At 37.9% G+C, this 144,179-nt stretch overlaps 2 pseudogenes; one reads left to right on the forward strand and one right to left on the reverse strand.

Moving 5' to 3' along the window:
• Positions 1–49,683: 49,683 nt before the first annotated feature.
• On the forward strand, positions 49,684–91,789 carry LOC139722856 (uncharacterized; annotated as a pseudogene).
• Positions 91,790–93,759: 1,970 nt separating this feature from the next.
• LOC139722872 (uncharacterized) lies at positions 93,760–111,930 on the reverse strand (annotated as a pseudogene).
• Between the last annotated feature and the right edge of the window lie 32,249 nt (positions 111,931–144,179).

The raw sequence follows: 144,179 nt of genomic DNA on the forward strand, positions 1-144,179 counted from the left end.
ACAATTCATTCAAAAGTAGACATTTTATATTTTGTGAAGTGTACACAATCATTTGCCCTTATATATCCATCTTAAGCCGTATTTTCTCCCCTTTTTAAAGGACCAGTACCTCCTATGTCTCTCATATCTTAATCAATTTTTGAATAGGTTAAGATGGTTTGATTCTTAAAATGTTATACTGTATCATTTCAAAACTTAGAGCTTACTCTTTTTAAAAATTACTTGTGCAGAAAAGTGGAAATATATACATTTTGGCCTTCATTTTGTGGGCTTTGATCTGGATGGTCACAATAGGTTTTGTGGTAGGGACCACTATCACTAATCTGTGATTACATGTGAATTTTTAAAGATCCCATAATTTTCTCATTTTCTGTCCAACTTAATTGGCACATGACAGTGTTGTATTGTCCTGAGACTTATGCAGATGTGGAATATACTTGCACAGATGTATGTACTGTAACTGAAACTTTATTCAGGTCGTGTCCTTTTCATACTATATGTTTAGTCTCAACTTCACACCTGGAATTGTATGCCATTATGAAAGTAGTTCAGAATATGCAGTTTAAAATCTTTCAAAGTATCCAAATACGTCATACTTATGACAACAGTTGCTCATATTACATCTTGTTTTCTTGCATGTTTGTGTCTTTGTTTTGTTACATTTTGGGGCAAGTCTTAAGAATAAGTTATTCATGCTGTCTGGGTCCTGTTTTATGAAGAGTTCTAATTGATTGTATAGTTGATTTCTATCATAAGCCTATGGCATCCTGTCTGACAAGGGAATTTACAATCGATTATATTTTTTGATAAAATGGGGCCCTGGTTCTGTAAACCTTCTTTCAATTCATTCCATAGGAACTATTCTGCAGAAACGGCTGTGGTACTATAATAATCCTGCCATCCTTCTTCTTCTTCCTCTTCTTCTTCTTCTTCTTCTTTTTTTTTTCTTCTTCTTCTTCTCCTCCTCTTCCTCCTCCTCCTCCTCCTCCTCCTACTACTTCTACTACTACTACTACCGCTTGTCTTCATTTGTGTTTGTATTGTTATCATTGTCATCTGTCCACTGACAAGCGAATGCATGATCCCGTTTGTGTGTCTACCATGAAATTCAAGTTGATAATCTTCCACATCACACTCTGCCGGGAGACTTGCTTGTAAACTTGCTTACGAGACTTGCAGCATTATGGTTAGATTTCTCTCTTTCTCCCCTTTTCTCCTTCTCGCATCTCTATCTATCTATCTATCTATCTACCTCTCCATATCTATTTATCTATCTATCTATCTATCTATCTATCCATCTATCTATCTATATCTATCTTTCTATCTATCTGTATCTATCTTTCTATCTATCTATCTATCCATCTATCTATATCTATCTATCTATCCATCTACCAATCTATATCTATCTATCTATCTATGTATCTATATCTATCTATCTATCCATCTATCTATCCATCTATCTATCTATCTACATCTATCTATCTATCTACATCTATCTATCCATCCATCTATCTATCTATCTTTCTCTTTATCTACCTTTCTATCTATCTTTCTATTCATCTATCTATCTATCTATCTATCTATCTATCTATCTATCTACTGTCATTCTCTTTCATAAGGCACACACTCACATTCTTCAAAACAGTGGAGGGCAGGAGGATCCGTGACAGGCACTTTAACATCCACCTAATTGCAGTAAACTTAGACGCCTGCCCTGATTATCCCAATGAACTGAAGTGTCATACGAAATGCCTGTGCATCTAAAGTGTTTGGCGCAATGGGATTTATGAGACTGTGGCCTACTCTTTCCCTGAACAGCAAACAGGAGAGAGTGAGGGAAACAAGGAGGAGAAAACACTTCCTGTATTACTGGCACAATCAATATTGTCAAACAATAGCAAGAAAGAAGTACACCACTCCTACGCCCTCACACTGCCCTCACAGTTGTACTGCGAAATCAATCCTTTTGTCGCATTTGATCATGGGCTTTCAATTGATTATGAGAATGATATCACTCACAGACCCTGCCGCCATCTGCATCTCTCGTAATCCATCAAGCCATGGGAGAATTGGCCACAAAAATTTTCATCTTGTCTTCCTCAAATTGGCAACCAGAATTTTACTGCACAGCTTATTGGTTACAAAGATGGAACTGGTAGACTTAATTAACCCGTTCCTCCTGCAATTCTCAAAGAGCATCCAATGCCCCCAAACCACATTCTTTTTGTCGGTCACCAGAGAACAGACAGGCTGGTAAATCACCTGTGCAAAAGCAGTCAAGCGGTACATGTATCACCTTTCCACGGCCATATACGTGTTGTATAATAATGGGAAATAAATCATATTTTAATTTCAGCCCTGTGTAAAAAAACAAACAAACAATAAATCGAACTTTTTTTTTTTGTTTGGGGGGGGGGGGGGGGTCATTTGGTCAGTTTCATGCTAAGTAGCCTAAACTTTATGACGAAAGAAAATTTTAGTCTTTTGAAGTCCCAATTAGCTGTTTTCCAAATTACAATTAATACACTAGGCCTATACACTAAGATATGCTGAAGAAGATGCTGAATCCAGGCCTGAGTGGAAAGGTTTCTAATCAAACTTTTGTTGTTGTTGTTGTTGTTGTTGTTTTTGTTTTTGGTCAGAGACCTAAACCTCATCATTAAGGGTTATTTTTTTTTCAAAGTCCCTTTTTATTTATTATCCAAGCTGTACAATCCACCTTTCCCTAATAAGAAACCTGTGGATAGCCTCAAGGAAGCCTTCGTGTTTTAAAACCACTTGACATTCTTCTGTCAAAAGAGAAACAACCCCAAAATACATACAAAAAAAAAGCAGCAGAAAACAGTTCAACACGTGCCCCAGGATACACGCTGCATGCTGATAACAGGTTGCCTAATTAACAGGACACCATCTTCCAGGCCAAGTCAATATAAAGGTAAATGTTGCCTGAATCAACAGCTCCCGCTGACAACAGGAGACGTTTGTCAGGGAAAAGTCAACAGACAAAGATGAAATTGGCAGCTATACAGAGAAGAAAAGAGGTGATTTCACACTTATCAAAGTGCCCGTTGGTATAACAACTGCATCTCTGAGCCGCATGCGTTTCTAAACATTTTTAGAGTCATGGCGTGGCCAGGTATGAAACAACTTTTTTTGGCAAGATTCATATGTCACAAACTTAATTCCTGTCAAGCAAACTGTATGCAACTCTCAAGACGCTTCAATGCAGGAGTAGTGTATGTAAGTATGTTAGCACCGTGGTGGTAAAGATCAGAATGTCAAGCTAAAGTTTGTCCCCTTCAAGAGGTCAACTGGTTAATTCCACAGAACATACAAAGAACTGAACAAAACTTTAACAGAAAACACCTCTGAACATTTCACTGACTTGCAAGGCATGACATAAGTGTTTTGGAGTATCATAATTCAAGCTGCTTTCAGAGAAACAAAATTACTAATCTATCATGAAACATGTTTTCCACATAAACATTTACAAATAATACTGCCATAAACAGTGGTCATCAACAGCACATACATCATTTCTGTGACACCAGACATTAATAATAGCTGTATCAGCATAGAATGTAAAGGAAAAGATGAAACTGACTTTATTTATTCCTCAGATATCCAAAAACAAAGCGTACCAAAGTGGTCCTAATAAAAGGTGGGTCCCACCTTTTGTTAGAACCTCTTTGTTTCTGGATTTCTCAGCCATTTCAAAACCGATTTTCATCAAAATAAACTTTGAATTCCTCTTAGAATTGCATGCTCTTTAAGATTTCAACTTAAGTGGTTTCTAAATATCTTACAAAAAGTTAAAATCTGAATCCCCATCTCAAACAAATATAAACCATTCTTTTAACATTCCTCAAACAAATTCATTAAAATAAACTCTGAATTCCTCTTAGAATTGCATGCTCTTTAAGATTTCACCTTAAGTGGTTTCTAAATATCTTACAAAAAGTTAAAATCTGAATCCCCATCTCAAACAAATCTAAAACATTCTTTTAACATTCCTCAAACAAATTCATTAACATAATAATTTGCATGTATATATGCATATTCATATCATGATATATATTTACTTTGAATGTGAAATAACACTGAAGTTTACATAAGCCATCTATAAAAACTCCTCATATTTGAATTTCACAGTGCTGTCTACCTCAAACTGATAGAATTGACTGACACACACACACAAACACACACACACACACACATACACACACAAAGGTAGGATTCCACTCTTTGTATTCTGGGGTTCCATATCAAAAAAAAAAAAAAAAAAAAAAGGAAAAAAAGAGCAAAAAAGGCACTGGGTCAAGACGACACACTGCACTCTAACGGCTCACTTGCGCTGAATCTATGAAAAGTGACAGCCAAATGCTGTAAGGTTATTCACCTGCCAAGAAATGGGTTTAACTTTCTCTGAGAAGCTTCTCATCTTCTGAGTTTTACTCTTGGCAGGTTTATTTCGTGAGGGAGTGTGTGTTTTTTTTTTGGGGGGGAGGGAGGGGGTTTGTTTGTTTTTGTTTTTTATATCCTTCTATTTCTCTATTCCTGTTCCTTTTATGAAAGGCTGGTTGACGACAGCAGCGCTTTTCACATTGCTGTCTCGCAGCGATCAATCATTCCGATCAATTCTAGATTTTTCTAAAACAAAGCCAGTGTCAGTCACGAGCGCCTCAAGGATTGGATCGGGTGTCAAATCATGGCCATATTTTTTTTCGGGGGCAAAACGCTTTGCATTCCTCCGGTAGATGTAGTGGACACACCAAGTGGCACATATGACTTCAGAAGAGATGAGTGACCATACACTTTGTGTTCTTACGTTGACCATTGGGAAGAAGAAAACCCTCCCTCCCCCCTCCCTCCCAGCAACAATATCCCAGTGTCATGATCAAGGGAAATGCCTTTTATATCCTTGTTCATTCAAAGAAAGAAAAAAGTAAACTTGATGACTTCTAAACGTAATATTCAAGTAAAATTGGTTGAAATTGAAAACTACAAGGGAGTTCAATATTCTCATGATACCTTTTAACATCTATTGAGGTGGTTTAAGAAATTGACAAACTTTCGTCTATACAGAGCAGTGTGCTATGGATATCAAAGTGCATACAAACATACTCAGTATTGGTTATCATGCAAACAGCTAACATTAGATTTGAGCATTTTTTTATATTTTAACCTCATCTACTGCACATAGTCAATATTTTGTGAAAAAAAATGACTAAAAGTGAATATGACAGAAAGTTTTGGATATCTCAGCCATTTCAAAACCAATTTTCATCAAATAAATGTGCATTCTGCTTGGAATTATATTCTTTTCCATATTTCATATTAAGAGGTTTCTCATTATCTCACCAAAAAAAGTTAGAAACCTGAAGCCACATCTCAACCAAAACAATAACAACCCCTTGATAACTCGTTGAGGACGGGCTGATTTTGCTATTTTAAACATGCATTTCCCATAGACACCTGCTCGTACATGTATACTCAGGACTCTTCCTCAATGGGTTAAGCTAATTGTCTGGGCACATGAATGGTTAATTACTGTAACTTGAACTGAAGTGGATTTTCTCTTTAAAATGATGATTGGTTATACCCCTCTCTCTGTCTCTATCTCACTGCTGCATTTACCTATACCACAGGCAAAAGTAAATTATATATGACCCTGCATCACAAAACCAACAAAAAGTTGTCAGACACGGATTTTTAGTTAAAAACTTGGGCAGATTCTGAAAGAGCAGACTCAAAGCTTTAAAATGATATATTACTTGATTCAAATGGACTCTTCTAACCTGTCTGAATACTGGAAAAAATAGTCACATACAATGGGAAAGAGTAAACTGAGAAAAGAAGCTCTGAAGTACAGGGTCTACAGCGCTTAATCTTTACCAAATCGCGCAAGATCGCGCAAGCTGAGTGATAAAATGGGACACACAAAAAAAGATCTATGTAAACTGCCTGAGCAGCAACAATGAAGGGGTTAACAGATTAACCCGTTGAGGACGAGTCCCGAGTAAACTCGGGCAAGTGTCTATGGGAAATGCGTGTTGTAGCAAAATCAAACCGTCCTCAACGGGTTAAGCTGAAAATGAGCATGCTCAATTAACACATTCTGGCCATGATTACCATGCCAACTTTTAAAGCAGTAGCATTGTCTTTTCAAAGTTATCGAGTTGAAAGTGAAGACTGCGCATATGATTTTTTCAATGATGAAAAGGGGCCTCTAGGACATACCTGATCATGGTACTCTACAAAAAAAAGAGTTTTAGAAAAACTGCTGAAAACACACTTTCCAATTAACTTCATGATCCCAAACTTAGGAATACTATAGATGAAGAATAGTTCTTTCAGAAAATATTTTAAAAAACCTCAAGATTGACTTCGTTGACCAGTTTCACCTTTTTTGGGTCCTCATGTAAAATCAAGGGGTACAACCTTTTTGTTGGTTTTGTGATGGAAGGTCACATATTATGGGTTAATGAAAATGGTTGTAAAGCTTCCTTTAATCCAGACCCAGTACATTTCATGCAGCAAGGTGAATTATTTTTCGTATTCTTTCCAGCTCTATCATCACAATGTGAAAGCTTTAAATAGATGCAGCAAAGTAAGAATATTAAACAAGACAAGTGTGAGCAAAGTATAACAACAAAATCAGTCCATCATATCCTTTTATCCTGCAGAAAGGAGAAAACAAAAAAAAAAACTTTTGCTGCAGGACATGATTTCTGGAATAAAAAGTAAAACTCATTCATAATAAACGTACAATTGTATATGTATAATGCATATATATTTATGTATACATATATGTATATATCAATAAATAAAAACATACGAAGAGTTTGTTCGCAAAAAACCGATAAGTCCATTTTTGAAGATTTTGAAGTACGGTCTCTGTCATAAAGTACAAAATAATACCTTTTAAATGATATATTGGTCACTACATATAAAGGTACATTTTTGAAGTTATGGTAAAAACAAGTAAAAATTTTCTTATTATTCTCTTTATTTTCCTTCACCTTTAATCGCAAATATCTCCATTTGGCAAATATGGACTTATCGGTTTTTGCAAACAAACTCTTCATACATAATAAGTATTCTTACATGTGTACTGTAAATACATTCCTACATATCACTGATTTGAAAATCTAACCTTCTGTGTATTGATAAAAGTCACTCCACAGAAGCTCGCCAAAAAACCTAGTATGGGCAGCTTTAAGGATTCTAGGGAATGTGGACATGTCAACACAGTCTTAATTGACAGGCGGGTGCAAACTTAGACGTTCTAACGGGTTGACGATTACCCGTGCAGACCCCGAGGGCAGTATTGCTACAGCGGGGCGCGTCAAATTTTGGGGTCTTGATACGGGATCACCAGGGATCTGAATTCCACTTGTCCTCCGTTGTCACGGCAATCGGCGGTGGACGTACATCCCTCGCTTTTGGCAGCATCCGGCAAGCCACTTTTTTTTTTCTTCCCCATCCATACAAGACTTGTTGCATGAGAATGTATTTGGTCTTCTGTCGAAAGGTCTGACATGTGAAAGAATGCACATCTTTGGAAAACCTGCTAAAAGTTAAACAAAACAAGAAAAATCCTCTCCCGGTCAACTTAATTTGATACGGCGGCCAATAAGGTAAAGAAAGCTTTAAGCCCTAAACACAAAACTCTGGTCACTCATGCTTCAAGCTAACTCTCTTTTTGGCGCCCCTCAATTTTAATTAAGATGGCTGATGTGTGCAAACACATCTTCCCGACAGTTTCCTCTCTTCTTTCTTCCTTCTTTCCCTTTCATTTTTTTCATCATCTTCTACCTCATGATTGCATACACTCCCCCACCCTGTTTCTATTGCTCATTTCCCCAACTCCTAAAAATTCCACTTCGAGCAAGCATTCCAATATACATATGTGTGGGAGGTTCTTGTCTTCTTTATCTTTTTTTTTTCTACAGCTCAGCTTTGCCTTTCTCTTTTACTATCTTGTTTCACAAATCACAGCAGAAGTAAGAACACTACATCAAACATAAGGCTCTAGATCAACTTGGAAGCATTCATAAAATGCATACTGGGTTTACCTGTATCCCAGAAGATATTTACAGTGTCAAAGATTCTTTATTTTTTTAAGAAAATCGAGTTTGAAGTCAGGTCATTAAAACCAGTCAAGACCATCAAATTTCTGTTGTTTGCATAATGTTGAAGTCTAATGTTTAATCTATCATCTTCCGAAATTTCGAAGCTAAATGATCAAAGGAAAGGGAAGACATTAGCATTTTTTGGGGTCATGATTTTCTGACTTTCAACGGAACAGAAATGTGTCTGAAGATTTGGATTTAGCGCCGCACATAGATTCCGCCCTAGCAATGAGGGAGTGATCTTATTGGTCAGTGCGTGGCATCCTGGTTACTGATTGGTCTTGTGTAGACCGCTGAGGCCAAGCTTGAATGAACATCGCAGAGGTTGCTATGAGTGGCCCTTAAATTGTCAAGAGGTGAAAACTGTCTTACCTCCCCGTGATCATGACTGTGTCAGAAAGGAAATTTTTGAAGGTGGTTTTCTCGAAACGCTGATTTCCTAGACCACTCAACATGGTCTCATAAAAGAATCAATATCTCCGCAACCGAGTACTTTCATGCGTCGTGTTATATACGAAATTAAAGCGGAAGAGTAAGGGAATAAAGTGATGTCATTTTCAGAAAATCATCCTCACTCGACTTTCGGATCCTTTTGTTGTAGCGGGTCAAATATAATCTAATTCTGCCCATGAAATGCCTAACTCCCATATATGCAACAGATTTATGATCTGAATGAATCTGAGAGTGAGATACATGTAGATAGATAGAGAGACAGACAGAGAGACAGGCAGAGAGAGAGAGACAGATAGACAGATAGACAGGGAGTTATACCCCTTTCATGTTCTTCACTCAGGGGATCCCTGAGAGATTCAAGGCAGAATCGAATGGGGAACACCCACAAAAAAAAATTCATTTAATAGGTACTGGTATACCAGTGAATGAGCTTCCACTCTTCTGCAGTGCAAGTATATATTATGGCGCATACGCCGAAACAATCTACAAAGATACTTGTTGTTGGTGTGCCGACCATCGCTTTTTTCACAAAGAAATGAAGAGTTTGTTAGGAAAAACCGATAAGTCCATATTTGCCAAATGGATATATTTTGTGATTAAAGGTCAAGAAAAATAAAGAGAATAATAAGAAAATTTTTGCTTCTTTTGACCATAACTTCAAAAATGTACCTTAATATGTACTGACCAATATATGAAGAGTTTGTTTGCAAGAACCAATAAGTCCATATTTGCCAAATGGAGATATTTGCAATTAAAGGTCAAGAAATATAAAGAGAATAATAAGAAAAATTTTGCTTCTTTTGACCATAACTTCAAAAATGTACCTTTATATGTAGTGACCAATATATCATTTAAAATGTATTATTTTGTACTTTATGACAGAGACCTTACTTCAAAATCTTCAAAAATGGACTTATCTGTTTTTGCGAACAAACTCTTCTAATTTATCCACGATACCTTTCATACTAGAGTGTCACCCGGGAGTTTGCAGGGATGCTCAGGAGTTTATCAGTGATGGTTCGAGGGTAAGACTTCTGAAAAGTCACTGGGCATTTTATCCTGGAGTTTAACCCGCGATGCCTTTCATGCTACAATGGCACTCGCAAGTACGCGGGAGATCATGGGTGCAATTTGTCAAGCATGAAAGCAAGGGGTATTAGAATTTGGCCAGTTCTGGTAACCAATTACAACTCCACGACAAAAGGGAAAAGATGTCATCTGTGCTGCTGATACACACACTAGAGCACACCCTTGTAATTTCACAAGATTTCCCATTGCTATATCATTGCTATTTTAGGGATTGTGGTGATGAAAGGGTTAAAACTGGTGCAGCATCTCCAATTCAGTATACTATAAAACACGTATGATATATTCGCGGCATGAAAATTTCAAGACTTGGAGCCGATGGCTTTTCTCGCAGCATGAAATTTTTGCGAATTGCGACTGGCATCCAGTGCATATTGTGTCCGCAAGAACTATCGTGTGCATTTTGATTTTGCAAATGTCGGCGCTTGCAAAATTCACAAAATTAAAATGAACGCAAACATTCCTCGTTTTAGAGTATTTATCAGTTAACCACCGCTGTGCTTTATTCACAAATTAGCACATATTCCACTGGAATGCTTTCTTTGCCGATTGGGACGGATGTCTGGAAACTATCTGTCAATGAATGGAGATTACCCTGTCCCCTTAGTCTGTTGTTTTTGTTATATTAGTTTGTAAGGTGCCTGTCATTCAGTTATGAATACAGCAAACCTGTCTATAGCAGCCACCCAATGGGGATGAAAAAAGGAGCCACTGTAGACAGGTGGCTGCTATAGACAGGGTTGTTCACATAGCTTTTCTCTTGGGTGGAACTGTGTTTAGTGGTCGCATACTGCAGGTGGTCGCGCTAGACGGTTGTCATTATAGACAGGTTTGACAGTATTTACGCCTTATCTCTATATGCCACATTTAGCCTTCCCCTTAGACTGGCATGCGTTACACTCGAGGAAGTTATCCAACTGCAGAGCCCCCAAAATCAACTGGGGCAAATAAGTAAGTGAATGCTTACGAAATATTTGGCAAGCTGCATCTAAAAGCACCTTTACACAAAACAAAATTGCTCTCGTACTACTGTAAAACGAGGAACGTTCGTGTGCATTTTAATTTCGCAAATTTCGCGAGAGCCAAGATTCGTGATATTAAAATGCACGCGAAAGTTCTTGTCTACACTATATGCACTGAATGTTAGAGGCAACTCACAAAAATTTCATGCCGCAAAAAAGACCGTCAGCTCCAATTCATGAAATTTCATGCCGCGAAAATATCATGTTTTCCAGTATTTGTGATTATTCACATATATGAAGCTAAATAAATGTAATGGAGGGATCTTCCCTCATCTGTAAAGCAGACCTGCTTTACTACAATTCAGGTAGTCTTGCTCCTCGTGAAAAAAAAAAGGGGGGGGGGGGGTGAAATGATTGAGGATAATAAGTACGTACAGAGGAAAACATTGACCTGTTTTGCCTCCTAATCGTATTCCATGGTCTCCCCAAGGCGGGAGGCTCATATTTCAAAACACTTCAAAAAGCTTCGCTGACCAGTGGGTGAGCTGACCGCTGTCCAAAAGGTGTTTTTTTTAACCTTTTTGCTTCTATCTGTCATATCAAAGCAGCGCATTCTGAATCAAACAGGAGTTACGCACACACAGATAACAATATGTTTCTGTATGGTATTGCATGCATGCAGAATTCAATGGCTATCAAACCTATGAAAAGCTTGAATTAACGACAAGGATTCTTGCCTCCGCAAATCACATGACCAACATCAACAATTACTTCTTTCCAGTTGATCAGGCGGCAGAGGGTGGGCAATGGCCATGGATGTAATCATCTCACAGATAGACCCGTCTCAACAGACGACAGTCGTTCCAGTAATAGGGAAACGAAGTGCGTAACTCTGGACGTATTCTTCTGTATATGGGTCGTTGTGCAACCGGATCCACTACACATGTGACCTCATTATATGACAGGGAAACATGGCACTAATGAGCGTTAGCTATACACCAGAGGGGCGTTACTCATGGAAAAAATGCCACAATCCCAGGCAGCCAGCCAGCACAGGATGATAACATCATCACTGGTTGCGACACTTCCATTCCGGCAGATCACCGTGCACATTTCATTAACTTTCAGATGCACAGAGATATCATGGAACATATGAATGTGTGACACATTAATATGAGACCATTCAGACACAATGCCCAGATATTTTATGCGATATTTGTATCAGCCACCACACACTGTCTTGTTTCATAAGGAGCTCATGAATATGCATGAAGCCCTCCTTTGTGAAGTCTGGATTTTGCGTGTTAAGGGGATCATATAGTTTTGGTTAAGACTTAACTTCATGTTTCTAACATTTTTTTGGTGAGATAATGAGAAACCTCTTATGAAAATTAGGAAAGAGCAAATAATTCCCAGAGGGAATCAACATTTATTTGATGAAAAGTGGTTTTGAAATGGCTGAGATATCTAAGACCAGGCGTCCACTAGGGCGCGGACAAGACGCGGACAAGACCCGGAATGCAAATTTGGTATTCCGCACTCCTTCGGGAACCTGTCCGCACGTTCCTGAACGTGTCCGCTCACTGTCCTAAACATGTCCGGGCGTTTCCGCACCTTCGGGAGAGAGAAAAATTTCCGCGTCCAAATTTTGATCGAGACCAAAATTTGGACGCGGAAATGAACTTCCTGACACCTTCGGCGACTTGTCCTGACGATGTCCTGAGGATGTCCCGCTTGTCCGGAACCCTTCCGCTCCTTCCGCACACGCTCCGGAAAGAATCTCATGGTGTGGGGAAGCTTCCCGAATGAAAGCGGAAGACACCAGGAATGTTTTAGGACAGCGCGGAGCCGATGCGGATCTATATATGCAAGTGTCCGGAACCGATGCGGAAATTTTGTTATCCAGACACGAAAATGTCGACACTTTCCGCGAGCGTCATGCCAATGAAACGCAAAATGAGCAAGAAGGGAGGCGAGGCCCCCATGCAAATATCCCCATCACAGGCACACCTTTCGTCTAGTGATGAAGAACAGGTAAATCTAAGGAATTTCCGGTCCCAGAAGGCAAAGAATAAGGTAGTAGAGACTGTGCCAAACGTGAAGTGAAATCAGCCCCCTAACTTCCTAGTAAGTTTGTTTTGATTTGATCTTTTCAGAAATTATTTTTCATCTGAGTGACTTTCCTGGTTCCTATTACTTACTATAGTACATTTTCCTTTATGTTGTTTTCGTATTTTATTTGCAAACAAACTAGGTTGTCCCATGTGACAGCCCAGCTGAAAAATCACAAAAGTAAGTGGAAGTACACTCAGAAAAAAAAAGCATAGAATTTTTGGCTAAATGTTAATGTATTATAATAAACATGAACAAGTTGTTATTCATACGTAAATGCTTTCTAATGATACAACATATTAGAACAAAAGACAAATTCATCACACTAAAAAGCATGAATTCAATTGCAAAGATATACCTGTGGTCTCATTACAATGTAATATCTTTGAAGCCCAAAATAACAATGAAAGCTAAAGATGATGAAGGAAAATGAAGAATTTTCTGTCACTTCAAAATTCAAGTGAAATGAGAGAAAAAGCAGATTAATCATGAACTCGAACAAGTGTTAAATTTCTGTCTTTCTTTTGTTTTGTTTTTTGTTTTTTGCTGAGTGTATATATTAAAGTACACATTAAGCATCACAAATCATTTCAGAAATATTCTTTACCTGAATGATTTTCGTAGTTGTTATTACCTAATAATTTTTTCTTCTCTTTTTGTTTTAATTGCAAATAAACTCGATTGTCCAATTTGACAGCCCAGCTGAACCCCCCCCCCCCCCAAAAAAAAAAAGTAAATTAAAGTAGGTTAAAAATATTTCCCCATTTTTACACTTCATTGACAATAGGCTGGTAAGCATGAAAAAAAAATTCTCGGACTTGAAAATGTTCAAAAGTGATCAAAGTAAGAGAGGGTTAGAGATGCACAAGGGTAAAAATGAGAGAAAGAAAAACAAATTTAATGATTAGGATCATTTTGGCATGCTCTACAGAAGTTTCAGACAAAAAACATGTATATACTTCACGATGGATAAAGCACAGGTCTAAAAAAAGGGAATAAAGAATATATATGTGTATATATATATATATATATATATATATATATAAGTAACAAAACTGCAACAAAGTTCATGCTGTATTCACCAACGGTTTATTTCTTGTGAAGAAATAAACCGTTGGTGAATACAGCATGACCTTTACAAAGTTCATGCTGTATTCACCAACGGTTTATTTCTTGTGAAGAAATAAATCGTTGGTGAATACAGCATGAACTTTGTTGCAGTTTTGTTACTTATCTTTTTATCTTGCCCGCACGTGGACTACCTTATCAACATGATTATATATAAATATATATATATATGTATATACATTTACATTTTTATGTATATTGTGTATATATATATGGTTCAAAAAGTTTGCGAATATCATTCATGTGACTGTAGGTAGAGAAAAAATTGTTCTCCCAGATGAGACAAATAAAAAAAAAAAATGAGTCGTCAGCCGACATGCAGACAATCCTATTCTTCGACTGTTGGTGGTCACATTTATCAAATAATATTGACCAATCATATTAATATAATATCAGCCGCTACTGTGGAAGCACAACAAGGAGCATCAATGACGGTTAGCAGTCAAATGAGGAAAAGTCAAAGTCAGCGCCAAATTTATACCTTTCCATTTTCCTGGTATTGTCCGCAGTTTGTCCGCATGCTTAACTTGTGTTGTCCGGAAGGCATCCTGATTGTCCGCGTTCATTCCGGGTGTAATCCTAGATGTTTCCGCCCTGCCCGGCTACGATTAACATATTCCGAGGTATTTCGCGCTCTTCCGGAGTGATTCCTAGGGATGTCCGCAGTCAGTCCGCGGACAGTCCGCGGACAGTCCACGGACAGTCCTAGGAATGTCCCAGGACAAGCCGATTCACAAAGTTATTCGGCGTCTGTCGCGGACAGGATGCCGAAATAACAAAATTTGCTTCCGCAACCCTTCCGGGGCTTGTCCGCGCCCAAGTGGACGTCCGCCCTAACAGAGTGATTCTAGTAAAAGGTGGGTCCCACTTTTTATTAGGATCAATTTGCTTTACTTTGTTTTTGGATGTCTCAGCTATTCCAAAAGCGATTTCCCTCTAATAGAATTTGAAGTCCTCTTAGAATGGTATGCTCTGTATTATTTCATTAGTGGTTTCTTGGCATAGTGTATCTCACAAAAAGTTAAAAGCCCAATCCTCATCTCACTCCAATACTGTACTATCCCTTTAAAGTTTATTTTGCAGTTAAAGAAAAAAATTCCCCACGTGCTTATACAACATGTGGATATAAAAGCAGTCAGGCATGAATATACGGTGTATGAATTGTTCGTATGTCATATACCAAAACAATGCTCAAACCATCATTCCAATATTGGACATTAAAGGGCAAGTCCACCTTCATATACATAAAGATTGAGAGAATGCAGCAATATTAGTAGAACACATCAGTGAAGTTTGAGGAAAATTGGACAATTCGTTCAAAACTTGTGAATTCTTGAAGTTTCTGTGCCGCCATCACTGGATGAGAAGACTACTACAGTTTGTGATGTCACGTGTGTAGCATGATATAAGGAAAGTATAAAGAAAATTCATCATAATTATCTTCACTTTTCTCGCATAATAATACAGCACTTGACTTGCCTCTTTCAGAAGGCAGGGGGAATAATTATTACCCTTAAAGGGAAGGTAAACCCAAAGAGCAATGTGAATTGAGTGAAAGCAACAACATTAGCAGAACACATCAGTGAAAGTTTGAGGAAAATCGGACAATCGATACAAAAGTTATGAATTTTTAAAGTTTTGGTGTTGGAACCGCTGGATGAGGAGACTACTACAGGCTATGACGTATGAGTGGACAGCAATATAAAGAAAATATAAAGGAAAATCAACAAAAATTCACTTTTCTAGCATTATGAAAGGGCACTTGCCTAATCGCTTTCAGAAAGCAGGGGGAATAATTGCTACCCTTAACATATGTCAGTATCAAGTTGATGGAATTCGTGGTTTTCATGAAAAATGAATTTTTGTCAAAATTTCTTTATATTTCCTTCATATTGTTGTCCTCTCATATGTCATAACCTCTAGTAGTCTCCTCAGCCAGCGGTCCCAACACCAAAGCTTTAAAAATTCATAACTTTTGCATCGATTGTCCGATTTTCTTCAAACTTTCACTGATGTGTTCTACTAATGTTGCTGCTTTCACCCAATCCACATTGCTCTTTGGGTTTACCTTCCCTTTAACATTATGTCAGTAGTGAGTTGAAGGAATGTGTACTTTTATTCAGATATAAATTTTGTGGAACTCTCTTCGTATTTTCCTTATGTCATTCTACGCATGTGACATCATACACTGTAGTAGTCTTCTCATCCATCAATGACTGTGCGGAAACTTTAAATATTCATAACTTTTGAATGGATTGTCTGATTTTCCTAAAACTTTCCATGATGTGTTCTACTAATATTGCTGCATTCACTCAATCCTTGTGTATATATGAAGGGGGACTTGTCCTTTAATATTCATGCAAAGTATCGATATACAGCCATTCAGATATGATGTAAAAATGTCCCATATCTATCTGTCATATATCCATATGAGAACTCTCTAGTCTGAAAGGGGAATGTGACAGTGATGAGAGAGAGAGAGAGACATGAATACATGTATGCATCATTCATAAGGACATGGTACTCTGGTTTCATCTACTGCAAATTGCTGATTGAAGCTAAATGATACTGCACTTGACACGTGAGTATCTTCACCAACTCTACTTGGTTATCATCATCATGACCACGTCTTGGTCCAGGGCAATATCGAACTATCAAGAGACTGTGGCCTTTAACCCTTTGCAACTGAAGATTCAGTACGTAATGGCCTATTGTTCCCTAGAAGGTACAGCAACATTACTTTCATTTTCAACAACTTTCTACATATTATGTGAAATAGCTCACTGCATGATCATTTTTGTCTATTAGAAGTTATGTCTATTTGGAAGCCTATCAAGACTTTACAAAGAGAATGGTGTTTCACAGAAGTAATTCTGTCATACTTTGGTTGACCTTTGACCTCTTTCAAATTATGTATTTTTTTCCATATGAAAACAATAAAATGGTAAAACATAAAACTATAAAAACAAGTGGACATGCCTTTCACACATTTCAGGGAGCAATAACATGGGCGGCTTTGGGTGGTTCAGTTACTAGTGGGTAAACACTGTCCTTTATTTTCTCTAATTTGCATTTTGTTGTTGTATGTTTGTTTGTGTGTGTTTGCTTTTTTTTTTCTTTTCCATGGGGCAAAATTTGGGTCTTCAGCAGGTACCACAGCCCTAAGCACAAGTAAGGAGGTTAATAACATCTCATACATGTTGCAAATGGGGACAATTGTCCAAAACACATGCACACACACACACACACACACACACACACACACTCTCTCTCTCACACATACACACAAACACTATAACACTATAAGACAAGGTGGGATACTGTCCAATATGTGACCAATTATATTAGGCAACAATGAACAAAGACATTGCCGGACTGTGGAGGAAAAAATTTTATCTAGATTATAGGTGTGAAAATCAGAAGAAAGAGAACATAGGGGGGGGGGGGGGGACTGAAAACAGAATTGGAACTAATTCACACCCCCTCATGCTGATTTGGGATGCGGTTTGGTGGAGTCTTGACTCCAGTAGCCATCAAGAATAATGGAAGCATTCAATGACATTAAGTGGTAAACTTTCTCCTCATTTTTTGCATCTTCCTTTATTTTTTCCCACCTATTTTTGGTATCTTCTCCCCTCATTCCTCTTGACTGGAAAAAGTGTGTGTGAGAGAGAGAAAGAGAAGTGTGTTCTGGGTTAAGTTTGTTCTTTGTTAAAAAAAAGAAAAAAGAGAAAAGACCGCAGAGGAAACCCACAGCAGGTGGCTGGAAGAACGGGCCAGTGTTTGGGGGCAATTTATTTAGGGATCACCGTGAAAATGCACAAATTTACAAGCATTCAGCATTACTACAAATCACACAGTTCTTTACTTCTGGCTCTGTCCCACTCTGAAATGTTTAGGACAGAAGCAATTACACACACACACACACACACACACACACACACACACACACACACACACACACAAATCATAAAACATCACACTGATGAATTTGATATTCAGTATTAAAGTAAAGAGCATACAGACTCTTTTGCTGAAACTAGTACCAACAGGAAATGAAATATTCAGGTTTAGGTGTAGAATTCTACAATCAACTGAAATTTTCTTGCGTTCTGTGCAAAACATATAAAAACTTCTTCCTACAATAGTTATTACTCTTTTCAATTGTAACACCCCATCTGTGGAACAATCTGCCTATCAGTATCAAGTGCATCTGTAATATTGAACAATTATAATGTAGTGATTGTTACAGCTGAATTGTATGTTTTTATTTTTATGTGTCATGATTTCAACTGATGAATTATTAAATCAATTATTTTTGAATGGGCAAATCAATACTGGTAGTAGTTTCCAACCAAACATAGCACATGATGATACGATTATGACAATTTGAAGACAATATTAAGACTAGAAATGTCGCTATGGTGACTGGTATGCCTCCGCCATTATGCATGATTCTCCTAATAGGTCTAAATAGTACATGTGGACAATGTGTGATTACATTTTCACAAAATTGGCAAAATGTTAAAATGACAAGTTTGTCACAAATGTGTTGAATGCTCACCTTCCTTGACCCAGGTTTAATTGGATGAATAGGAGAGCATGTATTTGGGATTTACGGACTTTAACTTGACTTTGACCCATTCATACGTTTATGCATTGAGTAATTTTCAAGGTATGGAGAAAAAGTGCAATTTCTGTATTGAATAGTAAATTGTTACCATTTTCATCTGGCCTTTGACCCTAAAATTCATAAGATAATCACTGTCAGGCAGAAGATGCATGAATATGTAGTACGTTTCAAGATAACTTGAGCCACTTCCGAGATATGGAGGAAAAACTTAGTTCAGCACTTTCACTTGATCTCTGACCTTTTGACCTTTGAGGCATAAACAAAAGAAATAAAAAACTTTCCAGAGAATCTCTATTAGGTTAAACATGCATACACCTAGTGTAAAAAAAAAAAAATGATAATAATCCTGCTGGCATTGCATAAACATGAGGGAAATATTTAGCAAAATTTTGAAGTGTTGCCCTTGACCTTTGACCCCATGAACCCTAAATTCTCTGGATAATCACTGCCAGTCAGTACATGTATATATACTATGTTCCATGAAGAGACCTTGAACAATTTCCAAGGTACAGAGAAAAAAGGTGAAGTTTTAATATTTCTACTTGACCTTTTGACCTTTGACCTTTGACCTCATGACCCAAACTTTCACCAGAGAATATTAATTGGGTAATACATGTATACACTAAGTTTCAAGAAAATATCTTCAGGCATTGCATAGATATGACGGAAATAGTGAAATTTTATGTATTTGACCTTGACCTTTTGACCTTTGACCTTGAGCATGTGCGCCCAAAAGTGGATAGGCACAACTTCACCCCCTAATACACATACATGCCAAGTTTCATTAGGATACCTCAAAAGGTTTTGATAGTTACCTTGTCCACAAAATTCATTACGGACGGAAGGACGGACGGACGGACGGACGGACGGACGGACGGACGGACGGACGGACGGACAACCCGAAAACATAATGCCTCCGGCACCACTTCGTGGCGGAGGCATAAAAAAGTCATCATCGTACACAAGTTTTTAATGCATACCAAGAGCTGATTTTCAACTTTTGGTCTAACTGAGCTTTAAAAATAAAAAAGAACACTTTCACCTCATATCTCTTTCTTAAAAACCTCATGATTCTTTCTCCAATTCTGCTCTTATTCTCTCTCCTGTCCTCTCAGGTTATTTCACAGTTTATGAAGAAAAAAAAGCCCCACCTGCTCAAACAATGAGAGTGATCAGGCATGATGGTGTATAAATATACATCATATACCAAAACAATGCTCAAACCATTGTTCCAATATTGGACATTAACCCGTTGAGGACGAGTCCCGAGTATACTCGGGCAGGTGTCTATGGGAAGTGCGTGTTGTAGCAAAATCAAATCGTCATCAACGGGTTAATATTCTGGACAAGTGGGGATCTTTGTCAAATAATGAAACTGCTCTGTGCAAACACACAAACATACTATCACATGGGATACTTGTCATGACATGGTGAGGCAAATATAGAGCAAAATATAGAGCAAATATACTGCAAAACCAGAAATTTTCACATGTATGAAACTTTTGTGAATTTTGTGAGGAGGCAATATTCATGAAAGTAGAATCCAAGCGAAATGTTATTTTTTGGTTCTTTTTTTTTACACACTGCATTGAATGCCAGTGGCAATTCAAGTGGCAAAAGTTTTATGCCTTGAAAAAAAAAAAAAACTGTGGGCTTCAATTCTGCCCGAAATAGAGGGCATTTAATAGATTTGTAATTTGAAAAATCACCCATATCTCTCTCTCTCTCACTTTACCTATCCATCTATCTATCTATCTATCTATCTATCTGTGTGTCTATCTATTCATCTTTCTATATACATATACATATCTTTCTGTCTTTTATCTTCGTCTTTCATATCTTTCAACTGGATAGCTCTGAGACTTCAGTAACCATCATCATCTTAAGCAGCATCTTGACTCATAATGCAGAGGGCTGTAAGTGACAATCCAAATGTATATTTTCCCTACCAGCACGCCTTCATTTTATAAAGGAAATAGTATCATGAACTTGAAGTAGTTGTCCTCTATTACTGTTGCAAAAAAGAAAATAGGGGGCTGCGGAAACTGAGTAACACAAAACATATTAATGAAGGAAGGAAAGAAAGTTGAAAAAAAAATGAGGAAAAATTGATAAATGAATTCGGTGTGAGTCAGATGATCAATGTTGATCCACAGTAAATCCATCATGACGACATGCTATTCCTTCTTGGGTTCTATTAGGGAGAGAATAAACACAGTTCAATGCATCAGACTGCAAAGATAAACAACGCCACTTATATCCCCTTGACAGATACCCCATGAGTGCAATGTCAATATTTACCTCTAACATATCCACCACTGTCAACATTGGGTAAAATGATTTAAAATTTCGGGAGTCACTTGTCAAACCCAGGCTGCTTGGAGTAATTCCACTTGTCAAACAACATTTCTTAGGTAATCCTCGCTCAACCGTTTCTCAGAAGGGCTCAAAATTCATCTTCCACCACTTGCAATTTGCTTGCAAATTATACAAAAAGGTTCTACCAAAAAACTTGTATGACTGATATGAGTTGCCAGGATAATGGCTAGGTTGGATTATTTTGTGATCAAAAGTGTAAAATAATTTCTATTGTAGTTCAGGGCTTTTACTCCTGAAGTGGTACTCTCCCCGTTCAGTAGTGGGTACGTAGAATGTAACTAGTGTCTGATAATATGTGTAGCTCGCTCTGTAGCAGTAGTACCGTTGAATCACATATGAAGCAAACAAGCTGCATGCAACTCACTCTCCCTTCATGGATACTGCTACAAGCTGATGATATAAATCATAAAAGCGATGTAATTGATTATAAAACATTTCATAGCAACCATGATTGGGTTTGCTCCAAACTTGCAGTACTTCCATCATACCTTTCTGTGTATTATGTTGCATTTTCATTGTTACCCCACTGAAATTGTGTTTTGAATTACCGAGTCTTTCACACACTTTTTAAGCATTTGTCTCCATTTTTGCTCTTTGTCTCCATTTTAGAGTCCAAAAATCAACTGTTTTTGCAATCATATGTGGTGACTCTGTTTTTCCTTTAAAGGGGATGGCTAGTAACTGATCAGTGGGAATCAATGGGAATGCTGGGGGATGATTGTTCCAATCCTTGTGGGATTCATTTAAGAGTACATTATAATTATATTCTATTGTTGTGTGAAAATCACTTACTTCAGATTGGTCTCATATTTAAGTAATGTGCAGTTCAATGTTTCCAGGTAAGCATGACTGTACAGTGTCGGGGCGATCGTTATCTATAGAGATTAATATGAATACTTACATTTCCCTAATTGATTATACATCAAATCATAATCTGTTTATTGGGAGGAAGAATGCACTTTCATATCTCATTTTGTCCACTAACAATGGACATTGTAATCATGTGAAATATAATTTCATTTCAATTGAGTTTTTTTCCCATTCATATTTCAAATGACACTCGCATTGCTGGGTCAAAACTAATTCAGACTTGCTGTTGAAAGTGATGTGTGTTTTATTAACCCATTTAGGACGAGCTAATTTTGCAACAACACAGATTTCTCATAGACACCTGCCAGAGTATACTCGGGGCTCCTCCTCAACAGAAGTTTTTTCAAGTATTATATGAAAACAAACAATTCAATCAGACAGTGGTTTAGTCACATGATTTAAGTTTAGCTCAAGTGATGGAATAATCATTCACAATATATTTCTTACTCAGCTAGACTCAGCTGAAGTCTATAACTCAGTCATGTCAGTTCCAACAAAACATTGCTGGAAATCAGAGTTTACTTGAATTGCACATCATCCCTGAAAATGACACACACTGCACAGGCGTTCAAAATTCCAGCTAATAAAACCCATCTTTTCATACCATTTCACTGAAAATTGGGATGTAGAGAGTTAGTCACGGACATGGCAGGGGGACTCCCTCTATATTTAGCAAATGGGTAACCTTTCCCTCTGCCCGCCATCAGGCGAACAGTCGGGGGTTCCTTACGTGGGTTTACACATCAAGGTCAGTAAAGTGCAGACTGGGTAGCCAAGACTAACAGCTCTAGGCGAACTTTTCCATCTTCTTCATGATAGCTTTATATCATGTTGTGATGATTATTAGGGTGGGAGTGTCTGTGTATGTGTGTGTTTTATGTGTATGAGAAGCATGGTCTCTGCAGAAAATCCTTGCAGTCTAAAACCAGGTGTAAAAAACAAACGTGGCTCATGTAAAATTTGAGTTTTTGCTTCTTTCTCTCTTTCTTGTTCTTCACTGATCAAAACTCATCATAATGCAAGTCCTCGCTCTGTCAAGCGATATGAATTATGATTGGTCAGTTTCAGGGATCACTTTCTGTTGTTACGTTAATTGCCAAACAAAGAATGACAAATTGCAGATCAACTTTGTTTCATTATACTATAAAAGCAAAATTCTGGCATTCCATGAGTAAGTTTGTGTGCTCGGCCAGGTTAAAGTACTGTTTACCACTGGGAGCAGTGATTTTAAATCACTAAAAAATGTTTGAGATATCACATTTGATGCATATGTGTAGGTCAGTTGTATCACAAAACATCCTACCATATACAATTTTTGCAGTAAAATAAGGCCGAAAATATAAGGAAGGTTGTGATGCCAGGAAACAAATAAAATCAAATGTATACATAACAACTGATTTCCCAGATCAGGGCCCCGTTGCAAGAAAGTTGCAATCAATTGCAAATAATTGCTAATTTTGAAACAACCATTCTGATTGGCTCAGGGTCTGCCCTATTAAGAAGACATGCATGCAACAATGATTTTGATTGGCCAGTGACAATCAGTTGCAAGTTGTGTTTAAACGCAAAGTTTCTAGCAACGGGGCCCAGGACAAGTAAAAGATATTAGTACAGATGACAGTTCACCTTTTTTCTTTCTTCAACTTTTCAGTCTCACCTCAATTTCCCAAACAACATTTTGGAATGGGTTGGGCTTGGGCAAATTCATGTTTCAGGGAAGTTGTGACAGGAAAAAAAAAACAAGAAGTGACTGTGTACTGTCTTTTTGCATTGAAACACTTCCTTTACCAGAATACTAGTTAAAGACACACAAACCAGGGATTCCAAGAGGGCGGTATTGGGTAATTTTTCACACATACACAACTGCCATGTGCTGAACATGTGAATAAAACCAAGGAGGTTCAAGAGAATGGAGTCACAACCGTCTTGTTTCCTTTGCTAGATGTTCGATGCCGCCGCTCAAATGTGCCAAACAGGATCTGCCACCCAGATATGAAAACAATTGACTCGTGTCTCATTTCATTATCACCACCCACTTTCTAAGGAAGATATGTCTTTGTGATGGTAATTACTTTTCGCTATCCCTTCTTACAGACACGAGGATGTGCGAATAGAAATTGCGTAAAAACTGCTGAAATAAAGATGAAAATTACTCGACTGGGCATATGCGGGCACTAATCAGATATATTTATCAATAAAGAATTATACTTGAAGATTGTTCCATGTTAGTTTTATCTGTGGAAATTAAGTGGAAAAGTGATAAAACCGGATTTCCAGGATGGCGCAGTTTTTAGAGAATATTCATATGATACAGCTCTGATTTACACTTTTGCTCAAATTTCTGCTCGGGATTGACTTTTGTTTTTATACATGCTTTATCATTAAGTGAAATTTCATTTATATTGCCAATATTATGTTAACTTGCAAAATGAATCTTCATATTGCTCAGCAAGATGGCAGCGTCGAACATCAATCATCACAGGCACAAATGCACCTGTGAAATTATTTTGTACATCGACAGAAATCTGACAACTGTTTGAGAATAATTACAGCCAGTTGGAACTCCAACTCTTAAACCCCCTTGATAAAATTAATCCATCTAGTGAGTACGTCAAAAATTACTGCAATAATTTCAACTGTAGTTCATCTCTTGATTCGGCCTTTCTTCCAGACTGGTTCAGCATACATCAAATTGTACAAAGGAGAGAGACATGCAATACATATCCAGGTTTTACTCTGAGTAACAGTTAACTAGCTTCACATCGTCAATCATCTTTAACCCGTAGAAGACTAGTCCAAAGAATATTCGGGCAGGTGTCTATGGGAAGCGTGTGTTACAGGAAAATCAGCTCATCCTCAACAGGTTAAAGGACAAGTTCACCTTCATAGACATATCGGGTTGAGTGAATGCAACAATATTAGTAGAACACATCAGTGAGAGTTTGAGGAAAATTGGACAATCCTTTCAAGAGTTAGGATTTTTAGCAGTCTTCTCATTCAGCAGTGATTGCGCTGATACTTTAAAAATTCATAACTTTGGAACGGATTGTCGGATTTCCCCCAAACTTTCACTGATGTGTCCTACTAGTATTGCTGCGTTCATTCAATCCACATGTATATGAAGGTGAACTTGTCCTTTAAGATGATGGTGACAATCATCATGCCATCTAACTAGAGCGCCCTCTTGAATCCCAGGTTTTGTGTGCCTTTAATACCACTCTGCTTAAGAATGTTCCGCTTTTGCAATCACTAAGGTGAAAGGGTTTTCAGTATGACACAGTAAAGTGTTTCCTCGTCAGCTGTTGAAATCTTTTCTTAAATGTCACTCCTTTCCTCTTAATGGGTCTCTACTTCCAGTCAAGAACAAAGCAATGCTGGGGGGGGGGGGGGGGGGTTCTCACCCACCATTGCTCAATGTGAAGCTCTCTCATTCTGGAAGATTTCTTATATTGTACCTCATTTTCAATTAAAGGGCCATTATTCACATTGAAAGGGAAAATGGCGATGTGAAAAACAAAATCACTCACAATATATTTGGGTGAAAGTTCAAAGCTAACTGTGCCAAATGTTACACTGGCAAGAAAATTGCTGACTAGAGTGCCATTTTTATATCGTTGCTTGGAGTTTGAGCGACAATTTGCAATAAGAACACTCATAAAAAAAAATGGGATATCTGTCACATGACTTCCACGCAGTGTTTGGATTCCTCCCCTCTGCCAAACACAAAAAGTGCAACAGGCAACTCAGACCATTGTCAGGTGGTCACAGTGTATTAGCAGACAGTTGGCCCAAATGTGCATGCTTACAAACATGGTTACAAACTTTTGATGTTTCTAACCATGTGATTTTACAGCACAGCGTGATATTGAAAATACTGAACATCATAGTATTTTTCATCATCACCTCTCCACGAGAATGGGCTAAGTGCAAGCTGTGGTGATCTTATCTTCATAATTAAATATAGAAATAAATACATGAATACAGAAATTAATTAATGAAACACACACTGGGATTCAAATAACAGGGGACAGTAATGACTTCATTTAGGATTTGTCATCTTTGTTTTCCAAACTGCATTAAAACTACAAAGGCAAACTGTATCATCATTACAGGACAGTGCTCTAACAGTTCAGTCTTTGATTGAACTATTTGTATACTACCTTGTCAGCTACAGTATCAGGATATCTTTTTATGTTGAATCTAGTTTTCTTTTGTGTGAGAATTGGGCCTGTGCAACAATTTTGCGAGTGGTTCAACGTGCGATTGTGGAGTACAGTACTGAGCTGAGAAATGTATTCATGTACATGCACATTTATGTAAGGATCAGTGTTAATATTTTCATGTATTTTTAAATTGACATACAGAACTTGATGAAACTAAAAACCTCATGAAATATTCGCTAAATACAGTAACTCTACCTCCGTATGAGGGTCTGTAATGCCCATAGATTTTACATATGAAGTAACCAGTTACAGTATGCAGAGGACCATGGTGTTCAATCATGTTTCTAATGCACAACTTCCTTCGCACATCAATTTAAAGTCACATCCACACATGGGAGTTATCAATTTTTGCATTTAATGATGTGAAAATTTGTCACGCTCTTGTATTTGCCACCAAAAAAAGAAGAAGAAAAAAAGAATTACTCTGCTGGAAAAGACGTCTTTTGAATCTCTACACTGTGCTAACCTAAATGACTGGAGAGCGATCCCAGGCACCGAGTGTGCATGATCTCATGTCATGACACATATCATGGGATTAGGATAATCGATGGTCTCTTTGCATGCAGTTCACACACACTACAAAGGCAAATTATCATTACAATTATAGAATTTAAACAAAAAAACAAGGTGGACTGACTTTCGCATTGCAATGTGTATCGTCAGAGTTAGTGTGCGTCCACACACAAGAAACAATGGTTATCACATCGCATCCCAAAAATGATTGTCAAAATCAGTTAATTTCAAGTGCATGTGAATGGGACGGTTTACTGCCACTTGGTCTAATATCAGTCATTCAGATGGTCTACTTCCCAGTTCATCTAACACCACTATGGCTAAACTCATTTGGTCTACTATCAATTTTGTCTAATGCCTGTTTGGCCTAATCCTCAGTTGGTCTAATGGATGTCCAGTATGGCTAATTTTCATTTGTGACCTGCCACAACAAAAGGGTCCAAAAGTCGCTGAAGGCTGAGCTGGGGAAATTGAATTTGAAGTCAGATCATCAAAATGGTCAAAACCATAAGACCATAAGAATTCTGCTTTTGGCATGATTTTGTAGTCTAGTGTTTTGTCTATCATCTGCCAAAATATTAAAGCTAAATGATCAAAGGAAAGGCAAGAAATAAGCATTTTTCTGGGCCATGACTTCCGACTTTCAACAGAACAGAAACGTGTTCGAAAATTTAGCGCCCCAGATAGACTCCGCCCCAGTAACGAGGGAGTGATCTTATTGGTCATTCCGTGGCATCCTGGTTACTGACTGGTCCAGTGTAGACCGCCGCCGTTAAGTTTGAATGAACACTGCAGAGGTTGCTAGGAGCATACCTTCTATTGTCAAGAAGTGAAACCTGTCTTACAGTGTGTCTCCCCTTAATCACGATTGTGTTGGAAGGAAGCTTCGAAGGCAGTTTTCTCGAAGCCCTGATTTCTTAGATCCCTCAACATAATTTCATAAAACCATTGATATCTCCGCAACCGAGTACTTTTATGAGTCATGTTGTATATGAAATTCAAGCCAAAGAGTTTTGGATCCTTTTGTTGTAGCGGTTCACATTTCGTCTAATGACCAGATGGTCTAATTGCAATTTTGACTTCTTGGACTTTTTTTTCAATTTTGTCTAATATTCAAACTGTGAGTATTAGATGAAATGGGCATAGCCAATATGCAGTAGACCAACTGGTAATGAGGCTAAGTGGCAATTGGACTAAATGGTAACAAGACAAACTGGTTGTAAATGAAATAGGATTAGACCATGTGGGTTGAGACGAAGAGGGAGTAGACTAAGTGATACATCACCAATGGGACTTCAGTCTGGCGAAAGAGTAATATGGCATCAAAGAGACTGTACAAGAGACTACGCACTCACTGGGTTTCTCTCCTATGTTCAAGCAGCAATCAAGGGATGCAATATTATGGTTCAGAAACTAGGAGGTGCTTCCCAAACCAAACATGGGGTCAACTGCAAAGAATAGCATGCCTTGTTTAAAAAATCCCATGTTGAGGATGGGTCCACTTCCTGAGTTAAAGGACAAGTTCACTTTAGCATATGTGTGGAACTCTTGAGTACATACAGCAATATTATTAGAAAAGAGCCATAAAAGTTTGAGGAAAAACAGGCAATCCGTTCAAAAGTTATTAGTTTCTTGAAGTTTCAGTGCCGCTGTTGATAGGTGAGTAGACTACTACAGTTTGTGATGTCACATGCATAGAACAATATACAGGAAACACGTAGAGCATTCCACAAAATTATTATTATTTTTTTTTTAACGTACACTTCCTTCGACTTGTTATTGATGTGTGTTAAGGGTAATATTATTATGCCTACCTTCTGAATGATGCAAGTCAAGTGCTCTTTTTTATGCAAGAAAGTAAATATACATTTAATTTTCTTCATAATTTTCTTTAAATTGTTCTACGCATGTGACATCACAAACTGGAATATCAACCAGAAACGGCAGTACTGAAGCTACAACAAATCTGAACATTTGTAAAGATTGTCCAATATTCTTCAAACTTTCCATGATGCGTTCTATTAATATTGCTGCATTCACTCAATCAACACAATACATTAAGGTGAACTTGTCCTTTAAGCAACAGGCTGGGCTGCTCATGCACTTGACACTAGGAGTGTTTCACTAGATTTCTGTTTGATTTGGCACTTTAACAAGAATTGGACTGCACTGATTCAGACATTTGATGGGAACAGACCACAGCAACACAGCATGCATTGTTTGGGGGAAAAGACAAGACATAAAAATACCTACAAAGAGCTATCGATAAAAGATATAGCCAGAACTTTGATAATGTGACGTGATGAGCCCATTGTATCCAAGCTTTATTCTTAAAATGCCAAATCAGTGATTAGATTAAAACATACATGATAGTGGATTTTTTTTCAATGTTTAGTAAAAACCTATCTGAGATGTCTTGAATGAGGGTAATGATAACTTGTTTAAAATAGAAATCATTATTTCAAATTTCCAGTGCAAAAAAAAAAAGAAGATATCTCTGTAGCTAGTAACTGAATATGTGTAGATCAAATGTAAAAAAAGTTCATAAAACAAATAAGCCCCTATTCTGTTGTATAAGGAAGTATTTTGTTTTCTTTTGTTTAATTTGTCATTTTAGGAATGAGCTACATGTAGGCGGCCAACTCAAGGGATCAAAATGAAATGTGATGTGGATTGTTGGTTGCAATATATGTAGTGTATGTCTTTTACAAGTTACATGTGGATTGGCCCTAACTACATACACGAGAGGTACAGAAAAAGTCAGTGTACTGTTTATGTGCTGGGTCTTACGGCCTCTGCAAGATATGTCAGTTAAATGGCGCGGCAGCGGAATTATGAAAATAGCAAAATTGGGCGAGTTAAAGGTCAGAGAGAGGGCTCTGATCTTTTTAGGAAGCCGGTACGGACCCGGCCGAGACACAAATACACCAATAGGCGGCCACGACCGGCGCAACCCCGAAATTGAAGCCGACCCAGATCCGGGTGGCAGGAGAACGTGTGTGTCATCACTCTCCAATGAAACACAAAGAACGGGAGGAAAAGTGGAAATTCAAGGAACAGGGAGGAGATGATGACATCATAATGACATCATAACAGAGGAGAGGAAAGGTCAAGCAAGGGATAATTGGGCCATCAGACATGCCCGGATAGTTGGAATATTTACAGTGTGCATTGAACCTACATGTATATGATAATAACAGTAGCAATTAATCCAATGTGGACGGGCTGATTTTGCCAAAACACACAAAGCACACTCGGGAATCGTCTTCAGCAGGTTAAAACACAAATATCTCATGCACAGATATTTGTATCATACTATCTAGTCACTTGCAACCATTTTCACCACCTAGTATTGAGTTCAGTATGGTACATTGATCACCATGAGATAAATGCACAGATCAATTTGTATTCCTTTCTTTTCTTTTTAGATCTGTTAAACTTCCAACACATCTCAGCACTTTTGAAAATACTAAAATTCTGATAGGACCAACAAAGATCCGGTACCTCTACGTACTAATAGGTAAAAAAGTCATTATCATACTACCAATAGTACCATTATATCTGATACTAAACATACAATGAAGTACATGTACAGAGTATTCACACACACACAAATAAAGTTTATAAGCATACTGTATACTCTTCATAGATACGGTATGAGACTATAAACAAAGTGCCTAATAAAGTGGGTTACAGCTCGCTATTCCGAAGGTTCGTTATTCTGAAGGCTCTTTATTCCTAGGATTCGTTATTCCGAAGGTTCATTGTTCCAAATTTTATTTTTGGATCAACCAATCTTCGGAATAACAAACCTTAGGAATAACGGCACAAATTTTCGGATTAATGAACCCTTTTTCATTTTCGGATTAACAAACCTGTAGGTATAGGGAATTTGCGTGTTTCGGATTAACGACCCTTCGGAATAATGAACCTTCGGAACAGTGAACCTTCGGAATAACGAACAGCACCCAATAAAGTGATACTGTAAAGCAAGAAATATTTACGGCATGAAATTTACATGACTTGGAGCTGACAGCCTTTTTCATGGCCTGAAATTTTTGTGAATTGCCACTGGCATAAAAGGCATTATAGTGCAGATGAGAACTTTCACGTTCATCTTAATTTTGTGAATATTGGCTCTCGCATAATTCCCAAGATTAAAATTCATGTGAAACCAGAGACTCCAACCCAAAGTACCTTCTGATCTGGAGATTCAACCGACTGAAACCCCGAGCAAACGGGAGACTCAAAGTTGATGTGTGCGAAGCGCGAAATTCCTAGGGTTCTAGATGCTCTCTGGTGCTATCTAAGGCTTATTTTTTTCAACATACGATAGAAATATGCAAGAAATCCTTTCCAACGGGAGACAAAGAGCCAGGGCGGGAGAAATTAAATCTCAAATGGGAGAACGGGAGATTTTGCAAAAATAGGTTTTCAGCGGGAGATCTCCCGTCGAAAACGGGAGAGTTGGAGTCTCTGTGAAACTACTGTAAAATGAGGAATATTCGCGTGCATTTTAACTTCGCGAATTTCGCGAGCGCCAAGATTAGCAAAATTAACATGCACGCGAAAGTTCTTGCTTACACTATTATGCATTGAATGCCACTGGCAGTTCGCAAAAATTTCATGTCGCAAAAAAGGCCGTCGGCTCCAATTCGCGAAAAATTTATGCCGCGAATATATCATGTTTTACAGTATCTGGTTTTACTGTGAGGCATCTCACAAGAAACTCTAATATGCCAGACTCGGAAGTTGATGACACCATCATCTTTGACAATTTGAATCCATAGCTGCAACTCAACTGATTTACAAAATTATCAGAAATATCTGAAACCTTCAAAATTGAGGCCTGACTTTTGCAGAAATCCCTACCATCCTGTTTTTCTGATTTTTTACCTTCTATCAAATGTTAACCCTTTCCGCGCCAGGGACTTTAATATACAGAGTGCCCAGTGCTAGGGGATTAGATTGTTCCAATGGGCATTCAAATTCAGCACACAAGGGGTTAAAAGCAACTTGGACTCAGTAGAGAATTGCACTTTAAGGACAATCCCGGTTGCTTTCTGGGAGATGTATCTGTGCACCAGAAGCACCTCAATCTTACTAAGCAGAGAAATAATTCCTAAATCTGGGAAGATGTGATGAATTTATTATCTCTGTAGTCAGAACGTCTTGTCTTACCTCGTGTAGAAATGGGGAGATGGAGGTAGGTACACTGAGAGTGGAGATGCCCTCCCACGAGGGATGATGATAGGATGAGGAGGATGAGGAGAGAGAGGAGGAGGGGAGGGGGGAGGCGAAAACTGATGCACATCAGACGTGATGGATAATGGAAGGATTTTGAAAATAACTGAGGAGTGATGGTGTGATTTCCTCGGGAGGATGCGACAAAAAAAAAATGATAAAAGATGAGACTGACAAAATGGTGCTGAAGTCTCATCCATATTATGCATGACAAGTGAGAATTCAAATCTCTCCCGTGTTATAATCACGTGTCCTCTGCCTCAGATTCCAGGGGATTCTCTGGCTGAACCAGACATCTCCCTGTGTACCCGTGAAGCATTTTAGAAAGAGTTGTGAGCTTAGTTGTGAACCCTCCTTGAGAGGTCAAAGTTCAAGAACATGAAGTCAAATAACATGAACTCATATTGATGTGTGACCCACTACCAGGAAAGCCTGACAGAACTGCAAAGCATAAACTCAATTAGTATACACTGATATTTTTTTTTTAACTTGAATCTTGTAATGTAATTCCTCTCCCTTAATTTCTACAAACCATCCACAAAAATATGAATAGTGACTTCTACCCAGCTTTGAGAAAAAAAAAAGGTTTAAAAAAAATATGTACTTGCCCATGCAGTAATAAAACACCTGAAACACAGCCCTGGATCAATTCACAGAATGTCTCTGACATTTACAATAAACTCTATAAAGTTTCCGATTTCCAAGCACTCCCAGCCTCCACAGTCTGGACAGCTCGGAGGTAAGTAACACATTGCATATATTTAATATTCAAACCAATACAAAATGTCATCTTTCAACTTTCCTAATGATGCCTGCGACTTTCATCAGGCTGTCATGGTTACTGGGAACAAATGACATTGGGAAAAAATAGCTTGATGTATCCCATTACTTGCTCTGAGTGTTTATCATGATAATAAGCTCAGTGTAATCTAGCATAACTTTTGATTAAGGTACTAAAACAGGTAACCATGGATAGATCTCAAGTAAATCTGTGTTGTTGTTTGTTTTTTCAGAATTGACAATAGCTTTGGTGGAAGACAATGAACTTTTAAAAGTGGAGACTAAAGAAAATAAGAAGCACATGGCATAAGCTAAAAGCTGCCTGTGACTGTGTGACATTTTTAAGACGACTTCTCTGAGCATGAGGGGTAAACATCTAAAAAAAAAAAGTGTGCTCCGTAGAAAAAATAAGACGACTTCTCTGAGCATGAGGGGTAAACATTTACAAAAAAAGTGTGCTCTGCAGAAAAAAAAATGACCCCCTAACATCCACAAAAGAGGACATCTTGGTGATCACAGTGTTCACCGCCAACGGAGCGAGATTCAAAATAACGGCAGGAAGGATCCTGAGTTCCGTCAATACCCTGACTTCGCAATCTGGTTCTGCCATCAATGAGCAGTGTTTCTCTTCCCCTCGCAGGCCTCCGACTACCTGAATAAACATGAAAACATCGTGTCGATCGATTGAAACAAGCAATCTACGCCCCTGACTCCGCGGCTCCTCTCTTCATCTCCGCCTCCCCCGTCGGGGTGTTTCACACTTGCAGCGCAGAACTCACCTCACAAAGTCCCATTTCAGAATGCATTCAGAGTGTTCAGATGTAGCAACGAGTCTCCTCACTGACAGCCAACAGGAACACAACATCATAAATTGTGAACTCACATTCAATGGTCTGCCAATCCAAAACCTATTGTACCTCAATCGGTTTACATGCCAGAATAATGATACCTGTACTGTGGCAGAAGTAGAAAAACACATTCAGAATCTAACAAAACTCACTTGAATGATGCTTCGATCTCACAACTGATGGTCCAATGATATGAGAAATAGAATTGGGAGAAATCTTAGGAAACTTTGTTTATGGACTAAACAAAAATAACATAAAATTGCGACAGATTGCTACCGAAAGCAAGTTTACAAATAACTTCCCTCATAGAGTGTGAAACTCCCCTTGCCTCTACTGCCCCACCTCTGTCGCAAAGTTTGTTTTTGCACTCATTCGACTGACACAACACGTTTGAGGTTGAAACAATGGCATTTGTACCTACGCACATGAGACACGGAACCTATTAAACCTGTCGTGTGAACGAGTGGATGTTCTCAGTTTGTTTAATGTTTCCCTTCGATCACTGTATCGACGCAAAGGGATAGAACACCGCAAGGCGCAGTGAAGCTGGTAGCAACTGACAGCCTCCTAATACAAAATCCAACACAACGTAGTTCAAAGGAAAGTCTGCACTTTGTTCTTGTAAAAAAAAAAACGACCTTAAAGTGCGATGTCATAATTTAACAATAGTCCTTCACTCTACAGAAGAAATATTACAGAAATCATAATTTCATCACCAACCCCTAACCCATAGATGTCATCAGAGCTAGGCCAAAACAATCTAGCAACAACAACAATGATTCGATTTCACCAGAGTAATCTTGGAGGAAAACTTGAGAAGAGTTAAAGGTATTATTTACCATTGGGAGCAGTGATTTAATTTTGTTTGAGTAAATCACATTTGATGCATATGTGTAGGTCAGTTGCATCATAAAAAACCCTACCTTATAAAATTTCAGAATAAAGCCTAAAAGATAAAGATATATTACTAATTTTCTCACTAAACCATAACTGTAGACAGTTCAGTCTAAAAACAATTTGATTGTAACTATTGTTCACATTTTGTATATTTAACAATACTTAACATTGATTTTAATGAATGAAAATTTTCACTGGTTGCTTCTTCAACTCACATTTTACAACTACTTTGAAGCACTCAGCTGGGTTCTTGTTTCATCTGCAAATGGTAAATAATGCCTTTAACATTTGAAGAGGTTTGTTTTATTTCAGTCACATTCAAGTTGACTTGAACATAGCATGGCTAAAGTGTGATTTTGAACACATCATAAACTCTAGACTGAAAAAACTGTATAAAATTATGAATATCTTCCCATATCTGTGGCATTTTCCACAAACAGATGTGCACATTCAATTATGTAATAGCTGCACTAAGTTCCAATTGTGTGCTGAAAGAGTGTCATAAAATGTGTCAATAGTCAATATTTGTTTACACTTTACACAGCCTTCAAATCATTACAAATACATGATCAAAATATGAATGTAAAGTAAATATTTTCATTTCACTTATTTATTTTTAAAAGCACAACAATATTCAGCCAATGGCTGTTTTTCAACATGTCCATGCACAGATAAAATCACTCATTCATTCATTCATTCATTCATTCATTCATTCATTTCCTGTTTGAGCAGCAACATCTTTTGCGTTTTCCCCCAAGGGGACAGCATGATGACACACAGCACTGGTTCCTGGGCTAGTCCTACTTGGCCTTGAACCTAGGACCTTTGGATTGTGGGGCAGGCATGCTACCCACAGAGCCAGTGTGCCACTCTCATGGGTTAATGCTAAAAAAAAGAGAAACATGACATAGGAAACCCTGCTTGTCTAAGTCCAAACTGGCATCAACATACTGATGCACTTGCCTCTTAACCCACTGAGGACATTTTGATTTTGCTATGTACAATGCACTTCCCATAGACACTTGCCCGAGTATACTTGGGACTCCTCCTCAAGGGGTTAATAAGACCTTGGATATCAGGTGATCATTGAACACTATCTGAGATAGTTTTTTTTAATGCATTTGTTGCTAGAATGTCCCAGACCACCAAATGCAGTGACAGTAACGACAAAAATGCCCAGTTTTCCTGCATGAACCACCCCTGTATGATGACTGAAGAACCCAAACAACGTTAAAACGGTAATCAATTTCAAAAGGGCCAAATCGGTCTGCTTCTAAGCCGATCGTGAAGTCTGGTGGTGTGTGTATTACGTATGCATGTATGGGATACAGTATAACCAATCCAGCGGTGTGGGTGCACAGAGATTCAATAACTGATCCAGCACACAAGGAAAATGTAATTGATCCGCACGTCATGATTCAATTAGCCCTGGTTGAGGGGCCACGAGTGTCAATGTGCACACCTCATTAATCATCCCAGGCAATAGATACTAATTTAAGCACAGGCCCGAGCCCCCTGCCCTTGGATAATCATAGTAATTAAATAGCAACAACAACAAAACTCCATTCTGGGACAGAGGAACTGACTTCGTCCTTCGCAGGTGTGAAAAAAAAAAAACACTTCATAATTCTAAACCCTCCCTCATTTAGTTGAAGCTCCTTGGCTGAAGATTGAATACTTGAGCTGGTTCTGTAAAAGGGGTTACAAACAAAAACCTGAGCTCATTGTTCTACACTGAATTCCATAGCTGATGTAGTGATATGTGTTGAGGATTATTTTTTTAACTAAAGGAAGAAATGTACTCCATCTATCAGGTTTCACCTGCCAAGAAAAATCCATGACTAGTCTGATAAAATCACAAGCAGAACGTTCTGCTAAGTAATACTTTTGTACTTTAAACGACTACCATACCATCACAACATTGTCCTTGAATAATTTCAGATAAATAAGAGTATGAAAGTCTTGGCCATGGGATTTACTTTACATATTTCAGAGCCGTTAGATGAAGATGACATCATTATTTGTAGTTCTAATAGGCACAAGCCAGAATAATATATCTCAGAAGAAATGGCCTTCGTTGCCTGTACATAGTCCTTTATAAATTATACTTGTAACCTTGTGCAACTCTTTCTTTAAATAATAAGTCCCCGTTCGGTAATGAGGCACGCACGTCTGTTTAAGATTTAGTTTCGCTGTAATTATGCTGTATTGTTTTAGGGCCTACGTACGAATGAAAAATTCTGAAACTGTGAGGGGTGAGATTACAAGCGGGTACATGCATTCATCGCTTGCTGTATTTCATTACGATTTTTGATGATTGCACGCACATAGTCTACGGATTGTGGAGCGAGCTCATGATTCGAGCATGCCATGTTTCAGAAATGATAAAAATGTACTCACAGTATCGTCATATCACGGTGGATCTTTGGTGGGATTGCAGTCAGGTTCAGGTGGGTACAATTCCCGTAGATACTCTCGTGGTTGTCCGCGGACGTGGGTTCCCTCTTGCAGCAGCAGACCCCCCAGCAAATCTCCGGGTCGCAGTCCGCCCGAGACGTCGTCGTCCCCGGCTCGCCGGTTCGCGCCATCGCGACCGCTGCAACTGCGAGGAGTAGCAGCAAGAAGCACCAGGCAAATTTGGGAGTTGATCGAAACATTGTTTTCAATTTGATTTGCAGTTTATCGTCTAGATATTAGAAATGTATCACTTCGTCCGTTCAACAGCTCAATGCTGTATTGCTGTCCACATGAATTCTGACATCAGCCACTATCTGATCAGAAAAAATAAGTCGCTTCATTGTAGTTATGTCGATCCGCAGACACGCACCTATGATCGGAGATTGTGACACCGCATCCGCATTCCATGTTTGCCTTCACTCTCACAGATATACAACACGTGGTAACGGGAGTAATAACTGGATTCCTACATTTGTCTGTAGGGGTGTACATGTGAGTGACGCACATTATAATATTTTGTGGAAAAATGTGCTGGTGAATTTGCATTCTTTTTCAAATTAAACATGGGAAAACATGGACCAAAAATATATGGATGCACCATCTTTGCTCTTTAGTGAGATTAATTTCTTTTTGAAATGGTGCGCCGCTACTCTGACAACAACATACCCAAAAATAGTCGATCAGTCCAATAACTTTATGTCGCCACTATTTAGAGCGCATGCCCTGTAAGTATCCATTGTCTGAGAGTTGAAACGGATCGATTTCGCTCAATGCACCTGCTGCGTGCGAAATTTACAAGCGTTCTACAAAGTCGAGGACGTGAAATGCGTGATTTTCCAGGAAAAAACTGTATGTAGTATGGAACCGCAGAGAAGAAAAGGAAAAGAAGTTTAATATCGAGGCCAATCTCCGCTCGTCAAATACTGAGGCAGGCGCATCTGCAGCATAATGTCCTTGATTCGAAACACCGACGTGAGGTGAATGGTATAAATAAACATTATGCCTTTTGCTTGGATTTTCGCATCGTAAAAATTGAGCGAATCGTTAAAGGGCCCCTGAAATCCAAATGCATGTTGATTTGTGTTGATTTATAATATCACTTTTGTGGTGAAACGAATATCTGGAAACATTCCATATATTTCAACGATTTTTTTCTTCTATTTTTTTTTTTCAGATTACTTGGGAACCCCCACAAAAATCCTTCCAAACCAACATTCCTCGGATGACATCATCTGTCAATCATTGCTAAAGTACAGCCGTACTGAAATGATTCACAAAAGACATTTGAATGCACTTTCCCGTCGACTCAGCATAGCTTGCATGTTCCATCGCCATGTCTTTTGTTAGTCACATTAATATCACAAAAACTTTCTACATGGAATGAATTTGCAGTGAGGGAGTGTAACCGAGGAGGTACAAGGCTATTACTTTATACCTCCCTGGTGTAACAATCGCAGTGTAAGTATCTACCCAGGGAGATTGTGCGACCTTGCCGGCTCCCCCCCCCCCCCCCCCCCCCCCATCTGCCACGACGAAAAACGTGAGGAAGGGGGACGTTCAACGCCGAAGGAACGGCGTTCCGTCTCCATGGAAACGCTCTCGACGTGCAAACCTTTCGTGGCCACGCCCAGGGGGGCAATAGCAGGGGTCTATCTTACCATGGACCCTACTAGGGTCCATGATCTTACTGTGTCACGCACACAGAGAAATGTATGGTTTTCAAGCCCTTAACCTCGTTCAGAGGAATACCGGAATAACTTCTGGAACAATAGAAGGTTAACACACAACCTTGCTCGTCGGTAAATCGAAGATTCTTTTTCTTTTTCTTTTTTCTTTGTCTTTTTCTTCTTCTCCTCCTTCTCCTTCTTCTTCTACTTTTCTACTACTACTACTACTATCTGCTAAACTTCTTTTATTGTGGGGGACGAAGTATTGCAGAATAGTTGTGTGTGTGTGTGTGTGTGTGTGTGTGTGTGTGTGTGTGTGTGTCAATTTCTTTGTTAAAGGGGATGGCTAGTAACTGATCACCGATCGTTAACGATCGCCCCGTCACTGTATAGGCATGCTATCCTGGAAACATTAAACTGCACATTACTTGAATATGATACCATTCTGAAGCAAAATAATTTTCACACAACAATAGATATATAATGTACTCTTAAATGAATCCCACAAGGATTGGAACAATCATCCCCCAGCATTCCCACTGATTCCCACTGATTCCCACTGATCACTTACTAGCTATCCCCTTTAAATCTTAAAGGTACGATTTACCTTTGAGAGTACGTGATTTCAAAAATGTTCGAGATATCACATTTTGATGCGTATGTGTAGGTCAGTTGTATCACAAAACATCGATTATACAATATAAAAAATTCGCAGTAATGCCTGAAATATAAGGAGATATCACGTTTCCCAATAAACCATAACTGTAGACGGCTTAGTCTAGAAATGTTTGTATTATAAATGTTGTTCACATTTTGTATATTTAACAATACTTAACATCAATCATGCTGATTGAAATTTTTACATTAGTTGTGTCAATCACTAACACACATTTAAAACTCTTTTGAAACACCAATGATGGGTTCTTGTGTCATCTGAAAATGCAAATAATGCTTTTAAAGGCATTATTTACCACTTGCAGATAAAACAAAAACCAGCTTAAGCGCTTCAAAATAGTTCTAAAATGTGACTTAGGGAAAGAAACAACCAGTATAGAAAAGTTAATCAATAATCAATGTTAAGCAATATTGAATATTAACAATGTGAACAATAAAATTGTTCCCAGACTAAACCGTGGACACCTATGGTTTACTGAGAAAATATTGATATCTCCTTATATTTTGGGCTTTATTTCAAAATTTTTATATGGTCAGATGGTAGGATGTTTTGTGATACAACTGACCTACACATATGCATCAAGTGTGATAACTCGAACATTAATTTTTAAATCACTGCTCCCAATGGTAAACAGTAAGCAACCTACCTTTAACATACCCGTATTATCATGTCATATAATTTATCTAACTTTAGCTTACAGCACATGCACAGGTGACGTCGTAAGAAAGTGCGAGAGAAAGGGAACACCATGTACCTTTAAGAGACCAATGCGCCATAAAGCATACTTGCAACTTCAGGTCTCCGTATTCTACACGTTATGTAGAACACTAGGGTATTTCTGATATTGCAGCAGGTTCATAATGAAGGTTGTCTTGTGAAAGTGGAAGTAGGAGATGATGAAACGGCAAATAGGTAAAGAGGTTCACGAATGAAAACCTGCTCACGATTTGTCCAATGTCAAATAAACGTTCACCGCTTTGTTTAGTTGACATGACTTATTCCATTCAAATAAGCTTGAACGGAAATTTGATATCCCTCTATTTTTCAGACTTCAAATCAAACAGAGACTCAAACCTGGACATCGTTGATGTAAAAGCACAATGTATTTGTAACGTTTGTATAAAGCGGCGTTTTGAGAAAAAAAAAACCCACCCAGAATAAACAAATCAAAATAAAATGTCACGTTCAGGATCTCAAAATGGAATAAAGATAGTAAGAAGAAGAAGAAGAAGAAGAAAAATGGTTAGTAATAAAAGAACAACAACAACAACAGCAACAACAATATGAAGAAAAGGAGGAGGAGGAGGAGGAGGAAACGGAGACGTATAATAACTCGACGAAATAGCCGACTCATCCGCATTAACCGTAAACCAAATCGCCCATTTACAGTAGACTGCTGCAGAAAAACTGCAATTATTGCCTTCCTGGATCATATCCCGTTACATCCGAGACATTGTAATTCCCTCCCGGGAAACGCAGGGCACTTTCGATTCTCGTCAACAGTAAAAACAAATCACCAAATTTAACGCGACTAAAACAGTCGAATAAGATTCATTGACATGCATCGGAACTTATTCTCCATATCTTTTTTTGGCGACACATATCTGAACTGGCATAACCTCAAACAAACAAACACAAACAAACAAGCAGTACGACAAGCAAATACCGTGCATGCGACGACAATGACCTCATACATAATACGTTGCCCTAAAGACTCTCGCTATCTGAACAAAGTCAAATGGAATAAGGGATAAATAGTTATATCGACCTGATATGAATAGAAAATAAATTAGTAAATGAGTATAATCATTATGAATGGCCTCATTTAATGACGATTAAATGAATGGATGAATGGCGTAATATGTAAATGCACAAAATAGATGGAAGAGAAACAATTGTATCTAAAGTGACTAGCCAAGAAAAAAAAAATGAAATCACGAAAAAAGTGATTCCACATTTCCGTACTTTCTCTCATCTCATTCTATGCACGTTTTATTTATATTGAAAAGCAACCGCTTTAAAGGTAAAATATGTGTCTATGTATGTATGTATCTATCTACCAATATATATATGTATGTATGTATGTATGTATGTATGTATGTATGTATCTCACCTATCTATCTATCTATCTATCTATCTATCTCTCTATCTATCTATCTATCTATCTATCTATCTATCTATCTATCTATCTATCTTCATATCTGTCGGTCTGAATGTATCTCCTCAGTTATCAGTTCAGTTCATTTTTTTTTCTCCCTAGCAACATTTTCAATAACATATAAGCACAGTGTACGTGAAAGTAATGAATTACAGCATAAGCAATCAATAAAAGGGGGTACATTACACTTTCGAAGAGGATCATTCAAATAAGAATTATCATGATAAATCAATCAGAGGATGGGGATGGGGGACCAAGTGAAAAAGCGAAGCTTGTAGATTGTGCCCCCCCCCCCCCAAGTTGCAATACAAAGTACTTACGAAAAAAAGGAAGATATGAAGCTGATGCCATCGCAAAATGATTATAATAATAATGATGATGATAATAATGATGATGATGATGATGATGATAATAATAATAATAATAATAATAATAATAATAATAATAATAATAATAACAATGATAATAATGATAATGATAATAACAACAACAATAATAATAATACTGATAATGACAATGATTAATAATAATAAAGATAATATGTATTATGTGTGCAGTAGTCTAGGTGTATAAAGTATTAACGATTAAAAAAAAAAACATGTCTAATCAACATGAGCACTCTGGCTGACTAGAATCTTTGGGAAAGGAAAGAGGCTGCAAACCAAAATCTAACTACAAAAGAAGGAGAAAGAATAAAAATTAATAAGCACATTGCGATCCTGTTGTTGGTTGATAAAAGTAAGATAGATAAACTCCAAAAATACCTTACTGTCGTCTTGTCCTTTAATCTCATCTTTTCTTTTGATTTTCCAATTCCTGTTCTTTTTTCTTCTCAACTTTATTCTTCACTATAGTTGTACTCCTCCATCCCCCTCCTCTAATCTCTCTTCTCTCCCTCTCTCTCTCTCTCTCTCTCCATCTCTTCTGCTAGTTCGTCTCTCAACTCCTCCTCTCACCCTTTCCTCTGCAAAATCTGTACAACTGTTAAGCGTTGTGAAGTTATTAAGCAAGTGTCCTGTAGCATTATCGTCTTCATCTTTAAAAAAAAAGAAAAACTGTTGAAAAAAAAGGTCACTTTGAAAAAGGCGAAGCTAATATTTTCTGTAAACGTAGGTGTATGCGTGTGCTACGTGTGTGTACTTTTGTAAATAACTAAGCTGTTGTATGTTATGTGTTGATTTGTTCGTGTGTTTGTTTTGTGATTGTTCAGGTGTGCTCTCATGCCCAACGGTGACCACCTGCAGCTGGTGGACCCCGTTTCCAGCATGAGATTGTGGCAAGAGCAGTCCATCACACAGTTATCGTGCTTTGCGAAACAGCACGATACAATGATGGCGCTGTTAAAAAAATAGTGAAATCGCTTTCGTGTAAAACTGGAGGAGCACACTAACAGAAATATGAAGATCACGAATGAAAACGATTTGAATGAGTGATTATGTTAATGCAACTGATGCTGATTGCCATGATGAACATTCAGGCACCTCTTGTTTTTGGTGACTTATTTCAGATTTTTTTTCTTCTTTTTATTTCGACAGGGAAAGCCAGGTGAAAGTACGCAATGATGCAAAAGCATATTTTACATTTATGAAACATCTCACACAGCGTACTTGTTTTTCTTCTTTTTTCTTTTTGTTTCATTGTGTTTGGGAGTTTTATTTCTGTTTTTTTTTTCAAATCACAGATAACAAAATAATACACTGTGCATACAAACATTTTGAGCATAACATTCGTCTATGCAAAATTCTTAGCATATCTTACAAAGTAATTCAAAAGGATAAAAGATATTATTCAGAGAGGTGATTCAAGGTTCAGGTGCGAGTTTCTTCACTATGTCTCCCTCTACAAATGAGATTTGTTAAGATCTGCAAAGTAACAAGCATGTCGAAAAAAAAAGGAGCCTGTGGGACTCGGGCCTGTAATCTTCTGCTTAACAAATTTAATTTAATCTTTATAACAAATTAAATTTTTAGAGGGAGACAAAGTGAAGAAACTCGCACCTAATTCAAAAGGAGCTCGTAAGGTAATGATAGCAACTGTTTTTGTTTGTTTGTTTGTTTATTTATTTGTTTGTTTGTTTGTTTGTTTGTTTGTTTCATTTCCACCTGAGAAGATGGCTGGATAGCCCATATTCAGCTGCGATTGTTATAGCTGGTCTTCCATGGGGTCCAGTTGGATGTATAAGGCGGGACCACTTCACCAGGTTAAACACCTTGCTCTTTGCGATGAATAAATGAAGAATTTGTTCGCAAAAACCAATAAGTCCATATTTGCCAAATGGAGATATTTGCGATTAAAGGTCAAGAAAAATAAAGAGAATGATAAGAAAATGTTTGCTTCTTTTGACCATAACTTCAAAATTGTACCTTTATATATAAATATATATATATATATATATAAATAATATATATACCAATATATCATTTAAAAGGTATTATTTTGTACTTTGAACAAAACAGATGAACTACCTGCGACAATCGTGCTGAGTTTTGCATAGTGAACCTTTTCTTGTCACACAGAGAGAAATACAATGGGAGAGAAAAACGAAAAGGTCACACTATATATATTGTATTAGTTAAGATGATAATAATGTCGGATAAAGCTGTACAAACGGTACCCTACATGGAGGATATAATCTTTTATTTAATTTGCTTGTACTTATTTCTCGGAAACCTTGAAATGTTCATTTCATTTTCCGCCCATAAAAAAAAAAAAAATGTGCATCAAATTAACACTTTAAGGTGTCGAAAACAAGAACTTAGCACGTGCAGTTACGAACACACTGATTTGAAATCTAACCAACTGTCTCCACCATCTGCAAATTAAAGACTTTACGTTCTCTGATGGATCAATATTCTAACTTCGATGAAACATGCATTTTTCTTGGGAGATTATGCTGCGAAAATGCCTCATACTTGTAAATGTAAATGCATGAAATCAATGAAGAAAAGATGCCGAAAAATGGGGGAAAGTAATATAAACAAAAACAGAAGGAAAAAAAAGAGACCAGCTTGGTAACTAAATAGCTTTAGATGGAGGTATTCATGATTCTTCATAATGCACCTCATTACAGTATTGCAGACTGGATTCTTTGAAATTCTAAAGTAGCATAAATTGTATTATGTTCCTACTTGAGGTCAGAAATTCAATCACAATTTTGAGTTGTAAACCATACTTTTCCTTTTGGGATATTTGAAGGGGGTTCAACAGATTCCCCCATCCCCCACAACTGCATACAATAGGAATGAAGTGAATCGCATTGGTCTCCCAAGATAGGGGGAAAAAAGAACGACTTTTACGTGTTGATTCGTATTTCATTTTTATTTTTTTATTTGATAACACGTCGTATGCCTTTATAGACAATGATACGAACATGCGTGAGACCTGTCAGTGTTTGCCTGTCCAACAGCATTACACTGGCTTACAGTCGTCGTAGATGGGGTAGTAACAGATCGAAATACACGTCCTTTCTCGTGTACTGGCCTTTTTGACGTCTCCGTTCGCCATCCCCCGTTGAGAACGAGTCCTGAGTATATACTCGTTATAAGGACTCACACGGGTAAATAATTCCCCATAGAGACGTGTGTTAAAATTCAAAATTTAAAAAAAAAATTATTTAAAATAGCTGGGAGAAATCAAATGTTTCATCTTCACTAACCTGGATAAGTGAGATATTTCCTTTCATCCATCAATTAATTTCCAAGGCGGGTTCTTCAGCCCAAACTCTGTCCAAGGGTCCGCAAAGCCAGACTACGCGTCCTTTTCACTAAAAAAATCGCCCATTTTCTGTACATGCACCCAATGAAATATAGTCCCTTCAAATTCCATGAGAAAAGTTTTCATCTTCCAAACAAAATGCAGTTTGTAGAGGAATTCATACTCAATATCTGCAACTAGTCAGTTTTTTCCCAAACTGCAACTGCTTTATTGATTTTTAATTTATTTTTTTTCTTCATTTATTTTGGTATCTTTGGTACGATTTTGTGAAGGGGTCTGGGACATACCATTTTATTTACAGGTGTGAGCCCAAAAGTGTCTATGGGAAATGCGTGTTGTAGCAAAATCAGCCCGCCCTCACCGGGTTAAACCACTTTTGAATATAGATCTCTTATGTCTCTTTATAATCATGCTACATAATGATATTGATGCGAATTAGAACAGAAAAGTGACTTCCTGGATATCATGTTATCATACATATCTTGGTATATTTTTCCATACAATTACTACATGAATATTTATAACCTTCGTGGTCATTAGCATCATCATCATCATCATCATCATCATCATCAACATCCTCCTCCTCCCTCCTCCTCCTCCTCATCATCATCATCACCATCATTTTTATATCTTCTCCGTTTTTCCTTTTCGTTCAGCTCTTGTTGTTTTTCTTCTTCTTCTTCTATGACTTCTTCTTTTGTTTCCTCTTTTTCATCGTTGATCTTTTTTTTTTTCATTGTCGTCAGTTCCCCTTTCTTCTTCTTCTTCTTCTTCTTCTTCTTCTCTCCGTAGTTGCTACCCCCATTCTGTCCATCTTTGACTCTCATCTCTACTCGACTCGACCACTTTGAATTCAGCACTTCGCCACATCCGTAACCTCTTGATATGCATACACAACTCCCTCTTAACTCGTGAAGTCTACTCTTCCCCCACGGGGGATTTGGGTTACAAGAAAAGGTACCCTGTTTTCCCCCTTCACCCGCAGACCACTTCGGTGACTGTACAAGAGCTTGGGCGTGGCGGGGCATGCTTGTAGTCAGTCAGCATACTATAGGCTTAACCTTTCAGATGTCAAAAGACTCTCCCGCGTGCTAGATACGTGTTAGTCTCAGACCCCCAGACCAATGATGATACAGCTGATAGTGATGACAATGATAATAACACGATGATAATAAGAAAAAATAACAATGATAATGATAATCATCATCATCATCATTATTACTATCATCATCATCATCATCATCAATCATCATCATCATCATCATCATCATCATCATCATCATCATCATCATCATCATTATCATCATCATCATCACAACAATAACATTACAATAAAAAGTAAATAGTAATAGCTTTTTTCAATACAAATGTACCAGACATGATTACTTGAAGAGTTTGTTCGCAAAAACCGATAAGTCCATTTTTGAAGATTTTGAAGTACGGTCTCTTCCATAAAGTACAAAATTATACCTTTTAAATGATATGTTGGTCACTACATATAAAGGTACATTTTTGAAGTTATGGTCAAAAGAAGCAAAAATTTTCACATTATTCTCTTTATTTTTCTTGACCTTTAATCGCAAATATCAACATTTGGCAAATATGGACTTATCGGTTTTTGCAAACAAACTCTTCATTTAAAGCTGTATCTTAATTTTTTTTTCTCTTCTTCATGCAAGGTAAGGTAGACTATTGACCTTTTGATGTCCTGTGAATAAAAAAAAAAAGGTGGAGAACGAGATAGAGTGTGTGTGAGAGAGAGGGAGAGAAAGAGAGAGGGAGGGAGGTGGAGGGGAAATAAAATTTCCATAACCCTGATAATATAATTTCTTTGATGACACTGTTCAAACATGAATGTAAATGAATGCTGACATTGCAGCGGTCTTGACATTCTCAACATTAATATGATGGGACTTAGAATTATTGTAAGGCCATACATTTATTATATTACTTCTATTAGTTTAATTATGTGCATATATGTGTATTTCATTGCCCGTGTACGACAATACACGTAATGAGTCAGGTGTAATAATTCTTCGTGTTTTTTTTTTTTTAATAAAGGGATTTTAAAGTAGGATATTTGGTTTGATATGAAAGCTTTAGTCTTTCTTAGACAGGTAGTGTTGAAGGTCATTATCATGATTTAATAGCTCATTTCAAGCTAGATTTGAATTGATCGATATTGAATGGTTTACAGTTTTACCCCCCCCCCCCCCCCCATGCACGTTTTAAGCATTAAAGCTACTCGTAAATGGCAATTACATAATGGCACTAAAGGGGCTCGGACATCCATGGTTATCATTATTACGACTATATAGTTTCTAGTTTTGAATTAATCCAAACAGACACAACAGAAAACGGCATAAGAACTGGATAATGCTGTAAATGGACCCAAATGGACTACTGCATTTCCAGACACGCACAGTGTTGCCGACTAAAAAAAAAAATAGGGACCTATTTGAATTGGAATCATCACCTTCAAGCAGGGCTCGTCATTAGCGGTGGCCTAGTGGCCTGGCCGGGTGGCCTGCTGCCTCTAGTGGCTCGATCGGTGAAAATTCAGAATACATTGTTACGTTTGCTCGTATTTCGGAGCACTACATTTCTATTTGGTGACCCAACATGACCACCAGGGACAAAATAGCTACTGTCGAGACCTGTTTTTATTACTGTGCTTCATATGGGTTTAATTGTTTTTGTATTATCACTATAAAAGTGAATATTTGGTTGGCCTTTTCTTATCTAACTACCTAAAGAGAATGCGAAAAAAATCCTATGAAGCCTCTAGTTTCTGTGTTTGTGTGTGTGTGAAGAGAGTGCAAAACTAACATAAATGAAATTTGAACTAAAAGGATTCATCAATTAGTAGTTGTAATACATTTTCTATGTTCATTCTTAAGTATTCGTTCACCTCCTGTTTCGTAATGTTCATGTCTAATGTGAATTGATTGCCCTTTTTGCGTACTTTCTAATTTGTTGTGTTGTTGCAGATCAAGAAAGAAAAAAGTTCGTAAAAGTGAATTGAAATCGAATGAATCAATCAATAATTGAATTTGATTTGATTTGAATTGATTTCTGTATTTTTCAGAGAGTAAATATAACATTACCAAAGACTCTTCCAAAAATGATATTACACGGGGAAATATATAGAGTATAATTATATAGGCGACGTTTACCAGGGTTCAACACTAACCTAACCTTCTCTGATGGCATGTCTGGGCCACTAAAATCTTTGAATTTGAAATTTTGAAAGGAAAAGTACAGACCCAAAATAGAAAGAACATAAACATTCATTTTCAATTTTGGCTGCGCCGGGCCACTGCTATAATCATATCGAGCCCTGCATCGATACGCAATTTATACAAATTGTAGAGTAGGCGTAAATTGTAATCATACTGTATATCATGCGTAAATTGTAATAATATACGAGCAATTGGAAAATCATTACTTATAATCAAGTCAATATGAACAAATGAAGTAGACTGCCATCCAAATAGGAAGTTTGGTTTTGATGATGGCCTCATCAATATTTGACAGGTAGAACACAGCCTTCACAGAGTATTTAAATGAGAACTGTGAAACTAAAAGACGAAGAGACAGCTGTTCCTAGTAGGGAAAACTGAAGATATTTCTCAATCCCCAAATGACAAACATACTGTAGTTAACATGTCTATTGCTTTAGTGATATTCTATGTGTGAGTATGATTTCAAATAATTGATATGTAGTCAGTGGCGGATTGGGGGAGGGGGGGGGGCACCCGGCGCGCGCCCCTTTTATTTTTTGTTAAAATAAAAGAAATAAGAAGGGAAAAATCAAAATTATGTATTTACTTACTTTAAGAAACCGTCTGTGTGCAGCTTTTTTTTTTCTTGTCAGCCAATGAAACCCGGAAGTGGACCCCCCCCCTTTACGGAATCCATGGATCCACCCTTGGCAGTCATTCGGTCTCCTCTCGTAAGAGGCAAAACACTCTATCCATCGGATAAGACATAGAGTAGAGGTCGCGTGTATCATGTGAGAGTCACAACTCACGCACGTAAAAGATCCTGTTTCATTCATTCATCGCAAAACTTAAACCCCGGGTGCAGTGGTTCCGCCTTACATCCAACTGAACCCCATGCGAGGAGTCCAGTTGTACAACTGAAGATTGGCTGTTTTATAGTCATCTTCTCAGATGGAGAAATTAAACAAACAAAAAAATAAATAAACTATACGTATATATCTCTTTATGATTCCCCCTTTAACTATGTTCGTTCATTTTGTCATCTAATTGTTTTGTTATGATTTTATATTTCATTTGGTTTGATTTCAATAGTTTGAGTAGCTCGACGAAAGATATTCTAAAGGGAGTATAGAATTTCCTTGCCCTCGACAAAAATATCAAATAGACTACTGTACTGCGATCAAAAAAAAAACCAAACACATAACATAACAAAACATGAAAAGCCAATGAAAGCCAAACAAGGCTGAAACCCAAGACTAGCAGGGACGTGTAGTATTCTCATTCTTGACTGCTCATTCCAAAAGCGCGCACTCTCTCGCTGGTAGGCTGGCGTTTGCCCTCAGCAGAAGAAGTCTGGACGACAGCGCCCGAGCCTCCTCTAACTCCGCGGAAGCATCTCCTCTTTCTCGCCCAAAGTCGATGCGCGGCAAAGATCAATTTTCGTGACGATGCGGTGCCCCAAAAAGTCAACCGCCTCATCTTACAACGAGACCGTGAAGGTAGCGCTGGAATTAACAACGAAGGTGTGAAAGACATCGGTATTGATTGCCGATGTATACGAGGTCTCCACGCGAAGATCGCGAGTAGTAGATAGACAAGACTGTATATACCTGCAGCAAGATGATTGGATCATTGAGCTCTCTGACACTACTGGATATTTCTAATCAAGACGGATAAATCATACGCGCAAGCAGTATTTGCTTTCATCATTTGTTTCTCTTTATTTCTTTAAACATTCCTTACTGAAGTAAAAACATCACCCAGAAAGGAATCGAATAATCCTGGTTGCTTTGATCACGAGCCGTCCAACCTCATCTCTCGTCATTCCCGGTGTCGATCGCTACAAGAGGTTGACCAAAGAACGGAATCAACGGCAGACTCTGCGAAGGTGAGGAAACGAAACCAACCATCTGCCTTTCGTTACTATTTCTAAATAATTTTTATCTGCAATTTATCTGTTGTCTGTAAATTTTGAGCAAGTTTATTGAAATATATAATCTCTATATAAATATGTTGCTGAAAACCTCTTCCCCCTCTCTCTCTATGAAGGCATACGCCTATATCTACCTATCTATCTATATATCTATCTATCTATCTATCTATCTATCTATCTATCTATCTATCTATCTAGATATCTACCTATAATTATTCATCTATCAGAATTTATCTATCTATCTATCTATTTACCAATCTATCTATCTATCTATCTATCTATCTACCAATCTATCTATCTATCTATCTATCTACCAATCTATCTATCTATCTATCTATCTATCTATCTACCAATCTATCTATCTATCTATCTACCAATCTATCTATCTATCTATCTATCTATCTATCTATCTACCAATCTATCTATCTATATCTATCTATCTGCCAATCTATCTATCTATCCGTCTATCCATCTATCTATTCATGTGTATGCTGGCTCGCGCTTGGTAGTGACCAAAGGCAGGATAACGTAGAAAGAACTGTTTCCGATTTCAACCACATGTCTCTTTCAAAGCGTGGCTCTTCATACAAGCGTGTACATGACAACATTGTCATAATATAACAATGTTGTCATAAATTTGTTGTTGTTGATAAATGAATGTTGTTCATTCCCACAACATCTTATACTATACTATATTATGCTATACTATACTATACTATACTATACTATGCTATACTATATACTATACTATAGGCCTACTCTGTGTACTATACTATAATGTACTATACTATACTTTACTATACTGTACTATACTATACTATGCTTATTGCTTAGCTGTACTACATGATACTATACCATATCTAGAAATGTATATAAGGCTACAAAAAGTGTATGTCGTGTATTCTCTGTCATTTGTAAATCTGAGCAAGCATGGAAGTTTGTGCTTGATCAGTTTTGATGTAGAAGCGCTGGGAATGATGAAGCTTATCATGCCATTCCTCTTTTTAGTCTTCCACGGCCCCGTTTTATCAAAGATAAAATCGATTATAAATGTTCTTACCACACAGGCTGCCATTGACTTATGATTGAAATCAACTATATAATCGATTATAACTCTTCATAGCACAGGGCCCAGCTATGCCCAAAAGACAAACTTTATATGTATCAATAACACTTCCGATATTGTGATATATTTATAATGAAGAGATGGATATGCTCCGTGTCTAACAGTCTTTCGTTCTACTTATCCGATGACACATTTGAAGTGATCCAGCGTCTGTACCTCCTTGAGCACTGGGTGCCTGTACGTGGGTCGCGAAGCTCCATAAATCACCTATAATAGTCACGGAAGACCAATAGGCACAGGGGCCCCCTAGGGGCCAACCCTAACAAAAAAGTCCTGTGGTACTCCCTGTGGTACTTGTCGGTACCACACAATGTACCACACACTTGTAATGTTACCACAGGAACTGTGTGGTACTGTACCACAGGCTTGTAGGGTACTCCCTGTAGTACTTGTCAGTACCACACAATGTACCACATAAATAAATGTTACCACAGGAACTGTGTGGTACTGTTTTACAGGCTCATGTGGTACTCCCTGTGGTACTGGTTTGTACCACACAATGTACCACACAAATATATGTTAACACAGGAACTGTGTGGTACTGTGTCACAGGCTCGTGTGGTACTCGGGGATGTACCACAGGGCAGTACCACAGGACATTACCACAGGAAAGTACCACAAGACAGTATACACACAAATTGTCCTGTGGTATTCTGGGACGTATACCACACGACAGTACCATTTACAGGACAGTACCACATGAATTGTCCTGTGGTATTTTGGGACGTACCACAGGAGAGTACAACAGGAAAGTACCACAGGATAGTACCACAGGACAGTACCACACAACTTGTTCTGTGGTATTTTAGGACGTACCACAGGACAGTACCACAGGGCAGTTCCACAGGACAGTACCACAGGAAAGTACCACAGGATAGTACCACAGGACAGTACCACAGGAATTGTCCTGTGGTATTTTGGGACGTACCACAGGACAGTACCACAGGATAGTACCACAGGACAGTACCTCACGACTTGTCCTGTGGTATTTTGGGACGTACCACAGGATAGTACCACAGGACAGTACCACAGGAATTGTCCTGTGGTATTTTGGGACGTACCACAGGACAGTACCACAGGATAGTACCACAAGACAGTACCTCACGACTTGTCCTGTGGTATTTTGGGACGTACCACAGGACAGTACCACAGGGCAGTACCACAGGACAGTACCACAGAGCAGTACCACAGGAAAGTACCACAGGATAGTACCACAGGACAGTACCACACGACTTGTCCTGTGGTATTTTGGGACGTACCACAGGGCAGTACCACAGGACAGTACCACCGGAAAGTACCACAGGATAGTACCACAGGACAGTACCACACGACTTGTCCTGTGGCATTTTGGGACGTACCACAGGACAGTACCACAGGGCAGTACCACAGGAAAGTACTACAGGATAGTACCACAGGACAGTACCTCACGACTCGTCCTGTGGTATTTTGGGACATACCACAGGACAGTACCACAGGAATTGTCCTGTGGTATTTTGGGACGTACCACATGACAGTACCACAGGATATTACCACAGGACAGTACCTCACGACTTGTCCTGTGGTATTTTGGGACGTACCACAGGACAGTACCACAGGGCGGTACCACAGGACAATACCACAAGCCAGTACCACAGGACAGTACCACAGGAAAGTACCACAGGATAGTACCACAGGACAGTACCACACGACTTGTCCTGTGGTATTTTGGGACGTACCACAGGGCAGTACCACAGCACAGTACCACAGGATAGTACCACAGGACAGTACCACACGACTTGTCCTGTGGTATTTTGGGACGTACCACAGGACAGTACCACAGGGCAGTATCACAGGACAGTAACACAGGAAAGTACCACAGGACAGTACACCACATGACTTGTCCTGTGGTATTTTGGGACGTACCACAGGACAGTACCACACGAATTGTCCTGTGGAATTTTGGGACGTACCACAGGACAGTACGACAGGAATTCCTGTGGTAATTTTCGATGTATACCACAGGAGAGTACCACAGGAACTGTCCAAAATCCCACAGGAAAATCATAAAATGGTGCTATTCCACACAGAAGTACCACACAGCAAATTAAATTCGTAAGTACCACAGAAAAATGCTACGGGATATTCTTCTTTTTTTTCTTAACATTTTATACCAGAGGACTATCACATCAGGAGAATATCAAACAGCAGTACCACACAGGAGTACCACACAGGAAAATTGTAAGGCAGAATCAACTGAAATTTATAACAAAAATACAAACAAAAAAGCACATATTAATATTCCTCAATTAATTGATAGATGAGTTATGCTGTGAATTATAGCAATTGATTTGCCATTTTATCCTGTCCTATACTCCTACAGTATTAGCTATTTAGTGAAAGTGCTGATGTAAAGCATGAGAAATTTCATAAGGACTTCTGTGGTACTCCTGTGGTACTCCTGTGGTACTCCTGTGGTACAAATTTTTACATAGCTTATGAATATTCATAAAAAGCACTCTAGATTTTAGCAAATACATATATGACTTAAAAAGTCAAAATATTAATGATGGAACTTACTTTGAACTTTATGAAAGATTGTCTAATTATGTTATGTTATTCCCAATATCATAGATATTGTTATGAAAGTGTAATTTCATATCTTGATAATAAAGTATAATCGAGTTAGTAACCATGCCTTAATGCTTTACGGATAGACGGCCATATATATATGTACTGATACGGTTGATGGCTACCTAGGAATAGAATATGACTATATAGATCTATTATAGGACTAGATTGGCACTTGGCCATTAGACTCTCGTTTGAGGTTATATGTTAGGAGTAGGACAGGTTATTAAGTATTAGGGCCATGTTTGTCTTGAAATCCATCACTCACCTATCAGGAAATTCCTTGATATGTGGCTAAAATTCTCCCAGATTTTTTTTTTAGATCTATCCTGTGTGGTACTCTCCTGTGGTACCATGGAAATGCTGTGTGGTACTGCCCTGTGGTAATGCTGTGTGGTAATGATCGACCTGTGGTACTGTCCCAAAATACTACAGGACAGTTCCTGTGGTACTGTTCTGTGGTACTAGTCCTGTGGTACTGCCCTGTGGTACGTCCCAAAATACCACAGGAATTCCTGTGGTACTGCCCTGTGGTACGTCCCAAAATACCACAGGAATTCCTGTGGTACTGTCCTGTGGTACTGTTCTGTGGTACCGGTCCTGTGGTACTTTCCTGTGGTACTGCCCTGTGGTACGTCCCAAAATACCACAGGAATTCCTGTGGTACCGTCCTGTGGTATGTCCCAAAATACCACAGGACAATTCCTGTGGTACTTTCCTGTGGTATTGTCCTGTGGTACTGTCCTGTGGTACTGTCCTGTGGTACCGTCCTGTGGTAATTACCACAGGAGTACCACAGGACTTTTTCGTAAGGGAATTGATGTGTTTTAAGGAGCCAGTAACATGTGTACATCAGGATATTGGTGAAAACGGATTTACTACCACCACGAATATACCACTGGTCGACCACGCCCTCTTCCCGGGATAATCGCTATATTTAAAATACTAGTACTTTCCTTTCATATCCCGCAACCTTATACCATGGAGGTACTGCACCTCCATGCTTAAAGGGATAGTACAGTATTTGTGGAGATGAGAATTGGGCTTTTAACTTTTTGCGAGATACCAAGAAAGCACTTAGGAAATAGTACAGAGCATACCATTTTAAGAGGAATTCAAAGTTTATTTGATGAAAATCGGGTTTGGAATGATTGAAACATCCAAAAACAAAGTAAAACAAAGCAATCGTAATAAAGTGTGGGTCCCACACTTATTAAAATCACTCTGTTTTGGATATCTCAGCCATTTCAAAACCAATTTTCATCAAATAAACGTTAAATTCCTCATGGAATTACATGCTCTTTCATATTTCATAAGAGTTTTCTCATTATCTCACCAAAAATATTAGAAACATGAAATTAGGTCTCAACCAAAACTATACAATCCCTTTAAGGATGTACTAGGCTAGGTTCGCTTTATAGCGGGCCTACCTTCTTGCTCACACTACATGGACCTACAATGTACAGATGTAGGTCCATGCTCATACCATGCATACTATCTCTTCTGTTGGGTTTATTCTCAGGTATTTTGCAACATACGGCTCCACTGTCATGACAACACATTCATTCCTCAAGAATTGTTAATGTATCATAGCTATGGCGTAAGAGTTTCCAAATCCAAATCAGTTGTCAACTGGGGAGGCATTCGCCCAGAAGTAAAAGATATAATTTGATAGAAATGCTTTCACTGTGCTATGGACATGCTTTCTTCCATCGTGGTTTTGTGTGATGTTATTTCGAAATAAATCCATCAGTTGGACATTGATAGAGAGCATGTCTCCGGCTCAACCAACATGCATTTTTTTAAATGGATTGCATTGTCATCTTCACAGTGTTGCCATGAGAACCAAACACGAGAAGCAGGAGGCGGAGAAGGAGGAGGAGTAAAAAGAGGAAGGCGGGGGGGGGGGGGGGGGGGGGGGAGGGGGGTAAGGGAAAGGAAGGAGGACACACAAACTACGATGTACTCCCGTGAGTAAAATGACATGGCACACAACTACTTGTTAGGCCTATACTGGAACTACAATGCATCATTCCATTGGTATATGGAACTGCATTACCTGCTGTTATAGAAGAAGGCTTCCCTATATAGTTTTTGTTGGTCTTGTGGTTACAGAAAACCTAACCATTCTTTTCACTCCTTCGCTTGTATGCGTGCATGCTTGTGCTTGCACGTATATGTGTGAATTTATGTAGGGCTTAAAGGGATGGCATAGTTTTGGTTGAGATGGGGATTCAGGTTTGAACTTTTTAAGAGATCATTAGAAATCACACGATATGAAATGAAAAGAGTATACAATTTCAGAAGAATTCAAAGTATATTTGATGAAAATCAGTTTTGAAGTGACTGAGATATCAAAAAAATAAAATAAAACAAAGTGGTCCTATCAAAGAGGGACCCACCTTTTTATTAGGACCGCTTTGTTTCTGGATATCTCAGCCATTTCAAAACCATAATATGAAGTTTCTAATTATCTCGTAAAAAGTGAAAACCTGAATCCCCATCTCAACCAAAACTATACTATCCCTTAAAAAAATTGAGGAGTGTGCATGCGTGTATAATGAGATGTGTGAGTGCGAGTGTGCAATGTGTGTGTGCGTATATATGTATGTATTTGTATTTGTTTATTTGTTTGTGAGTGTGAGAGAGTAAACAATAGCAGTTTATAGTGATATTTTGTATCCAAGGCCGATCGCATATTAGTGATCTTTCCCAATGGCTCACGTCCGACCGACAAGGAGTAATGACCCAAAGAAACAGGAGACGCGATATCATCAAGACAAGCACAAGTCCTGCCTTCCAGTTGACAACGCCTCGTTATCACATCCATAATGAACAATTAGGATGCATGAAATCGTACGGCACAATCTCTGTAGGGCCTACGTTTGAAGGAATTTATATTTTATTCAACCATGCATTCAAACAATGCTCCGTAATGTGTGTTTGTGTGTTGAACATGTTTCTTTATATGACACCCCCCCCCCCTTCCATTGAGCCTCGAAAGTTGTTTTTTAGCTAAGAGTCCGTCATCGTTGGAAGACGTAGGAAAGGAATAGCTATTACAGCAGAGAATAATTGTTATTGTATGTGTAGAAGGTGAAAAAAAGAGCAAGAGAGAATTAAAAACAACATATCGAGAGAACAGACGGAAGTCTATGTTTTTAGGATGCTACTAAAGTATACTCGTATATGGGGGAGTATTATAGGACGGATCGCGTCGCAATTCAACGTCAGTGTTGGCTAAGGAGTATAGGGGTTGTATGATGACATGCATTTTTTTTAATGCATTTTAGATGTAGCATGATGACCCGTCTGTCAAGCAATATTGTCGTTGCGTCTTCCTTCTTAAAACCAAAAATGTCATACGGGCCTGCAATATACATACCACCCGCTCCCGCCCGTTAAGATCAATCAGTATGTTGACTGAAGCCCGCTTTGTTTTTCCTTGTTGGCCTTCCGCGTACTAAGATTATTTCGTAATAGGATAACAGGCCCGCAAAAATTGGTTCCATCACTCGTGGGCTAATATTCAAGATGAGCGCTATTTTGGGGAGTCTGAACGAACTCATATAATATAGTAACCCCTTGCACGCGGAGGACGAACAAATGCAACATGGCTCTGTATTGAAGCTGTGATTCCTGAGATGAGACGGGTTAAGCACGCGAGACTGATAAAGTCTTCCATAGGTTCATATTCTGCTTCGGAATATGAAGATGAATATTGTACAGTGAGAACGCTGGTGGTTTTATACAGAGCGAACTATGAATGGAGTTGGCTCGTACATAAATTACTTGAAAAGGGTCTCCATTTCATGTTTATCGCCGTCCAAGTAATTCTTTTTCTATGGTGCATGACACATTTTTTTTTTTTTTTTTTTTTGGTTTACTTCTGTGTAAAGCAAATTCCTTCTCGGGACGAAGTTCCTTCAAAGTTCAAACAAACGCAGGGCTGCCAACATTGGAAACTAGTTGAGAGTGAGACTCCCATAGGCCAATGCTGTAATCTAGGAGTCAAAATGAGTGAGATCAATAGAAATGCATGCAAATGAAATAAAGTTTTAGAGTGAGGAAGGACCAAAATGAATGAGTCTCACTCTCAATGAGTGAGAGTTGGCAGCCCTGCAAACGTGCAGTAAAAAAAGATACGGAACGACGAAAAAGAATTATGCCTACAGAAATATTGCTCTTCAGAAAAAAAAAATCCCAAAACGACTCTCTTTTTACCACACCTGAATGCAGGACTCGTATGAAATCTGGCACTTGAACTGATATACACTTTCCTTGAAGATATGAAATATACCTCACATTGGCGTTATGCTGTAGGTTCCTAAATAGATAGTAGTACATGTAGTATATACTGAATATAACATACATAATGATTCACACTTTACATAGGCGTAGGCCTACCATATACTACATACTATACGCTATAGTTCGTAGGAATATACAGGGTTCGTGGGGGCAGGGTTAGCATTGTTAACTCTGATATTCTTGTGATTTTACCTATTTGCCCGGACAACATCCTTTATTCCGAAGGTTCTTTGATCCGAAATAGAAAATAAGATGCGTACTATTAAAGGCATTATTTACCATTTGCAGATAAAACAAAAACCCAACTTTAGTGCTTTAAAACAGTTCTAAAATGTGAGTTACGTGTAGAAACAACCTGTTCGAAACAATTATAAGTATTGTTGAATATGCAAAATGTGAACAATAGTTATAATATTGTTTTCTAGACTAAACCGTCTACAGTTATGGTTTAGTGAGAAAAATCGTGATATCTCCTCATATTTTAGGCTTTATTGCTAAATTTTTGTATGATAGGATATTTTGTAATACTATTGACCTACACATATGCTTCAATGTGATAACTCGAACATTTTTTAAATCACTGCTCCCAATGGTAAACAGTACCTTTAAACGAACTTTCGGAATTTTGAACATCATTTCATTTTCGGATTAAGGAACCTTCGGAACAACGAACCCCCCCTTTTCCATTTCTGATTACACATAAGAACCTTTGGAACAACGAACCTTCGGAACAACGAACCCACTTTTTTTTCCCATTTCTGATTAAAGACACTTTGGAACAATGAACCTTCAGAATAACGACCCAGAAAAGCGAATCTTCGGGACAACGAACTGTAACCATTTTGACCTCACATAACGTAGTAGACATTCCTTCAAGTACAATGTATTTCAATTCTTTATCCGAAATTAAAATCGTTGATATTTCCCCTTAATCCTATTTTCTTTTAATGAAGTAGAAGACGTCGAGAACAAACATCTATGGTACATAGTATTTCGAGTTCAAAATCAAACTGCATGAACCAACTAGTTTTCACGACTGTTCGGAATTCACTTATATCGTAGACGGTACAGCATCTACTATCTACACAACTTCCTTGAGCGTTTGTCTCTCCCTGTGTTTTTGTCAGAATGTGTTTTCTAACCCCAAACCCCCAGCGGGTCAGATGGACGCGGAATCCAATCACAACTTGGCGGAAGATTTATGATCGTTTTGCTGCTAAAGCCTGTAATAATACAAACTCACTTTAGTCTATTTCTGGGGTGAGTTGATTTCCTTTATTCCGTCGTTTTTCACCGAATGCCATGGTTATTGCTTTCTTCTTCTTCTTCTTCTTCTTCTTCTTCTTCTTTTTTATTCAGGGAACGCCTCCCATTTCATGTAAGAAATTGAACAAAAAATATTTCTTTACACCTTCTTGTAAAGCTCAAATTTCATAGTTGTCTGACTGTGACTCTTTGGTTTAGGTCCTCCCTCTGCATTTTCTCAGATACTGTATTTGTATGTTTACTATAGTACTCAATTATGACATTTGCATGAAATGGAAAGAAGGTCGTGAAGGAGGAGGAGAGGGAGGAAACAAACTTTACACTGGACATTCACATGTACCGAAATTGCTTGATTTGAAACACGATTATAATTATATAGGCAAACTAGAATCGTGTTTCAAATTTAGCAAACTTGCCGTGTGAATGGAAACTGGAATAGCTGAGGGTGATTTGAATCCTTAATTACAATCGTGTTTCAAATGACGGACCGGAGGTGTTTTTAAATCACGTTTCGCCAGAATTAAGCAACGAAACTATAGTCATAGTAAGGGGTTAAGTTATGTTCACACGCTTTAGCGTGTGAACATAACTTTACGCCAATTGTGCTTTTGGGGCGGAGATTACGGTGATCTTCCAATCACTCCCACAGAAAGAAGGCTCAAGAGTGATTGAGGGGAACTTGGCAAGAAGCCAAACCTCCCCTTCTCGCTCTGAACTCGAAAATAACAGAATCTGCGAAGTAGTTCCTGCGGTGTGAATGAACGAATGAATGATTTGAATCGTAATTGCAGTTGTGTTAATTTGTAATCGTGTTTCAAATTAAGCAAAATTTGTTCGTGTAAAAGGCCCTAAGTCATGCATGGTTCAGTGGGTTTGGATCTCTAGAAAGAGATCCATCTGTGTATATTATATACACAACAATGTAAAGGTCATAGAAACAATTGTAATAATGATGGTAATTGAAGACGTATTGACGTAACAAAAATGATAGTTCATGTGACTTACACAATGCGTTAAATCAACTCTGCAGATTGCCTATTATGACAAGACACAGTAAACAAACATCAACTCAAGGAAAATACAGAATACTAACTTTGACGCGATCGATATCTTACACGAAGTAAACAGATATACTTTTGAAGGGATTTCTTAAATTTCTCCAAATCATTAACAGATCTGCTATTTCATAAGGATGGCCTAGATGTGTGAAGGATTTTTGGGTCGATTTGGGAGTGATGAGGGCGTCAAAATTTAGATGAACGTAATTTCCGAGAAGGTATACATAAAAGGTCTTACTAAAGAAATGTTACATTGAGGAGCTGAACCATACAGACAGTGTAAAACAAGAGATAAATTATGAAAACTCCACCATCTACTATTGGTATAACCAGAGTAACGATTGTACAATTTGGGTAATATTTCGTGTTTTTTTAAAATATTTCAATTCATTCCATTTCATTGCCCCCCCCCCCCCCCCCAAAAAAAAGTGCGATTGCAAATAAACATTAATGTATACTGACACAAAATCTATACCACACCTCAATCCAGGAAAATAATGCGAACTGAAATATAATGAATGCGTGTGACTTTAAAGGGGAAGTACAGTCCAAATATAAGTTAGTCTGATAAGAAAGAGTAAAATCTTAAGAGTTCAACGGTATAATTTTGATCAAAATAAGAAAGTTATGACATTTTGAAGTTTGGCTATTTTTTTTTTTTTTTGGGGGGGGGGGAAACAGTTCTTGATAACGGTCAAATATGCCCTCACAACTTACCATATAGTTTGTACATACAATAGTGTAATTTATAGTTTTTTATTAGAACACAATCATGCCCGAGGCTCAAATGGTTACAGCTCGTTATTCCGAAGGTCCGTTATTCCGAAGGCTCTTTAGTCCGAAGATTCGTTATTCCGAAGGTTCGTTATTCCGAATTTCATTTTCAGATTAACGAATCTGCGGAATAACGAACCTTCGGAATAACGCCGCAAATGTTCGGATTAACGAACCCTTTTTCATATTCGGATTAACGAACCTCTAGGTATAGGGAATTTGTGTGTTACGGATTAGCGAACCTTCGGAATAACGAACCTTCGGAATAGCGAACCTTCGGAATAACGAACAGCACCCGCTCAAATCCTCGTTCACTGTTCTGAAGTTATTCAACCAGGAATAACATCATGCGTCAGACTTCAATGATAGAAACATTTGAATTTTCGTGTGTGTGTGTTTTTTTTTTTTGTGTACACTATCAACTGAAAATTGAGAGGGCATATGACATGATTAGCTCGGACAATCATTTGCATATTCATATCCTCTGTACAAGAACTGTTTTGCAGAATTTAGCAAAACTTCAAAATTTCATAATTTCCTTATTTTTCATCCAATTTCTGTCAAATTTTTATCATTGAACTCGTAAAATCTTACTTTTTTTTTAATTTTAATCAGACTAACTTACATTTGGACTGGATTTACCCTTTAATGACATGTACCGAAAGAAAATGAATACCACCCGAAATGATGTGATAGAGAGTGACGTGACGTAACAAGATGTGTTTCAAAAGGAAAAACAATGAAGAGTTTGCTTCCAATGGGCGCTAAATCCATTGAAAAACGATAGATTTAGCGCCTTTTGGAAGCAAGCTCTTCAAATGGAGAACAGGGTTGGCCCACCCACAGAGAACACCATGGGACGTAAAAACGTGATTTAGAGTCTTTTATGCACAGAAATTGTGAGTGTTGAGAGTCAGCTCTTGTAACAATACTATATTTGTATCATATTGTTATATTAACGACAAATTTGTTTATATGCTTATGGTGAGTATTACTTCTACTTCTACTTTATGCTATATACTACTATCCAACCACTATTGTTATTGTTATATTATTATTATTATTATTATTATTGTTATTATTAATTTCATTATTATTATTATTATTACTACTACTACTACTATTACTACATTTGTACTTATACTACTATCCCTATACCATTCCCAGTACTACTATATCATCATGATAATGATGATGGTAGTAACCCTAAAGCAAGAATAGATGGCGATTACCCATGTTCTCACAAAACGGTTTTTATCTATATGATTATTATGCCGCGCGACTATCCCTTTAATTGGCGGTCCAAACGTCATGTTGGGCGATTGAAAAGTCCGTGCGATTAAAAACAGTCCATAACGCCGTTATTGGGTTTCCATAGCAAACCCGACACAATTAGGCAGCAGTCTGGCTTGTTAGCGAGTAATTGTGTTCATTTGCCGCGAGGGGGGAAGCGGAAATTAACATTGTGGTATACGAGAAGTAGGATAGGAAATGCCATTGGTCCCCAAGTCTTTCATCGGGCTCCATGAATATGCGGCGCAACACGCCGGGCCATCCAGCCAACGTTTGTTTATGGACCTGTCTTGTAGGAAGTCAGATTTGAAGTATATGGAAATAGTGAGAAGGATGGTGGGTGTGTGTGTGTGGGGGGGGGGCGATGATGGGGAGGGGGAGATGAGGGAGAGGGAGGTGTCCCGACTTGCGTGTCTATGCTTCCATTAAAAAAGAAATAACATGATTAAATGTGATAAGAAAACCAGAATGAAGAATATTATCATTAATTAATATCATTTTATAAGATTTTCCCTTCTTTGCTTGGCTAACATGAACATTGAGGTTTTTTTAAAACAGTTTTCCTTGTTTTTTGTTTGTTCACTGCTTCGTTAATATCATGTTCTCTTTTTCTTTTTTGATGATAAGAATATATAAACTATTGAATTGAATTGGAAAAAAATAATTTGGTTTCGTCGCCTTCTTCAATACGGCTTCTTTCGGACGTCTACCTTCTGAAAGAAAGAAGGTGAAAGAAAGAGAGAGATTTTCAACACATCTACATTTTGCGTATAATAAATCCCGCTTAGCTGGAGGCTGTTGCTTTTTGTGAAATTACCACGTCTTTGGTGTTGAATATTAATATAATAGCTGCAGGAAAAAAGAGAGAGCAAAATCTGGAAAGGCTGAATGCAAAACGATAAAAAAAAATACATGCAAGGCAGGGGAGAGCTTCTTAGCGGAAGAATTTCGGGCAGAATTTCCTGATTTGATCATAAGCAATCTTGTTTTATCCCGAGCCTGATCGCTCATTCTCAGAGGAGTGTTTTGTCAGCATTTTCTTGATCCCACATCAAATCGAATGATGATTCTACAAATAGCTTTGGATGAAAGCTAAATTGGGTCCATACTTCTACAAAATATTTGCTAGCCGCATCCTGTCATTTTAGCGTATCGGTCATATACCATTCAAGAAAATTATGTATCGGAATTTTCCCCGTTGGAGACAATCTTTTTAATATTCAATTCAATTCAATTCAATAGTGTATTTATTTCCATCATCAAAAAGAAAAGAAAAAGTTGACATAATCCAAAGTGATACAAATTTTTTCATCTTTCTTACACTCGTCTGATAAAGGATTTTTTTTTCAAATACAATATAAAGTGTATGCACGAATGATGTCATAAAAAAGAAACAATGCACTTTGCCATGGCAACAAAAATAGTAAATAATCACAATGATGGAAAATAGTAATGAAGAGAGGATGTTTTTCAAGGCACGCTGCACGTTATTTAACACTTTTACAAAGGCTGATAAATCCCTCTTTGGGAATGAATGTCAAGAATGCTGATTACCTCGGATCTGATGCACATTTCACAATAATAATTCTCTAAATCGATATGAAGGGCGCTCAATGCATCGAGTTTGGACTCGGAAATCAATAATATTGTATCATTTCGGGTGCATTCCGTTGTACGCGGTTGTGTAGCTGGCGATGGACATGGACGAATTCATTGTCTTGTCACGTATTCAGTTGCGTTCATGAATTATTCATGCCAGGATAGCCAAATTTTTCGTGCCTGGGAAAATTGACAAGAAGAGAAAATGAAATTAACATAACACACAATCATGGCTAAACTTTAAAGACAGTTTGGTTTTTTCCCCTTTGCCTCTGAAATGGCGTTCACAGGGAAAGAAATGATTTGACCAGCGATCGAGTAAGTGTTGATGTATAATGTCCTACTGTTCATGAAAACGCTAGTGTCAATATCAATAACAGAATTGAAAATATGCACTTTTTTTTTCTTCCAGATTTTACACTGAAGAACTTTGGTATGTTCGGCATGTTTGATATTAGATAATTAACTAGCAATTTACATGGTATACTTTTGAAAAAAAAAATGATAATCTGTCACAGCCTTATCTACTTTCTTGTACAATTCTGGCTCAAGCGCGTTCTCACAGGTTTTGTTGCTTCTGTTTCATCCGTCAATGTATTGCTCTCCTTCTGCTCTCTCTCTCTCTCTCTTGTAAAATTGCATATTCTAACTTTCCCCTGTCGGTGTACGTTTGTATTCATTTTCCTGTCCGTTTGTTTCATGACTCTCTGCATCAAACACGCAATATAACGGACCTGCACAGAGCTATGTTTAACCAAGGAGGTTCACTAGTACCTCCTTGGTTTAACATATTCAAAAACATGACTGACTTAAAGTTGATCGGGATTGAAAAGTTTGAGTCGAAGAAAAATGTTTGTGTTAAAATTCAATGTTCGGCATCCTGTCACCCATTGGTGTAAATTCCATCTAAAACTGCCAGACACTTCGGTTAAATAGCGAAGAGTTCCATTCCAATTCACACCTTAACAACTATAGTTTAAGCTGCAGCTTATGCTTACTTGTGGGCGAGATCAACATCTTCGTGTGCTTTATATTGTTATTAGAAGGCGGGGGTGGGGGGCAAAGAGATAAAAAAAAACCGAGAAGAAAGATAGAGAAAGAATGAGAGAGAGAAGAGCGGAAGACGAAAAAGAGGAGAAGACAGAATGGGAAAAGCACAGGAATAATGAGGGAGGAAGATAGTTAAGGAAGAAGGACATATAGGTGGAAAAAGAGATAGATATAAAGAGAGACAGGAACAGGGATGGAGGCAGATTAAGGGGAGAATGAAATACAAGACTAAAGGGATGGTACAGTATTGGTGGAGATGAGAATTGGGCTTCTAACTTTTTGCGAGATACCAAGTAAACACTTATGATATAGTACAGAGCATACCATTTTAAGAGGAATTCAAAGTTTATTTGATTAAAATCGGGTTTGGAATGACTGAAACATCCAAAAACAAAGCAAAACAAAGCAATCGTAATAAAGTGTGGGTTCCACACTTTATCAAACTCGCTCTTTTTTTGATATCTCAGCCATTTCAAAACCAATTTTCATCAAATAAACATTGAATTCGTCATAGAATTACATGCTCTTTCTTATTTCATAAGAGGTTTCTCATTATCCCACCAAAAAATGTTAGAAACCTGAAATTAGGTTTCAACCAAAACTATACGATCCCTTTAAACGGAAAGATGGATAGATAAAAACATAAATGAAGAGGGAGAGAGAGAAATGATAGATAGAGGTGGGGGGGGGGGGGGGGGAGGGGAGAGAGGGAAAGATGGGTACAGATGAAATGAAGCCAACAAGACGCTTGATCTCTCAAGCCAACTCCGCGTAGCTCCTGGCTCGATGTGGGTATTACGGGAGTAAAAAGGTCTGATTAGTCGGGATCCCTCTCGCAAATACACCTGTCTTGCGAAGACGGACCCGGCTGCCTGCCCCCTATTTTCCGGGGGAGACACTCACTGTATGCGCGGGCAACATCGGTCACCCTCATTCCACTTCATTGCAAGCCATCATCGGAGGTGTTGAGAGCATTCATAACTCCACCCTCTTTATAGTAGAAGTTCGCTCACCTCATGATGCGTCGAAATTACTCCAACACATACGTCATGTCCCTCAGCAACTCGCCCCCACCCCTCCCCACCCTGTCGTCCCCCTTAATTGCGCACAATTTTAACAATAGATAAGGACAGAGTGTATCCATAGTGTCTATTGACTCTGAAAGTGTTAAGAATAATCAATGATGACTTCTGACTTAATTAATTGAAAATATTAGAACTTTCATTTTTTCTCCCTAGTCTCCTATTACTTTTCTCTATTTATCTTTATCAGAAATTTGCATGCTTTGACGTAATCACCATGGAAATTCAATTTACATTCAAAAATCTTTCTTATTGCCAATTTAATTCGTATGAATTTTTTCACCTTTCATGGCTTCGTATAATTTCCTCTATTAAAATCAGCTGAATTGGAATTCCTCTTGAAGGGATAGTATTTTTTTTTTCTTGGATGAGAGTGGGGATTCAGATTTTAACTTTTAGAGAGTAATTAGAAACAACTTATAAAACATTAAAGAGCATATAATTCTAAGAGAAATTCAAAGTTGAGACATTAAAAAAAACACAGAGAAAAACAAAATGGTCTTAGTATTAAATGGTTGACCTCACTTTTCATCACGACCTCTTTCTTTTTCTTTTCTTAAACTTTCAATTCACCTAAAAATAGTATGCGCTTTCATATTTTATAAGATATTTTTCATTATCTCATTCACACACACACACACACACGCACACAAGAAAAAAAAAAAGGGGGGCGGGAGTTAAACAACGTTGAAAACCTGAAGCCCCATCTCAGCCAAAGCTAAAGGCCTATCATCGCTTTAATTGTCCTGGGATCACTGGACGATGACTTCTTCACCGGGAAAAAGACGGACAGAACGCGCCGTAAAATGTTGACTTGATATCACCACTATAATGGGGAACTAAAATCACTGATGGACGGAAGGAAACAACCTGTATAGTCTCTGTCTGAATTTAATGAAAATGACTTGGCAAAAATTGGATTGTCGAACCAGAGCCCCATTTCGTATATCCCATTGACAATTTAGGGGAAAAAAGAGATACAGCACAGTCAGATGTTTACTTGTCAATGGCGCGAATGTTGTTGCTATGGAAAGCTTGCTATATTTTGTCAAAGGGCGTGTGAGGGAAGATTGTAAATTGTCATTTCTTGTCTATATAGGAACTTTCATAATATCAGGCTAATCTGGTAGAATAGAATTGAAACGAAGATAGATAAGAATAGATGAAAAAAAAAGACATCGGAGAAAAATTGACAGATAAAGAGATGGGGGAAGCGGTCGGGGGATCTCAATTAATTGCCCAGACGTCGGTATATGTTCCCTTATAATCATCCTAAAAAAAGTTAATCAGGTTTCGCTCTCAGCATTCTGCTCTGCGTCGTTTAGTCCTGCGGGCAACATGGCCACACACAACGTCAATAGGATTTTAGGGATTGGGCCTGAAAGGCTTAAAGGGACGCTACGCACACTCACACAGTGACTGGTGGGCGATGCCCGTCATGGACAGCGAGCATGTGATGAAAGAAAAGCGAGTCTCACCTCCCTGCTGCAAAAAGGTTGTCCCTCTCTGTGTGCGGGATACATCCACGCCGAAAACTCCAGCTCATACAACGCCTTCGCTTTAGGGCTCACACCTGTAAATATAATGGAATGTCCCTGACCGCATCACAAAATCGTACCAAAGATACTAAGATAAATTAAGAAAAAAATATTCAAAAATCAGAAATGCAGTTTGGCAAAAACTGAATAGCTGCAGATATTGAGTATGAATTCCTCTACATACTGCATTTTGGTTGGAAGATGAAAGCTTTTCTCATGGAATTTGAAGGGAATATATTTTATTGGGTGCATGTACAGAAAATAGGTGATTTTTTGAGTAGAAAGAACTCGTAGTCTGGCTTTGCGAACACTTGGACAGAGTTTGAGCTGGTAGAAGAACTCCCCTTGGAAATTTGATGGATGAAAGGGTATATCTCGCTTTTTCAGGTTAGTGAAGATGAAACACCTCATTTCTTCTAGATATTTTACAATCTTTTTTTTTTTATTTTGAATGTTAACACACGTCTCTATGGAGAAATATTTACACGTGTGAGCCAGAGTATATAGTCAGAGTATGCGGCACTACAGAAGGAATGCAGAATGACCAACAATGGAGAGCGCTCATGTATTGTTCGCGGCATGAAATTTTCGCGTAATCATCATCCAACATCCAACGCATCATAGTGTAGATAAAAACTTTCGCATGCATTTTGATTCGCGAAATCAAGATGCGCGCAAACATTCCTCGTTTTACAGAGATATGATGTTTGAGTCCTTCTGCCTTCAGCAGCTCTGGGTATATAAATAGCTCCCTCTTTAAGCCACTTTCTTTTCTCCCTCTCTCTCCGTCTCTCCGTCTCTCCCTCTCTCCCCCCCCCCTCTCTCTATCTTTCCCCCTTTCCTTCTTTGTCATGTTCATTACTTATTCTGTGCTTGCTTGCTCGCTATGAACACACGAACACAGATAACATACACAGCACACACACACAAACACGCACACACACATTAATACACATGTGAGTGTGCGTAATTATAAACATATTTACGTATGGATACGTCAGCCTAGAAATACATTTTATGTGCACGTGTGTATCTACACTCAATTTGAAGTCATCAGCCCAATTATTTACTCATTCATACATCTATTTTCGCTCATCCGTTCCTTCTCCCGAAGGCTAATATCTGTCATATCATTCTGGAAATTACCATGGAAGAGGGAATACCTCAAGGATAACAGATAAAACACTTACAGTCTTCTTGCTTTATCGGTGACTAAAGGGATAAACATGTAATATTCGATTATGATCGCTCTATCCGTTTGACAATGAGGATATCTACAGTGCTATCCCAAATGTTATATTAACGCATTGATGTCCTTGCATGGGTAATAACTGGAAGATGACGTGAACACTTGAAGGTAAAAGCATTTAACACAACAACTTTACACATCCTCGCCAAGATTGATAAAAAATCTCTATTTTGGGCTCCTTAAACAACGGAAACCTGATATTTGAGATTTTCTGAGGACAATTTGGGTCACAATCGAAAGGCGATTCTCTGGCTTTAAGTTCAAATCTAAATCTAAATTCGAATTTGAATTTGAGTGTGAATTTGAATTTGAATTCCAGTTTGAATTTGGGTTGGAATTGTGCTTGACTTAATAGAGTTAGAGTTTGAGTTTGAGAATTTGAATATGAGTTTAAGTTTGAATATGAGTTTGAATTTGAGTTTGAATTCGAGCTTGAGTTTGAGTTTGAGAATATGAGTTATTATAGTTAGAGTTTCGGTTTGAGTTTGAGTTTGAAAGTGAGCTTGAATTAATGAGTTTGAGGTTGAGTTTGAATTTGATGAGTTTGATTGTTATGTCTGTTTAAGATTAAGCTCAAGCTTAATTGAACGTTAGCCTCTCTCTTTTTCTCCCTCTCTCCCTTCCCAATATCTGTGCTTTCCTGGAATTTCATTTAACTTTGCCACATATTTCTCTTTGTTTCATTTCTTCAGAGTGTTAAGCAGTTAATCTGCTGTATGTTTTGAATGTCGTCTTTGTCAGTCAAACATTCTTCTTCCAATTCCAATAAACGTAAGTAGGAAAAACATTATGATCTCATCAAGAATATAGCATCGGACTTAAAAGTAAAGAGCATAAATTGGTTGTTTTTCACTCCTCATGATCATTATGAAAATGTAAAGTTTTTACTGATGAGTAGGACCTGGTAATGTAAACTTTGCATAAGCTAAAATCCTTTTGATGGATACAAACCTGTGTTGATCGATTTGTGTTATTTGAAATTCATGTAAGTCGCCGAATGTTATCCATTCCCTTTGGATTTCACAACAGGAGAGCCTGATTTGATATGAAATATAAACAAAGGAAAAAGAGATGGAGATATATGCTTGTAAAATGTATTATACAGTGCAATACACAATGAATGAGGCTGCTGGGGTGCCCGTTTTGTTTGCTCGTAGGTTTGTGTAAGGATTCTTCACTAGTTTAATTGTTCTTTATTGATAATGATAATTCTTTGCATTGTACATTGTATAAGGTATCTTCATGTATTCATGTATAATTTGTTTCGTAAACGGGAATTATAAGTCTTCGGACTTTTCACCCGTCTGTGTGTTTTTAGACGGCAATAAACCTGATCAATTTCAATTTCAATTTCAATTTCGATTTGATCAAAAACTCATTTTGTGATTTAGAATAATGAAAGATGCACAATGGCGTACTTTGTCCTTACTCGTATACTCTTACAATGGCGTACTTTGTTCTTACTCGTATTTTCTTGTCATTTATTCTCTCTCCATTTTTTTCACAATAATATATTCAGCATCATACAATTCGTTCAAGAGGCGGCATTCTGCATTCTGCCCTGAGGAGATGAATTATAATTCTCTCATCTGGAATGGAGCTTTCCAGACCGGGCTTCATGTTAGCATAAATCTGTACACCAACTGCATCAGCATCATGCTTTTTTCCCCTTTCTTTCTTTGTAATGGACCATTTTCAAATCATATTCTTGTGCATGATGTGCTATCGCGATTAGAATAGCAGATATGAAACATACAAAATCAGATCATCCTGAGAAACCAGACCCTGTTTTTCTATTCCACGTGTTGGAATTATGTTCCCTGGTTTCTTGAGGGTATGCCATTCACCTTCTTCTAATGGCGAAAACGTTCCGTTGTTCTATTTTTCCTTCTCTCTCTCACATCCTCCTTTTCCTAACCTGTTCTAAACTAATCTAGGATAAAAGAAAGAAAAACAAAGTATAATATGGCTGATGTATGTGGTGGGGTTTCTTAATTTAACCCACATTTTGTACGTTTTATGAGGAAATATTGATTTGATCTTGATATCTCGGAGAGGACTGACTTTGTCTCTTGAACGAATGTTGATCATATCCAGGTGCAAAATTTAGAGAATTTCACCGTGTCCCTTTGTATGCAAACGATGCATTTACTCGTGCATTTGGTAACGAAGCGTTTTTCGTTGATGCTTCAAAATGATCTTGAAGGTATATAATACAATGTCTAATCCGCGGACCGGAATTTGTAAGAATTAAAGCAGCAAATATTTGATCTTCTCTCTACGCGAATCTTCCTTTAATGTCGTGTCCCTTATGCAAACGTCAAGAAATTTTGCATGATTTAAGAATAATGTCTCTAAAGATCGTATTAAGATCTTACGCGAAAACACCCTATGAAGGTAAGAAATAAAATATGAATAATCTACACCAGGTAATTAGAGAATATGTACGCTCCCATTTTATACCGAGAATAACTGTCAGATCTTTCTTTCTTTCTTTCTTTCTTTTTTTTTTTTTTTTTTTGGGGGGGGTCCGAATTAATTCACTGGAAATATATGATATCGTTTCCCTCTATAGATCGTATAAAGAGGTTTCCAGTTTTATTGTTCTTAGGAAAGGCCTGATTTGCCCACGTCTACATACCAGTGAAAGAAATCTACTTCTCAGTGTTGCAAAATAGACACACAAACTTCACACAGCCTCGTGATGAAAACGGGTTTCTGCGCTGGTGGACTGAAAACCATTATTTTTGTGTGTCATCATCTAGCCACCCCCCCCCCCCCACACACACTTCCACATCAGGTGAGGAAAGGTGAAGGCTAGTTTCTCTCGCCCCCCCCCCCCCCCCCATCTCCCTCTCCCTCTGAGAAATTGTGGCTTGTGAAGTTCGAGGATTACGATGTTTATGTGAGGAAATCGTTAGGTGACTGTTGGCTGACTTCGGTTCAAACTCTTATTTGACCCCATGTCAGTCGTTGTTTAACACCAAGTGACTCATCCCGTAATATTGTCGTTGTTTTCTTTTTTTCTGACACGACATTCTCATATGACAATTAATGTTCACTGCGTATGTCTGTATGTATTCGAAGTATGTGCGATTTGTGTGTTTCTCTGTGTATGTGTGTATGTGTGGGTGTGTGTGTGTGTGCGCGTTTTTAATTGGTGAGAAATTTGGGTGAAGCTTGACAAATGCTGAGTTAACCTTGGGTAAATAACGAACCTTACTTCATTTTCGGGTGAACGAACCTTCGTAATAACGAACCTTATTTCATTTTCAGATTAACGGATTATCTTCGAAATAACGAACCTTCGGAAATACGAACCTTTGGTACAAATCTTCGCAATTACGAACCTTTGAAACAAACCTTCGGAGTAACTTATATTAACCAGAAACTTTATTGCTTGTTATTGTTATTGTGTTCGTGGCTGTTTGTGTAAAAGACTGAGATTGTACACAACAGGTGACTACTGAAAATATGTACGAGATATCATTGCATAATGGCGATCAAACAAATAAAATGGTAGGGGTTATAGACATGAACCTAAGGCATTTTGGAGTTCAACAATTATTTAACCCTTTCTGTGCCATCATCGCAGGGACTGTGGACTAGATAGGCGTATAATGATACTTTTTTTTTTTCAATCAGCACTCGAAGCACAAAAGGGGTTAATGACATCACGATGATGGAGTCGAATCGCACTTTAATAGGGGGCAGATCACGTGATTTTGTCCAAACATGAATCATGTTGAAACAGCAAGATTCCGTGTCGTATTTCTAAATGTGGGCTCATTGTTTTTAACTTTTTTTTAATACATATACTCACAGGTAAAAACTGTCACTCGGTTAACAAAAAAGTGGTCGTGAGTATACGCATATATACATACATAACACACACACCACGCACACACACACAGACATACACACATACACACGTAAGAGAGAGAGAGAGAGAGAGAGAGAGAGGGAGAGGGAGAGACAGGCAGACAACATGAAAAATATGTACAACATAATATTATACGCCGCTACTATGCAGACTCAACAAGCTTTGCTTTTTAGTAGGTTCCATCGTTTTTCTCTTCGCATCCTTTACTTTGATTGAAAATGACACATCGACCGTTATGTATTACTTTTGTATTCCTATTTCTTCATGTATATATCCAAGCTGGACATTCTGTATTATATTTTGTTATATACCATGTATTTTCCATCGAGAAATACGAAAATGAATTGAAATTGAATTGAATTGAATATGGCACAAGATAGCTGGAAAGACGTAACCTACAAAATATTTTCTAATGATATTCTTTATTTCAATTTCATTCACTGTCAACATCATATGTATATTATGTAGGCCTATATATATATATATATATATATATATATATATATATCTGTTTGGTATATGCAGTTTGTTGAGGATTGAAAAGTGCTCAATGCTGTAAAGCAGAGCATATTAGGCGTACCTGTGTTTTGGTGCCTTGTCTGCTACCGGCGGTTTCACGCTGTCGCGATCCTCAGGCAGACTGACGAAAAACTTTTCTGTCAGTCTGCCTGAGGATCGCGACAGCGTGAAACCGCCGGTAGCAGACAAGGCACCAAAACACAGGTACGCCTATATATATATATATATATATATATATATATATATATATATATTTTTTTTTTTTTTTTTTTTTTTTTGAGCAAAGAAAATGGGTTTTCATCGAGATTTTTCCATTTTCTTTGCTCAAAGTTCTCGCTATTTATTATTTGTTTCTGGTCAGTTTTCCCTTCCTTGTTTCAATATATATATATATATATATATATATATATATATATATAAATGCTAAGTGGCTGTAATACTCTTCTAATTTGTGCTGGTAAATCACATTTCTTAAGATGCAGTGAAATAATTATTTTATACACATTCATTCCATGTAGGACCCTGTACAAAAATGAGACATAATTCTATACATCTTATAATACAAAAATCCATCCATCAATCAAGTCAAATCAAATCAAATCAAATCAAATCTTGATCAACTCGATCAAACTCACATATCTGCTTACTGCACTAGATTTTGCACAAAATATACACTTGAAAATACAGCATTTCACAAAAGCATTCAGTAAACTAATCTCAGTTGCAGGTTGCAATCTCAAAGTTGCAAAGACACGCACACACACACACACACACACAAACATAGTCACACATCATTCCCCATTTTCCGTCTTAGAACAAATAGGGCTACAACTAGACATCATGGCGAAACCTGTGATTAGTTACTTCTATTTGTTCGTCATAAACGTCACGTTGGTTTTGTAGAAATCAACGTTTCCACAAATTTAGTCATTTGTCGAATATTACGAGCAGCGAGGCAAGAATTTGCCAGAAACGGAGTTCCCGGTGACGAAGTTGAGTGAAAACAGACGGCATGACCGCTGCAAATACGAGACCAATAAATTTCACTTGACAGTAAAAAAATAAATATTGGCAACCGATAACGCCAAAGTGATGAGATTGAAGGTACAGCTTCAGCTTAGGGTTGCTCAAGACAGCGTTTTGAGCACGCAACAACCAAATCCACTGGAAAATTCGCCATAGAATGTCAAAAGACGGTCTACCTGTTTAGACCCAGTGCATTTAGTTGGCTTTGATAGTCATTGCAATGATGGCAAGTTCGAGTTCTAATTCACATTATTTCGTTCTTTCAGTAGAGCACCAAGGATGACATAAGCTTATATGAGATTATCTTAAAAGCTGTTTTTAAATTTGAAGAGTAAGAGTAAAGCTCCGAGACACTTATCTACCATAAAGTAGAGCGTAAAAAAAAAACGGGACTGAAGGACTGAATCTATAAGACGGTGCCACTTTTCAAATCGTATAATCTTATTTAGCGCACACCAAAATCAACATTATAACACCAAGGAGTAATAATCCAAACAGACTGCCCTTTTGATTCCATGGTGACTGTAGCTGTAACAATAATACCATACCTTGCTTTGATGATCTCTAGCCCCATGATTCGCTGTAGTATTTTTTTAAAGGTCCTAGCACTTTCTTTTTTTCTTCCTCTCTCTTTCTCTCTCTCTCGTGCTTTAAATGGGAATTTACTTCAAACGCAGACATTATGAGGATTCAGTAAATGCAGAATAAATACAGAAACACATGTGTGAAATTTGAGAATCAGAACATTTCTTCATAATTATATCAAAAGGTAATATAAATACCCCTTGTCTTAACTATAGTGGGGAAAAAAGTAAAAGGGGCTACTTCTACCCATACAATTGTATATGCATTGTGACACCACCAAGTAGTACACTCAGTAGCCTTCAAAAGATTGTAACATTTAAATATACATTAGGCCTTCTCCATTTCCCCCAGACATTACCAATATACTACTAGTATTCTCATGATATCACACCCACATCAATCCACGTAGGTAATTAGGGTGAACTTCCTTTAAAAGTACTGTTTACCATCGGGAGCAGTGTATTAAAAAAATGATGCGTACGAGCAGGTCAGGTGTATCAAAGATATCCTCCACGTAAAAATTTCGCAGTAAAGCCAAATGTATATATATATATATATATATATATATATATATATATATTTATTTATTTATTTATATAAGGAGATGATCACTAAATTCTCCAATAAACCATAACTGCAGACGGTTTAGTCAAGAAACATTTTTATCAAAACTATCGTTCACATTTTGTATATAACTTTAATAATACTGATTCAAAGTTTTACCGAAGTAAATTGTTTCTTTCCCTAACTCACATTTCAGAACTATTTTTGCAGCACTAAAGCTGGGTTTTTGTTTCGCCTGCAAATCGTAAATAATGCCTTTAAAAGACGATAACGGTATCTCTCCTGCTCCATGCTGCTCGTGAAACAACGAGCACGATTGTGTGCTCAGATCTAGTTTGCATTGATTTAAACCTCCGAGTTTCCGTAATGATCCCACGTAAAAGGTCATCTCCAGAGGTCCTTAGAGAAACTGACTGATGTGAAAAGAACCAAACCCTTAAAATGAAAGTGTGTGTGTGTGTGGGGGGGGGGGGGGGGGGCTTTGCAAATCATACTTTCCCTCAGAATAATAAATCGTGAAACCTCTGTAAATATGATCTAGAGGGAAATATTATTTTCGATGAATTTATCTGGACGTAGACAAGTTATTCTCTGTACAAAAGGGGAACGTATTCTCCGGTGACATGGAGTTAATTTTTCATTTCTTTAAAAATCAATCTAAAGTGTATTCCAGTAAGATCTGACACACCATTTTGGCAGATATTATTCTTATGCACAATTTCATGCAAAAGAGAAAAAAAAATGATAAGAGGAGATGCAGGGAAGAACGCATAGGTGAGGGAAACTTGCGTTGCCTTTATAGTGGTACGGTATTAACAAGGGTATATGTGTATACTCCCAAGAGTAAAACCGTTACGACAGTTTTACAGATTGAAGTTGTCTGTTTTCAAATTTGTTTTAATTATCATTTAGTTGCATCTTTATTCCTTTTCTTGATTAGGGGACGGAAGAAGGGAGCGGCGGTGGGATGTAAGCGGTATAGTATTTTGGAATTCTTCATATCATAGCCAGTCAGTGCCAGTTGGGACATATTATACGATACAGCACATTACATAACACCTGGAACGATTCTTGCTTCTCGATTGACCAACTGCTCATCACGTGACATTTGTTAGAGGGTGCGATTGTACGTATCACATTCGAGCCATCGAGTAGTTTGATACAAGCATGATGACGTCATCAGCCACGTACGCTATAAAACGTGCCCTCGTCAGCACTTGTCTTAATTCGTCTTTAAGGGGAATTAATCCCAAATACTAGTATACACGTGGATTGAGTGAATGCTACAATACGGTGTATTAGTGAAAGTGTCAGGAAAATCAGACGATCCGTTATTCTCCAAATTTGGTGACGAGACCGCTGGATTAGAAGACTACTACAGATCATGACATCACATATTAACTACGACATTGTTAAGAAAATTCCACAAAATATCATTTCATTTGAAAAGCACACATTCCCTTGACTTGTTAGTGATATATGTCGAGGGTGATATTTTTCCCCTTGCTTTCTGAAAGAGGTAAGTGTAGTGCTCTTTCATTATGCCAGAAAAGTAAAAAAAGCTGAAATTTCTTTATACATGTATTTTCTTATGACCATGCATAAGATGTCGTGATCCGTAGTAATCTTCTGATCCAGCGGTCTCATCATCAAAAATTCAAAAATTCGTAACTTTTTAATGGATTGTCCGATGTACATTGGTATAGAGATGAATTTAATTGTTTCTTTTTCTTATAATATCATTCGTGCATATACTTTATTGTATTCGTCCTTATCCTTATCAGATGAATGAAAGTAGAATTGACAACTTGTACCACTTTGAATCATGCTTTCTTTTTTTCTTCGATGTAATTAAATAAACTATTGAATTGAATTGATTTGAATTGATTTGAATTGAATTGACCTGAATTTAATTGAATTGAATTTTTCTCAAACTTTCACTGATGACGTATTCTACTAATATTGCTCCATTCACTCTATCAGCACGTATTCATTCTCCTTAACATGACAAATGACTTTTGTCGTGATACACATTCAAGCCTGGATCTGAACCATGACAGTTAGCGCTAACAGTATAAACCATTTACTGTGTTATTGTAATGAATGATCTTTACTTTGGCTCCCTATGTAGGCACTGGGTTCTACGGTTCTAACCCATTCAAAACGTGACGGAAATAAGAGAGACTGCATGAAGGCGTATAGTTTCATAGAAACGGGAGGAAAGAAGATTTACAGACTAAAATTCCCAGTGAAATAACTCTTTCTGGTCCAGAAAATTGCTAATATACTCGATTTTGGTTCTGTTTTCAGCCGCCAAAATTTGATAGCATAGGTAGGAAAAAGATTCCTCTCCAGAAAAAAGAAAAGACAACCTTAAGAAATTTGAGTCTCCCATTCCAAATGACATAATTTGGTTCATTGCGGAGAATACTAATTTGCGACTTTTGGTGGGTAGCACACATCTAGAAATCTATTCACAATGAATTGCGAATTATTCGCCAAAAGAAGTAAACTCATTTTAAAGTAAGCTTTGATACCGACAGTTATAGAACGGAGAAGAGGAAATTTGAGTCTCTCTTTCCAAATGACATAATTTGGCTTATTGCGGAGGAAACTAATTTGCAACCTTTGGTTGGTAGCAGACAACTATCAATGTTTTCACAATGAACTGCGAATTATTCACTTCAAAGAAGTAAACTAATTTTAAAGTAAAATTGATACTAACAGTCATAGAACAATAGTACCAAATTATTGTTGCATCGCAGAATAATGCCATTTGTAATAATCAGAGACACGGAAGGCGGAGAAGCCGAGGATCTCGAAAATTATATCGCATTCTGTTGGGCAACTGAAAACTATGTTGATTATATCATAATATCACATTAATTCGAACATGCAATGTTCTTGTCTTGCAAAAGTGGACACTGACTTTGTCATAACAAAACAGAACACGTACACACTGTCTATAGGGTGCGGTTTTCTGCAGAACAAATCAAAACGTCCACGCGAGGTATGGAGGTAGTGCAAAACATCTAAAATGTACACGTTTTAGAGAATTTTGTGGCTTTTAGATATTGTATTCTCTCTCCCTCCCTCCCTCCCCCCTCTCTCTCATATACACCTTTTCTACTTCGACTTCATATCTTTCAATCTTACGCCTCCAATCAATTTTCCCTATTTTGAATTACCAGCTCATTTCCCGTATATGTTGCCTCGATCGTTCTTTTGGTTTGGTTTTCATTGTCAATATTACACTTTCTTGCTCTATCTTTTGTTCTTGTGGTCTGTGTATTCATCATGTCGGAATTTCGTTGTCAAGATGAAGCTCCGTTGCCTAGCAACAACCGAGAATCCCTATTATCTGTTAGAATTTTCATTAAATCACTTCTCAATATGATTCCCGGCCAATTTCCACCGCATATCGCGAACGCCACCCAGGGCTAATGCATCAAAATTCACGTGACCTTTCGACGGGGTAGACCATAATATTCGGGGGAAAAATGCCACTTAGGAATTTAACTGTCCTGACAACGGCTGAATGTGGTGTTTCCAGCTTCTGCCTCGCTTTATTCTGTACAAATCCTACCTTATACATATACGTGCATATATCACATATATGATATATATATATGTATAATTATGTATATATATATATATATGCATATATATATATATATATATATATATATATATATATATATATGCATATATAATATGATTATGTTGATAATAACAGTAATGGGGAATAATTGTAATAATGGTAGCTTCTTTATTTATCTTATTCATTTTCTTAAAACATATCTATTCGGGATTGCTTAATCAGCATGAGCCATTTTTCATCAAAGCCCTAAGATAAAACATCAAAATTATAAAAAAAAGCAAAATAAATTGTCGTCAGTATACACGAATCAAAGTCAGCTGCAGTAATTGAAATAACAAATCAAATAGACAGTTAACTATCTACAGAATAATATTTTAAGAAAAATGTTAGCACTGCACACCCTCTTCCAGAGTGTTCTGCCATTGTCATTACCCCAGCATAGCCAGGTACCCATTTATGCACCTAGGTCGAGAGGAACATGATGGTGGATAAAAACATCTTGATTGATTGATTGATTGAAAATGGTGTTTTATTGATCAATATCTTTCGCAGCCCGGAGGCTGAATTACAGACATTGTTAACAAATGGCCATGTATACATTGAAAATACTCACAAAATACAGTGTAGCAATGAAAAAAAAAACATAAAACAACAAAGGGTCACTCTTATTCATCTTAATCATTGCACAATTAGATTAACCTATAATACAAAACAAAAACAGATATTACAAATACAATATATTACTGTTCTCAATAATTAAAAAAAAAAAAAAGAGTTTATGTTGATCATATATGCCGGTCATTTGTACTTATACTAATTGATACAAATGTTGTATTGTCATACGGCTCAAATCAGCACATTTTACGCAACAAAAATAATCAGTTTATCAAAGATAATCAAAGATAATCAGATAATCATACGGCTCAAATCAACACATTTTACACAACAAAAATAATCAGTTTGATTACAAAAAAAAAAACACAATCTTCTCTTCGTAACAAACTCCCATATCAGAATACATTCAATCTATACACAGCACATTACATCAAATCAGTCAATAAATGAATAATATATTCGCATTACATGTGCATTGTATATACGAAAATAGCATCTGATAATTGCACATCTCTCCCCCTCGTTCTCCCCCTCTCTTTCTCTCTCTCTCTTTCTTTCTCTCTCTCTCTTCTAACTCTCATTCCACTATTACACACACTCTCACGTATATCTTACAAACAAATATATACTATTGTTTCTATAACCAACACTCTGTATTATATTATTGCACATTTTACACAAAAATTCGATCTCACAAATAAACAACACCAAAAGGCTAAAACGTAACATTTTATATCTTTAACATTATAAAAAAAATTAACCGTTTCTGAGGATAGTAATATAAAAAGATACAATCAAACTTTTTTTCAACTTGTCGTTAAGCCCTTGATCCTGTGATCCACAACCTTTTTTATATTAATGATAAACTTTGTCTTGTCCAAGGACGTATAGGCACTCGGTAGAACCAGGGCTGTTTTTGCTACAACACGCATTTCCCATCGACCCCTGCTTGAGTACTAGTATACTCGGGACTCCGGGGGGGGGGGGGGGGGGGGGGTGTCTCCATGCTTCATGAAGCATTTTGACTGACAAAGTTGGCGGACAAATTTGCTCTCAGCCAATTAGATTCAAGATTTCAGTAGCTTGTAACAGTTTGTCTGAAAAATATCTGACCAAAACGCTTCATGAAATGCCCCCAGGTCTATCCACAATATCCATGTACACATAGTCTATCCATAGGCCTATGTGTGTATGCAGCTATATGATAATTGTATTAGGTATATGTGTGCTTGGTTTTTTTTTTCTTTGCCTAGGCACATTTCTTCTTCGTCATGCATGTTTGTTTTGTAAAATTGCCTTCAACATGCCAAGTAATCGCCGAAGAATCATCGTGCTGTTGATACTCCCATTATTCTTTTCTCTTTAAGTTTTTCAGTGGGCAAAATTTACGATATTCCTAGTATCTCCTTGCACGTGTGACCCATATTTTGCACAGAATTCATGGCAGTTATTACCAGGACCATCTGCTGCCACTCTTGCAACAACAAAAACTGCAATTTAAGTACGTTTGCTAATATCTATTCAAACGGTTTTTTTTTTTCATGCGGTACTTGTAACTGTAACATTAATACGTAAATTATTCCCATATCCGTTAGTAGGAATCAATATAATAGTATAAGGTGTAGAAGCAGAAATTGTATTCGTACTACTGCTGCTGTAATGATGTAGTTGATGTTGTCTTAATTTACTACCATAATCTATTTTGAATGTGTAGGATGCATATTTCTATCAACATTATACGGACTGTGCTGTGTTAAGACGGGGTTCATTGCCATTTTGGTGAATTACATGCGTAGATGTGTCGTTACTCCAACTTTCTGTTCTTCAGGCTCTACTTCCCTATAAATCTTATCCGGAACTGCGATACCTTAGTTTGGCTGAAATTGCAAACCTCTTATAGCCCCAATGTCGAGGCACACGCACTGGGTCCCTTTCCAGGTCGGAGGAACGCGAGGCTCAGCGGTAAACAGAAGTGTGTAAACTAGATGTGAGGAGACAAGCTCGTCATGTCAGGGAGATGCACTTGTTAGGCGCTGTGGAGCATCTTGGAGCGATTTAATAACGTCACCCGAGGCATATCCCCGCGGTCCCGAAAGGCCACCAACCCCGTCACTCACCCGTGAAACCGGCAACTTGATTCCTGATGATGGTCGGTCCGGGAAAACTCCTTGTCCTTGTGAAATCACCCCTATACGCCAGGGTTAATGCCCACTGGTTAGTGGTAAAGATGCTACCTGAAGGTGGTCTGGTACCTCTTTCCTGCTTCACCCCACCCCTCTCCCCCATTATTGTATTACGAAGTTTTAATACTTCGTAATACAACAATGCGATTTATGCGTGCATGAGAAATTAAACTACACGAGAACGTTCTTGTCTGCACATTGCACTAAAAAGCCGTCGCCTGCATTTTGAGAAAATTTAATGTCGCAAATATTCCTGGTTTTACAGTAATTTCCATTCCACCAGTTGTGAGCTAATCAATACGGATCGTATATCAGCGACCAAAAACATAATTTGAATTACATTTTGGGTACAAACCAGTGGGAGAATTAGGAGGAAATGATGTAAATTTGAGAATCTTATAAACCTCTTATACACCGTTTTTAGATTGCCTTCGACCTCCATTTACCAATTTTTGCTGAATTTCATTTTTTTTTTGGTTAATAAAATTGAAGTCAGTATTGAAAAGGTAGCCTACATCGTTCACATTAGTCAGGGCCTACTAACTTGGCAAAATGTTCTTTTTTCTTGAAGTTACAGGAATATGATACGTAGTTGCTGAACCCATATTGAAAGAAATCTAGATATTGTGTACACATATTATAATCACTTTTTTCCCTCAGAAAGTTTCTAGGCCTATTATTTAAACTAATGAAAAACATTTTTGACGATGTACATTGTAACAAATTGACTGTTTCGGTAGGAAATAATAGATGTGAAACAGTTACAAATTTATCAAAACTTGCTTCTCTTGTGTTTGATAATAAAAACATTTCGATTATTCAGCTTATTTACTGGTATACTCTTTTAAGTCATTAATAGCAACTTCAAAATTGATTTGAACATTCCTTATGCAATGACCATAATAATAAATCAAAGAACGGATCAGAATATTTATGTTTCATCCATATCTCTTTCTGCCTAGCTAGCTTTACCTTTAAGATGTCATTGATGCACAGTGAGCTCGGTCTCACAACCGTCACCCTTCCGCAGTCATTTCATTCATCATGTTTTATTCATTCGTCAACAATGTCTAATCATTTATATATCAGCAATCTTTGCATAAACGAGATTTGATCCCTTCGTTGGGAAGAGATAGGAGATACGCATGATGATAAGGGGATGATTGACAGTGTATTAACCAAGATCGAAACAAAAATAAATTGTTATCAACATTTAACCCTGAACCATAGAGCGAAGATGGTGTGTGATCCAGAAGTCGTTATGTTATAAAGCAATCTATGTCACATTTGTTACATTATGTGTGCAATATATGTATAGGGGCAATAGAGCTTGAATCAACCATGATAAAGAATAAAGTATCTTTTTTAATCTTTGATCCTATTACATTTGCGCAGCCAAGATGGTGTATGATCAAGACGTATTTTTGTTTTATTGAATGATACGTTTAAAATAGTCTACGTGTTTGTGTCCAGGGAGGTGGGTATCACCTAACTAATGTGTCCAAAATATGGGAAACATAGGGCAAGCATATGGATTACGCTTGCAATCATCTGGTTGTCAGAAGCTCGGTGTGAAAAAACAAAAACAAAAAGAGAGACCAGCAGTGATGATATTCGCCTCCATGATGCATATATACATAGTATTCCTTTCGGACCAACTCCGTCCCCACCACCATCCCTCCCATCTACCACCCCCACCTCCCCCTACCCCCCCCCCCCCCGCCCCCCCGCCCGTCATCTCGCTTCTAAGCTAAAGCAGCAGCCTCTGTGGTCATACTGGTACCATTACGCTTTCAGTCTGACACCACTTTGGCATTCATCAAGCGTGTTCTCCCTACTCTCGGACGGCATAATGGCCTACTTGTCTGTAAACCCTGGGGGAATCCCAAGTTTATGGCGAGGATTTTTGACCTCGTTCACTCACATCTTCTCCGACATTTTTTTTTTCAATCCGACACAGTCCCCTGGGCAGTGGCTTGAACATAAACTTTCGGCAAGAAAGTCGAGGGACAATCGAGCTTTTCATGTCTCCCTTTGATATTCCTTGAAGAGATGTCTTTACGTGGTAGTCACCACTCGTCCAAAGAATATAAGTAGACTTCTTTTATTAAACTCCTGGGCTCACTAATCCGTCCGACATGTTTTAGGATCACGCGCCTTCGGGGTCACGTGAGAGTGTAAAAATCGATCACCGGCAGCCTGTCAGTGATCACAGTAATGCAGACACACGTGTTAGCGTGGAAACTGGAGAATAAGAGGAGGAGGAGGAGAGAAGTTATCGACCCTTCACTCTCACGTGGTATTTATGTATGTGACATACATATATGTTAACTTATCTCCCATCTCTCTCTCTCTCTGTAATGTATCATATATATGTATATAATATATATATATATATATATATATATATATATATATATATATATGCACGGTATATAGATAGATAAAGCTAGTGTGTGTACATTGCTAGCATTCGATATGTTTTATGTTTTAAGGGAGATTAGATCTTTACATCATTATTTTGACTGTACTATTCTATGTGCATTTTTTTTCTGTATTCGCACGACATGTGTGTACACATACATTCCAGTAATTGCTTACCTTCGCGAGGACGTTTGCTTTTTTCATTATTTTTTTATGTTTATTTGATCACAAGATATCAGATGGCAGCAATTGAAAATACAACACCTTGTACACTTGGGCATTGTCGGAAGAATTCACTTTTGTTTCATTTATGAAATTTTCATCATCACAGAAAGAAGAAAACAAAATGGAGCCCAATCGTTGGTGTGACCATCTCCTTCTCATGGTTTTCACCTGGATATTACACGCGTCAGAGGTGACAGCAATCGTAGGCTCCTGCCCAGACCGTTGCTACTGTTTCGACGTGTCGCACGACACACCGCCGCCAAATGCACTGCTTCTCGACTACATACAAACAAACGGCTGGACGAACGGTAGCAAGGCTGTTGCGTGCTGGGGTCGCCCTAATGTTCCAGACGAAATTTCATCCGGTACGTACATAGCGAAGAATGCACCCGCTGCAAGCAGGACGTAAATGCAGTAGCCCTTAATTACAAATCAAATTAAGAGATGTCCGCCAAATGTAGGTTCATTGCATTTGGTAGAAAACAAATTTAATAGTTTTCTCATGTCCATGTCGGCACTTGTCATTTATTTGTAAGTTATTTTTAGCTGTGCGCAAATCGAGACTGTGTTATGGATTCGCTTGTTGTGCATTTCTATTTTCATTATATTACTTCATATTCATACGGCGCTTCTATCTCTTCCTCAGGACAGGAAAACTGTTGACTTATCAAGAAAACACAAAAACAACAGAATACCTGCATACACTACAAAAATAGCGTTCTAACGGGCAAATGCTATCATTACTGTGGTGAAATTCTACTTCAAATGGTAAATGATTTATCTATAGATAAGGAACGGGGAAAATATTTGTAACATTTAGGAATATTTTATGAGGGACAGAATGAAAACAAAGCGCCATGTACAAGCTGGAAAATGTGTGAAACCATGCTGATGATTAATTTGTGACTACAAACAACTCTTCCTGCAAAAATAGAATGAAAGTGGAGTACATAGCTCCTTAACTTGCATTACTAGCTTTCTGAGGACCATTATCTCAAACTAAAATAAAAAACACAATAATAGTAATGATAGTTATAATAATAATAATTATAATAATGGTATTGATAATAATAATAATGAAGTAATATGATAATAAAAACAATAATGACAATGCTGATGAATATAATAACACATTATTATTTTCATTTATATAATTCTTTCATTTTCATCATTATCATCATCATCATCATCATAAATCTTGAGCCTTAATTGCCTACGCTGCACATTGCTCCCCTCTTCGATTTAATTTCAATTTCAAATCATTTTCATATTTCTCGGTGAAAAAAAGATACATCAAATATAACAAAATAATATCCAGTTAGGAAGCATCGCAAACATAGAAAACATAGGGGTCAATCTATGAAAGTCGGAATCTGAGAATGAATGCTAAAGAATGATGGTGAAGCACACTTGTTTAGCGTAGGTCCCAGACTTAAAATCGAGTGTTAAGATTAACATGAGGAGCACGGGTACAACAAATGACCAAAACATAGAGAGAGAGAAAAAAAAAACCCGAATATAAAGATACCCGGGATATATATAGCAATAACTTCTCATATGCAGGTTTGGGGCTCGAATAAGCCACATGCTGCAAGTGGATGAGCAGTTGTTACTATGGCAATATCAACAATATGATACAGTGCATGATGATAATGATACTGAATATTTTCCTATGAACATGTGCAGAAAAACATGGGAAGATCATGCGTGGAAAATTTGTACATATAAATGCCTAAATTGTAATCAAACAAATCAATCAATTTCAAAATTTCATTCTCATAAAAAAAAAAATTGTATGAGATAAATATTCGGCGTTATCAACTGTTCTAATAGCGCGTTTTTGAAGAAGGAAACTTGAATCAAGCAAATTTGTTGACGAGTTACCCCTTGCTAGAATTCCATAGTTGAGTTTTGGTGAAATCATTGTTGAGTATAATAATTTTGTAATAATATTATATTGGTTGGAAAATAATCTTTTAGCTTGTTTAGAATTCCTGTGTTTTTGGACAAAAGTTTACTTAAATAGCTATTGTGAGTTTTCCAGATTAGGTCGCTATCAATATAAAGTCCGAGAATCTTAATTGGTACTGTTGACCTGGTTTAGATTTATACCATTAATCTTTGTCTGTCTTTCCTGTCTTTACCTCCTCTCTCCGCCCCAGCTTTCCCCTCCTCCCTCTTCCTCCCTCTTCCCCCCCCCCCCTGTTGGCGACACGGACATACATACATACATACACTCACACACACACACACACATATAAAGATATGCATGGTACAGACATTTTTGTGTGTATTCATATCACTGCCTCTGTGATTAATGAAGTGAAAATGTCTTTTTCAACTGACATGTAGATACAAACTATCTGCTGCTCATTGGGAGTGAGAAGCCGAAGAGACGCCACCGCCAGGTTCCCTATCACGTCTCAACCACTAGAGGGCGTAGAAGAACTTCGATGTTCAGACACTTTCAGCTGTACGCCTTCCCCAGTGTGGTCGACATTCGGAGGAACATCCGTTTTCTCCCCGAAGCCGCCTTCCGACATCTCCGGAACATCATCCACATCGATCTCCATGGCAACAAGATCAAAGACCTGCCGCCCAACACCTTCAGCGGGTTGTCGGATCTCGAGATATTGGATCTCACCGAAAATCGTTTAAAATTTCTTCATCCACGCCTGTTTCAAGATGCCTTCAAATTACGAAAACTGCGATTTTCCGGTAACTTCTTGCGCTCTCTGCCAGAGGCGTTGCTGCAGAGCAATCAAATGATTGAACATTTGGACGCGAGCGATAATCTCCTGAGCAGCATCGACGAGGATGCCTTCCAGACTCTCAGGAACGTCAAGTTCTTGAATCTTTCCCACAACCGCATCAACGAAAACAGCCCGATGATTTTCACAGGTTTGCTACAAATGTCAGAATTGTACTTGCAAATGAACAAATTGACGAGCATCGACGCTCCTCTATTTCTTAGCAACACACACATAAAAATCCTCGACTTGAGTCATAATCGCATCAAGGTCATATCACGCAATGCCTTCCAGAACCAGCGTCACATGCAAGTGCTCGATCTCTCTGGTAACCACCTGCAGGTCCTGGACACGGACGCCTTTCGGGGTGCCCACGCCCTGCGCACACTTGATCTCTCCGGGAATCGTTTGAAGCAGTTCAGCGGGAACTCCCTGTCGGGACTGCATAATCTGTCACGACTGGATATGAACGAGAATCGGTTGAATAATATCACGCAGGCAACGTTTGGCAATATTCCCGGTTTGACGCACCTGACCCTCGCGGGAAACAACATCTCCACCATTGCAGCCGGCTCCTTCGTCGGATTGGACAACGTCGACTTTCTTGACTTGTCGCGGAACGCCATTCAACATCTGTCGGTGCGGACTTTCCAGGGAATGAATAGTCTTATGGAGCTCCATTTAGCTAACAACCGCCTCCGAGCTGTTGAACCGGAAGCTTTCAAAACGACCACCTTCTCTTTCCTGTCACGGCTCCTCCTCCTTGACTTACAAAACAACGACCTCATGGAGCTTCAGAGACACCTCTTTCGAGGAACACCAAGTCTTCGAGTACTCATTGTATCGAAAAACAAGATCGATCGCATCGTTCCCGAAGCTTTCAGCAGCTCCACTCGGCTTCACTTTCTCAGGCTTAATGACAATCGCTTGGAAACCCTCCAGGATGGAATCTTCCGGCATCTTAAATCCTTGGATACGTTGGATATCAGTAACAACAGTCTTCGAGAAATATCGGACGATGCTTTCAGAGGTCTCGGCGAGCTGAATAATCTCTTCCTGGCTCACAACAAGTTGACTAATAGCAATATGGACTGGCTCCACTCGCTCTCTGCGATCAAAACTCTGAACCTTGACAACAATCAGTTTACCGCTCTGGAGTCCGAAAACTTCGAGACCGCGTCCACTCTGCGATACCTCCACCTCTCGAACAACAATATCACGAACATTTCTATCGAGGAGGATTCGCGCCTCTACCTCTACAACCTCACCCTTGCCAACAACCGCCTCACCAGCGCTGGAGGTTTCCAAGCACACATCTTGCCCGGTAGAGCCCTAGACCTCTCGAGGAATCCGTGGCATTGTGGATGCACGTCTGTGTCAGACGTATCCAATCTCATTCGTAACCAGGGCGTCCGTCTTAGCAGCGAGGATCAAATGCGATGCAACACACCCAGTGTTCTCCTAAACAGAAAGGTGAGGTTTCTAGTCCACATTTGAAGAGTTTGATTTCAAAACGGATTACGCGCCATGTTTAATCATCTTGAACTTAATTAGTCATCAGATAAAGCAAAACAAAACCTTTCCAGTGATACCCTTTTTGTTACATATCAAGGAATATTCTAGAAGTTATTATAAAACATCGCATATTTTCTCATGGTTTTCGGGTTTGTTAAAAGTTTTGATCCAAAATATCTCAAATTAAAAAGAATGGAAGTTAACTCGTTTTGCGATTAATGTCTTGGTTTTGTCGGCGTGAAAAGTGACAAGTAAGGGAAGTGAGAAAAATGACATCCATGGTCTGGGTGAACATAAACATTAATCCTATCATGAGCAAGAGATGGAATGCAATTGATAAAGACAAATCCTGTTATAGAATGTGCCATCAAACGTATACTGATTTTTCCCTCTTGGGACAAGTAGTGTTGGAATGAAGCCCAAATATATATTTGCATTGAGTGAATACAACAATATTAGTAGAACACATCAGTGAGAAACAGACGAAAGTCAGACGATCCGTTCCAAGTTATGCATTTTTAAAGTTTTAGGGCAGCCATCGCTGGATGAGAACGCTACCCATGTACTACAGTTCGTGACGCAATGAGTAGAAAACCGTATAAAAAAAATTGTAATGAGAATCCCCACCCCCATCAAAAGATGTGATTTTTAATGAAGGCTTCTCATTCTTCGACTAGTTACGGACAACATCGTAAGGGAAAATAATTTTCCCTGCTTTCCGAAGGGAGTACGTCAGGTGAAAGTGCTCTTTCATTGTGCCAAAAGAGGGAAAATGTGTTGAATTTTCCCTTAACTCCCTTATTAATTTCCCTTATATAGTTTTTCCGTCCATTACGTTCAAAAGTGTTGTAGCCTTCTAATCTAGCGATCAGGATGGCTGCACCGCTACTTTAAAATTTCATAGCTTTTTAATTTCTCTCAAACTATTTCCTAAAACTTTTACTGCGATGTTTTACAAATGTTGCTACATTCATTCAATCCACATGTGCATTTGGGTTTCATTTCTGTAAGGACTGCGGTATGGATTGAAGAGTTAACGTTCACCAGGACCATGTGATGTTTCTCGGAGAACAATAATAATTATCACAATTGTGTCTGTGTATGTCCGTTTTGTCCATTCGGTGTTTGCGAGCCCAGTTGAATGTGTTTTTCTTTGTATGTTTGTTTTCATTCGCCAGGTGGTGGAGCTCGCTCGTTCTGATTACGCATGCGCGGGAGATGACGTTTTGGACGCTCCATCATTGCCACACACGACTCCTACCCCGATGACCCCTCCATTGCCGGTCATAGCCAGGCCGAAAATATTTCACAGGTTGGAGAAGTGAACGTTGAGGGCAGCAATTTGAACTGAATGTTGTTTCAAATGAATCCAAACCCTGCAACAGCTCGCAATGTTAAAATAACAATTAAAACATGACACCAAATGAAATGAGCTAATAGATACCTAATAGACGAGCAATAAATGGATGGATGACAGAATAAATGAAAGAATGAATGTCTGAAACATTTGTATAGATGAATAGATATACCAAACAGTATCCACTAAAGAGGTGAAACTAAGCCCATTTCTTGTTCCCTCCTGAAGTAAAACAAGCTTTAGGTATTTCAGAACCCCAATTTCCTTCCCTTCTGAGGTACCTACATACAAACAGAGTATTTCGCAGAATATGTAATTGTGTCTGTATAATCATGTCTCATCTTGTCATTGATCGTAGACATGAACTTAATTTGAATCTGCTTCTTGTGTATCATTCGAATGCATTTCCAATTTCACTCATTACTTTGTAAACTTTAATTCATAATTTTAAACTTCATTGAAATTATTGTATCCCTGTGACAAAGGTTCGATGACATTTTCATATCGATTTCATAAACACAAAACTGAAGGCTGAATTTGATATGTTCGTTTCTCTTCCAGGACCATGCGATGGTCATGGGTAGCCGTTCTCTGGGACTCGACCACCAATAGTCCGATATGTAACGGCGCCCTTGTATCGTCAAGCTTCGTTCTCGCGCCCTACAAGTGTCTTCGCCGGGTCGCCAACCTAGGGACGTATCTCCGGCTCCTGTCCCGCTGTCGGGACCCTCTGGACGACAGCTGCGGAGACGCGGGCTGGGACGGCGCCCAGAAACCTGGAAGTGAAGATGGGCTACCAGCAACGCAACCTGAAGGACTTTCAGCTGGAGGCGGAGACGTACAGAGTCCGGCGCATCCTGAAGGTCTCACACGGGGAGGCGGCAGCTGCTGGCGGCGACGCTGCGGTCATACTGCTTCAGCTGATGCCGCACGTTGACCTAGCCGGTCCGGCGTCGGTGATACCGATTTTGGGAGGGGAATTCCCGTCTGATTACCCGGAAGGGAAGCGGGTCCTCGCGTCCGGTTGGTGGACCATCAAGAGGTCAACTACGGAAGTGGAAGGGCGACAGAAGCGACGCCACTACAGGATTTCAACAGTGGAATGTGGTTCGCAGAACGACATATACCGACCTTTCCTGTGCGGTGACCTGGAACAGGATTTGGGGGACTTTGCTTCGTGGGACCCAACGGGTGCTCCCGTCGCTATAAGGGTACACGACGAGTGGAAACTCATAGGACTCTTGTTGGACCACGAAGGAAACGTTGGTAGGATCAAGGACGTGAGATCTGATAGAGAAGACATCTATCGGATTCTTGAAGAAGAGACGGTTCCTGAACCAATAACCCATCCTTACTAATCTTGGTTCCCAAGCAGAGTACCTTAGGAGTAATTTTGTATTACCTTTAATATTGCTATCAACTTGTACTGGTGTCTTATTTATTCATGCGCTATCTGCAGCATGGTAAGTGTAACGTCTTATAATCACCAAAAAAAAAGGAGAAAATGGACAATAAAACCCAAATAGTATTTCTTGTGATAGAGACATTCTTGTGATTAGGTCTAGTGGCCCATAAAGCTATATCTTAGCTTGTGGGATGATGTAAAGAACTGTCTATCGCATTTTGTGTTCTGAGTTAGTCCCCTCAAAACCTACAGAATTAACCGTTCCCTATAGACACCCCATGTGTGACCGTGCATTACAAAGCCAAAAAGAAGTCGCCAGACATGGATTTTTAGCTGAGGGTAGATTCTGAAAGAGCAGACTTTACGCTTTAAAATGACGTATAACTTCAAGTAAATGGACAATCCTACCACCTACCTAATCTAATACTGGAAAGAATGCATACACTCTGGAAAAGTATACTGAGAAAAGACGCTCCAAAGTATAGCGTCTACTCAAGCGCTTAATCTACGAATCTCTGCTAGCTGTGCAATGAATGGGACAAAAAGCACGGTGTAAAACTCCTTTGCAACAACAATGAAGGGGTTATCAGATTAAGCTAAAATGCAAGCTCTATTAGCACATTTTATCCATTACTAATACCGAACTTTCAAAGCAGTAGCATCATCTTTTCAAAAGTTATCAGGAGTTGAATGTGAAGAATATGTAAAGAGTTTTTAAGAAATGAAAAGGGACCCATGTAAAAAAAAAAAATTGTTCCAGAAGAAACGGCTAAAAACACAATTTCCCATTCGTTTTATGATCCCAAGCTTTGGAATAATGTAGAAGAAAAAAAAATCCTCTTTCAGAAAATATGAAGAACTAAAGATTGACTAAGTTGACCCTCTTCACTTATTTTGAGTCCTCATGTAAAACAAACAAACAAACAAAAACAATACAAAGACAGGGCTCGCGACTTTTGGTTGATTTTGTGATGCACGGTCATATTTTTCAACAAGCTGCACCTTGGAAAACAAAATAGATCAATATTGTCTAGGAAGATATATAAAAGCAACTGCAACAAACTTAAATGCTCGATGCTGACATTGATACATGCAATTTCTTAGCCCTTGGAATGCTTCTGTTTCTTGTTTCGGTGTTTTGTGTTGATATGAATGGTGTTCAAAGAATGTTTATCGACTAGATGTCATATGGCCAACGGGATCTGTGAAGCGGAAGCTTACTCCAATCTTACATTATGTTCTGTATTTTTGTCACTTGTGGTGAAACTATTATCTTTGTCATGTTTACCGTACTTAATCATTTTCATATTTCGGCTAACTTTCTCTTTTGTATCCATGTAACTTTGGGAAAACCATTAATGGAATGTAGGTTGTAATTGGGGCACTACTATTCGTTACTTGGTGCTCCCAAACTGTTGAATCAAATCTCCCAATCTCCCATCTCTCATCATCTGAAAAAATAAATAAATCTAAAGACTCACTTGTTTTATTAGCGATACCATTGTACAACGCATTTGAACATGTATGCTATGGAAAATGCGCTATACAAATGTGTTGTTATTGTTATTGCTACAAATGTAACCTGGATCAGCGACCAACTCCATGACTTTTCCATCAGAAAAAGGGAAAAAAATCCTCTAATGTTGGAGCGATTGACAACATTGAAGACAAGTGCCCTCTTTTCGCATGTCAACATTAGCGTTGTCATGCAGTCAAAGTTTTCAAGATACATGTAATATAGTTGTCAATATAATACTAGTATAGTTGTCGACACAGTCTGTGAAGCAGTTTTCCTTCCTTTTCTCTTGTCAATCCACGAAGTCTCAGACTTAAACTATGTATGCAAACAATAATTTGTGACCGAAAAGGTATTCCGTATCCAAACTCTTTATAGAAATCTCTCTTCAGTAACAAGAAAGCCGAGTCCTGGACCCCATTTTATAAAAGATGTTAGGATGGCAACTCTTGCTGGAATGGCAACTTCCCAGAGCATCAACCAATCAGGAAGCTGGATTCTTGTCATAACCGTGACAATTGTCATTCCAGCAAGAGTTGCCATCATATCAACTTTTTATGAAATGGGACCCTGCTCTATAGGCCTTCCAATTACGGCAACAACTAATACATGTCTACAGTCATGGTGACAGTGTTCCGAGTACTGGTATTGGAGTGTACTGAGTATATAGGCACATTTGAATGGATTAATTCGTTACTTTACAGATCCTCAGAGGAAAGAAGGGGTGTGGCAAAGGAAAAACCATGTGGGAAATACTGAAAGTAATATCGAGTAACAAAGGATAATGTCATAGTCATTCGTCACCATGGAAACCGATTCCAAACAACTTCACCTTTATTGTTGGTAACCATGCTCGCACCTGGTTCCTGGTTCCAATCCAAGCTATTAAAAAATGTGACATCAACACCTTGGTACTCTATTAGTGTAAAGGAAAGTACGCACACAAACACACACACATACACTCATACACACGCATTTTTTACACGCACGCACTCACACACACACACACACACACACACAATTATCAGTGGATCATTAAATAAGTATATCAAACCACTCGTATTTACAAGGGCGTGGTTATAGAATGGAAGAAACGAGTATATAGATCTGGTCGTATAGACCACCTCTTTCTAGATAGGTCCGGAAATATCTTGCAGGTTTAAAATGTTCAAAAACATTGCATCTATACGATGAAGATGTACCAACTTCAACTTCTAGGAGCAAATCGATACAAATAAATAGCTATTCTTTACAGTGTATGTACACTATGCTGTTACCTTTCTCATGAGTACGCGAATAAAGAAGTTTTCAAACACTGAGATCACAAACCAGAGAGAATGGATTCGATGTAAATTTTTCTATCAGTGTACAGTATATTATTTCAATTTATTTTCGACTCGACAACTGTTACTGACAACCATATACGTCTAGCATGCCTGCTTGCATGAACTATACATTTTTACTCTGCAGGCTGATCTGTGTTTTCCTGTTAATCATCACGTCGAAGAAAGTAAATACTTGTTACTTGTTACAACAAAATTGACTTGTAGTCTTTCAAGATATTGTAGAACAATGCTTAGAAGCACAACGCATATATAGTATCAGATGCTAAACAGGTGATCCGATTCTACTGAAATTTTGTCAAATATCTCGAAAGCTTGTATACGTCGATCCATTTTTCTTTTTGATGACGTTCATCATACACAACAAAATGTTGAAAACCAGTGTCTTAAGAAATTAGTATAGGTTCTGAGAATGGTTAAAAGTTAACGAAATCCATGCAACCGATACGTCAAGTTAGTTACGATAATCAGGAATTAAGAAAATAAGTAAATAAAGATAGACCACAGAAACAATGATGAAATCGCTGAATGTTTCTATAAACCTGAATCAGTCTTGATAATTTCAAACGATAATGTACATTAGTCTATTAGTAATAACACTGAGAGAGTTTCTTTTCTATACAAGAATTCTACAGAGTATGGTTAAAAATGGATGCGTAAGAAGGCAAATGTTGGTTATAAAAAGCCCTGTGAATATCAGTAATGAAATATTGAATATCTAGGTTGATATAAGTAATTGTTTCTGTACCCTGGTAACCCACACTGTCGCAAACGAAATTGCACAAACAAACTATCAATAATAACCTATTCATCGATTGTTCTGATTAACGTAAAGTAGTTCTCATGAAGCGTCAAATAACAGTAACAATGATAAAATTCCATATCATTATGATTTTACAGCAACGTGGAAATATTAATCCGCTTACAGTTTGTCCTTCTCTCTCTCTCTCTCTCTCTCTCCCGATTTCTTCCTTTTGGCACAATGATATATCGTCTATTCTCTCATAAAGGCTGACATACTTACTCTATTGACTATGAGTGTATACCTAACTATACACGGTCCAATGCTAGTAAATATTTCTACATAACAGATAAAATCGACTTAATAAGAAAACAATAGCAGCAAAGACGTTGACTCTACGATTTTTTTCCCAAGCTATAGAAATAAAAAAACTTGTTTCATAAGCTTGTCTCATACCATAAATGTAATGTTTTCACCTGCCATGTGTAGTACTATGTAATCATTATCATAATTATTCGTTGAAAGATTGCCACAAATACCAAGTACACTACTCTCACCTGAAATAACTCTTAGTAGGACCACATAGAGATGAAAGACACAGTACTGAGAAGAATAAAGATATACATATACATCATCGATCAAAACCGATACCTTAACAAAGTATCAGAACCGGAGCTTACGATACTTGTAGAAACATTTTCGTTTCTCTATCAAAGACAATGAGATATAGGCAACGGTGCGTCTGAAGGCTCTGTGAAGTTCCAGCATTCAATTCGATCTGGAAGACCTTAAATGTTCAATGTGCAATGGTAGAGATCGTATAATTCATGGGAATTTTCTACAATTTTTACACTCTGCATTAACATCTATACAATAACATATATCTTCTTTTTTTCTGCAAGGATAATCACCAATCAGTCTACATTGAGCGAGAGTGTGGTCCCTCATATATAAAAAAAAAATCATCAGTTTTTGAATTACAAATATAGTAAAAAAAAAACAACAACCAACCGACAAACGATCTTGCAACCTCAACCTGAACATAATGAAGAAATGCGATGGAGTCTTCTTTCGTTAAGGCAATAGAACAGAATGAGCACAGAACAAGCATGCAAGCCAGGACTGGCTTTGGTGTAGATGGAAGATTAACGTCAGCACGTTTGGCCGCTCATAAAATGGAAGTGCGCTTCTGGTCTGGAATATAAGTAAGTTAATGCTATACCTGCCACCTGGTATCGTCTGCGTGACGAATTACCTTAGTTACGAAGAAAGTTTGACCGTACTGAGAAAAGCGATTCTCGTCTAACCACCACCAAGTACATTCGTTCACGTCAAATACATTCCTGCTTATTTGGAATGAGTTTACGTGTATTACAACCAAAATGTTTGGTTCATATTGGTGTAAAAATAATGTGAATGAGACGTAGAATTAGGCCCTACGTGAATTTTACCAGCCAAACTTGGTGATTAGCGATGTTCAGTCCACACGCTATACAGCTGCAGCTCTTTTCCAATTTCTGCCGAATAAAGGATTGGCATTCGAAGTGATTCTGATATTACATATGAAACACGTAAGCTGAGTATAATAGGCCTACTTATCAACCCCGCATCATGTTCAGCCGTTTACTCGAAAGTGATGAATAGCTATATTCAGTCCACACGATATACGACGTCTCTCTCGTTTTTTTTGTTTTTTTTTTGAAATCTCTGTCAAATCAAGGGTTCGCATTGGAAGTGATTTTGACAACATTGGGACACATGAATTGAGTATATCAACCCAACCTACACATACGTTCAGCCGTTAACTCGCAGTACTCGTGTTTCTGACAGGGGCAACCATTACATGAAGTCGTGCGCCTAGATGTAACACTGCCTTTGAGCAGGAAAAGAACTGTGCATCACCACTTACTCGGGCAATGACGTCATTCTCTTTCTTTCCTGAGGGCGTCCTGTCTCTTCTTCCTCGCCGCCATTTCCTTGGAGCTCTTCCGCGAGACCAGCGTGGAACTCTCGCCCTCTCTGTCGTCATCGTCGTCGCTGTCATTCAGCAGACCACTGGAGCTTAGGTCGTCGATCTCCGTGCGCTTCTTCATCGACTTCGGATCTTCGGCGACTTCTGAATCTTGTCGGCGACATTCTGGCCGGCCCGCGTGAGCCCGGCCCCGAGCCCCGTGGCCGCTCTCTTGACGCTGTCCATACCGTAGCCGAGGGCGTCCGAAGCGGTGTGGTAGATTCCCGAAGACAATTTCTTCACCGAGTCCAGTCGGGACTGCTCGGCTGGTAATGATAGCTCTACGAAAGAGATTTACATGCAGGGATTGGCAGAGGGAGAGAGAGAAAAAAAAATAATGAAATAAAGCGGTTTCTTGGAATAGGAATACATACCTCGAAAGGGTCTTTCCGGTGACCTGACCATCTATATTTATACTTAAATTTAATACGCTTGATTCTTTTCTCTTTATTTTCAAAATAACATATCCCTGGGCACAGCTATCAAATTCATTGAATTACAATTTAAAATGTAAAAGCTTATCACGAAAGTAGATGCAATATATATGGCCCTTGAGTACAAATTACACTGAACAATGTTGATGACATAGGCACTGATTGGAGCTTCACATATTTCAGAAATGTAGCAATGTAATTCCATTACAATACCGCTTGTTTAACAAGTGTCAACTGCGTAGAATCTATGTATGCCTTCTTTTGTTCTGCTTCCTTGAGCCCCAACTCATCCCTTCTTATGGTGAGGCTGCCGTGTCATCATCCTTGTTCATTGCAATTTGTTATAAATTTTGAAAACATTCTATTCCTCATCTCAATCACTATAAATTTTGTTAGTCATGTCAAAATAACTAATATAGTTGTTCAAATGTAAAAGTCTGAAAATCATCCGGAGGTCTCCTTTAAGTTCATAATAAATAAAAGTGTGAAATATGACAGAACCGAATAAAAGCACTACTTGAAAGTGCTAGTCATGACCTTCCTTCAGTTGAGTGCGTTCTTTTTATAGATTATTATAAAGTGCATGACTACAGCAAGGCATGTGCACTTCGATAAGAAGAGCAAAATCAACCATTGTCTCAACAAAGTCGGACACGACATAGAAAGTTATGGAATCGAAAGGTTTCAATAGATTACTTAATTAACTCAAGCATATTGAAAGAGGCGTTTACGTCACGACCGTACAATTCTCCCACTGGAGTATTATAGGTATTTTGCTGGAAAGAGCGCAGTGTCCCACAGTGTGAGAAATACAGTGTGAATACAATGTGGATATAATGTGAACACACTGTGATATCTTTTCACACTGTTAAATTCGAGCGTTTTAACAGTGTGAAGACATTGTGAATCATCAGTTTACCGTGTGACACAGAACATAACCATGATTGTCAACACTCTGTGAAAACCAGACCACAATGTAAAATCATCTCCGCACTGTTAAATTTTTCACATAATCACCTATTTGACCACTCTGTGAACACACTGTGGGACACTTTTTTTTCAGTAGGCCCTGTATCCTGTTTCCTAAGTAGTCATTGCTGCTCTGATACTGCAAGATTATTGATGGGAAGGTCTATTTCCTTTTGATTTCGTGTCAAAAAAGGGGAAATTTAGTATAACTCAGAATATCCAGGAGAGTGGTTTGACGATGGATCATTTGCATACATAAAAGGTCTTAAGATTTGGTAACTTTTCTTGTCATTATCTACTCAATTATTTCGTTAACACGATTCAACAAAGGGGCCCTAGGTTATGCATTTGCTTATATCGTTTCCGCTTCAAAAGTGTGTTCATATACTTTGTATAGTTTATACCACATTGATTTTTTTTGGTGGCTGATTATTGTATTTGAAAGAATTTGGATGATGTGTTGTTTGTGTTGATTGTTTGCATTTTTTTTTCTGCTTCTCACGTCAAAAAGAGTAGTATTTTCATCTATGTAAGGTACTTCATTTTACACGTAACTACAAAGATCAGTGCTTGTAGTCTCGGAGAATAATATGGCATAACACGTCGGAAATACCACACAGGCTGCATTCCTATCGCCGACTGTTGTTTTAGGTGACATCAACGACTTACCACGCAAGACGTGAAAATGATCGTATTATTATTATTATTAAATTTCATATTAAATATTAAAAAACATTACGTTTTGCAACGTTTTGGAGTATAAATAGTAGCTAAAAGTTGCGCGCCACAAACACTTGACAAAGTGATGTAGTGTTACTCTACAAAATTTTCAAATAAATAACATTTTATAGTGGCCGTCGTTTCTCTACGTTATGTCCAATTTCCCATCAGACGGTAGCCGTTCACTTCTTGAATGATCAATTATGTTCGCAGCGTCCATGCTATGTTTTTGTTTGTCTGTTCGTCTGTCTGTTTTTTTCTTTGATTAACCCTTTCTGAGTTGATGAGTCTAATGTTCATAAATTTCAAACACAAACCTATGGAAGGTAAAATGAATGTGGCATGTAAAGGGTTAATGGTGATCACATGCTTCTTCGAAGAGAAGGAAGAGGAATGGTTACAAAAGAGTACAAAGAAACAAAACCATATCAAACACACACAGCTAGTCACTATCACACATTCATGATGAAAAACACACAATTACACAAACGTACGCACACACACACACAATGCACATGTCTCTCACACATACACACAATCGCAAGCGAAAATGTATAGTACACACACACACACACACACACACACACACACACACAAGCGGGCACACTTAAAACAAGTCGCCTCTTAGAATCTCGTCGGAAACGACTTCTACACACAAAATCTAATTCAACATTGAACGTGATACCATCAACCTGCGATTTAACGAATTCCTTTAAACCACCTTTCCACCTTGAAAGTCATGATTTTACCCTGTGCCGTCCTTGCAGTGCCAGTCAGATATTAAGACATCGGCCAGATTCTGGCTGATGAAGTCGTAATTAAGAAACACCCTGCTACACCACTTTCTTTACGTGGCACGGCATGCGTAGCCTGATTTTCTGTCCTTTCTGATTTCTGTCCCTCTCTCACATCCACCTCCATTTTCTTTTCATCTACTCTCTAATACACTCCCCTCTTTCACTTATCCATTCTCTCTTCGTTACTCTGCCTCTTACCCCCCCCCCCCCACTATGCCTACACTGTTTATCTGTTATTCCCTTTGAGTTTCCTAATACGATTCCTCTGCTCCGTGTTCCATGCATCTTGTAATTTATTCATTAGATTTAGCTATCATTGGCTATATGTGTGACACTTGATAACAAGCTATACAGTCGATCCCTCCCTCTTCCCCTCTCCCTTTCCCCCTCTACGCGTCTTTTAACTCTTCTTTACCCCCACCCCCACCTCATTTCTTTCTCTCTCCCTCCCTCCCTTCTCCCCTTTCCCTCTTTCTTTTTTTTTTCCTGTATTAATTTTTTTTTTTGCTCTGTTTGTTTCACTCCAATTACTTCGTTTCATCCTTCCTGTGATCATCAACTGATTAAATCTTCATGGGATAGGTTCACGTAACCAGACAGTGGTAATCAGGTCAGGATAATGGAGGCTAGCAGGGGAGAGAGTAGGCCTCTTTACAAGGCCTTGGGCTGAGAAATGAGACTAACTCGCCAATAAGCCAGTTCGGAGTTCCAGTTTGAGCATGAGCAGAAAAAAGGTCGTTTGTACCGAGAGACTGGTTGGTTTTTAATTTCACTGAGATAAGCCATCTGTAACGCTATGATTATTCATGGAATCCTTATAAATGGTGACTGCCGGTACATCCACCTGACAACAAGCCATGTATTTGGCAATTTAAAAGAAAAAGTTTGTTAATGTATTCAAAAACAGCACAATCAAATAGATGCTTCCCGAAGCGTTGATTGACGAACCATTCTGGTCACTTCATCTACACAGGCTCATTCTTTGTTAGAATACGAGTTCCTGAAATTGCCTATGTTGGGCAAGCTACTGGCATTATGTCGCTTTGAATTGAGTGAAGTGCCTAACCAACTGAGAAAATTAAAGGTCATTTGTACTGATGTGCACATGAGCTATCTCCGAACTGGCTTATACCGAGAGTTGCGAGAAACGGGAGAACGTGAGATCGTGTGGCACCACTATTTGCAGACATTTTGTCCCTGTAGCTCATATATTTTTCAAATCATTGCAGATTTAGGATTTTTAGGGAAAGTAACATTTTTTTCGCGGAATTGGCCGTAAGGACGAAAGCGGCGGCGGGAATAATGAAGTCTTATCCACTATACAGGAACACTATCATCCAATATGCCACAGCCCCCCCCCCCCCCATACAAGGGTATAATGCAATCATTGTAGTAGCGCCTCACACCTGTAAAATAAATGGAATGTCCAAAACCCCTTCACAAAAGATACCAAAATAGATGAAGAAAAAATATTTAACAATCAATAATGCAGTTTGGCAAAAAACTGAATAGCTGCAGATATTGAGTATGGATTCCTCTACAAATTACATTTTGGTTGGAAGGTGAAAAGCTTTTCTCATGGAATTTGAAGGGACTTACATTTCATTGGATGCATGTACAGAAAATAAGTGATTTTTTGAGTGACAGAACTCGTAGTCTGGTTTTGCGGACCCTTGGACAGAGTTTGAGCTGAAGAACCCGCCCTCTGAAATTTGATGGATGAAAACTTATTCAGGTTAGCGAAGATGAAACACCTCATTTCTTCCAGCTATTTTCCAGAATTTTCTTAAATTTGAATTTTAACCACATGTCTCTATGGGGAATTATTTACCTGTTTGGGCCCTAGTAGAGATTTATTGTGGCGTTGTTACATAACTTGCTTTTTTCTCACCACTTTCCACCTGTGTCTTGCCATCGTCTGTCTTCTGGTCGTCTTCCGCGTCCCTTTCTCTGTCTATTTGTTCCTTTGGAGGGGTTGCAATAAAGGAGGAAGAAAAATATTCATGTTAAAACATTAATCATTCCCAATAGTCATAATAATCATGAAAGATATAATACAGGCATAATTATTTCAATGTATCTTTGGTGCAAATTAATTGGCCTCGTTGCGTGTCACGCAGCTCCATTTGTAAGTTGGCTGTTAATCAGAGTTAAGTAAAAAATCATAACAAGATGGTAAATCCTAAAGAAAAAAAGAAAGAAAACGGTATGTATTTAAAGAAACTTATGAAATTCTGACAGTTTCATGTGTTTTCCACGTATCATAATACAGTGTATCTCTGTCAGCAATTACGCTTATTATTAAACTGAGGTAATGATGCATTCATATCATAACTCTTCCATTAATGATAACAAATAAGTATCGAAAATAAAATAAAAATCATGCTTAGGTCGATAAGTTTGCAGGTATACAGCTCCCTAAATAGTAAATACCTACTACACGAAGCTAAAAAAAAAAATGTGGCAAACCACAATTTGGAACCATCATGTCCATTTGTTATGCAAAAAACATGTTCTAATCTCTTTTGTTTTCATCTCTGTTTCAACAAGTTAATTTGGAACTTCACCCTCATAAGTTTTTAAGATTATTCAGTAGATATCTTGCATCTAGGCTTCACGATTTATTGTGTGTTTACATTATATTTCGATAGATTGTGTAGAATATGGATATTACTTTTTTACATTAAAAGTTATGTACACTTATATTCTTTTGTTGAATATGAAAGTAGACAAATAAAAGAAAATATGACTAAATAAACGTGCAATATCACAGCGTGACAACTGTTCCGCTTAAACTGATAGCCATCTAATTACTGTACATGATTTTCTTTTTTCCTGTGCAGCTGGGATTGTTACAACTAAATCATTCACTATAAAAAGTTGACAGATTCAGTGCAAATGCATACGGGAATTTCAGCTTCTCGAACGGGAGAACTTAAGAACTATATGATTGTGTGTGGTGTATGTGTGTAGTATATAGTACGGTTTAATTAGTGAATTTTCACCTGGACATTGTATACTAGCTCTATGGTTGAATTCCCTTTAAGAGACAATAACTGGTTTCAGTTTTTATGACAGTTATAAAGACATTATTTACCATTTGCAGCTGAAACAAAAACCCAGCATATTAGTGTTTCAAAATAGTTCTAAAATGTGAGTTACGGATAGAAACAACCAATGTAAAAATTTGAACCAGTATAACTGATATTAGGTATTTTTAGATATACAAAATGTGAACAATACTTATAATAAAAATGCTTCCAGATCAAACCGTCTACAGTTATGGTATTATGAGAAAAATAGTGATATCTCCTTTTATTTTAGGCTTCATTGCAAAAATTGTATTATAGAAGGGTGTTTTGTGATGCAACTGACCTGCACATAGGCATCAAAAGTGATATCTTGAACACTTTCTAAATCACTGCTCTCAAAGGTAAACAGTAATTTTAATAGATCGAGTTTCGGAGTGATTTAGCTGAAGAGAAATAATTATTATCTTGTCCGTAATACTAAGTAACAATAAATTCTACGTCGTATCCTTTGATGTTGGAGAAGATTGGAATAAAACTGGTTAAGGCCGTTAAATTTCCACAGAATCAGAAAAACCCAAATGCCAATTTAAGACAGAAACAATTATTTTAATCTTCCCAAATACGCTGCGAGTAAAAGGATCAGCTATTATAGAACTCTTGTAGTTGTGCAAGTGAAACAGTCAATGATATGTGATAAATGGCTTAAACACAAATGTTTCCAACCATATCACTTGACACTGAATGAAGAACAAAAAAAAATCTAAAAAGCTACAACATGAAACCATCTGCAATGGAGTATCTTCAATAAGAACTGATGGATTATTCAGTAAGGTAGACCTTACCGAGCTCCATCACTTTGTCGTAGGGAAAGACTTATTCATTATCTTCCTTATAAAATGAAATGCAAAATTCTCTCCATTATTGACCGGTTATAATATTAGCGGCAGTGGCAGTATCACGTTCAAATATAATAGTTGAAGTGTTATGTGTACTTGTACTTATATGATTATAATTTTAATAATTTTGATATGTGGTAAGATATCATATATTTTTGTTAAGATTTCAAAGGTAAAACGTGAGCATTATGCCTGCTACAATCGTTAGTGATGTCTTACGATAGACATACGCCATATACGTTTGTATGCATAGTTGGTGAAATAGTCATCTTTTATAAGTTGGTAACCAAAAATGTGATTTGTCAGCAATGGGGGTGCGCCGACAGATTCTATTCAGGTATGTCAAGAGTGTATGTACAGATACACCCTTTTGCCAAATCAAAAGTAGGAAAACTGATAAAATGATACAGAGATCGATGACTTACGAAAGTTGGTCACGTGAAAATTTCGGCATCGAAAACCCCCAAATGGTAAAAACCAAAAACATGATATTTTTCAGACATACACCTTTTTGCCAAATCACGACCGAGTGTGTATAGTGACTTTGTATCGTGTACATGTATGTCCGATCGTGGCTGCCATATACGATAGTATTTTCCCAATCGATTATAAACTTCTCCGCACCATTTTGTTATTAGATAATCGTTTCAGTAGTAGAGCGTTATATGAATTATCTGGCGTGGAAGCAATTAATAACCGTTGGGAAAAACGTCGCAATATTCATTTTCAAATTATTACATCAATTATTGTCACCATTTATCTGTCAAAAAATAGTTACAAAAGAGATTAATACTTTTTAAGTAGTTCAAACAATATTATCACACTTCCAAAACCTAGAATAAATTTCATGAAATTTGGATGCATTTACGCTAGTTTTTGGATATTCAATAACCTCCCGGAAAATGTAAGAAAAATAAGTAATTTGAAAGCTTTTAAAAGAATGTTCGAGTATGTGTGTTAGTGTGGATTTCATAACAATGTTTGAGCTAATTTGTCTGAATTTTCGTAAACCAGTTTGTGTCACCCTCTTTTGTAGCGTTTGTATTTAGCGGTTATGTCTATATATCTTTTTCTTGGTATCTAGTTTCTGCTATGTTGTCATGTATTTTATTATGTTATGCTTGTTTTTTTTTTATTTGCTTTAATTGATTTGCTAACTGTTGTGCAGCTGTTTTTGTTGTTGTTGTTGTTGTTGTAACACTGTATTCACGGCCTCTCTGAAAAGCAACCTTACCAGGCTAATCGAGGGCATTTTATCCCGTGATTAAATAAAATAAAACAAACAAACAAACAAACAAACAAACAAACAAACAAACAAACATGCGACTTGTAGAGACGGTAGGTTGTTGGGGGCACTATCGGTCATCAAGTGGGTTTTCTTCCTGCCCATTACTGGACGGAGAAGAGCGTTTCGAACGGTGTGGGGGGGGGGGGGGGATGGGGGATGGGGGGGGGGGAGGGTGCACCGACCTTTTATACAAATAGATCTTAGGAAGCTCGCAGGGGAAAACGCATTGATTTGGTAGTTTGTGTCAGCCGGACGGGTATCATAATAGGTCCTTTTGATGTATTGTGTAGGTTGCAAATGGTGGAAAATGTTTTCCAAGCCTTTCTGTGAAAAAAGTTTTGCTGTAATTTATTATTATTATTACTATTTTATTTACTGTACTCTTGTATGTAACTTCGTGTGTATTTTGTATTGTTTTTTTTTTTCAGGGCCTCTTTGTAAATGAGCTTTTGTTTTTATCTGAAAGGGCTACTGTGTGAAAATAAAACGGAATAAATGGATAAATAAATGGAAAAGTCACACAAAATCCCCCATGAAAAAAACTATCTGTGTACAATAAAGATGAATTATTCCACAAATTCCATGTCTCACATTTAGAGCGGACCAACCCTGATAAATCCCTATTACGCTTCTTTTTTTTTTTTCTTCGGAGATGGGTTATGAAACCTAAGAGCCATCAGTTTGATATAAAGTATCATTAACTGTGACTGATGAGCGCGAACTTTTCTATAAAATCCAACTTTCATATTTTGAATGGAATGGATCTTTCCTCTCACGTTGTACCAAGAAGGATACTAAAATCAAATGAAAATTCATAAATAATAAAACATTAATGTCTATCGTGATAAACCCTTTCATACCACCTAATTTGCCTCTATGATGTGGTAATTACACATAGATCTCATGCAAAATGCACGACATTTTCTCTTCACGCGGGCAGTGGGTAACGCCTTGTTTATTCTTCAGGCCACTTTTCCTATTGAGTTGTGATTCCATTATTTTGTTCCTTTTTATCAAGGATGCCTAGAAAACAAAAATGAAGAAGATAAAGTAGAAGCAGAGAAAGGAAAAAGGAGAAGGAGGAGCAGAAAAAAGTGAAAGAAAAACATAATGAGAAGGAAAATATCATGCGAGTATCTCATTTTATTTGATTTTTCTCTGTGTGGTCATCCTCATCATAATCCATTTACTGGCATCAAAGAAAATTGTGTGATCTCGAGTAATTCAATTCTTTTATGTATGATAATCAGGCGGAAAAAAGAACGCTGAAGGAATACATTAACAAACAAATTGAAGGGCCACGGCGTAATCAAATCATGATGGCCTTGTAGCAACTTAATGTTAGCCATAGGATAAAAGGAAATAATTTATGCACTATGCATTGTCCCCTTAGAATCTATGTTTCCTCTGTTTTTCAAAAGAAAAAAAGTACTGCCGGATGAGACGTTCACGCTAGGTCAGAAAAGGATATACATCATACATGACAATAACGGAAAGAAAACACAACACTTTCACACATAAAAAAAGTGGCATACAGCGCATAATTATTCCACAGCTGCCAAATAATTAGCATAAGTATACACATACAATAAACAGCAACTTGGTTTAACGGCTCTTTTCGAACGAAACAAAGAATAGGTACGGGGACTTGAAGGTCTTTACCAATATTTTACGTTCAGCTCGCTATGAAATAAATATCTGCGTTGGGATGTATCATAGAATTCAAGGCCGTATAATGAAGTTTTAAGATGACGTCAGGAAAGTTTATCATATTATCTAGCTGGGTTAAGAGCGGAAAACTGAAGAGAGAAAGAGAGAGAGAGAAATAGCGACGTGGATAATCGATCGTTAAAGAGAAACATGATCAAATTGTACAAGAGTTTGATATCAGTTACTTTGATAACTTACAATAATGATGCTACACTACTATCAATATATCTCAAATTTTGATTAAGCAGAATTAGCTAAAAAGCAATATATTTGTCTTTGATGACACTTCATTTTCAGTTGTGTTTCTTCGTGGCCTTTGCATATCATTTATTCATCTGAACCCCCCCCCCCAAAAAAAAAAAACACCAAAAAACAACAACAACAACAACAACAAAACAACAATAACAAGAACAACCAACATAAAGTTTATCCTTTATCAGATCTGGCGATTACTTTCTGCTGCATTTGAACCACACAGCCCCGACTCTGCTGAGCACTAATTCAGTGTTGAAAACTTGTGCGGGACCTTGTAGATCCAGGGAGGTGGGAAGATTGGAGTTGGAGTGAAATACATTCGTGTCATGTAAATAAAAACAATACCATCACTATATGTACAGAAACTCGAATGATACGGAACGCGTGGGACACCACTTCTAAGGAATTGAGCCAAGGGTGCAAATATTAGGATTAAGCAATTCGTTATACATCGTTTCTGAATGTAAACATCGAATCAAGCCCGGATATTTTGGCACTTAAAAAGGTCAAGTGTCATCAAGGTTCGGGCAATCACGCACGTACGCGCACACTATACGCCTATAATAATACTTCAACGTGGTCAGTGGAAAATTTTTAAAAACGTTACCATTTTCAATTCATCGCCAGCAAAACTCGTTTCAGATATTTATGAAGAGCTCTCTATTCCAGCTCCCTACTTGAATATATATATATATATATATATATATATATATATATATATATTCTTTTTTTATTGCGTTTTCTAGTACTGTCAATACGCGGAGCAAATGCACAATATATATGTATATATACATATTGTATAATGAGAGAGAGAGAGAGAGTGAGAGTGAGAGAGAGAGTTATACACATTGTAGTTAGCCCCTGCTTGTTTATGAAATAGATAATACATTTCATTTCATTTCATTTTCATTTCATTTATTTCATTCCTTCTTTCTTTTTCGTCAAACATAACACGAAATGAATCGGAAGATATAACATAGGCATGTATTCGACTTTACATGGTAGATAATGTTTAACAAATACGAAATCATACATGCATATCGGCAAAATACAAAGTTATGTTTGGAGGGAAAAAAAGAAAGAAAGAACTGAGAGGTTCACTGAAAAGCATGCTTGTAAATTGTGAACCACTCAAAGGATTCTTGTGAATACATTGAACTTTTTTTTTTTACAAAGACAGGAGAGAACAAGACAGGACAGAACAAGACAGTAGAAACACAACGACTTTACATGACTTTACAGTAGGGTATACCATGACAGTAATAAAACACAAAAGAACAATGGAAAGAAAGGAGAGAAAGAAAAAGGAAGTGAAAGGAAAAGCCAACACGCTGAACATCGGGATCAGAAGATGGAATTGAGGTGCTGTACATCTGGATCAGAAGAGGGAATTGAGGTGTTTCAGCTCGATCAGCCGAACAAAGTTTATACAAATAAGATAATGTAAAAAATACACAATGATGAAATCAATGATTGACGATGAACCCTTAGGCTATTAAAGACCAGCTAGGTAATGAATCATATATAGCTTTAATATGCGTTCAACAAAAATTTTTTTAACTTACGCTTAAACGAACTCAAAGATAAAGAATTTTTTATATCACAACTTAAAGAATTCCAAAATCTAGGGCCACTGTATATAAATGTATTTTGAGCTAATAACGTTCTCAGAAGGGGTCAATGAAACTCATTTGATGGCCTGGTGGGATAATTATGAAAAGATTGATTTCGTGGAAACATTGAATCAAAAATGCTAGGAAGTGCATTTGTGTTATAATTAAACATAAACTGACCCAGCTGAAAGAAAAACAAATCTTTGATTTTTAAAATCTTATATCTAACAAATAATGGATCTGCATGGGAACATGGAGAAACGCCACAAATAATACGAAGTGCCTTTTTTTGTAATAACAATAATCTATCTAATAAAGTTTGATGGGCACTGCCCCATGCTAAAATTCCATAATTTAAATAAGGTAATATCAATGAAAAATACAACGTCAGCAAAGAAGACAACGGGATATGAGATTTAAGTCTATTAATAATACCAATATTACGCGAAATTATTTTACTAATATTAATAATATGAGGCTTCCACGAAAGTTTATCGTCTACTGTAATACCGAGAAACTTTGTATGTGATACACGCTCTAAATGAACGTCATCAAAGATGATATCTGTGCGTAAAACTTCTATAGACTTACTGAAAAACAAGTAGTTAGTTTTCTGAAGATTCAGTGATAATTTATTGGCTCTTACAATAGGTAAAATGTCTGCGGTCTCGTGCCATATTCTTTGTGGATGAGTGTGGAGGTAGATCTATAAACTTATGTTAGATGAGTCCTGTAAAGTAATCTCATTTACAATGTTTTCATGGAAAATATAATTCAGTGGGTGAATGATCAATGAGATTACAGGATTTATGCTCGTTGAATTATGATAATGTATTTTGTAGTCATGATCGACATGACATTACTCAAATTATATCATACATTCTAATATCGTAAAGTCAAAATGTTTACATGAACATCAGAGGCGATACGGAACAGAATATTTGCTCTAAACGTTAAACGGTGATTATGTGCATGTCACAATTAAGTTTTCTCATCGTTTTACGTGGGAACCGGATGAGGTGTGTTTCCACTCCATGAAGATTTATGACTTTAGGATGATGGCAGTCCACTCTTTGAAGATCGTGATTTGGACCAGGTACATTTAACTACGCTTTTTAATAGCATAAGCTATAATGCATAGATGCATGCAAATACGTGCATTATGTAGCAGTGATCACTTCATTGCGTAAATGCATATATTAAACATATATTGTTTTTGTACACATGATTGTGTGCATGTGTGTGTGTGTGTGTGTTTGTGTACAGTCAAGTACTATAATACCGTATTTGTGTGTGCGTTGCCTGATATGTTTTGTGACACTCTACAGGAGCTATATACAGCTCCTAAATATACCTGTGACGTATACCGAATACGTGTTTTGTCGCACACATACGTCACTCTCAGAATCAACTGTAAAAACGGTAGATAGGCACGGGTGCGTACGACACGAACAGCATAGCTGGACACACGGTAATTATATCACTAGGGTGACTAGGCAAGCGGCAACCCGTCAGCTGGTGTTTTCCCAGACCATCAGCCATGCGCGACAGTGGCCTTTTCTTTCCCCCATCCAGTCTAGGTATACAGTTCGTTGTATGAACGCGTTAAAAACAAAAGGCCCACGCTATCTAGCTTGATTCGCTACCAAAGACTTGTAAGTGCAGCGCGAATCTATGTTACACAACAATGTACCTTTTACGCACCCACATTATCCTAGACAGCAACACTTATAAAAAAACAAACAAACAAACAAACCAAGACAAAACAAAACAAAACAAAGCATGTACCGACGAAATCAACCCCCAACCCCTATCCCGAATATGGTTAATAAAAGGACAAAAACAAAAACGAAAAACCCTTCCCGCTCACCCCTCTTCACATTGTCGGGAAGCAATATTCTATAAATAAATTTATGACACGTATGCATCAGCATTAAGTATGTGTGCATGGGAGCATTATTTTGTGTTGTAAAAGGGTATTGATCACACATTAGTCTTAAGCACATTCAAGTACATTCAAATACATTCAATACCAATGTAAGAGTTAGGCCTACATACATACTCACACATCATTACGCGCACACACACCACACCCACACACATGAGTGCTGGTAGGTGGGTGTGTTGGAGTGTGTCTGTTAATGATAATTAATGCATTTAAAGAAGCACATATACAATTATGGCATACCGACTCTGAATAGCACTCTACGTTTTCCTCGTAGAGTATACGTTAGTGTAAGAGAGGATGGCTCCTACATTGTATATACCATTTCTATCAATTATCCATTGACAGAATTTGACGAAGATATCTATCCAATATATATATATATATATATATATATATATATATATATATATATATATATATATATATATATCATACTCACGAAAATCTCTCCATTTATTTCCAGCTCCGCTACAGTGCTCATTGTCAGACCCTGGGTGTGGAAAAACAACAACACCAACTACGAACAAACAAAAAATAGATGACTGGCTCCGTTCCCAAAGAAAACCCCAAGTACTTCGTTAGCAGCACATTCATGTAGCGACGACCTGAGTGTGAGCTCCAGATTTGGTCGATTCGTTCATTCCACTATACTTCCGTATACTGTGTGATTAATTCATGTGACCACCCTGGTAGACACACTCCGAAGAATGGCAGCGAAAGGCCGTGATTTCGCTGAATCCTTGCGCAGAGCCAGATAGTATAATAGCCGCTTCCTTTTGAGCCGAGTCCCCGTGGCATTACACGCTGTCACTATCTGTCACATGCCCAGGTACTGTCCTTCATTACATTTTTTCCCTCTTGTAATCTGGGACAGAGAATAGACAATCTTGTGACAAGATGAATACTCTACGTGGACATTCAAAACCCACTGTGTAACATTCTGCCGACCATGACGCCGCGCTGCCTTAGGCGGTCACTGTTGCGCGTTTCGAGCGGCTGAGACGTCGCCGGATCTGATTACTCTATATACCAGCGATTTCACGTGAGTGAGCGGACTTGAATGGGCAATCTGCTCTTCTTTCAAGTAGATATTAATACGACTCAGTTTTAAGCTGTATGCCCGATAATTAAAGGGCACTTCTTTTCTCCATGATCAAGTCTACTCGAATGCATGTCATGAAATTTAAAGCAAGAGAATCACAAGAGTTTCATCATTCTTGTTAATACTTATAAAAATCACATGAGAACAATATAAGTGTTTGAAGCTTCACATCGTTTTGACTGGACGGTTTATTAGGCACAACCACGTACAGCAGACACACGAGTTCACTTGGAATAATGGAGTCAAATCTAAGAAACAGAAATGTGTATTCTTTAGTGACATACGGAATGTATCATATTGAAATAGTTATGGAACTCAAAGATTCGCGCGTTTTTCGAAGAACAGTGACATGGAATGATGACTTATAAAATTTAAATGAGTTGATGATGTCATGCGGACTATCAACATAAAATGTTCATTTGAAATTGCAACAAAATACTACAATGTAGTATTAAATTAAATCAAATTCAAACTTTATTCTCCCTTTTTCAACAAAATGTACAAAAATATTTTGAATTTGATATACATTTTACTTAATGATACACAGACAGCGAAGAATAATATGTTAAGGTCTATGATCAGTATACGAAGAGGTATAATGAATACAAATATATCTATACATCTAGGGAAAAATAGAGGTACCCATTCAAAAGACTATGCTCGCACTATGTGGGTACCTCAGAGGGAAGGGACAAAGAGGTGGTAAAGAGCTTACAACTGCAAAGAGTGTAGAAAAATGAATAAAGAGCGAACAGCAACAGCAACAACAGCAGCAGCAACAACAACAACAACAATTATTAAAAGTCACGTGAACATAAAAGGCATTGCACCGTGCAATATACTTGAGAAAAGAAGACGAAAACAAAATGAGAGGAATGGAAGATATATCAGTAGATATTTTGATGAATCTAATGTTATGTTCACTCCGGTGAGACTCTTTTTTTTACCTTCTTGCTCACAACAACTCATATCATATCATATCATATCATATCATATCATATCATATCATATCATATCATATCATGTCATATACCCACTCCTCAAAAAGAAAATTTCCCTCATTAATTTTTGCCATAAACTTACCACATTCGTTAACTGAAGAAGGATTCAGAATGTTAGAAACCATACACACACACACACACACACGCACACACACACACACATATATATATATATATATATATATATATATATATATGTATATAGTCATCAAAATATGAAAGTTTTCCGTCGGCGTGTAATGAATAGATATCAAGAGTAGAAACAGTCGTACAAACGACTGTTTTTACTCTTGATATACATATATATATATATATATATATATATATATATATATATATATATACATACATATGTGTGTGTGTATCCGTGATAGTGATACATCATCTTTTTGTTTGTATACTATCTGCCTTTTGAGAATTTTTTTTTTTTTTTTCAGTGAAATAAATGTCTGTCACTTCAGGTATTAACAGGACGGTGTAGAGCTTTGCAGAGATATAAAATATCGTTATGTGGAGCAGATCTCATTTGCTTTCTTTTTGAGGAGCAAGGCTGAATGAACGACTCGTAGGACGTTATTTTTTTTTTCTTGAGTCTCGATTACATTAATTGTCCTTGATGAACGTTCGTACAGCCGTGTAACGGAAACTCGACAATAGGCTTTCTCTTTAATCATGACAAACTTTATGCCAGGGAAAGTGTGTGCATGTATGCATCTACGTATACGTATGTGCAGGGATGTATTGACTGACATGTACTTTGCTCATTCATTCATTCATTCATTTATTCATTTATTTATTTATTCATTCATTCATTCATTCATGCACTTATGCACCTGGCTATTCAGCTGTTTCTCCATTTGATCGTGTAGTTTTAAATTATACGTCTATTTCCCTTTCTCTATATAACACATTTAATATTTTACATATGTTTTATATCGCATATCGATTTGTAAGAAGTACAAGTCATTGAACATTAAATGAAATATTTGAACGAATGAAAATAATAGATGATGAGCGAAACAATACATACTTTGCAACGGCGACAAGAGAAAATATAAAGCGATGGAAAATATTATCTACTGAAAAGCGGAGCTTGGTAGACGTGGATGATCATTCTAAAAACGTTTCACCAAACAGCATGAATGTTCAAAATTTATCGACTTATAGTTTGAGCAAAGCATATTGGATACAGTACTTGATTTTATAGTACAGAAAAAAAATGCAAACTTGAGATGAGATGAGATATAATACATGTATTTCCATATGGGGAACCTTCTGGTTCTAACAGGACGAAGTGTTCTATGCTTTTGTAATGAAAATAACCTCCTTGATTTACTGGTCAAATGAAAATAAGTTCTGACATTATGTAGAGTTATAGGGTGTTTTTTAATACTTTCTTCGTACCCCTACCTCTGTGCGTCCTCGTCCGCGAAGAGATTACACTGGTCGGCCCCCAGACACTGACTCATCAAAAAATGCAGAATTTCGCCACCGAGGCCAACAACGATCGAGTCTGTTTTTTCTTTCACTTGGTCAAACGAGTCTGTGAGGAAGAGATAGAGAGAAAGAGAGTCATATAATATATATATATATATATATATATATATATATATATATATACAAATTGTTCCTGTGAGCCCCAGTGCATTACAACAATCATTCATTTGTTTTCATTTTGCACATCAATTTCTGTTTGAAACCGATGACTTTTAAATACTTGTCTCAAACCCTGTGCCCATAACAAAAGTGTGTATAATTATGTATATCCATAAATTGCGTGCTTAAGACCTGTACGATATTGTGCGATGTTCAAATAATCCATTGAATCTTGGTAAAAAGTGTTTTTATTTCATATTCTGAACAATCTGTCTACATTAACATTCAGTAATTTTGAGGCACTCTGAGCTTCATGGGTAGAGCGTATTAAACATTTATTGTACCGCATTGTTTGTATGGTTTTGTATTGTATATATTGTACAAGTATTGTATTCTATTCAATTGTATACTGTTTAAGCATGTATATTTCCTAGCACTCTAAATGCCTTTTCACGAGCATACCCATACTGTGGTTGGTTAATTGCACGGGCGTGTAAAGAGACTGGGTGCTTTAAATCTGGCACATGATATTATTTGGCGTGTAAACAAGCATATAGCCGCACCACAAACAAAATCGATTTGATTCGCCTGTAAGCGTGTTTGCACTTGTGTGCCCGTTATTACGTATGACTCAGATCTCGGTCTCGTTATCTTCGTATCCTTAGCACTCGCCGCCCCTTGTGTCCATGCTTGTTTCCTTTTGTTTAAATCATTCTTCTTTTCCTCTGATTTGTTTCGTTTTGCTTTATTTTTCAAAAAAAACAGAACAAAACAAAACAAATCCCCTGTTGTAAGGGAGACCTACAAATCATTTTCAGACTTTTACATATGAACAAACATTGGTTACACTGGGTGCAGAGTTTCTGAATTTGTAGTGATCCGGATGAGGAATAGGAGTGTTTTCAAAATTTATACAAATCACATTGAAAAAAGGATAATGACATGGTAGCCTCACAACAAGAATGCAGAGTAGGGGCTCAAGGAAAGCACAACAAAAGAAGAAAGTAAGGCATGCATAAATCTATTATACACAGGTGAACTTGTTAGGCATGTGGTATCGTAATGGAATTACACTTCTACATTTCTGAAATATGTGACGCTCCTATGTCATCATCTAGTTCAGTGTAATTTGTTTTGGGTTTTCAGAGTATTGATTTCTCTGCTCAAGGACCACAATAAATTCTACAAAAGAAGAACTTGCTTCGCTAAATCCATCGAAAAATGATGGATTTAGCGCCTTATGGAAGCAAGCTCTTCAAATCTAGACATGGAGCTGTTGATTTTTGTACTTTATACAGGATGTGAAATTATGAAAATCGTCTGGAATGCCCCTTTAATCGCTCATGTACGTCATTATTCTGCAACCATCGAAACAGTGAGCGACGAGAGGCAGAACAACGCAAACTATGTCAGATTTTCTTTAATCATATACATATTTTCTCCCTTCGTCGTATCCATCTTGTTCTTGTTATCAAATTTCTTATCCGTCCTGTTCTTCATGTTCATCTGCTCCTATTATTCCTTCCATTTTCAGGTCATTGAATTATTAGACAGGTGGTGAAAAGAAATCATAGTGAACAGATGAAAATACATAATATGATAATATACGCAAACAAGCACATGCCTATGTAAAGATGACGCAACCATGCATGCCTACATACATCCATAAAGCGTTCTTTGTTGATGGCATTTGCCTATTTATCCATTTATATTTTTTTCCCATAGCTATATTCTTTTGTGCAGAAACAAAACATTATGTGTGTATCACATGTATTTGCGTGTATATTTGAGTGTAGTCTGTATGCGTTTGTGGGTGTATAATATTATACACCATGTATGTGAATATTTTGAGTAGGGTCACTTGACCTGATAAACACGTCGAGTTGTCCAAGCGTGGTGCGATGGAATATGATGGTCGTGACATTGTCGCAAAATAGAAGAAACTTTGAATTGAATACTTGATTTCGTTTTTCATTTATTCACTCATTTATTATTTCTGCACGGTAAAAAACGACAAATCACTTTAGAAAACATATACATTGATCCATCATTGATCATGGCCAACTTTGCACATTAGAGCTGAAGAAACCCTCCTGAGCGAATACAGAGATATACAAACGAAAACTCCAACAAGATGAACGATGAACAATATTAATGGCATCTGAACTGAAATATTCGATAGCGCCCTCTGTTGAACCTTAGTTTCTATGACAAACAGACAAAGTACACGATTTAACCTTTTGAGGATATCGTGTTGCAATCAAAGTATCACTTACAATGAGAAATGTATTGCTCCTTGTGGAACCGGCAAATGTGCAAACTTCTCGCCGGGAATTGTGCAAACGCCGGGAAATGTGCAAATCTAATCGACGGGAAATGTGTATTAGTTCAGTTTTGCCGGGAAATGTGCAGACGTCGCCGGGAAAATAATGTGCAAACCATTTACTTTAGCAATACTGTATTAAAGATGATAGATAAACGCCATGTCAAAACTGCGCATGAATCTCAACCATTAATATTTTCTTAATGAGATCCTTGACAGATTTTCAACAAAATTGGCAGGTAGCACCATTATGGCAATGGGATCTCAATTTGTTTAGATTAGTCATACCCCTCCCCCCCCCCGAAAAAAAGGGGGGGGGGGGACCTCAAAGTCCCAGAACTACGGTTTTATCAAATTTCTTCTTATATTATATAACCAAATAAGATTGATCTTAGTTGGTGCTTTAAAGATATTGATGACAGTAGTTCAAGTTTAATGGTCAATCCAGGGATGTAGGGCAAGAGGCCATGTGGGGGGGGGGGGAGGCTTTAACTCCCCTCCTAAGCCCTCTTTCGGGGGGGGGGGGGGGAGCTGAAGCGTAAGATTCCTAAATCTCTGAAATTTTGTATCTTCTTATGTCGAACCGAAAAAGATAGAACTACGTTAATGCTATGCAAACGCTATAGCTTAATACTAAAATTTCGGATTTGATGACGACGGATCCAGGTGTGCCCTGATGGGGAGGGGTTGAGAGGGAGGAGGGGGATTTTCCACATTTTCTGAATGTCCTTGAAAAACCTTAACAGATTTTCACCTAACTTGATTTTGATATGTTAAAATGACCCCCTCCCTCCCCCACCGAAGAGGAGGGGTAGGGGCAGGGGAGGAGTTGAAGCCTCAGAGTCCCTGAACTCTGGATTTTTTTTAATCTCCTGTAGAACCGAAAAAGATGGAAGTAAGATAGTGCTATAGTTGAGTCGGAAAGGGGGGTTCCCATGCACCATAAACACATATTTTTTTAATCTACTTCAACTAGACCAATTTTGTGCGTAGATTTCAAAAATGCATTGTTAACAGGTCAAAGCGTGTCCCATAGTGGTCAAAAATCCGTTTCCATGGTAACGCATGGTGAAAATGTCAGTATGTCATAAAGATATATGTAACCTTTGATAAAATTGTTCAATTATTATGGCTTTGGTCTCAAATTAAAGAAAATTAAATTATCTATATGATAATAACAATTATGTAGGGGGTTATACTAATCTTCATATTAATTTTGAGGCCAGAATTCAATTTTTCATATTTCTTAGCAAAAATGCATTTTTACCATAATACTAATCTATCTCTAAATCATACCAAAACAAATTCAATTTGTTTGAATACTCTTCAAAATTATACCAAATATGTATGTAATACAATGTGAAAACGTCGTACATATCGCTCAAATAGCAAGAAAGTTACGGCCATCCAAAGTTGACATTGTCACCTGTCAAGAATTGGTCAAGAATAAGATGGATGATGATGCGCGCCCTCTATTGTGGAGAAATAAACAAGCTTGCTTGTGATAGGAAAACAGTTTTGGTGAGAACCTTAATTGTTTGGATCAGCTCGCCGGGAGGCGTGTTTTTTTTAGACGGCACAGATTGGGGAAACTAAAAATCTATCGGGGACCCTATCCCTAAACCTAACCCTAATCCTAATCCTAACCCTAACCATCAAACCCTAACCCTAACCCTAACCCTAACCCTAACCCCAACCCTAACCCTAACCCTAACCCTAACCATAACCAAAAACCCTCACCCAACGTTTTTCCCATAGGTTTAACACGCACCATGCCCCAATCTGTGCCGTCTTTAAAAAAAACGCCGCCGGGAGCGAATATGTTTTTTCGTACATGGAAACGCTATTAGACAGGGCAGAGCCAGGCAAAAACTACCTTTTTTTCCAGTCAAGGTTTTCTCACTTGATTCTGGTACTTTAGACCATACTTAACAAAATAAGCTTCTGCGCCATCTTGAAATCTGTCCCAAATCCAAGATGGCCGCCAAATATCCAAAATGGCCGCCAGAGGACCTAAAAAGTGCCTTCTGTGGTTAAGATTTGTCTGGGGATGGGTTTTTTTTACTCTATTTGATGACAAATGGTAAGAGGAATAAGATTCAGTGAATTAAAATTAGAATCAGTTTCTTTTTAATTGCGAAAATCCAACATGGCCGCCAGACGCAGCTCCCGAAATTAATAAATGTCATAATAACCGGAGGGCCAGACCCTAAAAACTTGCTTACTTAACAAGCGAGTTCCACTCTCTCTACAAACTAAGTAGACCATGCTTATTTTCAAATTTTTATTGTAACAAACAGCATTGTACTGGTCTACCTCAAAAAATTTGTTGCGAAAGCCTCCAAATCCAAAATGGCGTCCAAGATGGCCGCCATATTTACTGAATTTGCTATTTGAAAGATAGAATTTGATAGAAACATCAGATTTCAACAAATGTGATGTCATATGAAAGAGAATAAAATTTCCTACAAGTTGATACCATTTTTGTGTGCGATTGTGATAACTGAATTGAGATATAAAGGAAAAACACTCATTTTTTGATATTTTTCTGAAAGAAGGAATATCATGAAAATGCTTGATTCAGCATAAATCAGAAAAAGACTGAAGGATTATCTTGAAACGTTTTAAAGAATTTTGCTAAACATATAATTAATATTTGGAGAAAATTAGGGGTAAGTACCATTTGCGGTTCAGGAGTTATAATGTCTCAAACTTGAAAACTCACTATGTAAAAATTTCCACTTTAGCTGTGACAAGACCTTGTTGATCGTAAAGAGAGTCTGCTCGCGCCAAGACTACTACTCGCACCACTGGCACTGACGCTTGCAACAGTGCCAGTGGTGCGTGTAGTAGTCTTGGTGCGCGCAGACTTTTTTGACAAACAAGAGTTTGTGCCTGCAAACTAACTTTTCATACCAAGTGGTAGCTCAGGTGACGCTGATCGTTATTATTTCAAAGTAGATTGTTCTGATATGTTTTTATGCCTCCGCCAACGAAGTGGCCGGAGGCATTATGTTTTCGGGGTCGTCCGTCCGTCCGTCCGTCCGTACGTACGTACGTCCGGACGTCCTTCCCGTTTTGTTTTTGTCGATATCTCAAGAACCGTGTGGTGGTTTTACATCAAACTTGGTATGAGGGTATATCCTGGGGGATAATACTTTGTTTGGATTTTAGGGTCATGGGGTCAAAGGTCAAAGGTCAAAGGTTATTTTGTGGAAAAAAAGGTTGAAATTTCATGTTTTTCTCCATATCTCGCAAATGGTTAAAGGTATCTTCATGGAGCTTAGTATATATATGCTTGTACCGATGGACAGTGATTATTTAGGAAAGTTGGGGGTCATGGGTCAAAGGTCTGGGGGTCTAAGGTCAAGGTCAACTCCTCAAAATATCACTACTTATATTTATGCAATGCCTGAAGGTTTGTTTTTTAAACTTGATGTATGCATGTATTACCAAATATATATTCTGTGGGAAGTTTTTGCCAAAAGGTCAAAAGTCAAAAGGTCAAAGGTCAAGAGAAAGTGCTTAATTGCACTTTTTCCTCCATATCTCGAAAGTAACTCAAGGTATCATCATGAAACTTAGATATTCATGCATGTTCTACCTGACAGTGATTCTCTTTGGAACTGTAAGGTCAAAGGTCAAAGACCAGGTTTAGATAATGCTATTTTACCATTTGATACTGAAATTATACTTTTTCCCAATACCTTGAAAATTACTCAATGCATAAACTTATAAAAGGGTCAAAAGTCAAGTAAAAATCATCAGTTTCCCAAATACCTGCACTCTGACGTTTTAATCATTCATCCAATTGAACCTAGTTCTAGGAAAGTGAACATTCAGCACATTTGTGGCAAACCTGTCATTTTAATATTTAGCCAATTGTGTGAAACTGTCATCACATTTTGTCAAGACATTGATTTGTGGCAAACCTGTCATTTTAATATTTTGCCAATTGTGTGAAACTGTCATCACACATTGTCAAGACATTGTACTATAGACCTATCAGGAGAACCATGCATTATGGCGGAGGCATACCAGTCGCCGTAGCGACATTTCTAGTTTTTTATACTAAGCTGTCAACAGTTATCAATGTTATGGTTTCTTGAAAAGAAATGGTGATATCTCCGCATGTTTTAGGCTTCATTATATATATATATATATATATATATATATATATATATATATATACTAGCATCAAAAGACTTAACCACAACATGGCGGGCGGTGCAAGAACAGTAAATCTATTGACATCAAATCTTGCACATTACTAGACGTGGCTGGTGTTGGGTAGCACCCCTTTAATCATCGAGCTTTCGGGCGAAAAGCCCTTCTTCAGGATCTATACAGTCAATGACAACAACGTATAAATAAAATCAACCTAGGTATAAAATCATACTAAACTCAACTAGCCTCATATACTATACATTTCAAAATATACTCAACATAAAACATACCTCAATTCAGCGCATTTTATAACAAAAAACAAATCAGCATACTATTACTAAATACAATCGCAAAAACAAAACTTACTGTGTTGGTGCTGAGTGTGGTCTTGTAGTGTTGTCTGTGTGAAGATTGTGGTCGGGTGTATCTTATATGTATTTGTGTATATGGGGGGGGGGGCGTTCCTGTACTAAGGCTCGTTCTCAATAATCAATCAAAAACTACCAATACTCAAAAATTTTCACCATCCAACAATACAAAAAAACTTCCAAATTACCATTACAATTTCTACATATTAATACACCTCTTGTAATACATACAAACATACATATCCGCATACATGATATAATTTATACACATGAATCTATTTATCCAAATACTTACATACTTACAACCACGTTACTTTAACTACAGTTCAACTTTCCCAAAATACAAATATTTCCCAAAATATCGTTTGAGAAGGTTAGAATAATTTTTAGTCAGATAGAATTAGTGATTGATGTAAGTGTAGGTAGATATATAATAGGTAATGTAATAATGGTATATGTATTTTGGGAAAGTTGATCTGTAGTTAAAGTAACGTGGTTGTAAGTATGTAAGTATTTGGATAAATAGATTCATGTGTATAAATTATATTATGTATGCGGATATGTATGTTTGTATGTATTACAAGAGGTGTATTAATATGTAGAAATTGTAATGGTAATTTGGAAGTTTTTTTGTATTGTTGGATGGTGAAAATTTTTGATCTTCACACAGACAACACTACAAGACCACACTCAGCACCAACACAGTAAGTTTTGTTTTTGCGATTGTATTTAGTAATAGTATGCTGATTTGTTTTTTTGTTATAAAATGCGCTGAATTGAGGTATGTTTTATGTTGAGTATATTTTGAAATGTATAGTATATGAGGCTAGTTGAGTTTAGTATGATTTTATACCTACGTTGATTTTATTTATACGTTGTTGTCATTGACTGTATAGATCCTGAAGAAGGGCTTTTCGCCCGAAAGCTCGATGATTAAAGGGGTGCTACCCAACACCAGCCACGTCTAGTAATGTGCAAGATTTGATGTCAATATATATATATATATATATATATATATATATATATTTTTTTTTTTTTACATGGTAGAATGTTTTGTGATACAACTAACCTGCACATATAAATCGAATGTGATATCTCTTCCAATGGTAAACGATACCTTTAGTGTGTTGCGTCAGAGTCAAATCTTGATTAATAATTTGATATATTTTTAGAATTTCTTGTATTGCTGTCTACCATATATATTGTCCTTGTTTAAACCATATTGAGGGTTTATTTATTTATTTATTTATTTTATTTATATTATTATTATTTTTTTTTTTGGGGGGGGGGGGGGGGAGTGGAGCTCATTTTAGTGTTTGGGTAAGGCCCGATCTTTGATTTAAAAAAAAAATGCTTCTGTAGCAAAGATATGCTTTTGTACTTGTATGTTACTCAGCTGTTGTAGAAACGTGAATGATGATGGCATATGTGTAATAATATCTGATCCGGACATGTCCTTGAAAGCCCTTCTAATCCGAGCACCCCCCCCCCCCCCGAAAAATCCGACATGGCGGTAATTTCTCAAAGTTGCTTTTAGATGTGTTGTGCGAAATTACTTTTCAGTATATTGTTCAAATAACACTGTCCAAAATGTTTATTCATGCTGTATATTCACATTTCTGAGGGGCCAATATTCTACAAGACTTGTCTTTTTAGTGGGTCCCTCCATTTTTCGAATTATCCACAATGTTTACTTACTTCAAATCACTTACTTCTTTTCATCCTACATAGTTTTGAGCACCTGATTTTCTGTTACCAAAAAAGAAGAAGTGATGTTTATATGTTCTTGTCGAAAAATGAAATAAAACATTGAATTGAATTGAATTGAATTGAATTTACAAATAAGCATGCTGAAAGTGTATTCACTGGGAATAGATTTTTCTTACATCGTTTTAGGCTGATTTCATGTGGGTTATAGTGTCAAAATTGAATTGAACTAATGCCATTGGTAGATGCTTTCACATTTTAGATATCAGGATCACTCGAGAGTGGAAATGTTCATTTTCATTCCTTTTATAGAGTGATCTCAGGGATCACTCAAAGAGTGACGAGTGATCCCTAAGGTCACTCTAAAATGAGTGAAAATGAAAATTTTCACTCAAAATTCACTCCAACTTTACTTTAAATTTACTGACTTTCATTATTAACTCCTTCAAAAATGAAACTTCCACTCGATTTTTCTTTCTCTTTCGGAGTAGAATATCACTGGTTTTAAAAATATCTCCATAAAAACCCATGACGGTTTGAAATATCACTACAATGTTCAAAATATATAAAAACTATAAATAGATAGCACAACAGACAAAATTGTACGAAAATTAAAATAATACATTTAATTTGGCGCAATAAACTATGTCAGCTTTGATGGCCTGCAATCTTGAAGTTTTTGAGTGATTGATCCAAATTTTGTTTTAAATTTTCTATAGCATGGTTGTTTCAAGCTTCTACCTCTATTTGAAAGACATTTTTTGCTTCATCTCATCTGCTCCAGAACAATCTACTTTGAAATGATAGCGATTGGCGTCACCTGAGCTACCACTTGGTATGAAAAGTTAGTTTGCAGGCACAAACTCTTGTTTGTCAAAAAAGTCTGCGCGCACCAAGACTACTACACGCACCACTGGCACTGCTACAAGCGTCAGTGCCAGTGGTGCGTGTAGTAGTCTTGGCGCGTGCAGACTCTCTTTACGACCAACAAGGTCTTGTCACAGCTAAAGTGGAAATTTTTACATAGTGAGTTTTCAAGTTTGAGACATTATAACTCCTGAACCGCATATGGTACTGACCCCTAATTTTCTCTAAATATTAATTATATGTTAAACAAAATTCTTTAAAATGTTTCAAGATAATCCTTCAGTCTCTTTCTGATTTATGCTGAATCAAGTATTTTCATGATTTTCCTTATTTCAGAAAAATATTAAAAAATGAGTATTTTTCCTTAAAATCTCAATCCAGTTATCACAATCTCCCACAAAAATGATATCAACTTGTAGGAAATTGTATTCTCTTTTATATGATATCACATTTGTTAAAATCTGATGTTTCTATCAAATTCTATCTTTCAAATAGCAAATTCAGTAAATATGGCGGCCATCTTGGACGCCATTTTGGATTTGGAGGCTTTCGCAACAAATTTTTTCGAGGTAGACCAGTGGTATGTTGTTTGTTACAATAGAAATTTGAAAATAAGCATGGTCTACTTAGTTTGTAGAGAGAGTGGAACTCACTTGTTAAGTAAGCGAGTTTTTAGGGTTTGGCCCTCCGGTTATTATGACATTTATTAATTTCGGGAGCTACGTCTGGCCGCCATGTTTGATTTTCGCAATAAAAAAGAAACTGATTCTAATCTAAATCCACTGAATCTTATTTCTCTTACCATTTATCATCAAATAGAGTAAAAAAAGAACCATCCCCAGACAAATCTTAACCACAGAGGCACTTTTTAGGTCCTCTGGCGGCCATTTTGGATTTTTGGCGGCCATCTTGGATTCGGGACAGATTTCAAGATGGCGCAGAAGCTTATTTTGTTAAGTATGGTCTAAAGTACCAGAATCAAGTGAGAAAACCTTGACTGGAAAAAAAAGGCAGTTTTTTGCCTGGCTCTGCCCTGTCTATATGGGACATGAATTATTCATAAGTTTAGCTGAAAAACTGAAGTGCGCAGGAGCGTGGACTTCGCTAAAACTGTAGCTTGGCCAACTTCGAACGCAATCGACTCGCAAAGGCCAGTAGGTGAGACAGGCCTACTCTCTGTGTACACATGCAGTGCACATCCGATATGCAGCGAGCTAGCTACTGTACTAATACACAGGTGTGTGTGTGTGTGTGTGTGTGTGCGTTGTGCATGTACATACGTTCGTGCGTAAACATGTCACTGCACTCACCGAGGTTCGTCCGATCAAGGAGGTACCTCCTTGGTCCGATCAATGAACAACTGCAGGCCCAGGGCCCCGTTGCAAGAAAGTTGCAATCAATTGCAAATAATTGCTAATTTTGAAACAACCATTCTGATTGGCTCAGGGTCTGCCCTATTAAGAAGACATGCATGCAACGATGATTTTGATTGGCCAGTGACAATCAGTTGCAAGTTGCGTTTAAACGTAAAGTTTCTAGCAACGGGGCCCAGGAAACTGAACTGTCGCATGCGATTCCCACCTCCCTAGCCTTCTACCTAGCTAGCTAGCTCTACAACACACAAACAATGCACACACACGTAGCACTCTGTTCATTGGATACAATCACCATGATCACGCTCACATAATAAAAATTATCACGTCTAATTGACTACCGTAATCAGTTTGAAAACGCAGAACTAAATTTAGACTCTACTGAAGTTCGGTCTACTATTATTAGATTACATGTGGACTGCATGGTAATGATCTTATCGCGGTTGTATACATGTATTTCGAAAGCGTACTCGAGATGTCACTGGCAGCACTGAGAAGTTGATTGTGAATACATGACCGCTTCATCATAGCCAAGTAGGCCTACGGAGTGGGCCTACGGTGGTAGCTAGAGGTCTAGTACCCGATCGACAAAAAGGTCGTGCAAAAGATTCCGGAAGAGCTCTTATTTGGCCATTTATGCATGTACGAATAGTGGTAATGTGGTATCAATTCCAAGCCTGTGGCTGTAGAGGTTGTGGGAATGTGGCTTGTAAGGTTGTACATTTCACGCGAGCTGCGCGTGTACCTGCTCTCTACGCCCGCTGCCCTGGCTGACAATCACGATGCTCTCCGCTCCTTAGCTCCCCGCATATTACCAGCGGGGTTACGTAGGGCGCTAACACTCATGAACTGCAAATCGGAATGTAAACTGAATAGCGAGCACGTAACGTACGCACGCAGTGATCACACGTGAGCGATCATGTATCACGTATGTATGCGAGACCGTAAGCTATAGAATTTTAGCGTCCACGCGCTTGCGCACTTCAAAATTTCAGCTAAACTTATGAATAAGTCATGTCCCATAGCGTTTCCATGTACGAAAAAAATATTCGCAGCCCGCGATCAGTCAAAGAAATCAGCTATAAATGAAACCTCTGGTACGTATCTGATCGCATCTTATGTCATATTATTGTTTTTAAAACCATTCTGCAACATACATTTATTTTTGCCTGAAAGCAAAGTACCAAAAAAAAAAAAACCCTTAATTTATTGAAGCTTTTCCACTACAAGCTTATGTTCAGTGAACTTCATTCCCACATGTTTAAAAATGTGTTAGGATTTAGGTATGACATGAAATCAGAACTTGTTGGTGTGCTGTGTTGAATTGACTTAAATTTACTAATATTTTAAGAGAACATCTATGAGTAGATTGTTATTTGTATAGTTACTTTGCTGAGTGTGAAAGTAACAAATTGCAAGATAAGTTTGATGGAATGATATTGTCTGTATTAAGTCATACTAGTTTTGGTGTAGACCTTACTTCTGTAGACTCTACATGTATTTGGATTCATTACAATAGATCTGTAATGGTAGAGTCTAGTACCATGTAATTAATTGATGGTGAAAACTAAAAGTAAACAGAAGCACCCAAATTTTATCTAAATTTGCAATATTTCATGAGGTATATTTTCATGCCTCTGCACTGAAGGTGGCGGATCCGGGGGGGGGGGGGGATGCAATCGGCCTCCTCTTTTTGCTGCAGCAAAAACAAAAACAAAAACAAAAAAACTTTTTTGGCATATTTTTTTTTTGCTTGTCAGCCAGTTTGAGGATGAGTACCAATGTCATGAAAAATTTGTTTGTCCCCCCAAAAAAATTGTCACAGTCCCCCCCCCCCCCCCTTTTTGCCCACCATCTTCTCAGCACGGGCACAGAAAAAAAAAAGAAAGGCAGGAAACTGTCGCCATTGGTATTGCCTTTTTTTTGCCACTGGTGCCCCTCCCCCTTTTTGAAAATCCTGGATCCGCCCCTGGGAAGCACCATGTTTTCGGCTTGTCCAGTCGTCTTTCCATGCAATGCGTTGCCATGGTAACTGCATGTTTTCTTGAATATCTTGTGGAGTGAACTACTACCACAAATTTGAAGCAATTGAAATTAAATTTCGCAGGCACTATGGCATTGAGGTATAGACATGTTTTTTTTTTTGTCAGACAGTGTATTGCCATGGAAACTACAATTTTACCAAAATCTAGTGGATTTGATAACTTTCACAGCATTCAAGCAGTTAAGATGAAATTTATTATGTATGATCTATAGGTGTAGTTACATGCAAGGTATGCAAGGTATAGATGTGTGAAACATGATTTTTGTGTTTGTCAGACAGCGCATTGCTACGGTAACCACAATTTTATCAAAAACCTTTTCGAGCGAACTACTTCCACAGTTTTTATGCAATTAATTTCAAATTTGGCATCTATGATCTATAGGTATAGTCATGCAAGGCAGTCTTTGTATTTGTACCCGACAATGCGTTGCCATGGTTATTGCATTTTTCTGGAATATCTTGTGGAGTGAACTACTTCCACAATTTTGAAGCAATCGAAATTAAATTTGATAGGCACTATGACATTGAGGTATAGACACGTTTTTTTTTTTTGTCAGACAGTGTGTTGCCATGGAAACCACAATTTTACCAAAATCTAGTGGATTTGATAACTTTCACAGCATTCAAGCAGTTAAGATGAAATTTAGTATGTATGATCTATAGGTGTAGTTATATGCAAGACACCAATGTGTTTAATAGTATATCAAAAAGTGTTGCCGTGGTAACTACTCATTTTTGTATCAAAATAAATGACATCACATACTACATAAAGCAATACTGGGGGTGGGGGTATTAATCACGTTCAGTGATATTTCTAGTTTTATTTACTCTTTTAAAAATTTCATTTATTGCTTCCAGGTCTGCCTATGCAGTATTGGTTGGATGATTGTGACATTACAACTTCTGGTAGACATCCTTGATGTCGATAATCATGTCTAAAAAACGAAAATTGAGTGCAGATACAAATTACAAGTGTATCTTGCATGTAAACAATGCCCTACATGCTGGCTCAAAGTTTACACCTTTCAGCAATGTACAGGGAACAGCATTAGACAAATTTATACTCTTGAAGCAAATCAGAGACAAAAGGCAACAAGAGCCTATTGATTCATCCTATCGAATGGAAGATGTTTGTAAACAAATTCCAGACTGTCAGTGAGGACAATTTCCAGAAATGAAAGTTGATCTTTTATGTTATATTATATCATATCATATTATATATATATATACAGTCAACCTCGCGTAAGTCGACATAAGAGGGACTGAGCAAAACACGTCGACTTACGCGAAAGTCGACATTTTGTCGACCTACAAATGAAAACTAATATCTCCTCTACAGAGTAAAATTTGCATCACGATGCGGATCGCTACCCAAATCTTACTCCTTCCTTTTGCCGCCAAAACATCCTTACTGACATTAGCAACAATAATGTATTAGTTCATGCATAAATCTCTCTTGGATAAGTAACGACAACGCATAATTCCCAAATCTCTAGAGAGATTTTGAGAGAGCGGGATCGGAAACCTGGGCCCATTTCTAGACATTTTACGTTTTAAACTTGATTTGAAAAATCAAAGGCAAATTCCCCAAATTGCATGCATCATTGCGATTTAAATTCAAGTGCGTTGCTGCGAAGATATGCGTGTGAATTCATATGATTCTGTCAAGATAATTTTTCAGTGCCGACTGAGTTGTGTGATTTTCCTTCCTTAAGTCGCCATATTTGTTTTGCTTAAATTTCTATGGCCATACTCGGAAAATGAATTGTTCTCGCGCTCCGATTCGCAACATTTAACCGCGCTGTACGGTGCAGGCCCGTCTGAAATAAAAAGAAGTCAAGTGTGTTAATCTGAAAACGACAACTTTCGGATTACTAATCTTCGTAAAAACAAACATCTTTCCATTGTCGGACTAATTGTGACCCTGCACCTCAAAACAAACAAAAAGTCGCCAGACATGAATTTTTAGTTAAGACCATATTCTGAAAGAGCAGACTTTAAGCTTTAAAATGATGTATAACTCAAATCAAATGGATTCTCCTAACTTCAATATCTTAATATTGGAAAGAAAGCACAAACTCAGGAAAAGTGTGAACTGAGAAAAGAGGCTCTGAAGTACAGTGTCTATTCAAGCGCTTAATCTTTACCAAACCGTGCTGGCTGTGCGATGAATGGGACAAAAACCAGGAAGTAAACCACCAGAGTAACAACAATGAAGGGATTATCAGGTTAAACTGAAACTAAGCATGCCTCATTAACACATTCTGTCCATAATTAATGCAAACTTTCAAAGCAGTAGCACTATCCTTTCAAAAGTTATTAGAGTTGAAAGTGAAGAGTGTGGACAAGGTTTTTCAGAAATGAAAAAGGGATTCTAAAGACACACCTAATCACACTATTCTACCAAAAATGTTCGAGATAAACTGCTAAAAAAACCCACACTTTCCTGCCTGTTTTGATACCAAATTTTAGCATAATGTAAAAGAAGACCCGCTCTTTCAGAAAATCTGAAAAAGTCAAGTTCGGCTAGGTTGACCCATTTCACTTATTTCCAGTCCTCACGCAAAATCAGTGTTTGCGACTTTATGTTCGTTTTGAGGTGCACGGTCACAATTTAACTTTGGACTGAGATTTAAACCTTCGGTATAGCGAACTGTAACAATAACTTGCTACATTTTCTTCATTCACATTTCATGAAGCAGTATGCGTTTCGGTAAGTTTGAAATGTGTAAATGTTGCGATTTCTTTTCCGTGCTAGTGCAGATTAAGTTCGGTCACGGCGAAAGTTCCGTTACGAAATAAAAAATAATGCAAGTCTTTTCAACAATAACGCACTTCCGTATAGATTTTTTAGGCGTTTAAACGCAGTTTCTAGGCCTATAGTTTTGTACAAAAACTGCAAGTCTTTTCTGCAGCGCTTTTGCGTTTTAAATACAGCGTTGCGTGTGATTTGATGGACTTGCATATAATTTTTAGAGTTGCGTTTAATTTTTAATTTTTCGTACGAAATAAAAAACATTGCAAGTCTTTTCAACAGTAATGCACTTCCGTAGATGTTCAGAGATGGTTTTAAACGTAGTTTCTAGTTTCGCATGAAAACCGCAAATCTTCTCTGCAACGCTTTCGCATTAGAATACAGCGATTTTTTTATTTTTTTATTTTTAGAGTTGTGTTTAAAGGCAAATGAGTTTCAGGTTCGTACAATTATTTTCTAGTTTTATATGATTATCAAACGAAAGTCTGTTCAGCAACGCACTGCATGCGTTTAAATGCAAAGTTGCGTGTGATTTGATACACCTGCATTTGATTTTGGATTTGCATTTAATTACATAGTTGCATTTTAATTAATTTTCTAGTGAAATCACGAAAATCCAAACAAAATTTCACTTGACAAATAAATAATCATGTGAAATAATACGTGAAGTATACAAGTGGGGGAGACCATTATCAATAAGAAAATCGTTTGCTTTGGACAAAGGCCTCTCAACATTATACAAGTACCTCAATTGTAACATTTTTTTTTCTTTTTAACTAGAGGAACGGAACACACGTAGAACACAATAATGATTGCACAACATAAAATCTGTTTTGTGCACAAACTGCATTGGAAATTAGGAGGGTGTATCATAACTAAATAAATGAGAAAATAAATGAATAAATCACGCGTTGAAATCGCAAATGTCAAAGCTCATTATTTGTATTAATAGTGAGAAAAATAATATGATGAAATAAAACGGATTAAAATACAATCAAATCAAATCAAATCAAATCAAATCAAATCAAATCAAATCAGCGCCTATGTTTTATGTGTATATGGATATATAAATCGTCTGTTTAGAGCATTACTTAGGCAGGCCTGAATGAATGAACGATGGAACCAGCGGGCGACAGATTTTTGGTAGCATGTTATAGCTGCATCTTTTGGGAGGGTTAGACATGTTAGATAACAAAATTGGTGATTCCTCGGAATATGATTGGAATGATGTGTCAAAACATTTTGGTTACAACAGTATAGAATTAAAATGGGAAATGATTTTACTGCTATTGTGATGGTTATCTTCAGGCCTTATCAATATTGCGTCTGTGCGTTGAGTGCGAGCGTCACTATAGAATCACAACTTTTTTATTGCTGTTATCGGACATTTTCATGAATATCATCTTTTCAAATACTTCCTGAACAAATTGTGCACTTTGCATTTTGCTACATATCCACTTTGAACATTATAGAAATTAAATGGCCCTCACAGGCTCACGCTAGTAGCTAGACTATACTGCCAACGGGTGCAGCCATGTTATATGTATAGAGTGAGTCATCTCATAATGTATTATTTCTGTACAACCCTGATGGAGGTCTAGAGAAAAGATCGAAAGCTTGGCGTCATTTTCTTGCACTGAATAATTGTTTGCAGACTTCGTTCTTAACTCTCTTGGTTTCATGCATCTTCATGCACTTCTCTCTCCTATATCCATGATTTTCCAACATTAAACTCCTCCCTCTTCCTCTTCCTTTCTATTTCATCTTTCTCCTTCTAACGATGTCCGAACATCTTACTTGATTCTCACTTTATTCTTCCTTACCACTCTCTCTGTTCCTTTCTCTACCGTCTCCACTAATGCAACCTCAACTTCTAGTCCATTACTGTCCCCCACTCTTCACTTTTTTGCCCTCCTTACAACTCCCATATGTCACTTTCCTCTTCAATTCTCCTGTTTCTAGGCTCTTCTGCCAAACAACGATCCGGTTAAGGACTACATACACATGGTGTCACAGCAAATCTTTCTCCCTTATAATAATAATGATATATCAATCTTCTTAAAAATATTATCTTAACACAAATCAATCATTAATTTTATTTCAGCATAAAAATACAATCAATACCATAATCTTATCAAAGATACATATTATGCGTTCCCTCCCCCCCCCCAAAAAAAAAAATAAAAAAATAAATTCGATTCAAATATCAAACTTTCGAAATATGATAATCATACTTTACCACCATTTTAAACATGATTACAATCATGCGTAACACATCCATATGCATATTTACAATGTACATAATACCGTGTATATAATGTATATTTATGCCTATATGTATTGCATACATATACACATACACACAGACATAATGCATACATACATAAATATTATGAATATGACAATACCATAATCAAATATATGAAGATAATGTATTACCAAAAATATATAATATCTTAAACAACTTATAATATATCTCAACTTTTAAATCAAATGTATTAATAATAACATTTCTGTGAAATTACCTGCGGCGTGAATAATTTAATTGTGACGCCCTGCATCACCGCAGTGTGCTCAACTTCTGTCAACAAAATATTACACTAATTTTAACATTAAATAATAATAGTAACCATTATTTCATATTATGGGTACGATTTTACAATCAAACACATCAAAATTTTTTAAAAAACACCAAAGATATAGCTAATCCATATACCATAACACATATCAATCATATAAGATTATAACCAGATCAACTCATTACTCACATTATAATCGCCCTTAACATTACTCATATAAAACAAAAGAGAAAAAAAAGCACAAAGTCATATTTAAAAATACATCGTACACCATTTACACATCAATTATAATCAGATCAAATTACTCATAACTCATAAATAATCGCGCTCAACTTTACTCATATCATAGTAATACAGCAGCAATCAGTACAAATAAGATCTCAGTAAATACAACATTTGAAATGTATAAAACTAAGTATACACGAGTGTTTTACCTTTACCTGTATTTATCTGTATCTCCTGTGTGGTCAAAACCTGGGCTGAGTATCTTGTTACAAGTCTGAAGTCAACACTGGTCAAAGTGATGGGGTTTGCCTGGAAGGGACTGTGTGGTGTTCATTGGTCAACATTAATGCCATTGAGGGTCAGTGTTTCAGTTTCTTAAGGATTCTCTGTGGACGATCATTTGGCAGGATTTTGTTCTAATTGTCTTGATGCCGGTAATCTTTACATTGTAAATTGAGCGGTCAGGCTGGTTGAAATGTACTCTGTATATACAAGGGGAGAGTTTTCCGCTTGTTGGGTGTATTGTAGTTAAGTATCTCACAGATTTTGCTGAATCGGGTATACAGGGATGTTTCAATCCTCCCTACGTACTGTTTGTTGCATGTTGTGCAAGATATAAGATAGATGAGCCAATCTGATTTGCAGCGTGTTTAAGGTGTAATTGGGGACACTTCCGCCGCGACACTTAAGGCGATGAGTTGGCTCAGTCTGTAGCGCGTCTGCCTCACGATCCTAAGGGCCCGGGTTCGAACCCGATTCTGGACTGAGCAATGTTGTGTGTAAGCATAACGTCCCCTCCAGCAAGAGGCAAAACACTCTGTCCCTCAGATAGGACACAAAATGGAGGTCCCGTGTATGAGAGAGTAACAACTCATGCACGTAAAAGATCCCGCTTCATTCATTCATCGCAAAGAGCAGGGTGTTCAACCCGGTGAAGTGGTCTCACCTCACATCCAACTGGACCCCATTCTGTTTGAGAATTTTGTGTAGTTTGGCGGTGGCGGGACTGTGTACGTTAAGATGAATGAGGTCCTTTCCAAGGGGGCCATTCTTTCTTCTTCTTTTTTTTTTGTGTCAAATAGTTCAGAACGAGGGATGGAGCGAACTCTGACGATTTGTTTTTCAGTTTGTTATGGAGAGTAATTATACTTGTCAAAATAGTGTTGGAGGTCTTTGAGATGTTTGACAGTACTTTCGGGCTGAGAACAATTACGTTTGATTCTTTGGACCTGACATAAGGGTATGCTTTTAAAGACATGTTGGGGGTGACGTGAGGAGGGAGGGAGAAATGTGTGGGAGTCCGTTGGTTTGGAATATAACTCTGTCTGAAGAGTTCCGTTGTCCAAGAGGACTGTCAGGTCAAGGAAGGTGTCACAATCGGGGGATGAGATGACCCAAAGGTGAATTTGATTTTGGGATGGAGGGTATTCACTGTGTTTTTGGAATTGTGCTAGAGATTGGGAGCATTGCGTCAAGAAGAATAATTATGGCGTCATCGATGTATCAGTATCGTAGGACTGGAATATGATAGGGTTCTAGGTTCAGTTACATGTGAGCAGTAGTATCTTGGAAATGTTTTATATTTGGCTTAGCGTGCAAATATTTCTTGGAGGCAATTGTCGCAGGAGTAAATGTCATGGAACCAAGGGAATATGCATGCAACTTTTGGTGCATTTAAGAAACATATATAAAATGAAAAACAAACAATAGCCAAATGAACTATAAAACCATGCAACATATTACTGTTCGTGGATTTCTCCTTTATGAAGGCTCAATTTTGACTAGGCCTACATGAAATTATTTTCACAATGTATTTTGCTCAAATAGTTCAAGTTGATTTTTATTTCAAAGACTTACATTGATTTTTTTTTTAATTTCCTCCATATCACCAGAATTTTTAAACGTATTCACAATTTCTTGCCGATCTGCAAGACGAAAAAAAAAAATCGCCTTTTGCTCTTTCGTTACACCGCTGCTGCTACGATTCTTCCAATTTTAACTGATCCCTGTACGCTTTTGCCGCTTTTCCCCGATGTGATGGATCGGGATATGCATAGATCGGGGAGATCGGGGTCTGGAACATGATGGTGAACCCGAGGCTTGTGTTTCCTTCGATCACTGTCCTCTGAAGAAGGTTCCTCTATAGATTCATTATGCAGTTTTCTGGCTCTTACTTTTTCCTCTAAAAAAAGACACGCTCACAGTTGATTCAGAATTGAAATTCATGTTGCTCCTGTCATATTTATTCTGCGAAAGATTTCTGAGACAATAAGATTTAAGAGAACGACGATTTCAATCGACCCGAATGCCGCGAAGACGACAGTATAGGACCTGGTAACATCGAAGATGAAACCTGTCAAATCGATGAAAGGTGATATGGAAAGATATTAGCAATTCTTACACATGTAAATCAAGCCATACACATGTAAAGCAGGATGACAGAAAAACGGACAACAAAATATAATGTGAAATCCGAATCCCTTTTGAATAAAGTTCATGCTTGCTTTGAATAATGCATTTTGGTAATAGATGCATATGGTACAGTGTATTGTAAGAAAAACTATATGTTATGCTGACACTAGTTATTGAAATTGATTACCATTTCAGCATCTTCTAAACGCTGTCGGTATAATTATACATGTATCATAATCGGCAAGTGGAGCTCTGTCATGAATGGTATGGAATCATAAACACATTCATCTGTAATCTTTAAAAAAAAATCGTTTTAGTGTCCATCTGCGGAGAAAGTATAATTACCATAAAACGGTAAAATTAAAAGCCAATAAATTGTTAAATCATGGTTTCGTGCGCGAGGCAATGGTACTTTACGTCCAACAAGCAGCGAGCAGCCCTGAGACAGTGTTAAAAAAACGATCATCATTCTTCTTAAGGCTGCAAATGCACAGAGGAATGATCTTTAGGATTTGAAAACAAAAAAGTCCAAACTATAACCCTGGTGCGGAGGCTGAACCTTGTTTTATCGTCCGCCACATGTTTTTTGATGGCTTTACTCCATTTCGATGGTGCTGACTCTGAACATGAATGATGAAAGTCTTGCAGCCTTGTTGGTATATTCAAAATGGACGCCAAAATGGCCGCCAAAATCTGAAATACCTATTTCCATATAAATGGTGAAAATGGAAACAGAAATGAAGTTTTACCTTCTTCAAAGGACTTCGAATCAGAATCCGAATGATGCAACTATAGATACTTAAGATGGCCTCCAAACTTGGAAATTTCCATATTTACTTCCCTAATGGTGAAAAGTGTGAAAAAAAAATGATGGTTTTAACTCATTTCGGGGTGCCGAGTCCGAATCTTCATGAAGGAAATCTTGCATTCCTGAGGTTGTTGAGATATCCAAAATGGCCGCCAAAAATTTTAATTTTGGTACATGTATAAGTTTTTCCCTATAGAATATAGATAGATTTGAAATAATGTGATGATTACTGTGTTTTTAGTTTATTTACAATTACAGAGAATGCTGAATCCGAATCTAGTTGATGCAACTCTTGCATCATTGAGGTTTTTGAGATAGTCAAGATGGCCGCCAAAATGGACATAAAAAAATCATTAATATCTTACGACCTTCAAGGATTCAAGAGCTGCATGGACAATATTCAGATCGCTATACCCTCGACAAGGTATTTTGATCCTTTTCGTATAAATTCATTCACTGTAAGGAACTACTGAAATTGGAATTTCTATTTTGGCGACCATCTTAGACTTAAAAAAAAAAGACCCTCATTGATGCAAGAGTTGCATCAGCCAGATTCGGATTCAGCACCCTTGAAATAAGGTTAACCATCAATTTATTATCATTCTTTTTTTTTAACATTCATACGGAAATACTTAACATTGAAATTTTAATTTTTGGCGACATTTTCGATTTCTCCAAACCTCAGGGATACAAAAAAAAATCCATATCCCTATTCAGATTAAGCCTCCATGCAATCTGCTGCATCCATCAAATCCTTTCAATTTTTCATTATAACAGGAAATTAAAGAAGAATTAAGAGGATTTCCGATTTTGGGTTGCCATATTGACTACCTCAGAATCTTCAAGAAATACAAAAGCTCCATCATCCAGATTCAGATTCAGCACCATGAAAATACTGTAAAACTTCGTTTATGCGTCTATATTTTTCACCATTTAGGCCTGTAAACATAAAAATTTCAGACTTTGGCGGCTATTGTGAACATCTCAAGACTCTGAAGGACCCAAGAGTTGCATCATCTACATTTGGATTCAGCACCTTCGACATAGGGTAAAACCATCAAATACATCGGCATGATCACGAGGATTGCAAAATGAGGTTAGGCCTAAAATGTGACTTTGACATATCATTGCGCCCTCCCCTACCCCCCCCCCCCGCCCGCCCTCCTGCCCCCCCCCCCCCCCCGCCCGCCCTCCTGCCCCCCCCCCCCCCATCCGCCCCTGAATATGGATGGCAACAATTAGGCTTGATAGGTGTTAGAGTACCTGAAAGTAGATCACCGAAGAGGGCACCAGAACCAAATATTACCAACTGGGCGGTAAAGGCTGTAGAAAGATGCTCCTGACGTCTTACTGTCTTCGTCGTTAAGGTGTACGGGAGGGAGTCAAGAATAAACACGACGAAGCCCTGAATAGAGGCATTGACGGCCTGATAGACGTATGTCGCTTTCAAGGTAAAAACGAAAAATGATACTGAACAAATGAAACAGCAATGGGCGAAAATGAGGTTAGGGTTTAAATCCAAGCGTACCAGGATGAGAAAGAGTAATCGTCCGAAGATGCCGCTGATGCCTGCGATGCTAGAGAGAAACACAGCGCGAGAGGGCTCAATGCCAAGCCATTCTGCTTGAGGCACAAGGAAAAGCATCCAAGCATACAGGACGTAACTTGTCAAGAAGATGGCTGGTGTAACAAGTGTGAACTCAGGCTCAGACACAAAGATTAAGGATGTCAGTTTGTTAACGAATGACCTTGCACAGCCCGACGACGTTTCCATGTTTTGCACAGAATTTGTCGTGAGGCTTGATGCTGTTGAGTCCTCTGTCAGATGCCCTTCTCGCTTCATCTCCTCTTCCTTCTGTTTCAACCCGGAGAGGTCCGTTGGAGGTCGGACCACAGCTCCGCACGCGACAGTATTGAGACATATCCCGCCGAGGATGAGGAATGCACCGCTCTCCCCGTAGGCTTCTAACGATCTCTCAACGACGACAGGTAGACAAAAAGCTCCTAGTGTTAGACCGAAGAGAGTCATTGTGTTGTAGAAGACAAACGAAACTGGAAAGTAGTCATATAGTGCCACGTAGTGGGGGAAGTGTAACATCGCTAATCCAAAACCTTTACAGGAAATGAGGGGAAAATAAGAAAAAGGAAAATGACTGTGTCGATTATTTCAAGCATTTGAAAATGGAATGTTGATGAAGGTTTAGGTGAATTTACAATACACGTTGTTCTGGGGCTGCCGATTTCGGAAGGGATCAGAGGTGAACAGGGTCACTGGTATTCTTCTCCCGCCCCTCCCCCTCAGGATGGAATATGGGTATGTTGATGTTCAGTGGTCCCGCCACCCCCCCCCCCCCCCCCCCCCCTTCCCTACGGATAGTTCTCTTTAGATCTACAAACAGGCCTATATCAACTCGTATGAATTTATTGTCGAAGCAGTTACCTGTTGTTGACGTCAGAATTCCCAGTAGAATGGTCGAATCGACGAATGGTACACATAGGACAGGAACAGCAAACAGGAAACCGCCCAAAACCGTCAAGGTCCGAACATTTACAACCTTCATCAACAAGTGCGCAAATGGGGCTGTGAAGGGAAATAATTCAACAGCAGTTACTTTTAAAACATTAGGATAAATTGATCAACTATAATATGCGTTAAGATTAGTTATATTGCATCACGTGTTTTGTAACAAGAATTTCGCGCCCACACTTTTTTAATAGGGAACTTAAGACTTGCGACACGGACGTTTCCTGTCTCCATTGCGTCGTGTTACAAAGTAGCTTTAGATTACGCGAGGATGCAGTAAAAGGGTGCCCTCATAATAATTGCTGTCTGCGTCTGCGTCGTGAATTTTAGCGGACGCTAGAATGGCCCAGAGCCGACCATGAAAACGATACATGATTGATTTCGTTAAGCAATTTTGCGCATGCGCAGAACAGTTTTTCCCCCCTGAAAGTCCGCGTCGCCAAAATATAAAGCTCTCTATATTCTCTTCCCACCTCCCTGATTATACGCAGCGATATGCAGTGGGGGCGCAGGAACAGGAAAAGCCTTTCGAAGAACGCAGAAAGTATACGCGGTTTATTTGTTATTTTCTCAGCACTACGCACACGCGGGTGTATAAACAAGATTATTGTTTTACTCCATACTTGCCAACTCCACCGCTTTTTTGGGGAGACCCCTCCTTTCAAGAGATTTCAGTTGCCTACCGATTGCTTAACCCTAAAACAGCCGGGCATTTTCCTCGACCATTCCACCGCAAGAACTATTGGACAACGCCGCTTGCTGAATATTACTCTCAAGTCTCGCACATCTCATGACACGATTTTCGCGAAAATTGAGCATATCGTTACAACGCTGCGTAACCTTTTTTTACATGCTCGTCAGACCGAAATTGGCTTATATCTTCCCATTTAATCCTGCTTTGTCTGCTTCCAGAGACCTGCTACGCTTCTCTGATTGACAAATTTCCAGATATTCTACGCAGAGGTGTGCGCCAGATTGTTGAATTTCAATTCTAAAAACGAAAAAAAAAAACAACAACAACAACCCAAAAAACTCCTTCGAATATGGAAGGGGTATCTTGCCACCCTCCCATTGATTGTTCTCCTACATATTGGGGAATGACAATTTCGGAATTTCTAACAAAAAGTGTGCTTCAGATCACTTCATTTCAATTCTAAAAACGCAAAAGCTCCGTCGAGCGGGAGGGGACATCCCACTCCCACACCCTCCCCATCTACCTCATTAGACTTTGTACATACACAGATGATGATAAGAGCCAAATGCCGGGATTAAGCTATCAAACCTTCCCTGAAAAAAAAAAAAAAACTATTTATTTCCATTATTATCATATTTTTTTTTTTTTTTGGGGGGGGGGAGGTATAGAAAGTATTGCACACCAAAAGTTTGCACAAGATCGCTGAATTTCAGGTCTGAGAATGTAAGATCACCTTCATGTGGGAGGATAATACCCCTTATGTACACCCTCGTGGGCATGATTTTCTGTTTGATTGCTTAACAGCGTTCATGATATTCTATGTAATGTCCCAGTCACACAGTGCCTTACGATGGGTTACGTCCGCCGCGAAGAGATACGGATGAGTGGACGCAGCGTGGACGCAGGTATCCGCAAGGTCGTATGCAGACGTATTTAAGCTGTCCGTAACTAATCCGTAAAGAAACGCAAATGACGGCGTGAAGCCTGCGAAATTTTGAAATGTTCAAAATTTCGCGGAGGGACTCCACGGATGCAAACTTAAGCAAGCAAACTTAACTGAACGTAAGCCTCACTATCCGTAACTGAACGTAACTATCCGTAACTTGGACGCAACCATCCGCAAAAAAAAAACACCTCCCGTCCATTTGCGTTCACTTGCGTCCACTGTAAGTATCCGAAGTTAACTGCAATTTAACGTATCACAACACTTACGTCCGTTTACGGACATTTACGGACAGTTACGGATGCTGCGGACAATATTGCGTCCTTTGATGTTTTTCGTTTTTTCACTCCCATGGGAGCAGAGAATCGTGGGGAAACCACACCATTCGTGTTGCCATGCCAAGCTGCAGCGCATGTACCTGGATGAATAATACAGCACAGTCGGAGCGGTTTAGTGGCAGAACCACATGGTCGAGTTATGAAATTTCTCCCATAAATGTTCATTTCGCTCCTCGCAAAGTAACTGCCCTCACCCCCCCCCCCCTCCCCCGATCAAATCCTGGCTTCGCCGGTCCGTCTAAGCGGGGGCGGGATGTTGACCTTGAAACCTCCCCCCCCCCCCCCCCCCCTCCCCTCCTCACTGAAAAACATTCCGCGGTCCCTGGTATGTTCCGGGCCTGGTAAACAGACCTTAGCTGACATCTTGTCCCGAGCACCAGTAGAGAGACCAGGAAGAAGTGATGTTATCAGTTTCATAGAGGAGGTCGAATCATGTGCGTCAACATCAACCACCAACCTACCAGTAACAGTGCAAAGACTATACATGAAATCAGAAAAGCACTAAAAACGGATGAAGCATGTGGAAAAGTCAGAGACTACTGTACCAAGGCATGGCCAGACTATGCCACACAACCCTATCCTGAAACACTTCTATGAGCCGAGAGGACACTCGAGTGTGGTATTAGATGACTTGCCGGTCTATGATGAAAGATTGGTCATTCCGAGATCTCTGCAAAGACTCAATATCCTTGAGAGGCTATAACAAGTCCACGAGTCTTTGATGACCTCGTTCTTTCCTTCCAGGACATGACAATGTCTTGTAATGGACTCAATTGTTCGAACACAAAGGTAATACATTCCTGATAGTAGTCGACTACTATACTCAAGGTGGATTGAAGACAAACAACTACAAGGTCAGACAGTACCAGCAACGATTTCTTCGCTGAAGGATTCCAGACCTTGTATAGTATCAGACAATGGTCCACAATTTGCTCACGAGAACATCAGAAAGCTTGCTGCGAAGAGTTTGAATTTGTCCATACTACCAGTTTTCCAAGGTACCCGTAAGCAAATGGTGAAGCAGAGAGAGGAGTTTGCATGGTAAAAGCACTGCTGACTAAAAACGATGACATCCAGTTAGCCATTCTCAGCTGTCGAGTGCCTCCACTCCAAAAAACAGGCTAGCTCTTGGTTAACTTCTTATCGGAAGGAGACTGAAGACCCAGGTCCCTATGTAATTACCACACATGCTGCTGCCACGAGTACAACAGCAGGACCTGAAATCTGTGAGAGAAAAGGAGGAGAAGTACCGGTTAGATCACATGATAACCTACAACAGACGTCATGACTCACGTGCCCTTCCGCAGCTAGGGCCTACATGATCTAGGGATTCGGTCAGGAACCGCGATCAGTCTCGCTACGGGAAAATCACTCAGAAAGCTCAACAACCAAGATCCTACCATGTCCAACCATGGTACAATTCCACATCGCCTGACGCTGATTACCACCCAGGATCAAGCGAAGATGACCAGAGTGCCAGAGTCTTCCAGTGACGAGCCAGGAAGCCCTGATCATTTTTGCTGAGCTAGATACCCAGCAGCCTACCAAGCAGACCAGCCTGAGCCAGCAAGGGACCTCACCAACAAGAGCTGTCACGAAGACGCGAACAAGATCCGGAGGACTTGTAAAAACCACCGAAGAGTTTGTCTATGTTGGGCAATATTGTGGGGAGGGGGGGGGGGGGTGTAAAAGTGAAATTAAAAACAGGACTGGACTCAGAATGGAAGAATACATTCAAGGAAAATATCAGTGAACTTTTAAAACGGATCCTTCTTTGGCTATATTTTGAATTGTGAAATATGTATTCAGAGTTTCATGGAACTCTGGACTGTTGATAATAAGCTTTGGGGAGATGTGGGAATATTCAATAACGACTTGATCTAAGAATACTTCTTGCATATTGAACGCGCAGTGAACTCGCAGTAAGGACCAGGCACATATCTTACTATTGTGTTCTTCTCTATTTATTTCGGGCATTCCGAGTAATACAACATGTTTAACTTATTTTTCGAAATCAAATGAAATGTAAGATTTGTATGAAAATGTGGAATATGGAACAATGGATAATAACAAAAAAAGTGTCCCTGAACAACCCTGTCGTCCGTGCTATTGTGCCCTAATCGTCGCCACCACAAAGAAGTTGGAAACACCTTGTGGGTGGGGAGCGCTCAAGCGTGATGAATTGGAACGAGGTCGCAGTGTGTACCATCACTGACAGCTATGACACTGTATGATGCGGAACATTCTTGTGTAGATGTATTTCAAAGGGCTCTTAAAGGGCTCCTATATTTGGCGTTCTTTTATTGCTGTAGACATATTTTGAGTTCAAACGTATGGGCCAAATCATTCATATCCCAAGCAATATGGCCACCTTCTTTTCTTCGTCTGCAGGCAGTGGGAAAATTCTCAGACATTGTCGTTTTCATAATCGAGAGTAATATTTCTCCAATGAGAAGGGAAAGTACTCGATGAAAAAAATAAACAACAGGTGTTTGTTTGGTATCGTAAAAATATTCTTGGATATTATTATATATGTATATTTGCGTGTGCGTGCGTGTGTGTGTGTGTGTGTGTGTATCATAGCGCGCGTGTTTGTGTATCATGGGTTGCACAAATACTTATCTTGAGGTTATGGATGCGGATTTTGTTTCGTTCTGATAACGAAAAAAGAAGAAGAATTAAACCAAAAAAAAAAGTGAACTGCGGCCTTACCAGAGTTTCGTAAAACGACCTTTGCCATACACTATTTATTTATTTATTTATTTTTGTACTGAGCAAAGTCCAAATAGCACCGTGATATAATGTAGGCCTACTGATCGTTGTGTGGTCGGGCACTTTCTACCCCATTGCACGTTATGATGTCTATATCGAGAGTATGTGGTAGTGGCAAGGTAGGTTGAACGAAGTTGTTGGAAATGAAATAACTCAACTTGAACTTGAGGTACATGGTAGCAGTGAGACTGTCAAGGATCGACGGCACGGTTGACTGATGCAAATGAATTAAGTACCTTTCATATATCTCGATGGCACACAGAAGAGAATAGAAAATATGTTTTTGTTTGCTCCTTTGCGCGAGTGAGTCTTTGTTTTTCTCACCCACATCCACTCACATGCACACCCACATCCACCTCATACATGATTAACATCCATTGTGATACAGAGCGAAATCTTCCCTCCCCATTTTCACTAGTGTATACATTTTACCCGTCACGATGCTTTTACAACGTTGGATCATTTTTAAACATTCGCCTGCGAATGTAACCAGTGCGTGTTCAAAAGAAATTTGGTTTATGTGTGATTAGACGCAGGTAAATTCATTGTTTTTACTGGAAAAAAAAGGCAATCAGAATATGTTCACACTGTGCATAATTATTTAGCACAT

This window comes from Diadema antillarum, unplaced genomic scaffold (genome assembly GCF_040938485.1).
Source record: "Diadema antillarum isolate AM-2024a unplaced genomic scaffold, OU_Dant_1.0 scf00000174, whole genome shotgun sequence".
NCBI lineage: Eukaryota > Metazoa > Echinodermata > Echinoidea > Diadematoida > Diadematidae > Diadema > Diadema antillarum.